The sequence below is a fragment of the Hydractinia symbiolongicarpus genome, chromosome 7 (assembly GCF_029227915.1).
Source record: "Hydractinia symbiolongicarpus strain clone_291-10 chromosome 7, HSymV2.1, whole genome shotgun sequence".
NCBI classification, from domain to species: domain Eukaryota; kingdom Metazoa; phylum Cnidaria; class Hydrozoa; order Anthoathecata; family Hydractiniidae; genus Hydractinia; species Hydractinia symbiolongicarpus.
In genome coordinates, this window is record NC_079881.1 from 15,673,707 (window position 1) to 15,817,885 (window position 144,179).

The following is a 144,179-nucleotide window of genomic DNA, read 5'->3' on the forward strand; positions in this document are numbered from 1 at the left end:
TCAAGCGCTACCCTGTCAAACAAATAACGAAAAACGAAAGCGAAAAGATCAAGGTTGTACAGAAGGATAACAACTATATGTTCGTGACAACATCAAAATTTCTTTGATATTATGAATTTCCTCGCTCCTGGCATGAGCTACGACAGATGGTGCAAATCTCTCGAATGTTAGCTCGAAAAGCTCGTATTCCCATACGAATGGGAATACGATTAACGAGTTACAACAAGGTGAACCATGTTGGACCTGTCGCTCACGATGCTTTTTATAGCCGATTAAGCGGTAAAAATATGCTATCACCCAAAATGATTACGAAGCATTCTGCGCTGAATTCTATAATCGAGGCTGCGCGACAATGATGGACTGGTTGCGCGAATGCAACATGGCAGACGTAGAACCCTTCATCTAAGCGATTGATAAGACAAGACAGCATAATTATGGAGATGATAAAAAATGCAGTCAGTATTCCGGGCGTGTCGATGCGTTATGTGCTGAAAACTTAGAAGGGCTCTAAAACTAAACTGTAAGGTAGAGCTCTATGCACCAGGTGAACCTTGTAAGCATAAATGTGAAGAAGACTGTTACAGCAAGATCTGCAAGAAATGTAAAAAGGTACAGAAAGCTTGTACGAAATGTACAAACAATGCGGCTTACGAGCTGCTACAAACGGGTATGATAGGAGGTCCTGCGATCGTGTTCTGTTGTATACAACAAAGCCAAAACGTGCATGACTATCTTGGGGCTAGAAGCAAATATGTTGTACCCAAGCACCTTGTTGCAAGACTTCCCTTGCGGTAAGGAAAAATTGATCAAGATTGCTGAGCCGAAATCGCAGGATATCATTGAGGAACTAACACGAGATGTGCAAGCAGGCTCGCTGTTTGGGTTTGCCCAAGTTAACATTGAAGTGCCCGCGGATGAGAAAATGTGTGAGAAATTCTCCGAGATGTCGCCTCTATTTGTAGTAAAAGAGATACCCGATGAAGCAATTCCGCAGCATATGCACCCGTACTTGACATCGACAGGTCGTAAACGTGTTCCTGGTACACGTAAGCTCCTTGGGATGATGAAAGCAGAAAAAATCCTGCTATATACGCCTGTTTTAAAAGGGTACCTGGATCATGGGTTGAAAGTGGCAGCCATCCACCAAATTCTCAAGTATAAGCGAGGTAAACCGTTCGCTTGGTTTCCTTAAGAGGTTGCGGCTGCTCGTAGGGAAGCAAATAAATATCAAAATAAAAAGATTTCGGGTGAGACATAAAAACTTAAAAGAAACTCCTTTTTTTATAAGATAATTGAAGATATCGCAAGGCGTGTAAATACAATGTTCACGAGTAACGAAAAGAAGGTTGATCGAGCGATGAGATCTCCATATTTCGAAGACTTAGAGCCGATAGGCAATGCCTATGAGATCAGAAACGGGAAGCACAAGTGTAGCATTGACAGAGCTTGCCAATGCGGGATCGCAGTATACCAGTTGGCTAGCTACGCGTGCTTGAATTTTACTACGATTTCCTGGATAACTATGTAGATCGTCAAGACTTCGAATACATCTATATGGATACAGACTCTGCTTATTTTGCCATCTCCGGAGAAGAATTGCAAGATGTGGTGCGTACTGAGCTGCTCGAGGAGTACGACGAAGATGTGGTAACTGGCTTGTTACAGACGATGAATCAAAGAGGACAGGATGTCTGTTTAAACCTGAGTTTATCGGCACAAGAATGGTTGCATTGACAGCAAAATGCTATTCCGTGGAAGGTAAAAAAGGTACAAAGTTTTCATGCAAAGGCAAGCTTAGACACTCGGAAAAACACAGGTTTCCGGGTACACAATCAGGGGATGATCACGTACGAACAAAACAAGCTAGGGTTCTCAGCGTTCTACGACAAGCGTCGCATCTTAGAGGATGGTGTGCATACGGTGCCTTTGAAGTTGTAAGCGCGTCCAATAGATTTTGTGTCTGCTGCTGAGGCATACACAAAATGTAATATTGCAATAATTTTATACTTAATGATTTTTTATTCATTTTATTTATTTTATAAATTTTCACCTATAATAAAAAAGATGACGGAGTTAAATGATTTTCTTATTGACATTGATACCACGCAAAAAACAGAACAAGATAAACGTAAGTATCTGCGTGACAACCTCTCAAAAGTACCTAGTAAAACACCATGGACTGTTGAAAGATTAAATAAGGTTTCCGATAAAGTAATTGAGGAACTATGGTGGTAAAATAATAGGGTAAATAAATATTTATTATCAAAATATTCAGGTGTTGATAATTTTCATAGCATGATGAGTGATGTAAATTCGAGTTATTTAATTAAAAACTCGGCATGTGAATATTTGGGAAATTTAGCGCCGAATTTTAATGGTCACACAGCTATGGAGATATTGATTCGCATCTATATGAAAAATGCGGATTTTATCTTGCCCCTGTATCGTTATTCTGTACAATTTTTAAACATCTCGATTGGGAAACTTTTGATCAAATTTCAAAAGGGAGACAAACTAGAAAAAATAGTTCTAATGAGACTGATATTTTGAATAGGACTGATATTTTGAATAAAATAAATGAGTGAGGATAAATTGGAACCAAAACAAGTTATTACGAAGAAAAATGAAGGTCGTGTTGCCGCTGGAAAAAGACTTGCCGAATGGAACCGCAAGAACAACGAGAATTTGCATAAGAACAAAAGCGAAAGTGGTCAACTACCTAAAGGTAGTACTTCAACAAGTACATCAGCAAGTACCTCACCAAGTACTTCAAGCGCTATGTTAGGAACGACAGGCCGTAACGGTAATTGTTGTAGGCGTTGGTGTTCGGCATAAATTTTTTAAACAACAAAAACAGCAGCAGCAGCAACCTGAAAAATCATCAGAGCAGCTGCCTTTCGAAAAAAAAGTTCAACCTAAAAAAATAGACATTTTTCACATGCGCTAACTATATAATAAATGACTTCTAAAAAGTATCAGAAAGAAGTCGTAGATTCTCTATGGGAATCTGCCCGTTTAGTATCGTACACTATACTGTTAGCGCTGAGTGCAAAAAAGATGTTAGAAGGTTCTAGGCCAAGAGCCAAAATGGACATGGAGGATGGACCGAAGCTCGGCGGATATATGACGGGCGCAATTTTGTTTGACGACTATGCAATAAAACAAGGATGGTATAAACGTTCCCTAACGCATTAGCATGTCCCGGGTCTAACTTTCTATTTAGCAAGCTTCGGGTAAATGACGAAGAAGAGAGAAAGAGGCACGACAGGGCCATAGAACAACTACAAGCTGCGCAAGCACAGTGGGTACGTGATAGGCAATCTAAAATTGATTGGTATAATTAGCAAAAACAACTTAAACAGCAGGCAGGTGAAGATTTGAAAGAATTTGACGAAGGGATGCGAGAATATTATATTGCTTCCCTCAATAATGGCCCTAAACCTTCCGACTTTTATGTACCCTCCCAAGAACACAAGACCGGCGAATTTACCTTCATTGCAGGGTCCCTAGCTCTTCTAGGGCTTGCTGTGTATAAATACTTGTAATAAGTCGCAGACTGCACTAGCATAAAAAAGAAAAGCACACCTTTTTGACATGTAATAAACATGTCAAAATATATTGTCACAGAAAAAGAGGCAGAAAAACTAAGCAGCATTTACTATAAACCGGAACATATTTGGATTGGACGAAAAGCTATTAAACTACTATCTGAGAAGAGTATATTATCACGTAAAAGAGTCGTACATTGGTTATCCCGCCACCTCCAATGGCTACGACACATTCGGGGCCAAAAAAGATTGATTATCCACATTTAACATTACAAAACCAAATGAAATGCACCAGTTTGATCTATTGTACATGCCACACAGCAAACTATATGGCAACACGTACAAGTATATCCTGACGGGCATCGATGTAGCTTCACATTACCAGGTTGCAAGACCATTGCGTACAAAAAAAGCTGTAGATGTCGCGGAGAAGATCAAAGATATATATAAAGCAGGTTCTCTGCATTATCCCGAAACCTTCCGTGCGATAACGGTTCAGAATTTAAATCAGATGTAACAAAAGGTAAAGGGGTGGAGATTAAACGAGCTACAACGAAATATTATCACACCTTTACAGCCTTTGTAGAATCCTATAACAAAGTGGTTGCGGAGAGACATTTCAAACTTCAAGATGCACAAAAGTTAGTCACTAAGGACCTAAGTAAAATATGGGTGCAAAACCTGTATCATACAGTGGAGAATTTCAACAATTCCGAGACTGCAATGATCGGCATGAAACCGTCAAAAGCTATCAAGTTGAAAGACGTACCACCTACGAAAAACCAAAAGTATATCCTGATGAAAAACCTTTGACTGAGGATGGTCTGTATTTATATTTGTTACAACCTGGAGAAGAACACGGAGATGCAAGGAGACGTGCGACCGATGATTTTTGGAGCAAAGTCCCGAATAGACTTGATCGTATTGTAGCAGGCCCTAATACTCGTGTCTTGTATTATTTGATAAACGGACCTGGCCGTAGTTTCGTCGCAGAGGAATTAATGCTAATACCAGAAGATGTCGAAATACCTCCAGACTATGTGAAAGAATGGTGAAATGGTATGTTCGCGTTACTGTAAAAAATATATCTTAAAAGAAAAGCAATAAAGGCCAGGCTCTGTCAGTAAAACTGTGTTTTGGTGGGTGTCCAAACCTTAGAGCTTAGTGATAACGTCACCTAACCGCATTTTTTACTTCTCGCAAATCACAAGAGTTACAAGAATAATAGTCTTCCAGTGCCGGAAAACCTAAATCATACAAGTCATCTCGAGTAAGGTCGATAAGTCTGAAATATCATTGATACCACTCCACATGCCCATCCTCTTCAAATCTATTAAAGGCGTGCATAACGTTGGGATTATCTATGACAACAATCTCTTCAGAGTTCGGAAAGTTGTCACTGAACCATCGTCGTTTTTTTAAGGGGGGGGGGGGGGGGGGGGGGGGATAGCACCTCTCTGAATACGTGCACAATAGTATAACAGATGATGATGATAATCGTCGTTCTGTGTGCTATACTTGCGATAAATCATAATCACGTTATCGTTCCTAGAATCTTGCGCACGTGGAACTTACTTTTGTCGAAGCACTGTAATTTCTGGGCTATGTACTGCAAGTTATCGGTCTTTATCTTCAAGGTCATCCTCCAGATCCAGAAGTGGTCTATCTCTATCTTCAAGATCATCTTCGAGGATTGCCAGAGCCGTATCTTTTTCTTCAATGGCTTGATCTCGCTTCTTAAGCTCATTTTGGAATTTTTTAACACCTTTTTGCGTAAGCCACCTGGTACGTTCTGCTATCTTCGGTTTTCTAAAACGGCGCACAATCTCTAAAGCACCGTCGAATGTGACGAAGACAACGTGCGGGTTTCTACATCTTCCAAGGAGGCCCAACCTATGGGCCACTACTATTTCGGACCTGGTAGCTAAAAACATTGAAGGTATCGCCATATTTTTAACTTTTTCAATCCCTAAGAATCTCCCGAGATAAACACGCTAGAAATGGGATTCTCATGGGAGTCTCAATGGCTCCGGCAGGTATGGCGTTTAACAGGACAAGTTGAGAAGACTTTTTTATCTTGTTAATTTTTTTTAGTTTCCCTCCATCCCAAAATTTTTTTGCCGATATCCAAGACAAAAAAAAAGAATGAGGAAATATTTTCCCCATTATGAACCGACGGTTTCACGCTTCTCAACCGGTCCTTGTATTTCTTTGGAACATGTGCCCGAACCGCCGTACTAGCGCAGTCTGCGACTTTTTTTGTGGACCAAATCGATCCATAAAATCACCATTCACTCGAGAATTTTATAGTTTCTAGGGTGCTCTAACCTAATATACAAGCACGCATGTTTTGATTCTTCCAGTTGTGCCTTGATATCTTCCCAATCACTGATCATATTAGTTTCTTCATCGATAAGCCTCATATCTGACCGCTCATATGGGTACCAGCTGTATTTTTTGTCTTCGAAGATTTTTTGGTAGGGCTGTGTAGGACTGGGTTAATAACCATAGGCTATGCTTTCGATGTCTACCTGAAACAGCTAGCTCAAGCAAGGACTGTCTTTTTTATTCAGATTTTCGTCTGCTATACAGTCGTCGATAACGAACAGAGTATATGCGCCAGCTAGCAGCTACGATAATTTTTCAATCCATACAAAAAGCTGGTCCTTGGGATTAATCAAGCACACGTAGTCATCTTGGCAAAGCGAGGATCTCTCGAGGTACGTGCTATTCCATCGTATAGTCGGGCAAAGGGTAATCATATTGTGGAAGTGCTTCCTGTATTCAGTCTCGAGTAGATCAAGGACACATTTAGAATTACCACATCCCGTTGGTCCTGTAAATATTGCAGTATGTAAATCTAAAACAATCATTTATTCAAAACGTAATACTCAACAGAATGATATCTACCATCAAAGATATTTAACTGAGCATCGCTCAGAAAATACACATAACATTTAATATTACCCGCGCAGTCGGCCTTCTTAGTCATATGCAGAGCGATGCCGTCACTCAAGCGTTTTAAGAGGTCTCCCACTACCATGCAGTACATGATTAGGAGATGATCGGATATCGACAAAAAGCGTATATCTCTCATAAACTGTCCTATCGTAACGTCAAAGTCACTAAAGAGGTTTACAATTTGCTCGTTGTGATCTTTCCCAAGCATCCCGTGCGAGTAGAGTTCATTAGGCTCACCCTCGACAGTAATTGATTTTTTTTCAATTTTGGGGTTGTAAAATACTTCGTTAATACCGCTATATGGTTTGACCTTCGAGGGGTCTACGAACAGCAGTAAAACCACTTTCAAACTCTTCGCAGGCGTATCAATTTGGAGATTATAGGTCGTCTCATCTTTTTTTATAGTGATCACCTTACTGCGCAATACTCTTTCGAAAGGTAGTGCTAAGCGACTGTACCGGGATACCATAGCACTTGCAAGTTCCTCATTATTAACCTCGTCGAGTTCTAGAGAGATTTTACTAATTTTGTAAGTAGCATTCGCAGGCTTTGCTGCCGTAGATCCTGAAGCTGCTGTACCTGCATCTGTGATGACTGAAGAATACGATGCAAAATGGAGAACAAATTGCAGCCTGCCGTGTAATCCAGATTGGTTAAACGCAGGTGTCTAGTTAATTCAAACATTTTTCCAAGGTGGACACAAAATATATTTCCGTAGGCTGCGGCAATTGCCTTTTCTTCGTCATCCCCCACATGATCTCCAGGGCGCGGATACCATCCTTTGGATTGATACCTTCTTGAATCAAGTTGTTTTCAAAGTCAAATTTCGGTAACTACGACAGCCAGCACATTATTATCATTGATGCTTTGAACCTCATTACTATTCAGTGTGATTTTTAGGTTCTGTACCAGACTCTTGCCGATATTTGAAACAATAGTACGCTTCGTATTGGTGCCGGTCAACTCCAGATCAAACAATAATCGAAGGCTTTCAGAAAAAATGACATCGTTATGTCCCATGCTTGGGATATCCACATAGAGGTCCTTATTCTGATTGATAGTACCCGGGAGGTGGCTCACCTTTACACGCAGCTTTTTCCCTTTCATGCCAAGCATCGTTTTAACCTCCGCGTAGGGATCGAGCTTATTTTAAATATATTACTCATAGCTAGTTTATTATTAGATGAATTTTGTTAAAATAAAATGGATAATCTAACATATGAAGGAGACGATTTTACACCTGAGGAAAATATTCCAGATGATAGTGATGATGTATCTTTCAGTAGACCCGAGGACCTTCCTGCCCAGCCTGGCAAATATTGGAAGAGCACAGGATGTGGGAGAGTACACAATTAAGCCCGGGAGGGAAACTAAAAAAATCAGAGATCAACGATCTTATCATCTATCTTAAGGAGACAATAGGGAAGCCAGAGGGGAATGTGAAACAATATCATAAGTTTGTAATGGAACTAGGTCGGCTTATCCTTAATGGTGAAGATATAACCGACAAAGTGTATAAACAAAAAAGCGATGGCGAGCTTAAGTTTCGTAGAGTTAGGGCGATAATAAACAAGTTAGGCGCAAACCGTCTGGGAGCCATGGGGCTCACGTAATATAGTAAGCGTAACAAAGGTAGCAAAACAATGGCTCAAAAACTCCAGAACGAGATTGTTCACATCGAGGATAACGCGGACGATATAGATATGGTTCCACTCCTCGAGAATGTTTTAGATGAAACGGGGAGCCTTCTATCGGAGACTTTCTTTGGCGGCGAAACCATTACGGAACGTGAAAGTAGAGGGCTCAACCTCGAAATTTAAACAGTGAGGGGGGAACTTGAAAAACTTGAAAAGTAAAATGATTTTTTATGATGGTGAAATAAAGAAACTTGAGGCAAAGAAAGCGCAGCCTGGAGTATCTGAACAACTGCAAGAGATTTGGAACAAAGACATTGAACAGCTACAAGTTTAAAAAAAAGCAGCACAGGAGGCTCATGACTTACTATCATCCAAGATTCAAGGTCAACTCACTGCTATTAAGGAAACGCTGATGAAAATGGTGGAAGATAATACATCTCTCACTGAAAAACTTAAAATCTTGTTCAATGAGCAGGGGATCACTATAACAAGCATCGTTTCAGCTGTTGATTTACTCATATCCACCATTGTGCTAGCAGTGGCAGACGGAATATCGAGTGCTGCAGCGGGAACTGGTGGAGGTAGTAAAAATTTTGTACAAAAACAGCTTGAAAAACTTTTTAAAATATTTAGCAGGAAAAGTAGGTGCTGCATTACCTGGAATCATAAGGACAGTAGTCTCCTTCTTTTTCAGAGTGGCGGCAAAAGTTGTTGAATTTGCAGCCAAGCATCTATACATTGCGATTACCGGTGCTGTTGCTATTGTTGTAGGCTACATGGGTAGTGGCAAGGGTAAAATATCGTAGAATCTCACACTTTGCGATAATCGCTCAATACCAATGCGGGTTAGGCCCTGGCTTTTTTCAATAATCTAGCGACTCCACAAGTCCTAATCAAGTTGGCTTGGACCTGATAGTCCAGGATAGTCCTTGGATAGTCCTTGGGTGAAGTTGCCAAGTACTGAAAATGCTTTCGTTTCTCCACTCCTGCTCAATACCAGGTACCCCAAGCTCGCGAGCTAGCTTTTGGTTAAATGGATTGTTTAAACGTCGAAATCTTGCTGAAACAGGTAGTGTTATTTCTAGTTTGGATAAAATTTTACGTATTTGAAAATAGGTGTAAAAGCGATACACTGCACGAACCATGGGCAACTCAGCGTTTAGAAGTTGCATGGATATACCGCAGGCAGACGTTGCACAGTAAGAAGCAAAATTGAGTTGTGTAGACTAGAGGCTAAAGGGGTAGCTGTTCCACTCCTTCACTAGTAAGATAGTACTAGAATGTAATTCATAGTCGACAAAGATGTCTGGAAATTTTACAGTGAAAGAGGACCTCTATCATCAATAACTATGTTCTGCACCGTAAGGACATTCCCCTTATATCCAACCTTATCACCAAGTGGGCCTGTGGACGATACTTTGCAGGATGAAAGTAGGTCTATAGATTAAAAAAAATCGAAGAAATTGAACAGTATTTACGCAAGGAAATCAAGAAACAGGAATTACTTGCAAAAAAGTTCTAGATGCATGGCACCTGGGTTCGTTATTGTGACCATGGATTGTTCATCGTAAATGTCATTACTACAGGTATTGGAATAGTTGTATTAGCAACAGGATTTGGAGCTCCTCTAGGTATTGCTATGGGAGGTATTTGCATTAGCTATGGGAATCAGGCAGGCTGGCCTGAGGAATGCTTCAAAAAGGCTAAATCTGGCGTTATCAGTGATTGTAAATTCAGTCTCATAATGCAGGAAAAACAGCGATATATGGTGTTAAAAGAGCAAATACGGCAACGAGTTAAACGTGTTGTTAATAACTAGTCGTTAGCCCGTGGAAAAATGCACGGGTTCGCCCATCCTTTTTATACCGCATTGGACGGACGGACGGACGTATACGGGTATTATAATATAGATATCAATGAATTGGAACGTGTTCAATTAGTTGCAAAAGGTAGACAAGAAGGTCAAGAGAAAATTTAAAAAAAATTCAATCTGTACAGCATGTCAGCAGTACTTAGATAAGCCCCCACCCTATTCGATATAGGTTTTTATAGGAAAATATTCCTACATTCTTAGCTAGTTGTTGGAAATATTTTTCAAGATTTTTTTCATATGCAATTTCAACACAGGGCTTGCAATAAGGACCGTCTGTTTGCGTTGAAGCATCCTTGTATTTAATGTTGCGGATTGCTACAACAAGGTCGTCTTTATTCGTCGTAGAGTAACGAGGAATTTTTATCAATTTGTCTTCTTTTCGAAGTGTATTCATTTATTTCATATAGCTGTTATCAACTATATAAAAATGCGATAAACTATTACTCAGTAAAACTCTGGTCGTCAAGATCATCATCAGATTCACTAAGATAACTGACTCCATAATTTTCAACCTCTTTATATTTATATACTTCTTGTGCATAATAGTTGCGACCCTGTCTATAGATGCTTCCCAGCCTGATGATGGCCGTATATTAACAAGATTCTTGGGATATTTTTTTTTATGAAAGTTAGTTCTAATTTTACTTTCCTACCCTTTAGTTTAGGGTCATTATACCGATCTTTCTTTACGCTTATGTTGGTGAAACCATGCCCCTCCAAATCCTCCACTTTTTTTAGAATCTTATAATATTTTGCCAACCACTCAGGGTAGTCACCAAGATCGAACGACATAGTGAACGCGGAAGTCTCACTGTATTGAGAGACTCCCTGCGAGTATATATTTTTAGGGTTTTTTATCAATAGCGGTGATAGGCTGTTTGGTTATTATATCCAATCACAAATCTTTCATCTTTGCCTTTATTTGCAGGGATTGAGTCGCTTAGGACCAGGTTTTCAATTTTCACATTCTCGATATTTAGTGGCGTTACATTACTGTAAAATTCTTCTGATTTAACAATTTTGTCTCCAAATTTCAACATGCTATTTTATTTATATGAAAAAATTTTATCAATAGTTTTTATTTTTGGTCAAAACACGGACAAATACCACCGTTATATAAAGTGTATTCCTGATAACAAGGCCAACATAACATTCTCGCTTCCACCACAAGATTCCTTCCGCATTTACACCTATCATTTCATTAAGTATACATTGTGCTTTCATCGTTTATCTTATATTTCTTTGAAATATAAGATAAACTAAACCCAATTCATGATGAACAGAACCGCCCTGGAATATATTGGATTATACAGGGATCACAAATAATGGCATTCATAAACATCTCTTTGGTTTTGATCCGAAATGATCCGAAACATACTCGAGCACCAAGGGCTTTTTTTCAACTGCCTTGTTACACATCTCTTGGGTAATGAAGCAATATTGAACATTCTTGAGGGACCAGCACCTTTTTTCAACTGCTTTGTTACACATTTCCTATGTCTTGAAGTGGTGTGGGACGTGCTTGAGCACATTGGGATCCCCTTCAAGTGCGTTATTGCACATTTCCTGGGACATTTCCTGGGACAACTATTTATATTCTTTGTGTATTTTTTTAATTCTTAGATCAAACATTATGCCCATATAAGTGAGAATAGTGTGCTTGCTAGAGCTAGCTATCTCAATTTTTGGTGCTGACTTGGATCTCTTTTCGATTGGTGCTGACATACCCATTTTAATAGTCTGAAATTACTTACTTACTAGCTAGCTATAATGCTTTAATTAGAGCGCCTTTTTTTCTTAAAATGTTAGCGAGCAACAAAAATCCTTTGTCCTGTTTTGTGTATTTTTCCATGGCTGGACACCCAAATTCTGTTCTTATGGTAAAAGAGGGTGCTAAAAATCACTTCCAAACGACGCTTTGTGGGGGATTCTATTAGATAAAAAGATATATATTCGCACAGGTTTTTTATATTTATTGCAGAAACGTGACAAAACTTTATTTCTCATTGCATCAAACAGTCAGGGTGAACTATTAGCCTGTCACAGAATATATTGACCTTCTTGAATGTTTACATTTTTCCGCGGTAAGCCCTTCTGGCTCTAACAACAGCGTGGTAGGCAGAAACGTCTTTTTCAGGCCATTTCTTTTTACAGAAACATTTTTGAGTCTTATCAAATATTATCAAGTGTAGAAGGATAACTTCTGATTGAAATATATTTATATAAAGTCGTAATAATACCTTCGTGCAAAGAAACAGACTTAAAAGAATTTACCTACTTCACCTAGTGTCTGCTTTTTTTTGCCTACCACACAATTGTTAAAGCCAATGCAGGATAATTAGACGCTACGCACTGTATAAGCCGTTAAAGGCTTCTTTGTTTTCTTTACAGCTAACTACTCTCTATTCCATGTCTTTTCTTGAAATCAGAATATTGTGTTGCTTAATAATACGACATACTGCTACAGTAAAATTGATAACTATTTTGCACAATCGTTTCTTGTTCCTTTTTTTGGTTTTAATTGAAGCACACCTTTATGTGGATCTATATAAATATAGATGGCTATGGGGAGATCAATAACAAAAAAAAGTGTGGAAATTTAAGTAAAAAATATCTATCGTATAATTAGCTGTATGGGCGGCTTATTATACTGTACGCACTATGTATATATATAATTATTCTGCACCGGCTTGGCTAATTATCAGTTCTCCCTGAGTGCCTAGTTTACTTGAAAAACTTTCTTGAACTCCTCCAAAGTATCATAAAATATTTTCTAAGAATTGATTTTAAAAAATCTCACGAAAAGGAGCATCGATTTATCAAATCCAACAAATTCATTAATTGTGTGTTTGCCCTTTTTTGTTTCAACCTGTTCAATTTGCTAATTTGAAATTTCGAAAGTTAGATATGTTCAACTTTTTTGATTTATCAAACAAAACAATGACCAATCAATTTCCTCAAAATCAAAAATTGCAACTAATCAGACTCTCCAAAATGAAGTTCAAATTTGAGAATTCGAATCAAAAAAGGATAATAAACAATCAAATCTGTTGAATTCAATAAATAGATTTCGACAAAATAAATCCTGTATTGTTCACAGGTTTTAAAATCATGTATCACCTGCTTAATACGTTACTTGTTTAACAAACATATCAAAAGCCAGCTTGATTAAATTTATATACATATTGCTGAATTAATTAACAATGAACTACTTCATTCATCAAGTTGAGCTTGTTCAGAAGTCATTATGTTCGAATCGTCAAGTTTATACATAACAAGATTTGTATTCTGGAATTTTCCTGATCAGATTTGAAAATATGCAGCTAAAGTTTTACCTGTTATTTTAGAATATATACTTCATATAAATATGTAAAATTTTATTTTTTATTTTTTATTTATTGAGTTTTATTTTAAAACTGCAGGGGAGTTACAATAATAATTAGGAGCTGGGATACTTAATGATTTGTTTACCCCATAATTCTCTGTTTTCAAGGCCTACGTCAAATTTCAGAATCTTTTAGGCTAATGATGGAAATCTTCAAGCCGCAGGGCTTCTTGTTTAACATTTAAACACCTTGACAATTCACCAGATTCACTAGCAGGAAAATCCAGTACTTGTTTAATTTTGTTTTTAGAAACATGCGTAGTATTGGTGGATAATTAAGAAGGTCTAATTTATGTCGATTACCTCCTCCTTAGGAGATTTTTAGCAAAGAGATATATTGCATTTTCAGGTATTACTTAGTTCTCTGCCATACGAGATTTAAGCAATTTAATGTTTTCATCACTAACATCACCAATTTAAACAGAGTTAGGTAAATTAAGAAATTGTGTATTTCCTTGCTATCTCATACACTCAGTTAATTCACAACAAGAGAAAAACTTCCATGGATGATACATATTAAGAAAATCGTTTTCACATGAGCTGAATACAGATGGTTGTCTGATGGGAGGCAATTGTAGAAGATCGCCAACCACAATTATGTAAAGGTTTGCAAATGGTATATCAGTAGGACATGCAAATATCTCACAAAGGCGTTGATGTGTTTGTAATAGGCGAATTGTCAACACCATAGATTTAGCTCAAACTCTAATCGATTCTGTTCAACAGTCTTAAGGTTACTGTAAAGGAAAAAACTCACTTGATGAGTAGTCTCAGAAAAACCCTTATAATTTATCAATACTTTTATATTTTTTAAATTTTTTTTTGTTTCCTATTGTTTGATGGAAGACTTTCTTGATGGTGTTATTTCCGTGCGATGTTAATGTTCCAAAAAGAAAATATAATGAATTAACGCATGGTCGCAGACGTTTCGTTTTTGCACTATTACATTCAGCATAAATTAAATTCAAAAAGGTTCCCGGGTTTTTTTTGTAACAACGTCGTTATGAAATTATTTGTAATTATATATAATCATTCAAAAAAATGCATATTTTTTTCTTTCTGTCTTCATAATTCGCTAATCAGTAATTTATACAAAAAAATCCGGGAACCTTTTGTGCATAATTTATTCAGCTTAGGAAGCTTTCGGAAAAAGAAACCACAAACGTAAAGGCATGTATGCAAAAATTTACTAACGAGATATTTGTTTTTAAAGATTTTCGTAGGTGTTATGAAAATGTGTGAACTGAGTATGCAGAAAGATGATAATTAACAGACAGAAGTCAGGGTTACAAGAAAAAGCTTATATGCATACTCCTTAACTTTGATTTTTTTAATGATTTTTTATACGACAACATTTATATATATATATATCGATGCTAAAAGTAAACTATCTAAAAAATATTATTATGCATATATTTATACGGAAGTTTCATATCATGCATAATGTTTACAAAAAATATGCTCAACTCATTTTGCACATATTTTCTCGAAGGTGTGAAGGATATAATACCTCTGAAAAGGCTTTTTCCAGAATATTTCTTCCAACTATTTTCATGGAATATAAAATATGTCATTCGAAAAATAATTTTTTTTTTCTATATGTCATGAATTTTTTGCAAAAAATCTAAAACAAAAATTTTTTTCCTTTACAGTAACCTTAAGAAGAGCTGGAACAGTTAATTTGTTGATGTAACTTTTGTTAATTAATAATTCATGCTCACTTTAAAAAGGTCTGAACTTAAGGTGGCAGTAACCTCTTTTATGGCTGTCCAAATAGCTGAAATATTTACTCAGTGTTTTACTTATACCATTTTTTTACCCTTTCCTAAGAACATAGGCCTTAATACATATAAAAATGATTTTAACTTAACACCAAAATTGTTGAGTGAGCAATAATTTGTGCAGTGCAGTGTAGCATAATGAAGATCGTGTTAAATTTCTAATAATGTGCCATTTTTGTTGTTATTAACGTTTCTCTTTAATAATTACGTCATTTCTTTCTGTACAAATTCACAAGCGTGTAGACTTAGGTTATATTCGGCTGAACTAATTAATTATTCATGAATTTTATTTTAAAGGGGAATTGTTAAGGCTAAATATTTTTGGTGAAAGATTTTAGCTATAAATCATGACAAGTGTGTTATAACAGAAAAAATATAGATATATAGTCTGAAAATAACCTTTTGTAACCAATTATGTAAAAAAAAAGTTTCCGATTGTTAAAAGGGTTACTGCCACCTTAACTCTTTAATTTCCTCTTCAGATTTACACTTTCTCATACGGTGCGATGGAACATCAAAATTGATAAATAACGCTTTACGGAAACATTTTCGAAGCCAAGGTTCAGGAAGATTAAGATAGACGGCTTCTTGTATAGGTGCTTGTCTTGAAGTAGAAAACGCAGAAGATATTTTGTTTTACATTAAGCTTCTGAGTTTGTATTTTCTCGCGGCTTGCTTCAGTGCATTAGATATCTCACATTTAAAATTCACATTTAAAAAAGTATGCGAACATGTATGAGACAGCCTTATAATAGTTATACACTGGCTGAAAATCCAAGTTTGCTTACCATGCTTTAGGAATTGTTGGGTTATACTATTCAAAAAACACGAATTTGGTGGTCTCTTTATACGAATTTCATATTCATCACTTGAATAATAGCCAAATGTTGTATAGTAATAAATATCTTATTTATCAAGTATGAAAGTAATTGTGACATCATCAACTTAGAGTTTAAATACTTGTCAATAAAAGTTTTAACTTTAACATTATTTGTCTTACTAACTATTTTTTACTCTTTTTAGTTATATCTAAGTCCTTTGAAACTGGTTTAGCAATTATAATTTTGGCGGAGAAATATTTTCCAAATAAATATCTACATGGAACATATTTATATTTGCGATTTAGAATGTTGATGAACATGATATTTTTTTACTACATTATATGTATTTGCTTGGAGGAAAGAATACGGAAGGAGAAACAACTTCATTTCTGTACGCTTTAAATGTATTGAATTTTCTATTGTTTTTAATTTCAAAAGAATCAGTGCGTGAGGTGCTCGACCGAGTCTTTTTCGCAAAAAATTGATCAAATTCCATATTCTCCTTTAATAGGGGCTAACTTTTTTCTACTGAAATCTGAATGTAACACGCTGCAGGCACGGATATTTGTATGGAAAGTGTGCCTAATATAAGACGGTAAACATTGCTATTAAAAACTTTAACAATACGTTTGAAAATAAGCGTTTAACCATGATATTAACCTATTTTTGCAGGCTTGAGTATACCACTTTGATCATGAAAAACAATATAGATAGATATGCGCCGGACGAGTGCCGACAAAATGTGTGCTGGATTAATGTTTATTCTAACTAAAGAAATAACTTCTTATAACAGAACGTCGTTTTAAAACGAGATATAAACTTTTTCTTTTTGTTTACAAAAGTGTCGAGCATGTGCTTCTTCGCTAATTATGTTAACATAAGAACAAAAGAAATTTTACTGATTTCAATATGGCTTCTTGTTTTGATAATATTATCAAATTCATCATCAAATTATCTAATTGTTTTTATAACCAATCATAGTTGCGAATTCTTATTCACGAATAATTTAGTCACATAACCGCCAAAATTTCAAATTAAGTTTCTATACAGACACCTGCTAGAACCTCACGCAGTGTTTCAATAGATTTAAAAGAGTTGTTTCTCCTTCCGTATTCTTTCCTCCAAGGTATTTGAGATAGCTCTGATCAGGTATGAAAGCCTCATCTTCAAACATCCTCATCTTCAAATATGAAAACCGCATCTTCAACATATTCAGAAATGTTATTATCATTCAACTCTGGTGCATTAGAAATCCAAGTAAAAGAATGGATGTGTGGTGAACCTCTAAATTGAAATTCGACTGTGATCGCATGGTATAAAACTTTGTCTAGTGATCCCGTTGGTAGCATTATAATTTCCCTGAGCAAGACTTTAATCCTGTATTGGAAATGCCTCGCAAAAAGAACTGGATTGGAATTGAGAATATTACTCCTCTCAAAATAATTCATATTAGAGATAAAATCTTTCGTAATATTCAGGTTGTTTAGGTGAGAAACTATTAAAATTAACTCTTGCCAACGCAGATCCGCACATGATAATGTTAAAAAAGTTGGAAAAGCTGGCGAATCATAACTAAAACCTCAAGTTGAAACCTTTTCCAATATACAGGTGTTCCCTTAATATAAATGTGTAACCTTGGTCATTTGAAAAAAATAATTGTATAGCTTTTGTATAAATCACTAAACATTCCAGCTGTGAGATTGTTGCCTGAAACCATTTTATAGCAATATTAATTTGACAAGTTAAACTTAATTATTGCAAAACAAACTGCACAAAAGATATATAGTCAGTAACAGATGAAAAAAATTGTTTGCAATTTGATAAATCTTTGATTGAAATATTTAGCCGGACTCAAGTTAATTTCTTTATCACTGTTATACCCATATTTACCATTGCTAAAAAGTTGAGAAAATGCAAGCTCTTCACAGAACTTATCGTTTAAAATACAACTAGGCACCTTCTCCTGGTGCAATTTTAATAAAGTTCTCATGGCAATTTATTGGAATGGTGAGGCTTTAATCAGTGCTTTGTCGAAGTTTTCTACTGTGAATCCTCTTTCTCCAGTTCAATGCAAATTTCATCCTCTTTATTAAAATTTAACAGCTCTTTCTGAATTTGATTTATATTTATTGTTATATCACTATATAGTGGATTGTTTAGTTTCATATAAGTTAGTGCTAAGTGTACTTTTTCAGGTGAAACAGTTTGAAAATAAACAAGTCCCTTGAACTAGAGTTCAAGGGACTTGTTTATTTTTTATTTAACCTCATAAGAATCAAGCCGTTTGCACTAGCAGGTCTTGGTAAAACCTTGCATGTATCATTTCCATCTATTGGTATATTACATATAGCTCCTTTCATTTTCGAAAATTGACCTTTCGGCATACACCATTTCAACATATAGCCCGCCATTATGAAATTGCGTTAGAGAATGGGCCTGGGCACCATGAAGGGGGGACGGTAATTGAGCTCACTTACGGATTCTGCCACTTAACTTGAGAAAACGAAGTATTAGCATCACATTTTTACAGTCTTTAAAAACAAAATATAATAAAAATAAATTTAATTCTGCCTAACGTAAATTGCGCTGTTGTAAGTTGCTTTAACAACACTAAGAAAATCAAGAAATGGAAGGACCAGTTATGTTAGGTACATGAAAATGTTAAACATGAACAATGTGGTTGTGACCGACCTTTTAAAATATACTGTTTCCCAAGTATTCGATACAAGGAGCAAATGGATAAATGGAATAATGCAATGAAACGGGAAAAAAATGACAAATCAAAATGGGAACCAAAATCAAGTGATCGTGTGTGCTCTATACACTTCGTTGATGGTGTGCCAACAGCTGCAAAGACAGATCCTACACTTAAATTGGGTTATGAAACTCCAATTAGAAAACCAAGAAGAGAATTATATCGAAAACCTTTACCTCCAAAAAAATTAAAACTGTGTTCATCAGATATGAAAAATCAGTGTAACTCTTCCACATCTGGTGGAAACCGAATAAAATTTTACAGGATTCTAAAAGGGACATTACCAATAACTATGTTGCGGCATGCTGATGATATTGTTTTATCGTGTGCTGCATTGTGTAATTTAAAGCCTGTCCTTATTAAAAAGAAAAAACAATCCTAGCTTTTTTTTTATTTGATCTTATTATGATATATATATAAAAGTTTTGGTAAAATATAAAGATTTTTTTTGTAAATATTTTCTAAAAATAAAACACATATTTCTACAATATATTTTGCCTATGTTTGTTCACCCGGTACTGTTTTAGCTAAGCAAAATGTTAATCCAGTGGTGCTACTTTTATCAGTTGGCCATGAGGATACATCAAAAGCTGTATATTAAACGCAAATGAAATGCCATAAAAATTCAAATTTAAGCAATCTGCTAGCTAAAAAATGTAAAATTATTTACCGCCCGAACCCGGCGTTAAACACAGAAGCAGAAGCAATAGCCAAATCTATTTGGAGAATATTGTCATTTTAACCAATCAAATTTCTAAAGAATGTAAACATTGTTGTTACATCTTTTGGTTCCGGCGCGTTATTTTTAGATATATAGCAGACGTAATTGAAGAAATGAACATAAAATTTTTATTTTTTCTTCTCTTTTAAATTTTTTTTTACAAGTTTAGGGTTCATTAAAAACACTTTTTAAATAAAAATTATTATAGTACTCTATCAGCTTTTCTCTCCAATCAATCCATAAATTCTCATCAAAAACAATTTTGTCAACAACTATTCCATGTGGTGTCCATACAACAAAGTAAGAAAATTTTAGTCCAATATGCCCCACAATTAAATTCATGACAGTCTGTCGTATCTTGGGTGTTTAATTAGGCTATTAGTCGTAAAATATGTTGCATCTTGGGTGAATGTAGCAAAAGTTACTTTTTTCCTACTTATAACAAGATGGATAATCACAACTCACGTAATAAAGTCGAATACACCTTTCCCGAATTTATATTTTGTAAAATATTTCGTGCATGAAAACGAGGCAAATCTTAGTAAACATTATTCGCATTCATATAAACATGGAGGAAGACAATACTATGAGAGATATATTGCTTAAAATAATTGAGGAAAATATAGATTTAGTCTTCGATGAAACTGAAAAAAAAGCGTGAGGGAAAACATGGAGGGAATGCCACCGTTCACGATAAAAGAAATTGAAATGCATCCACAAAATAGTGGTAGACAGCACGGTGTGGCAATTATTAAGACTTTGGAGCGTGGCAGAAACTGCAAGAAGATATGCTTATGGTTGACAAACGGGTTGGTTTTGCTCATTGTATTGACAGTACACGAAAGAGAAAAAACAACATTAAATATGGGAACTTTCTTGTCGGATCTACATTGTCACACCAACTACTACCGTTAGAACATAATATCAAGGTTGTTACTAATAATAATATATCAAATACTTCAAATAAATCAAAACATAACAAAACACAACCCTATGAGTTTATTGATGTAAATCCTGTATTAATCCCAAAAGATTGGGGTAAATTAAATCAACATCACACACGCCTAGCTGTTCAGTAAAGTCATTTATAGTATCATTAATTAGTTTTTCTTCTAACATTGAATTCTCAGTTTTGATAGGTTCTAATTCATCAGACGTGAGTCAGGAGTGGATTGTTCTTCAGTGATCTCAGCAGAATCAGATGAAGAACTTTCATATGTGCTTTCAGAATCTGTTTCGACTACTACAGGAAGTGCTCTTTTTTCGGACTTTTCGTTTTTTGTGCTGTTTTATTGTGTTTGAACGTAAATATATATGGCACAGAGCCATTGATTATTGTTTTCCGTTCACAACCAAAACCTAATTTTACACAGTGTACTTCAAAGTGGACTTCGCATACTTTTGTGTTCTTGTTTACTGTGAACACATCACACCTCCCCTTCTACGATATCTTGAAATGATGCTTACCCATTGTTTTCTCAAACTTGGATCCGATGGAAATGAAAACATTCCAATGCCTGTTTTACTCTGGGTTTATTAAGAGTAGAACTTTTGCATAACAGTACGCAACAAGAGTTACCAGGTCGAGAGGTCGATATACCTGGATAGATTAAATTATGATAAATTTCTTGCTGACCTTTCTGATTGCTACTCGCCATCACAAATACATATTCTTCTTTTACAAGACAAGTATGTTTTTAAATACATTAAAAGTAGTTTCGTTAAGAAAATCCTGTAATCCTTTAGAAAAATGCATAATGAAAGATCATTCACAACACATAAAGGTATCACACTCACCAGCTGTATTTTTAATGTTTACAAAGTTTACTAAGAAGTGCCTCGTTTTCATGCCGATGATGTAATCGATAATTTAAATTCGGGAAAGGTGTATTGAGCGATAATGAATAAAACAAGATTTTATATGAATAACTTTTTGGATATGTCGTATTAAATTACTTTGTAAAATGCTCTGGCCGACGAAAAGTGCACACTGCGGTTAACATATTGTGCTACATCCGCTGTTGGCTAAGCATATAAATATTTCTCCATCTCTTAGCAAACCAGTACATATCGTTGTAACTAAGGAAATACGGCTACAACCAGGACATAATTTAATGGATAGGAGGACGGAATTACGAAGATCGTAAGTACAAGCAATTTAGCTGTTCCTATGTAAGTAACACACATACTCACAACTTGTTGAGAACGGCTTAGTTAAATCCACAATTTTATAAGGTAACGTATCGTTTCCAGTCATTCGCGGAAAGGATTCTTCAGTAATAGAGGCATTGTGTTGGTTACTTAGCCTATACCCCTGCCAAAGTAGACCTTTCGCAGTACTGGGTGTAATGAGCAGGGTTTATCCCCTTTTTGGACAGTCGTGATAAATTATTCTTAAACTGCAAGATTCAGCTACACCTGGCGTGCAATGTTTTGGCTAAATAATTATCGGTTAATAGAACAACAGAAATACTGCACAATTTCTTTTATTTGCCACTTTTCCACTATTGTCAACAAAAAAATATTTTCTTCACCCATTGGTCTAAGATTTAGAGAAGCAATTTTCTTTTTAAACGTACATTATTTCAAGAGACAAACCAGCTTGCACAGTGAGTGTATGTGTTTATTTACATCAAAGGCTGCCAATATTATGACAATTCTCTACCCTTTAAAAAAGCCACTACAACAACATTTAGGCGCGTATGAATGTCCCCAATACAGAAGAATATTACACAAACAACTTCTTAACTTGAGGATAAATTCATGTTTTTTATTTTATAAGCAGCATGAGGCGCAAATCCTTCAATTGACGATGCGACTTGTATGTAACAGCCAGTCTTGAGGCGGGTAAAAAAACAATAAAAAAGCAAAAAGCTGAAATAATTAAAAGCACATTGACTATAATTTATCCTCGGAACTGCTTGTTTGCCTGTGAAAGAAAAATATCTCGGCTTTGTCAATCCTGTACAAAAAGTGTCGACATCTCCCTTTACTATATACACTAGTTAATAAGAATCAGAATAGAAAGGCTGTCTTTGTGTTCCTAAGCTGTATTGGCAAGGAGCAAGCAGGTAAATTTAACCACTTTGATCAAAAAACAGGAAATTAATCGTTCTTTACCTTACATTAAAACAAGTGCGGTTTTCACTAAAGTTCTCTTCGCCAGTTTTTAGGAAAATTTTTGAAATAATGCAAAAAAATTTTCCCGCGATATTTCTCCTGATAAAGTACCTAAACATTCTAAACCGAGGGAAAAAACAATATACTTTGAAAGGAACATAAAAAATATTGTATATAGGAAACCCCCGGAAAGATTTATGAAAAACATCACGTTAATTGCAATGTTATTGACGTCATTATCTTGTCAATTGGTTGTCATCATTTTATTGACACAGCGATCACCTTATATCCCGTTTCTTGTGAATCACGAGGCTGCGTGTATGATCCCCTTTTTACCTGATGTTTGATAATTTACCAATTAACAACTAAATTATGCTAATTTTCTTCCCGTTCCCACGTGGATAAATTTAAAAAATTTAGGAATGACTCAACAAAAAGGACAAAGTTAATTGCTCCGTTTGTGATTAAAGCACGTGTGATGGGACGTGTTGTACAACAAGTGGTGCGTCATGAAAAGTTTCTGTACGTAATTCCAGCGTATCTCATACTTTTCATTATGAGAAAAAGTGGTTTTTGTTGGCTATAGTTGCGAACATGCTTGTTTAATAAGTTTAAGTTACTTTTCAATAGACATTTTGAGTAAAAAAGTCTGTAAAATGTGACCGAGATTTGGATTTAGTGACTAGTATTTTGTATGGACCAAATCTTCTTTTCTACCTGGGTTTTTTTGTCGACTAATTTTTTTGTTTATTTTATCTCTTTTTCTTTTATTGCTGACTTTTTTTATCGATATGATATCTTGATCTAAAAAATTTCCGTTATCGTAAAAGTAGCAGCTATCTCTGCTTTTTTTACTGTAAAAACTCTGTGACGTGTTTATAAGACACGAAACACATATTCTGTACAACATGAAAATGTTCCTTCCTTGTTTCTGAAAAGCGGAACAAGAGAAGAACTGAAAGTTATAAGAATTTTACGCAGTAAAGGGTTCTGACAAAACAAAGAGACAGAGGACCGGATTAAGGGCTTTTTGTAATGTAGTAATATGTCAGCCCTGCCCCTTTTTTATAGATAATTAAGATAGCTTCAAAAACACTATATTCTCCATTCCAACACAGTAAAAACATAGTAGAGTTTAACCAATCTGGAGGTCTTAAATTTCAACAATTTTCTAACGCAAACTCATGCTTGACCTCTTTATTTTCTTTTTAGTCAATTCGTCGGTCATATAGTAAGGACATGTCTTTCGCATCAGTATTTTCAATGCAAATGACAAAACAATTACTCATTGCAGGTTTTTAATTTGCTCATATGGTACATCCTTTTTTTAAATAAATCGTTCTACCTGAATTAAAGTACTTTTTAATGCTGGTTAATGACAATAAATGGTGCTTATACCGACACTCGTAAAAAAATGATTGTAAGAAAAAAATTTTTTATATATCACCTGTGTCATTCTTTAAAGCTCATTACGAAATATAAAACTGTCTAGATTACCTAAATTAAATGTTATTCATTCCTGTTTTAAGATAAATATCTAAGTTAGTGTTAAACATCTCATCTTGCGACTATGACAAGTTAATAGCTAGGTTTTACCTACGAAATATAGTGAAGAACAAAAGAAAGAAAAAAAATGGAGAAATTGCGGATTGTAATTTATCAACAGTTAAACCGGCTATACAGAAACATATAGACCTAGATCATGACGTATGAAGTGAACGCAAATTGTGTGCAAACACCTAGCAATCGTGCTGCTTATCTTATTTCGGAAACTATCTTATGTTGTTGGTATCTGTTAACATCTCATAAGTAGTAGCCATCTTCCACTCTGATGGCGCCAAAATCAAAAGCAAAACAAATATTTTTACGTTAGTGAGAAAGATAAAGTGTAAACATAATTTAAAAACCTTTCCCGAGACCATGAGTCATACTTTTCTTAAAAATATGAATACCATGTTTGAATTCAGCATACTTTGTTTAATTTTTGTGTAAAAGTTTAACTTGATACGCCAACAGAAAGTGCTATTTTGAGGAGATATATATCAGAGTTAAAGTCTTCTTAATGCTCAAGTTACCATGTCCCGCCTCGTTTTCAAAAAGAGGTTGAACATGCCACAAATCCTCAAATTAGAATAGCAGGTTGTTTACTTGCTGTATTGTTTCGAAATTTTCTTTGTTTATGACATTTTTGATAAGGAATTCAAATCTGTTGTCCGTTTTTCATAAAACTCAACAGAAAAAGTTGCGGCACATCAGAAGAATAAGTCTCGGGAAAGGTGTATTAAAAATAGAATACGCTTTTCTTTAATTTCTTTAGCTCGAGTTTATGGCCCGTTGCAGTTTTAACTGTTACTTGTTGCTTGTTGGCAATTTAACTTAACCTCGTCTCCAAACCTTGTTAGGCTTTTTATATTTGGACGACCGTCTAAATATATAAACTCTAACAAGTCCTGGGGACGAGGTTGTATCTATCTGGAAAGACCAGATTGACGTATTTCAAAGTTTCGCTTTCTCAGTTAGACTTGTAGTTCTGTAGTAAAAAATATGTTTCGCAAAAGATCTTTGTATTCTTTAAATCTCTGGTTGCTTAAAATTTAAAGGATTTGAACCTCGTAATGTTTTTATATATATGCGTATGAACAGTAGAGTACGACACTGATAATCTAGATATACATTCCAAAACATATGATAAAATCCTATCATATATCTAAATTAGTATTATCACGTAGCCACGAACGAAAATCATCATCAACAGTTCCGATATTGCCTCGGATATCAATTCTTTGGCATGTCAGTACATGTTGTGGGGTTTGAATTTCACCACGGACGCAATTTTGGCTATCAACTAATCCAATTCTATGCATGAAGTTAGCATATCTTCCGTAGCCTGAGCGGATACGATTTAGCAACACCCAATGTCGGCGCTTGAGGTCGTGACCATTAGGATTATCCGACGGATCTGGTATGAATTGTTTGAGTCGAAAGTTCGATTCTCGCCACCGTGTTTTCCAAGTTGCTGCAGCCCATGATTTTGGAGAACTCGAATCGTTTTCAAGGGCTAGTGAGTGCATTCGGGTTGATAGCGGTATTCTACTCTTTAACCTGTTGTCCAACAATGGTTGTGTTCTTATGTTGGCAATCATATGACCGTCAGAAAAGGTACGTTTGTGGAGTTCAAGAATGTTTCTGTCTCTTCTTATGTCTGCAGGTTCGATTCCACACAGTATCGGTAGAGGTTCTGTCGGTGTGGCTTTTATGCAGCCACTTACAGGTCTGAGACACTCGTTCAGTGAGGTGTCGATCTTGTTGCAGTGATAACTTTGACTCCAGACAGGGGAGCAATATTCTGCAACAGAATAGCATAGGGCTAGGGCAGACACTCTCAGCGTTGAAAAATCTGCACCCCATTTGTTGCTGGCAAGTGTTTTCAGTAGGCTGTTCCTTTTGGAGACTTTAGAGGAAACTTCCATCAGATGCTGTTTGTAGGTCAGGGTTCGATCCAGTGTGACTCCAAGATATTTTGGAGTATTGTCGAATTTCAGTCTCTCGCCATGGCTTACAACATTCAATTCGTAATATGCCTTACGATTCGCTAGATGAAACGTGCTCGAAACAGTTTTTTAACATGTTGAGCTTCAGTCGGTAAAATAGTCTCTAAGGGTATCAGTGTCTTGTGACATTGATTAAAAATAGAATTCCAATTTATTTTCCTAATTTTTTAACTTAAAACCAAAACAAGCAAAACTGCGTATGCTTAAATGCATTTCAATGACCAGCTTGTCTGTTGGAAATGGTAAGTGCTCAAAATATTTTCTTCGTATTATTTACTCTTAAGACTAAATCTGTGGGTGGATGAAAGAACTTTTTAATACACAGGGGGCGTTCTCCATTTTATATGCCCGTTTTCATTCTGTTTTTATTTTTAATTTCTCCCCAGTCAGAAAAATTAACTTTTTCTATAATAGTGTTTGGCATGTGGGAGAATCCACGAGTTAGCCATTTCTTAGATTTTTGCCTGACATAAATATTTCTCGCATCAGTATTTTTTCGCCGTTTAGCATAAATTATGACATATACTCTGCGGATAGAGAGGGAGGTGGGTTCGAAATAAAGCTGCGACACAACCATTTTGAAAATGCTATTATCATAGAGACTAGTCGATAACCCGTCCTATATTTCGCATTTCTGTATGTAGCACAGTTATAAAATCCCGCAAAGTAAGTTACCACTATAGCAGTTATCACATATCATCAGTTATCACATATCGCAGCACAGACAGACCAAATAAGGTTACTACATGACAATGATAAACAACAAACACAGTCAAATCATTTTTCCTGCTCGCAGATGCGTTAATAACTGCAAGGTGCAACTTTATGAATGTTATTTTTGTTTATTAGGCTTTTAAAGTCACTGGCTCTGACGTATTGTTAGTTGTAACAAATTTGCGCTACAGGGAGAGTGACACTAAAACGAAAAGTGTTGTCGATAAATTTTCGAATTTATCTTTGACATCACCTGTTTAAAAGAATCCGTGTTCCCATGTTTGTTTATGTTTTATTTTTTGGGTTTTTTATTCGGAATTTTTTTCTCGAGTTTCGTGGAGAGACGTGTTACCCCAGGTCTGGTTTCTTTTCGTTTTTTAAACACGCTGAAGGATAAATAGGAAAACTAGTCGCTGACCCGTGGAAAAATCCACGGTTAGCCCGTCCTTTCAATGCCTTATTGCATGCGTCTCGCGGTACTATTTTTTAAAATATAGACTAGTCGTCAACCCGTGGGAAAATTCACGGGGCAGCCTGTTCTTTGTATATCGCATTTTGTGTTTCCTGGCGCACAAACAGACAGATCAAATATGGCCATTGTTAAAGAGATATGGAAAATATCTATCACATTAGTTATTTTATGCGCGGTTTTATGAAACCTTACTTGAATAAATAAAATTTTCCTTAAAAATATTGCATCTTTTGCTGGTTCTGTTCCCACATGCGTTGAATCTCTTTAATAATAGCCGTATTCCGTCTGTCTGTCTCTGCGCGAACCCCCGCTGTGTTAAAAAATGATGTTACGGAAACACAAATATTAAATGCGATATATTTTTATCCACTTTATTGCGACGGATAAATATAAAAGACGGGCGAACCTGTGGATTTTTCCACGGCCAACGACTAGTCTATGTTATAATACCCGTATGCGTCTGTCTGTCAAGCAAAATGATAACCGCACGCGAGACATACGAATTGCAGTTATAAAGGACGGGTGAACAAGTGGATTTTTACACGGGTCACCGACTAGTAAATTATATAGCTTTACTGACATGTCTGGTTTTTCGAGGCAAGTTTGTGTATTTTGTTCTGGCGTTACCTCATTTACTCAGTAGTCTCGCTATTAAACTGTTAATTTTTTTAATTAAGAATTAATGTTGGCTTTTTAAAAGACATATTTTTGTGTTTATTTTTTTCACACATTAAAACATGTTTTATTTCTCGATATCAGAGTATGTTTTGATTGCATTTTTTTACGTTGCGTTCATCAATTGTGGCTTCTTATGACGTCAATACTTAATCGAAATGAATTGTTGTATTGACAGTAATGACGTAAAATCTAATAGTCCGCCTGTCAGTGTTGAGACAAGCCTTATGCAAATTCTTTCACTATTCAATAGACCATCATACGATAACGAGATGCGACGTCGTTTCTATTTTTAAATCAATAAGCAAACTGAGAGGCTGGTTAATTCAGCAATTTCATTACCATCGAGAGGAAACTAAAAATAGGCTTGGAACGAGTCTCAGTATTCTATGAGATAATGAAACTATGGAATGTCTAATAAACAAAGGATATCTAAAAGAGGCGGATTTCCTCAAGGTGAAATGAGAATGGCGAATTCAACGGCGAAGTAGCTGCAAAATATATTTTCGATATATAAGAAGGCAATAGAAACACAAGAAAGAATAGATTTCCGTTTTGATGAGGTTGCGTAAAAATAGAGAGATAACGTCCATTACAGTTAGAGAGAGAATATAGTGGTTAGCCCGTGGAACCCACTGAAATTTGCCCTTTGCTACTTAAAGCAATTATTTTAATTCTCGTACAGACATATGACGTGCTTTGCGGGGATTTTTGTGCCATATTTATGCACACTAGCATAACATAGCTACAGTTGCTAGTTATTCAATCTCTATAATAATATCATAGCAGAAGTTTATTGAGATTCACATAAAAATATAACAACCGTTTTGTTAATTGGCTTTTCTAAATAGATAAAAAATATATGTATATACAAACAAGATATATTATAGTCTAATCTTAGCCTGGACATAACGTTTTCTTTTTAGCATGACACATATAATAATGTATGAAAACCAGGCTGCCTAGCAACAACTATCTTATCACCCCATGACGTCACCGATGAGAGAAGTAAACAGTCTCATCAGAGGATGAATGTTTTTCCTCAACATATATCCAACATAAAGAAAATTTAATCCAATATTTTGTATCATCGAAGTTTAGATGAGTATGTTAAACATGTATTCTTACGATATAGTACCCTAACACAGTATCTTTTCGGTGGCATATACATATATAGGCATGTATGTGTGTATATATGTATGTCTGTGGGAATATATAGGTATTATATTTTATATTTTATAAATAGTGATTTATGTTTCATTTTAATTTGAAGAAGTATACAATGTTTAAATTTTAAAAGCAAAGTATTGTGGGCAGTAATTGAGAATATAACTTGATTTCGCAACTTCTAACAATTTTTTTCATCATCATCATCATCATCATCATCATCATCATCATCATCATCATCATCATCATCATCATCATCATCATCATCATCATCATCATCATCATCATCATCATCATCATCATCATCATCATCATCATCATCATCATCATCATCATCATCATCATCATCATCATCATCATCATCATCATCATCATCATCATCATCATCATCATCATCATCATCATCATCATCATCACCTCAATTTTCTAGTTGACAAATTCAACAGCGTAAATTGTTCAAAAATGTATGTATGCTTTTAAGAAAAACTAACATAATTTTAAGTAGTCAGGCAGTTATTTATTTATTTATTTGTTTGTTTGTTTGTTTGTTTGTTTGTTTGTTTGTTTGTTTGTTTGTTTGTTTGTTTGTTTGTTTGTTTGTTTATTTATTTACCGCGACAGTAAGCACTCTTAAATTTTGTAGTATCTATTTTCTTCTTTCGAGAAAACAATAAAGTAAAGAAGAAAGCGATACTCATAGCAACATCAATACTATTCGCTTTATACTCTCTCATCTCATACTTAGCTGGTGAAAAGTTATTTGTTTGAAAATGCGTTAAAATTTCGTGCAAGCGACTAAGATTTGTACGCTTTTTAATCTCACCCTATATATTAGTTTTTTTAGGCGAATTATTTTTTTACAGATAAAGTAGCTCTGTCATGCTGTCAAAAGATGACATCACGATTTATTTATGTCATATTCGCAATCCTTTTCACTACTTGTGGTTGGAAATTGTGTTGCTTAATAACTTGGACAGGAAATTGGTATTTGAAGTTATATGTGCAAAATTTGTGTTCAATTAGCTTGAGTTTTATTATTTTTATTTTTGAATTAAGTACAGTGATATTATTAACTTGTCCACGTATGTTGATAATAAAAGGTAAGAATTTATTGTCATTGTTTTCTTATATCCCGATGACAATGATTGTTTTCTGTTGCATGTGTTCTGTTGGCTGATAATGTTTTATAATTGGCTGTATATTTGTTACTTTCTAATAACAAAAAAAGGTTTTAAAACTGAGCAATATATAATTCACATTGTAAATTTGTAAATTAAGAATTGATAAGCTGTCGATATCATAAAGATATCATTAGAGATAAAAATAACATTTTAAATTTCTGTTTTTATTTAAATAATTCGAAGAACAAAACATTTACTACATCTTGTCCTGCAGACCACCATATCATACTTCGACTTCACATGCGCTCTTTTCTACTATCACTAACATTCAATGATATATTCTTTCGTAAAGATATACATATTTGTTTGTTTGTTTGTTTACGCGAATTGCACAGGTAAATTATGTCGCGTTATATTGTTGAACTGTTGCTATTATTTGGACAGAAAATAATTAAAATAAAAACTTTCACTACTGTTTCCTACGTCACACTATGCGGATTAGGTTGTACTATCAAGTGGCTTAATGACGATCTTTTCAAAATGTAATGGATGTTTGAACAAAGGTGATTTTATTGCTGAAATAATTGATGAGAAGGCAAGGCAATAGTTATGCAATCCGAACTCCCCAACCTCGATTCCAGAGCTCTTAACCCCCTTTTTCCACAAGTACGGCGAGACGACGACCCGGTAAAAAAACGAGCGCTGGGGTTGAGATTTCATCCTTTGCTACCTCGCAGAAATAAATTAATCAATCAATGAATCAATGACCAAAAAACCAACCAGAACGGTAGATAACAAAGTGTGGTATGTCTAGACATGTACCAATCTGGTTATCAGACTTTCCTTGAAACATGATGACCAAAGCGAATGTTTTTATAATAATCTCTCACGACGAACAACACCTACCAACTCTCAGCAAATCGTAAGAAGCTTACAAAGAAGGAGAAGGATCATCAAACGTTTGTACAGATATAAGTATGTACAGATTTCACAAAAATTTGTTATGAACAATTATTTGATAAATTTAGCTGTTACATTGATCGGTGTCTGTGATAACATTTTAAGTATTGCAAAATACATCATTGATATTTTAAGGATATTTGAAAATTGATTTTGATACAAGAGCACTTGGTAGCGGTTTTCATAACGGAATAATGAAGAGTCAATCGGGGAAACTGAAATAGCTGTTACTAATTGGCTAAAAAGTGTTAAATGAAATATGCTTTGTCATTGGGTATTTCAGCATGGATATTCATAACCTCTAAAATGGCTAGTCTAAAGGCGTCATTGTAGTCATTTCTGTTTTATTTTCATGTATATATCTAATAAAAACTTGCTTTTTGCTACAAAGAAATATTGTGGAGATTTGCTCGTTTTTATCAGTCTTACAATTCTACCAGTCAACTTTAACTTTACCCATATTCGAGTTGGTTTTAATGAATAAAAATTTAATACTGCAACATATTTTGAATCTTTCAGGGTGTGAATAGCTATTGTCAGGTGTTCAACAGAAAATCTATTTCAATATTGCAAAATTTTATCTGTTCAATCATAGAGGTAGGTTCAATATATATTTCTAGTCACATAGAGCGCAGTAAAAAATCCACTTAAACGCACTGAAATTAAAAAGAATAGTTAAAGATGAAACAAAATTTACAAAATAAAACTTTTAGAAATTTTGTAAACATTGGCTAATCTGATTTGGAATATATATAAATAAATCACTTACGTTTTAAATGAAGCTTTTTAAGCATAAAAACGACGGAATAAGAATAATTGTTAGGCTAGTGACATATTACTACAGCTAATTCTTAAGGAAAAACAACACATCGACTTTGCCTCACACAGAAACACACGCGAAAGAAGCGTATAGGTTTTAGTCAAGTGCGCACGCGCTAACTAAAAGGCTCGCTAGCTTTTTGCGCGAAAAATGTCGGGCTGAAAAAGCATAGAATATTTTTCCAGGAAAGTTTTTTACTCATTACAACGTGTGAGATGATAGATCACGACTCTCTATTTTACGCAAAAATCGTGACTTTTCTCGTGTGTTTAAAAATTAATTTTGCTAATTTCATGATAGTTACATACAAAATATATACATACGTGCATGCATACATCTGTATGAACGAAAGAAAAAACAGCTTCAGTAATATAATAAGAGTCTTTACAGCAAGGTGAGTGTGTTCCTAACATGTTTAGGTCTTTTCATGGCAGAACTTAAATACACACTTAGAAACAGATCGTACCTACTTTATAAATTCTAATTATGACCTGTCTCAATGAATATTTTTTAAAAATAATTTAATCCACCTCGCTTCTGTTAATCTATATTATAATACCCGTATACGTCTGTCTGTCTGTCACGCAAAATGGTAGCGCAAGTAGCGAGACGCACGCATTATGGTATAAAAAAACAGACCAACCCGTGGATTTTTTTTCTTTATTTTTTCTTCATATAATTTGTTTTGTCTGAGATTTTTCAATCATTCAAAACATGGTGCGCCGGTAACAGTGGTTTGTTATAGAAAAAAATCTTCATTTTAGTAATCATGAGTACAAGTTAAATAAAAAACATTTTTTATCAACGATTTTTACTGAAAAGATTCACATTTTTATATTTTTATTACATGCAGATTGTGCCACTTTACCATCACTCGGTTTTTGTTCAACAACGGGTTTTTTTTTCGATTGGTAATGTACCATATGTTTGGCAGTGCCCAGGTAGGATTAATTTAGTAAATCGATAAATAAGGGAGTGTAATAAACTTACAGTTCCTCATAACATTCCAACTTCGTAGCATAACGTGGAAGATTTTGTTGTTATACTTATTTTGAAGCTTTATTAGGACATTTAATGTGACCCTTATATGGACATAGACATATTATACCAAGGGTGTTTACAAAGACAATTCTTTCGTGTGTGTGCGTGTTTTTTTACAAGCAAAGTGGATGTGTTGTTTCTGACCTGCTAACTTTCTCTTTCAAAAAATGCTTTCGTCATGTCGTGTTCTTTTTGTTAATGGTCGTTTAATTGCTTCACTTTTTAACGCACGTCAAAGGTCTGGCGTGAAACACTATGTTGAAAATCGTGACTGGAAGAAATCCTGTTTTCCCTTAACAATCTGTTTTACGTAAACGCATTTTTCCATGAATGTTAACTGTATCGATTGCGTCTCTTAAAAAAGAAACTTAATGACAGAAGAAATCTATCAATGTTTAAAAAGCCATTTGATCAACACAATGCACATTATGTCCATTCTGAATTAACCACCAAAATTTAAATTGGCTAATCTAAACGATTCCCATCAAACTGGACACGCTTTCACACGTTTTGTTAGTCAGCCACCGACACATGGATGTAAGGGATTAATTTGTTTGTGTGTGGATGTGTGACTGCGTGTGTGTGTGTGCATGTCTTCTTCGGGAAAGTAAACACACCTGGAAATGACTATCACCAGTAATATAGAACATCGATTTGACACTTTTTAAGCAACATACTTATTAACCGTAGACCATACTGGTAATCAAATAAAAGTAAGTACAACAAATATATTAAATCATAATATACAATACGCTAAGGTGTAAAATATTACAACTTTTAAATGTTTTTCCATAACTAGCCGTGAGTTTATGGAAATGTAGGGGATTTCTCTGCTCCCAGCTACAAACTTTCGCTCAAAAGACGAGCATTGTAATGTGGATTATTGTTGTAAATGCTGTTAAAAGTTGTTACAGATTTTAAAAAGTATTATCCCGCCTCTACTAACAGCTACTTTAGTGACAGAATGTTTCGCGGGGAAAAACGTTCGCGATTTTTGACTATTTTTGGGAAAGTTAACAATCCAAGCGAAAATTTCTGGTCTCCGAATGCAGTATTTCGTAATAGAAAACCATGAAAAGATGCCACAGAATAGTTATAACTGGTACAGAAATTTGCTGTTGCTTCAGGTATATGTTATTTGTACTGTTAGTGGTCAAAACCGCGTAAATGTTATGGATATTTTTTTTTTACACATTGAATACAAGTTTTTCTGCGAGGGACATTACGTATCATATGACTTAACGATTTATCTATTTAAAAAGGTGTTTTCCGATGTGGTTATTGATAATGATATTTTTCTTTTTTAAACATGTATGCCTTATATATATATATATATATATATATATATATATATATATATATATATATATATATATATATATATATATATATATATATATATATATATATATATATATATATATATATATATATGCCTCACGTGAAACAAAATGCTTTTTATGTGTTGTTTTAGCCAAGCTATGAGGTTATAAACACAATTTACGTCATTCGTTGCCCTTCTCACCTCATTGGACTGCTTCACGCTCCCTCTGAGTGTTCCGTAAACCGAAAAATACTTTAAATGCGTTCTGAATATTTGACAGTTCAAACATTTGCCAGATGTTATAGAATGTGTTGTGAAGTTTAAAGTGACAGTTTAGTTTTTAAAATAGAAGGAAAAGAAAGGACGAAAATTGATAAGGTTTATTTTGAAAAACAATCAAAGGTGTTTAAAGATTATAAAGGTTGGGATACAACAACGGACAGCTTATCTAATAGCACAAAAAAAATGTCTTTCAAAACGTCGGATGTGCTTATATTTTCGAGTTTTTCTATTTAAAGCGGTTTTTTATGGCTTCAAATGATGTCAATAAAAAATACAAAATGGTAACAGCAGTAAAGCTTTTTTCTGTTAGCTAAACGTTGTTCGTGTGCATGCTAAATTAATGCAAATTAACTGCTGAGCAAAACTGTAAGTTCACAGATTGCGTATTTCTACGACGAGAGAATTCAAAGAACGTATATGTTTTGATACAACAGTAACCGTTAATTATGAAAAAAACTAAACTCAAGCCTGTTTTCCAAATTCCAGATCATATAAGCTGAATTTCCACTCAAACAAAAACCCCGAGTTGGATCCGAACGGGGCAAAACAAGTAAAATAAGCGAATGTTATTAACTAACCAAATTCCATCCGTTTCATTTCATTCTTAATGCTAATGTTATTCTTCTCGTGATAAGTAACATTAGCTAGCTGGAAACTACTTAAATCTTAATTTTAACCCTAAAAATTATTTGCACATGTTGACATCATCGCACGTATTCAGTATTTTCATAACACGTAAAAAAATCACTTTCTGTTTTTAGTTTTTGTGGAAAATTTGGCGTCTTTCAGTTTTCAGTATTGCTACCTTCTTTTACCTTCAAAATTATCAATGCAGGAGAGTTCCAGTATTGATCGTAATAAAATTTATTTATGTTTTCTTTTATCACTTCCATATAACTCAGAGCTGCAAAGAAGATTTAAAATTTATAATAGCAACAACAATATATAATTACTGACTGGTAGACTTGTGGTAGAGAATTTGCTTCCAGTGCGGAAGGTCTTGGATTTAAACGCCGGTGAAGGTATTCCAGAGACTATAAAAAGTGTGAATCTATCCTTTCTGCTTAGTGTTCAGCATGAGAATAGGATTGATATTTTAGGCGGTTGTCTGGTTGAGCGATTTCTGTGCTTGCACAACTTTCGTAGCTTAAATGGAAGCTTTAAATGCACTATGATCCCTTTTGCAGGACCCTCGTTGGATAGCAAAACCAAGGAGAACTGAGGAGCCTATCTTGGATAAACAATTTTAATAATAATAATAATAATAATAATAACTATAATATAATGATCTATCACCACATTACAAAACAAAGCTAATTTTGCTAATTACCTTAATTAAAAACAGTAATTGTGTATTCACAAGACAACTTTGTTATTTTTTGTTTTCGTAGATACAAAACAAAAAAACAACGCTGCAGTACCTTGCTCGATGCAATGTGTGGTTCTCTCAACTGGCGCATATGTTGAGATTATACAGGAAGGTGATGGAAAAAATCCATGTACTGATGGCTGGGCATCTGTTTGGGATTTTGCGCTATGCTGGTGATACAATATTGTTGACATCACATGTTTTCTTTATAGAAAAATTTATATATTACGGTTAGTATTGTGTGTGTGCAATGTATGTGTTGTCATTATCTGTTTCTGTCTTTTGCCAATCGAGATTAAATTTACGTCAGGCTGGATCATGTTCTCCTTATTAGGAATTACCGAACTGTCATAAGTCCTAGCACGGCCTTGTTTTGGAACTTTCATTTTTCGTGAGAAAACAAAAGTTTTCTGAAGTTGACTGCTAACTAAAACAGCACGTGCGCGCAAAATGATAGATAATTGCTAGCTATCTCACACGATGCTGTAAAAGCATATGCTTATTTTCAAATATAAGAAAAGTAATTTGCTGAGTAAGAATTTTTAAATGCTGAACTATGTAATCATAACTCAACCTTGAGTTCAATTTTATATGTAACATATTGCTTCTATTTTTTTTATTTGATTCCTAACTTGAATTACACCTTGAATAACATTCCAATATTCATTATTGTAAAGATTTAAAGAGCTTGTTGTTGGTCTTTTTTGTTGTTAAAGTTACAACGCCAAGCAACTTTTGAAATGTCACCTTAGTTGCTTACTTCTTCGTTACTGTTTCTCATTATCCACGTCCCTAAAATTTCGGATTACTCCAGTCTGAATGTTCAGAGAAAAGATATTTCACGCCTTTTTGGCGTTATGATAGTGCCACACCTACCAACAAAGCAACAAAGTAATTTTAAAATGTAAGCCAAATCTAAAGCTAAATCGTTCAGTCGCGCCATTCAGAGATTAAAAATTAGTATTTTGTCTTGGAGAGAGGCCCAGAACAGGTTTGGGAGGAAAACGAAACCATATCATTTATAGCTCAGACTTTTTTATTTATGCAACAATGCATTTTAAGTTCATTTTACTGTAAAATTACTCGTTCATGCGGATTTTGAAAAATTCATGGCATTTAGATTACCAAAATTAAGAAAAGAACAAAAAAATTGGCATCCGCATATATCAATTAGAAAGTGGTGACTCATTTGACGTCCACTTGTAAATAGATAAATTGTTTTAAAAGTGTTATTGTTGTAACATTCTGCGCTAGATAGTGTCATCATGTACAAGACCCTATATGATTTTAAACAACGTAATCAAATAATCATTATAGACTTTTAAAGGCATTAATAATATCTTGGGAAATATAATTCTTAGTTCTATAAATTTTTTCTTTCCGGTTTACAACCTAATTTCGATAGAATGACATCGCACGTCTAAAAATTAACTGGTCAACAAATAAACAGACAGAGACAAAAATGATTGCATAAGATAAAGTTGTTTCAAGTAGACATTGTGGGCGGTGATATAGGAGAATTTGGTTATTGTTTTTATTTGTATCTCGTTTTTCGCATCAGCACGAACGCATAGTACTATTGCCTTTTACAAAACCAGTTTCAGTGACGCAATTATCTTTATCTGATCTTAAGTTTAAATAAGGTTGTGCTACATTTCCATCCCGAGAAATGCACACGAATCTTGTTATTTGCGAAAATAATTTACGCCCAATTAGTCATGTTTTTTAAAAGGACAAAGAAACATAAGTATTTGTGACATACTGTTATGACCCATAACAAAAGGATCGAAAAAAAACAAATCATATCAAACAAAAACAAATTTAACGTCAAATAAAAGAAGCATGAAGTTAGTAAAGTGACGCAACGCATGTTATCCCCCCCCCCCAAAAAAAAAAAAAAAAAGATATGAATAAGTAAGTCTTTTGAAGCACAGGAAATGAAACAAATAAATATATAGATTATATATCCTACAAAATAGAAAAGGACACATCTAAACGACAATACAATGAAAACATCCCATGACAAAAATTGTGGGAATTACCCATGTGTTAAGGAATGAACTATTGACGTCAGTCATTGACGTGTTGTTTTGTTAAACGTGCCAGTTTTTTTTTTCATTAAATAAGCTGGACAATAAGATTGAAACTATAATTAACAAAACAACGCAAGGTGTAGACACGTTTTGTATTATTAAACCGAACAAGTGTTCTCACAGCGTCTGCTTCTTAAATTGTTCGAAGTTAACTTATAGTTCCATAATAAGATTTTTTATAGAAAAACGAGAGGATGTTCTTTTTTTAGAAGTACTTCCAGATAAATCAGGGCATAATTCGCTGAAATGTTGGACTGGCTATCACAAACTTTTTTTATAATCATAAATGATAATTAGTGTTATTTGAAAAGTTAACTTCCTGTGTTTAAAAACACATTTCAGGTCATACGAAGAAAACAAAAAAGAGTAAAGATACAGGTTTGATTTTGTGTTATGTTGCACCATGTGTGAATTTTATTTTTATTTCAGCGGCTGGATTTTTGTTGACCTGATTAGTAATTAGTATATACTTTTATGTTCTTCGGAACCACATAACTAGGTGGTGGTGTGTTTTTTTTTTAATAAGTTTAACAGTTTCGTCACGTTACTGATATGGACAACTTACAGATTTTGTGATTTTTTTTACATCAGAGGCCACCATTTGCGTTGCCGACGTGGTCTTCAATGACGTGTGTGGTTGTGTGGGTAGGTTGGTGGGTACAAAAAGCTTTTTAATATATTTCATCATGAAAAGACAATCATAGGGATCTTCATTATCCCACTGCTAAGCACCTGATATAAGCCGTAGTTCTTAGTGTTTCCTACGACCTACGTTACAAAAAATAGATTTTGATGAACTATAAAAAGACGTGATGCTCTAGTAGGCAGTGCTGATTATTTGATAAAGATTTATTTTATAGCGAAAAGGAGGAGGGGTTATTGTGTTTTAATTATTATTAGCATGTTATTGCTCCTCATTTTCGTGCTGCAACGAAATGTGACTACTGGTTAAAAAATGTCAGTCCCTTTGTAAATTGTGACAAATTGTGGCAAATTGTGGCAATTTTTATCTATTTACATTTTAGACTGAACAATAAATACATGAATAAATAAATCAAGTCTATACAAACACAATGAAAGAGACAATGAGTATCAACACAGTCAATCGAAATTTACGACGAAACATTGCACTCGCTAATCGCATTATCCGCCAGCAAAACGAGAAAACGCAACCGAGAAAGATTGTTATCGTTGGACCGTCGAGATGTGGAAAGACATCTCTAGTCAAGCGTTTTCTTGATAATTCATTTACATTTCAGTATAAACCCACTGTAGAAGATTGTTATAATCGAGAATACCGTTACAGGGGTTATAATTTAAGTCTTGATATTATCGATATATCAGGCTCTTTTTTAAGTCCGCCAATCAGAGACGCGCATATTAAAACTGCCGATGTTATTATGCTGGTGTATGAAGTGGAGAATTTAGAATCGGCTAAAGAAGCGAGGTCCTTATACAAAGTTATCAGACAAACGCGAGAAGACAAAATGCCTTTAATACTTGTTGGTAATAAAACTGATTTAAAACGTGGCTCATTACCCCCTGAAACCTTTCAAGAGTCTGAGGAAATCGTTGATATTGTTAATGAGATTCAGGGCGCAAAACACATTCTTACTTCTGCTAAATGCAACATGCATATTACAGATGCTTTTGAATACGGGCTGAAAGACGTCATCAAACGTATGCACACATTGTCCATGTCGGCTCAGCAAGGCAAGACAAACGAGTATGAGGCAGACAAAAAATGGCAGAAGGAACAGTGCTGTACAATACTATAAAGTCATTCAATCTTAGAAAAAACAATCTTTCAAGTTACCTCATAGACAACGACAAAATATGTTTTCGTAATTGTTCATTCTTGTACATGTGTTCATATATATGCATATATATTTAAGTTCGTGGATTATAAAATTTATAATAGAGTTATGTATGTATAGTAGAAGTATTATATGATAAGCAGAAACCTGACTTTTATCCCTTCACCAGGTTACAATAAGGGCAAGCCAGGAAATTTGGGCGGGAAAACGAAGGAATAAGATTAAGATATCACTAGCAAAAGTCAAGATATTTTGACCTTTAATGGAGTTGCATCCTGCTTCAGTTTTGCCGTACGTCAATTACTTATTGCCGCTTTCGTCGTATTCCCGAACGATGTTGTTTACGTCGCAGATCGTCATAAATCTTGAATACTACCTCTTTGAACTTCCCAAGTATTTATTTGCAACTGATCTCTACAGCTGCTCAAAAAAGGCTTGGAATATGCGCGAGAAATAGGGAACTTGTGTGAATTGTGTTTAAGACTTTGAGGTAGCCTAAAGAATTTAATGTTAATTTTTGTTTTTATGAAAGGACATATACATGATATTTCTGTCTTGGCTACCAACTTGAACTATAGACTTTCGAGTTCGTTTCCGCCTGTCATGTTATTTTAGTTATTTTAACTTTATTTGGAATGAAAGCAGTAGATTTCAGCTTTAGTACCAAAAGCGTGACAAATTGGAGCATTGAATTAAGAGAAAAGAAACTTTTTTTTTGGCTTCCGTCACACTAACTTTAAAAAATATGCGTTGGAATATTCGTAACAAGGCAGCAACACATATCTTTTTACACCTTCCTAAGAATAAATTAGAACAGAAACAGTATTGAAGTAATTTGGCATACTAGTCAGTGACCCGTTCATAAATCCACGGGTTCGCCCGTCCCATATTTACTGCAATTCGTGTGTCTCACTACAGCAGTTATTATTTTGCGTGACAGACGGGTGAAGCCACAAGTAACTGTGCTACTCAGCATTCAAAACAGTTCACAACCCATTGTTATTAGTTGGCCAGCCTTTTCGATTTTTTTCTATTTTTTGGTTCAAGAATGAATGTTACTCCGAGCTGAGTGCTTAGTATAGATAAACAATGTCGCACATCCATGGTTTAATATCTTTTTCCAAAAAAACTATAGAAACACCAAAAACAGCCAACCCATTGAGGCTGCAGATGCCTATTTCAAGAAATAGTCAAGAAAGTGCGAATTGTTTATATATTTTTTTCAAGCTGATTGTCCAACGTCTGGTCATGCTAATTTCGATAAATTACATGTTCAAAGAAAATTTTTGACAAAATTGTTATAGACAAAACGAAAAATTGGCCCATTGTATACTTGTCAAAGTTCGTTTGTCAATGTTCACCTTGGTGATGTTAGTCAGCTATACATGCACAGATTTCACTATTCACTAAAAATACCTATTTAGTTGTCTTACCGACTAGGTTATATTTAAAGTATGGTTTGATATTTAACAAGCAATGTAAAAACGTGAAAATTAAAATTCCGGGAGAAGTTTTTAATCACGAAGCCGTTTTTTGCCTGCTTTAATTATAGGTTTGGTGTTGCACAAAAATATATAGCGGCATAAATTCTCGAAACTTTAGCTAAGAAACAAGTTACTTGAAAAAGCAATTTCAGAAAACATGCCTGGTTTGTTACTTATTTTGTTTTCTAATTCTTTCTTCAAAATCAAGCCCTATATTACTAAAAGTTGTTGCCAGTCATTCCATATTTAGAATATACCTTATGACACCTTACCGATTCAATTCGCACTGTCAGTGAGTTTATGTGGAGGTTGTCTAAACTACATAGAATTTGGTATAATAACAGCAAGGAAAGATGCATTACTCTCGTTTTAAAAGACACCATTGATCTTTTCTCATTTAATCTTCTACACATACCTATATTTGCATTGATGACATCAAGCGAAGTTTACAACGTAGTTGGTTCTTATCAACCTTGTCACAAGTTAAAATGTAAACCATTCTTTATCTGAATCAAAAAAGTCAAAAGACCTAATTGAGTAACATTTTTATCGTTTACAATTCGTAATTTTTTTTCTTTCCTATATTCAGATTAATTTCTGCTAACCGCAACCGCTTCTTTCTCTTATCCGGTGAGACATAGACATGTGGGGAAAAAAATGTTTTAATTACTGGAAGGAGGACGACCACTACTTGTAATATTTGAGTAAATCCTCATAACCGGGAAGATGCAGATATGAAAAGTATTGCTACATCGTTATTCTCTAGGTCATTTAAAATACTTATTGTTCCATTTTATGATAGCTATGTTTTGTTCTTGACGGAACTGTTAAAATTGCAGGAAATTGCATTTATCATATATATTTCGCAATTCTTTATGTTTTAGCTTGTTAGGGAGTTTCTAAAGGTTATATAGCGAGACGATCAGATTAATTGTGAAATCCGAGTTAATTTTTTTTATCTTTAAGAACATTTTTGCGTGAAAACTGAGATCTAAAACCCCGCATAACACATTTTAAAGGCGGACGTCCTCCTCTTCAAGCGTCCTCCTCTTTATGTCATAGTGATAAAAAAATACCTTGAATTCGATTAAAAGTGACAAATTTTAAGGTCAGTGATTGATATCTTGACCGACCAAAAATTTTTACCCACTTTTTTTGGCAACCAACCATGTTTATATTTTTTGTCCAGTAATTTTTTTACCAATTATTTTTCGATAAGGGCATTTCGATAAGGGCATTCTCCCACTTTTTTTCTAAATTTCCTATAAAAGAAAAAATCTTCAGTGGCTTTTCTACTGACTTTTATTACCACCTTTTTGTGGACTTATTTTACCGGCTATGTATAGTATCACTTTTTCCCTGAATTCTTTGAGCCATTGCTGTTTGGATCTTGCGTTTTTGGAAATCTATTAATTTCTCTCATAGCCATTTTACCCCAATGGTTCTGCTTTCTTACCTTTACCCTTTTTATAACGCATGCGCAGAAATGTGCAAATTTTTGTAAATTTTTGTAAATAAATAAAATAATGTTGCCAAAAACTCAGTAGGAATTTCATAAAGGGTTAGTTTAACCTCTTATTTAGGTTTTTATTACATATCAAGAATCACTTTAAAGAAAAATTGAAATCGTAAAATATATCGCCTTTCAAAGTATGTATGTATGTTAGTATAATGTCTTGCTACTTCTTGCAGAAAGATATCTAATCTTTGTTTTTACCCTCTCTTCACTGTGTTGTTGCATTTTCGCGCTAAAACTTGACAGTGTATTATCACTTGGCTTGAAGTAAATAATGTATGTTTTATAACCATGCAGAATGAACATAAGGATGGCGTTGCTCAACAAAATCGATATTGCTTGCACAGTTGAATGAAGAACGTCATCTGTTGCGCTAAAATATAACGAATACATACACAGTAAGATCAAAATTGACGTCAAATTCGCGAACACTATGTACTTTGTTTCATTTAAATACGACGGCAGCTTCTATGCCCTTAAGCCTTAAATAAATACGGAGAAAAGTAATACACCACATAATATTAGCTGGAGATTCAAATGGCCTAAAGTGTTGCAGGAAATAGTAACTATCAAAAGTTTTATGTCACGTGTAGATGCCACCGTTGCAGGACGTTTCAACCATGTGCATACTGACAATATAATATCGGCCAGCATAAACAAAATCACAAAGAATAAATATTTAAAATTCGCCATCAGTTTCACTTTTTGGAAAAGTTGAACTTTTTGCTTGAATAAAAATAAAAGTTTTTGCACTTTCAAGAATGTTACTGAAACAATACTGGTAAACAAAATACGAACAAGCACATGTCTAAGCTGACAGTGTATCAGATATGGTTCACCAATAAAAAAGAATGGATTAATTAGAATCAAAAATAAATGAGCTAGTAATTGACACAATGTTAAGTAATAATTTGAAGATCGAACAACAGGTGTGTTTTTGTGCCTCGCGTGCGTGATGAAGAACAAGACACTACCGACTCCAATCGCAGAGCGTACTGTTATGTCGATACCTGTTTTGCTAAGCAAGAATATGCACATCTTCTTGTGAGGATCATAACAATGAGTTTTTGCGATGTTAGGCACAGTAAAGTCTTGACATATGAGACAAAATGATGTTCCATTCCTTGGTTTGACTTTGTTTTCATCGCAAAACCTACATGACCATTCTCTGGATCCACCATAGTTGTCATCATAGACTGTTGTAAACGTTGGTTCAAATCCAGGTGGACAGTCTTTCATTTCTCAAATGGACAGAGGGGATTCTGTATTGTTATTTCCGCACTGTATAACTGATGGGATATCTTGGCTAGGAAAAGTCTTCCAAGTTCTCCACAATCTGTCATTGACTTTGGTCTCGAACGAACCTTAACATTGTCTTGTTCTTCTTGAGTAAAAGAAAAAGAGTAAAAACAATTCACTGGCTTGGTTTCTTTTAGCAATCTTAAAAATAATTTTTTTTGAAACTTTGTGGAAAATAGAAAGTAATTATACACTGCAGCAAAAAAACTGAGTTGCTTGAAACTGGCTCTTGACAGAAGGACAGCTGACGTAATGTCACCAAGTTCTAAAATACTGTCAGATGAAAGAACTATACTACCATCAACGGCGTCAATCTTCCCATTATGGATGGAAGTAAATGTCGCAGGAGAGTGATTGTTCTAAATCCAGGTTTTACCAGTTAAATTGTAATGAAAACTTATATTTATTAACCTCTGAAAGGCATTTTCAAAGAGAACATGATGAAGACCTTTCGAAACAAATGCACTGCGTCTAATTACTGGACTGTAGCATACTATAACCTTCTTATCACTATCTCTAGCAAGGTCTTTGATCACATTCTGCATTCGGTTTGTATCAGTGACCTTAATGTTTTATCTTTTTACGCACAAATGGAAATTCGTTTGTCGCGATAGAAAAAATCATTCTCATTTTTTTGAAAGACGATCAACACAAGATTATGCAACCTAAATTGTTTCACAATCTGCATGATTTTTGAACTGAACGTATCCATTACTGTGGATACAAATTGCGGGTATATCTTAGGGTTGATGTCCATTTCTTCATATGCATTTATTTGCACTTGAAAGGGTGAAAACAAATTTGCAATCATTTCTGTCGCTGCTGTTGAAAGATGAGAATCGATTGCTAGTACACTCGTCGTACCATATTTTGGAATAAACGTTTGGTTAAGAAGCAAATACAAGCAAGCTCTGATCGTCGTTTCAAGATGATCATAAACGTAGAATTCTGCATAACTAATTAATCCAGGCTTGTGGAAAAAAAGTTCAGTCCAGTGTGTTGCAGCAAAGTTATTTGCTTCATCTGGATAAAACGCCACGTGTCAGTGGCATTGCTACTGATGCAATTTCCCTGAAGAATTACAAATGTAACCACTCCAGTAACACATACAGCTGCGTGGAAACTTATTGTGAAAATAAAACTAAACAAGTATGATACGTGATACAAACTATTTTTGTTTTATAATTGAATTTATTCGATAAGAATATTAAATGCAGCGGGAAAGAATTAGTATCCTTAGAAGTTAGATGAGATTTGGATTGTTTTTCATGTTATTTGTTTTTGACTCGCGCTGATTCGCCATGTTCAATTGAATTGAATAGTACCATTATGAAAAAAACTGTTTTTGATTTTTACCTAATTCCGCAGATGTTTCACTGATATTTATAATTAAATTAATTTTAAAAATTTAAATACTTTTTGTACTCAGAGAAAAATGGAACTATACCATGATGAATAAATGCGAAAGATGAGTTACCCTTTCACTCAAGAAGTTTAAGTATTCTTTTTCCAACTACCTGTGCGTCGGCCCGTGCGCTCATCCGTTATTACTCTCTTTACGTTATTTCACGTGTGCTTTGTTCTGCGAAAATGTTGGAACTGCAATGGTGTAATAACTCTATGCTAGAAACCAAGATAAAGGAAATGCTTTTTTGGGGCACAAAAAAGGGAAGATAACATGCTATTGATTTGGTACATATGCTTCATCGTATATATGTTTAATTTATCGGATTTTATCATTATTTTACTATTATTTACCCGGGGATAGTCTCATAAGTTTCTAAATCGTACTGTTATCAAAGAAAGTCCTGAAAAGGTGATCCTAGCGCAATTTAAAACTTCCATTTCAGTGGCGAAAGGCGTGCAAGCACAACAGATGTCAACAGGATCCTGACTCTGAGCATTAAGTAGAAAGGATCGATTCACCTAAATTAAAATTAAACCAAAGACTTTCCGCGTTGGAGCTGAATGCTTCACTACAAAGCCACCGTTAGTGTGTTTAGATCTTACAGGGGCGGCGCCACAATTTCCAAAGTGCTAGGCATAGTGGGAGATTTTGAGATTTTAGTGACAATCAACTAGCGAAGCGAGTTGCCGAAACAGCTGAGGTCCAGGGGGTGCTGTAAGCCACCTGGTGAGATTCAGGGGAAGCCAACGCATTTTCCTAAAACGTATGAAAGGGTTATACCTTGGACTTAAGACTAAATAATCGCATTATTTAGTGAGATAGCCTGTAGGTTTTCTGGTTGGATAACATCAATTTTGATGCAGTTATAGAGACACTTATTGGCAGAAAATAAAAAACTATTACTTAGCAAAAAAGTGAGGGGGGGCTAAAGCCCCTCCAGCCCCCCCTAGTGCTTACGATTCTTTTTTAACTTGAATTTAAATGCCATATCATATATGATTAATCAAGTTCTTCCTTTAAATCTACTCCCTTTGAGCTTCCTTTTTTTTGTAACATTGATAAAAATATTGATTACACTAGCAGTGCCGTAACCACGAATTTCGTTTTTGGGGCCAGCCTAGTTTCAGTGTCTAAGGAGGTCCCACTATGGTTGGGCCCGACGGGCGAAGAAAATTTTTGAATTTTGAGTGCGCTAGATTGGCTAAAACAGCCTTTTTGAGAGTACTTTTTAAAGAAATTTAATCACTAGAAATCACGAAAATAAAGGAAAATACAGACAATTGCTCCGGTTTTCTGAGTTTTTTTTTTAAATCAGGGAATAAACGTTTACATAAATTTCATGAACAAAAGACTAAAAATGTTATCTATTGTAATAGCCAAAAGTGTCTATTCTGCTTTGGTGTTTATCGATAAATTCATCTCCTATTTGAGTTAAATCCATTTTGTCAACGGAATCAGTATGAATATGGAGGACCATCAAATTGTTTAAACGTAAATTCGTGGTTGTTGATCTAAGGTACGTTTTGACTCGTTTCAAAGCAGAAAACGATCTTTCGCTGATGGCGTTTGTGGACGGCATTACCAACAACAATTTCGCTATTTTGACAACTTCACTTAGAAGAGTTCTTTGCGTTTGATCAAAACTTTCTAACAGCTTGATTAGATCGGTTACTTTGAATTTCTCTTTGTCGTAACCAAGGTTGGATGCCATGACTGGGAGTAGCGGTATTTGGACTTTAGCAAGTGACTCGTTGATATCTCCTTCGTAGAAACGACAAACTGCTTTTAGATGACTTTCCCATTCCTGACCAGTGATCGATTTTAAAAGAACTTCCTGTAAATTGACGTATGTCTTGTAATCAGGTTGATCGAATCTTTGTTGGATGTAGTTAATAACTAGATCGAAAGTTTCAAAGTAAACGTGGCGATAGTGATCTTTGGCAGTGTCATGAAAATGATATGTGTCAGGAGGGCCATCTGATACTTTGTTAAAATAATCTGGCATCTTTCTTTTTCGTGGGAGTTTAGGATCAGATACTCCGAGTTGTGATTTCCAGACAAGAACTCGCTCCCAAAATAGCTCAAACAATTCGTTGCTTCTGATCTTCTCTAACACAGCTAAGACTTCCGACACCCGTTGCTGTCCCTCTGCTGCCGAAATATCTCCTTGGAGAGACCTGCTAAGATTATCTGTATGTTTCAATAGGGTTTCACCAAGACAACAGCAGAAGACAAAATTAAAACTAGACATAACAGTTATTACTCCGTTGATTCTCGCTCTTATATCTGGAAGCTTAACATTCGATAATGACCATGTCCAAAGCTCCATTAATTCCTTATGGTTTTCAAGAAAGGATTCAAGAACCTCACCTCGCACAGTCCATCGTGTAGGAGAAAACTCATGGACCGACTTGGACTCATTTCCTGTTGCTTCTCTGATATTCTTTAATTGTGTGTCTCTCTTTGGCGATTTTTTGACAAGTTTATATTTCATAGGCAGTTCCAAACGCTTCTTTAAGTTCAGGGATTTCTTTTATCACATCGCCAACAGCTAAATTCAAAGCATGTCCGTAACAGTGTGTGTACAAACATTTTTCATTCAACGATTTGATTTGGGTAGCAACTCCAGATCTGTGACCAGCCATGGATGCAGCTCCATCATAACATTGGCCGCGAGCATTTTCTAATTTCAAGTTCATTCGTAAAAGAATATCTTTGATTAAAAAAACGATTTGGTCAGCACTAGTATCAGGTAGTGGATGGAGGCCAATGAACTCCTCGTGAGCCTGTAATTCATCATCAACCCACCGAATGCAAATGACAAGTTGTTCCGTATTTGAGACATCCCCTGTTTCATCTGCAAGGATTGTGAAAATCTCAGCTGACTGAATATTTTTTGCAATGTCACGTAAAATACTAAGTGCTTCGATTCGCAGCATTTCGTTTTGAATAGCCGGTGACGTGTAGTTTTGCTTTTTTGCAAGCCATGCACTCAGTTCCTTATCATCTTCACATCGGAGTAAAAGTAACTGGTGGAAGTTCGAATTCAACTCGATGTGTGTTTCCTCATCCCAATTGCCTCTAAACGGAAGTGATTGTCGCCCTAGATATCGAACGCTTTGCAACAGTTTTAACAGCATTCGTCTATTCCTTTCCTTTGTGGCTGCAAGATTATCTACCATGATTTCACCAATGTCCTTTGATGTACCTGGCGCAGTAATCAGTCTTTCAGTGGCTTCTTTATGGGAGTCGCTACATTCGTGTTTAGAAAATCCTCTTCCAGTGTCAAGCGCCTTTTTCCAATTTCGGTAGCCGGTTTCAGTAAAAACTGTCTCTGCTTTTGTTGCAGAAATCATGCTTTTTCTAAGAGCACTGAGACAAGTAAAGCAGAAAGCAGCGTCTTTATTTTGGTCGTAATGTAACCAGAGGAACTTGTCAAACCATGTTGGGTTAAACGATCTTTGTTTCGGATCTTTACCAAACGTTGTTTTTGGAAAACTCAAAGAACGAGGTTGGTTCGGTTTAGATGGATCACTCGTTGTTTCCTTAAAATTATTCTCCGGGTTTGTTGGTGCTGTCGTTGTAGGTGTCGTCGTTGTAGGTGTTGTTGTTGCTTCTTTGTTTGTTCGTCTGAAAAGCAAAACAAGTGTAAAGGTTGCTTGGATAACAGTTATGGGATGAATTAAAAAGCAGTGGTGGGGTTAACAAAGTAATTAAATATTTATTTATTAATAAGTCACTTACTTTTCAGGTCTAATGAGCCATTTTGATAAATCACTTGTTTTCTTCGGCATTTTCACTCTTTTTCAAATTAGTCTGTTACTTTGTTAATTCTATATTCTTACACCTTTTTTTTTTTTTTTGGAAGTCAGTCCAACTCGTTCTCGTCTTCTCACAAACACTATTTTCAGAATGTAGTTTCCATCCAATTTCATCATCATTTCCATGCAGCAAACACTATCAGAATGTAGTTTCCATCCAATTTCATCATCATTTCCATGCAGCAAGTATAAGAGTCACGCGTTTTAAATAAATAAAAGAGTGGAAATCGGTTATAAATCATTCTCAACAAGTGTTTAGTTTGTTTATATATAACAAATGGTCTTTAGACATAAGACAAAACGTTTTTCTTAACTTGTCATAACCATCTTTGAAAAAATTATTGGGGGGGGCGGGCCCCCCTGGCCCCCCCGGTGGTTACGGCACTGACTAGATTACTAAATAATTCTTCCTCTCTACTTCCCTCCCTCCTCCTGGGGATGTCCAATAGTTAGTTTAGGAATAATTTTCGGGTATTTAACTCATTCCACACAAAAGAACATTGCATTGAATAGGAATTTAATTTATCTGAATACAGTAATCAGAGCTTTTCCTCAAAACATTCCTTTTTCTCTATTTCTCCAATTGCTGCTTAACCCCTCCCGCCCCACCTTACTCCACCCTCAAACTACCCAATCTAATAACTTTTACTTTAGAGTGTACTCACTGTTTGTCGAACAACCTCGTCCCCATAGCTCTTCTACGCGTATGATATGACGAAGACGGTTTATGTTGCTGCTTACGATGTGTTAGAGAACAGTATTGATTCTAGAATCCACGTGCAGTGTTTGGAGAGAAAAACCCGGCTATATAGAGATTAAATTTGCGGTTGTTGTTGTGAGAAGACGTGTTTTTGCATGTTCGTTAAAAAAAGTGGGACGCTGGGCAAAAGGTTGGTCGAGAAAAGTACTCCTTTTTGTCTAATTTGCTGAACCTTCCACATAAATGTATTCCGTATTTTATATCGAAATTCCAAAACAAACCAAGCTGAAACACTTGCGCATATTTTCAGAAAATTCATGATTTACTACATTTAATGGTTTTAGGATCGCGAGAAAACATAACTGTTATGCTTAAAGAGGAAAAATATGGGGACTGAAGCATTGCTTCCCAATAATTTCGGAAAGGATGGGATAGAGAATGGCTTCAGCAACAACGATCTTCTTCTTCATTTGAAGCCTGTCTTTGATACTTGTGATTATAATGGTGATGGATATGTCAAAATACAAGATTTGATAGACTTGGGACAACAACATACTGTTGAAAATGGGGAGGTTAGTTAACTTATTCGTCCTTATTCATAAAATCAGGCTAGTAAGGTAGCTGCTGGTTCAGATCAAGTTACAAAAACTGTTTCTTCACTAAAAAACTTTTTCTCAATTGGGAATTACTTGCCATGCCAGCTAAATGGGGAAATATTTTAATGATCCCAAAAATACTTTTAGTTTTTTATCCTTCCACAGTGCTGGCATAAAGTTTTTAATTTCTAATGACAGCCAATGAAATCAGAGAAAAATTTCTTTCACAAGCTGTTTGTATTTGGCAATCTGCAGATTTGTTCAGCTCTATTTTCCGTTAGTGACAGGGTGAGAAAATTTGTCGTTAGAATTAGTAGAAACCTTTTTGTCATTTATCTTTACTTAAACAGTCAGGTAAAATTTGTGGGGTCATTAAAGTAGGTGAGAAAAAAAGTACCTATTTAGTATGGTACAAAGCTAAGCTCTGAAGTCTTTTACAAAATTAAAAATAAACATTTTCACTAAGGGAAAAAAAATTACCAGGCACTTCTTCACACAATCAAGAAAGATCCTGGATCCAGGACATTATTGACACGTGTTAGTACTTACTGCTGTCAATAAAGTCTGGTGGTGTGTTTGCTCCTTTTTTTACCACAAATATTATTCCAAGGTCCACTAAAGTATAAAAAAATATTCATCAGAACAACAACTTTTCCATCTTCAATTCAGAAACCCTCTTGGTCAGAATATGTGTTTCAAAATTTTAGGCTCCTAAACATGAAATAAGTTTAAAGTTTATTCTGAAATTATTGATTAACCAGTGTTATAAATTGTTGATTAAATAGATAATTTTACAAAATTGCCCTAACTTATTTCACAAAGTTCAGATTTGAGCTCGAACATGTGTGCAATCCCTGGTTGTTACAGATTAGTAATTTCTGTTTATCGATTATTAATATTTTTCTAAGGTAGGGTGACCTATCAACAAAACAAATGTTGAAAGTAACATTGTGGCAACATTGCTATTTTTTTACTCCCCCAGATCCAGAAAAATTTTCATTTCATACCAGCTCTTACCTTACTGTTAAAATCTTATTTTTTTTTTTGAAAGTTACATAAATTATGTTGTGTTATGTTATGACGTTTTAGTATATTATGTACCATTGTATAGATTCACCAGGCGGATAAGTTTGCCACTTTTTCTTGTTATAGATTACCAAAACTGCTATAGAGTGCAACACATATATAGGTCAAACTATTTTATACATAAGAAGACAAATATTTTTAGAGTAAAAAAAACTGGTAGAACCACATGTTGAAAGTTGTTGTCACAAGTTATGCCACACAATAATGAATCCTAGATTGAAAATATGCTGACAGGAACTTTATCAGTGGTTCATTCTCTAGTTTTTATTTTAATTCTTACAAACAAATAGTCTAAGGTAGTGGGAAATTTTTCGGACAAGAGACCAGTATGAACTCCTTGACAGAGTTGGTTCATAGCCGTCATGGTGAACGGTCATGCTCTGAACTGAAGCATGAGAAAATAAAAAGGGTGTTTTCGTGTTCTATGTTTATTGAATAAAATAAAAAATAATGTCAACAAGATCAAGAAAAATCAGAAAAAGGAGTAAGAAGTACAGCAACAACTCCTTGTTCGAAGAAAGCGAAGCTAACCAATTCACCATCTTGGAAACTTCTAACAAAATGATCAACCAAGATAGTCGATCATCGTCAAAATCAAATGACGATGGAGATGTGTATCAAATGATATCTGTTTGGTTAGATGTCCCGGAGGGGCATCTAACCAAACAAATTATTTGTCCATGAAGGACATTTTAGAGAACAATCTTGAAAAATTCCAGCACTCTATAGTTAGTGACTTGACAAAACTAAGGAAGGATGTTATTAAACTTGTTATCCAGAAAAAACAAATTATTGATCTACAAATTAACCAAAATAAAATAGACCAATATGGTCGTTGTAATAATTTGGAGATCTCGGGGATTGCTGATGAAATTTCTCAGGATAATCTTCAAGAATCTGTTGTGGGTATTCTCACCGATATTGGCATCAAGGTCACCAGTGACGAGATTGAAGAATGTCACCGGCTTCAGAAAGGTAAAAAATTGAAAGGCTCTAAAAAAACTATTATTCGTTTTACTAATCAAAGGAAATTTGAAGATTGTTTAATTAATAGATCCAGTCTTGCCAAGATTGACAAAAAGAAACATAATCTTGGAAATGAACATATTTACATTAACGAAAACTTATGTCCAGCATACAAATCGATATGGTGGGACTGCCGTAAAATGTACAAAAATAATTTTTTTCAAATTTTGGACTTTTAATGGTAGATAGATAGATGGATGTGCATTTTTTACATGGCTAGCCTCACTATCGAGGGATATACCCTGTCTATTATTTCCAGGAGGGGCCATGGCTTAAGATGGAGAGTCCTAGAGTATATAATGCTCATTTTGAGCTATGCAGCCTCAATTAGGGCCCCCGCTCTACTAGACAACTCTTGGCAACATCCAACGGTCCACACATTGAATTGCCGTCAAGAGGAATCGAACCCTGGTCTCCCGCACAGAGTACGAGAGCTATAACCACTAATCTACAGCGCCACAATGGTATGGTAAAAATCTGTGTTAACGAAAATGAAAATCCAATTACTTTATTTCATAAAAACAAACTAAGATCTTTATTCGAAACCTTTGATTTCGATAAAGATTTTTATGATGAAAATAATTAGTATTATGAGCCGATTTGGTTCATTTTTTGTTATGAGTTTTAAATATGGCTGGTGAGTGTTCCACGCTTGGTGTTTTGTTGACAGCAACAGAGGTATATATTCTCTCTTTTTTAAGGAAAAGAATTATAATGGCTAACCCTTATAATTTTCGGTAAACTTTTGCGTTCTTTACTAGTTGCTCTGAACACCGATCCGTGACATTTTAGAGATCCATCACTCTTACTAGCTAACTAGCTAAAAATAATAGCTAGCTAGCTAGCTATCACCTTTTAACTAGGTAGCTCTTTTTATTTCTTGTATTGTGTGTTGTTTGTTTTTTATGGCTGTGTTATCAAAATCTGTGTGTAGTTTTATGTGAAATATGTTGTAAATCTGTGGCTAACCACCATCATGCCCTGTGTTGTGACATATGTGACCAGTGAGTACATATTAAATGCAATCAAGTTTCCCCTACTGTATATGAGTCTCTTAAACATTCTTCTGATCCATGGTTTTGTTATAAATGTACTGGTTCTATATTTCTTCATGACGTACACCTCAGAACATCCAATTTCAAACTCTAGTAGTAAAGATATTGACCTCCCAGGTAATGCCCAATTCTTAAATTCTCTTTTTGCGAACTCTAGTTCTCATGATTCTAACTCTCTCAACTGCAAGTATTATGATATAACTGACTTTAATTCAACCTCTTTTAATTTTACAAAATCTTATTTTTCGTTCTTTCACTTAAATACAGCTTCATTACCATGTCATTTTGATAAGTTTAATGTTCTCCTTAATGACCTTGGGCATAATTTTGACATTATTGCACTGACTAAAAAAAAATTCCCTCTAGTACCATTGCTGGTGATTTTTGTCTTAAATCCTATAATTACTGCCACACTCCATCAGAATCTAGCTGTGGGGGGGGGGGGGGGTCTCTTCTTTTTATTGCAGATAACATCCCTTTCGTTGAAAGGCTTGATGGGAATAAAATACTTAAATCATGTTTTATCGAAATTCCAACAGTCAAAGGCAAAGCTCTTATAATTGGTTGTATCTATAGGCATTCGTCTATGGAAATCTCTGACTTCAGTGATAACTAATTAAGTCCTCTCTTATATAAGCTTTCTATGGATAATAAAGATGTAGTCTTAGGAGATTTTAATATTATTTTGTTAAATGTTGAATTTGATCATAATATTTAATTTTGTAGATATTATCATGTCATTCTTTCCTTCCTAATATAAACCTGCCCAGTAGGATAACTATTACCAGTAAAACATTAATTGATAATGTTTTTTGTAACTTCTCTAATTCTTCTTGTGTTTCTGGTAGTAGCAGGCATATCTGATCACTTACCTCAATTTCTCTTTGTTGATAAATCTCCTAGACATGCTATAAAATCATGTCATCAATATCGTGACTAGACAAACTTTAACAAAGAAAATTTTATTCTTGACTTTTTTGAAATTGATTGGGACAATGTAATAAATCTTAATAAACTAGATGTAAATTTTTCTTTTAATTGTTATATTCAAACTTTAACTAACTTAATTTACAACCATGCTCCTTTAAAATTAGCATCTAGTTCTAAATCCCGCTCTTCTAAAATTTCAAGTTTATCACAGAGAAAAAAACCAAACTAAAAATAACAATCTTTTAAACCACTATAAGCAATATCGTAACCTAATTACACTTCTCTGCAGACAAAGTAAAAACAGTTATTATAAATCTTATTTTTCCACTAATTTGAATAACTCTAAGCTAATTTGGAAAGGTATCAATAATATTCTGGGTGTTAATCAGTCATCAAAAAATTCAATTAAATCCCTTAACATTTATAATTTAATCTGTAATGACCCACAAAACATTGCGAACACTCTTAATAATCATTTCTGTACTGTTGCTGACAAAGTCGGTCAAAGATCCCAAATTCATTTAAACATTTTTCTGATTTTCTTGACAATCCAAATCAAAATACCTTTTTTTTTTTCGCCTACTGATCCTGGTGAAGTACTAAGTTATATTAATTCTCTTAACCTTAAAAGGTCTTCTGGTCCCAATAGTATTTCCAATAAAATCCTAATCCTTCTAAAATTTGATATTGCTGTCCACTTATCAAAGTTAATCAATCTCTCTTTTTCTAGTGGTGTTTTTCCCGATCTTCTCAAAATTGCCAAAGTGATAGCCCTGTTTAAAAAGGGCTCTCCACTCGATTGTTCTAACTATCGTCCAATTTCTCTTTTATCTAATGTGGAGAAGATATTTGAAAAAATTATATTTAAACGTCTTTATAACTTCATTAAGCACAATAATATTTTATTTTTTCGTCAGTTCGGGTTACGTAAATCTTTTTCCACATCTCATGCACTTATGTCTATCACTCAGCTTATTTCTAATGCCCTTGACCAAGGAAACTTTGCATGTGCCCTATTTATTGACCTTGAAAAAGCATTCGATACGGTTGACCACATTATCCTTCTTCGTAAAATCTCACATTATGGCATTCGTGGACATTCATTATAGAACTCTTTTCATCTTACCTCTCAAATCGAAAAAAAATGGTCTCCCTTTCTGGTATTTCATTTTGCTCCAACATTATTAAACATGGTGTTCCTCAGGGTTCAGGTTCTTGGGCCTCTCCTCTTCTTAATTTATATAAATGACTTATTTCATGCTATTAAATTTAGGGAGGTCCATCATTTTGATGATGATACTAACTTGTTACACGTCATTAAAAATCTTAAACATCTACAAAAGGCATGTCAGTTCGATATTAAAAGATTGTGTTATCAGCTTAATGGCAATAAAATTTCGATGAACACATCAAAAACCGAATACATTATATTTAAACCTAGACGTAAATCTACTCACAATTTTGATTTTAAATTAAAGATTAATGGTAAACGTATTAATTCTAGTGTCATGATTAAATATTTAGGTATTTTACTTGATTCCGACCTTTCCTGGCGATCTCATATTAATTTAATCAATTCCAAACTTAAAAGAGCTAATGCCATTTTATCTAAACTGCCCCATGTCACCAGAAATACTCTTCGTCAAGTTCATTTTGCACTTTTTCATTCCCATCTTTCATATTGTTGCCAGATTTGGGTTCAGGTCACTTCTTCCTTAGTTAATACAATTTCAACTCTTCAAAAACAGGCCTTACGTATTATTATTTTTCCACATCCCCATTCTCATGCTAATCCACTTTTCTCCCAACTTAAAATCTTAAAATTTCCTGATTATGTCCACCTTCATAATGTCCTATTTCTTAAAGAAATTACTTTAAACACACTTCCATTCTATGTCAATAAAACTTTTGGTATTGATTTTTCTGTTAACTTACGGTACTCGTGGATATAGTAATGGTCTTATAAGTGTTCCTTCTGTTCAGGCAGTATCCTATGGTTTAAATTCAATTCGCTTTCAATCCATTCGATTATGGAACAAGTTTATCCAACATTTCAACTTATCCTTCCTCGATTTGTCATCTAATGCTTTAAGGATTAAACTAACTGTTTTTTTTTTTACAATCTTATACCAAACAATAGTTTCTTATTTCTTAAACTGCTTATTTCAAGCCAATTGTTTAAAACTTTTGTCATTACACTAGGGTCATGTGTGCGTGTGTTGTGTGTCAATGTGCTAGTTCTGTGTGTGTAAATGTGTGTCCAATTGTTTTCAGTTTTTGTTTTGTTTATTATTTGTTTTATTTATTTATTTATTTTTCCTGGTTATTTAATTGATATATACCCCATTTCATATATCCCTAAATTGTCACTGATCATAGTTCTTTAATCAAAGGTGGTCTCACATTTTTCTAGCCATGCTATAGTGTGGTCTCCTGGATAATTTTATAGCTGTGTGGATATCATTATTTTTATATCTATATTGTATTTTATTTTTGCTGTTATCCTTACAAATGAATAAGTCTTGTAAATTTCTTATTCCGAATAAATGACTACTTACTACTTACTTAGTACTGCCATAAAAATAGGTATATCTCCTGGGCCATTCACTGTTGCCTTTTTTGGTTCTTAAAGATTCAAGCATAAGGAAAGTACAAGAATTTTACTATCAAGAACTTTTTGGATTAAATATATATTTATTCATTCATTCATTTATTCATTCATTCATTCATTCATTCATTCATTCTGGTGTCACCATACTTGACTAAATCTTTTACTGATGATATTCTTTCACTTTGTTTACACACTGGTGTAGAGATAAACGCAGTTGAGTAACTGACACTATACTTTTTACTTCATCTGAAGGTATAGATACTATCAGAGCTTATTAATGAATGTATGCAGTGTTTGCTACTTACCAAGCAACTTGCAGCTTTAAATGGTGCAATAGTCATTTTTGTAACTTGTTCTATTTTAAAGCCAAAAAAAACTAAAAAATCCAAACAGCTATAATTGAGCTAAGTAAAAACGCAGTAAATTTTAATCTATCTTTCTAAAAGCGGTTTTTAAGGAAAATTATTTGAACCTTGTGTGGTCCATTTTTAATGGGTTTTAAACGAAATATGAAGATCATATGAGTTCTTATAAAGACATTGTTTTTTTGTTGCATATACAGTTGCTTCTTTCTTCCTTTACATAGGAAATTGTGAAGTGCCTATAAAATATTATATCAAGATATTGTTGCACCATTAACACAATTTGTCTGTCTTTAGCCTATATATTAACACAATGAACTATAATTAATATAACAAAGAACTGAATTAATTATGTTTATTGCCATGACATGTCTTTACAACAGCATTGTTAGTGTTATTTTTTACTGTTGTCGTTAAATTTATTATATTTATTAAAACAAATTTTATCTTTCACTTTATCATTTTTTCCTTTATTTTCCTATTAATTTATATATGAGTGTATATGAGCTACAAATTTTTAATTTGTCTTGTCTTCTTCTTTCAGGAGTTGAAATTAATTTTACAACAACTTGACACAAATGGTAAAGGAAGAATTTGTTTTGATGAATTTTGCAACAAAATTCGTTCAATACTTGAAGGTAAATTACCCATTTAAAACATGGTTTACCTTTTTTATCTTAAAGGAGAACTAATGAAAAAACTTACAAGTTTTTTTTATATATAATAAAACCTTTTTTACATATCATGATATCAACATGGCATAAAAATATGTAAATTTTTTTATGTTCTATGTCAAAATTTTGTCCCCCCAAAAGGATAATTACATTACCGGTCGCCACCAGTATCGGACAAAAGCAAACTTGGTTCATATATATTTTGTTAATTTCTTATATGTCACATGGCGTAAATAATGGCGTACGTAATACTTATTTATTAAGTGATAATGCCTAAAACTAAATTTATAACTAAAAAAAAACATTATTTCATTTTGCGAAAGGTATTTATTTCAAAACATAATATAATAAATTTATTAAGTTTATCCATTTAGCATTCCCTTGCTTGATACATTCAGAATGCATTCATCCCCACAGAGTTACACAATTTGGTAATTTATTGAATAGACACAGCATCGCTGCTGTCATGATGGCAACTGTATTACCACTTTGAACTTAAATAACCAAAGTTCACAAATGTAAAAATTTAGCACAATTCATATTCCCACTATAATGAACACATATTATTTTTCCTTTAATGAGAGTAATTTTGATGAAATAGTAGTAAAATTATCTCAGTCAGGTAAAACCATAAAATAACCAAAATATTAGCAGAGCTTTCTTTACATTTATTATACCTATGCTACTCCATAAATCTTAACGTTTTGTGTATCTTTTTAGGCTTTTTACAGCTTTTAAGCATAATTGTAAATGGGGGAATTTAAAAAATGTGTACTCTTGAAGGGAGGATAGTCCAAAAGCGTACAAAGGGGAGGATCAATTGTATACATGATTTTATTTATTTTTTCTAAAAATAATTGTGTCGTTCTTTTTTCATGCACCTTGTTGTAAAAATTTGTTATATTTTTATGAGGTTAAGGTAAAAAGTCTATACCCTCTGAAAAGGGGGAAGTAAAAAGCGTGCAAAAGGTATGTCAAGAGCATGCTAGAGTTCAAGTAGTATGCCGAAAGTGTACAAGGGAAGGGGGATAAAATTAATGATTTTAGAAGTACAGACATTGAAATTGCACCAATGTGTGATTGTTCATATATTTCTTTTAGTTGTGACACCCAAGGATAACAACAACAAAGAAATAAAATATGATGACTTAAGCCCTGTCGAGGAAGAGAACATTCCATCAATATTTCACGAAAAAAGCACACAAGACGAACAAAGAGCAAGATCTTTTACTGACAGTGAAGGTTTCTATGAAGAGGTATGCGAACTTGGCTAACACAGCTCAAGATTATTTTTAAAATTTGCATGATTTGATCAAGAATCTTTCGTTTATATTGTTACACCAGTACCAATCTACCCATAGACCACGTAATGTTGATCCTTAGCCTTTCCAATTCAACAGTAGAAAAAATGTTGACATGATATTTTATTTGTCTGCTGGCCATGTTTCACATATACTCTGCCTGTCAACGACGTAATTTTTCATAATGTGTACTTTAGATTATATCATGATTGTTTAGATACCCTTTGTTTTTTTTTTACGTAGATGGATAGCATATCAGCAAGCACCACTTCAACAAATGATTGCTATGGGGATATGGAGGAACATCACAGTACTCCTCTAAATAATAACTTATTGAGAACACCAACCAATTTTTTTACTCGCATGAAACAAGACACTAGTATATACTCAACATATCCACCTAATGGAAAGCGACCACGCAAATCACGTAAATCATTATTCGAGATGCGACAACGTCAGTTAAGTCGCACAAGCGAATACCAATCACAGGAGGAAGGGTTTGAAGCATTTGGAGAAGGTCACGACTACGACTCGTTGTCATCTGAACCTGTTGCTGCTCTTCCATTGCATTTGTCACCTAGTGATAGTTTGTATGTATTATGTTTTACTTGATAACTAAGGCCTAACTCCCACTGATGAGATCAGCATCAGCATAAATAACATAATGAAGTACATAAATACGGAAAGGACATAAGTGTAACCCATTCCTGCATATAACATAAACATAAACATTTAGCAGGAGATAGAAAGGAGAAAGATTTTGACATTGCTCAAAAAAGATGAAAAAATAGTAATAAAACACATAGATCAGGACATATTCAAAAATGTGACAAATATTCCCTTCATTCTATAGTCAGAACATATTCAAAAATCTGACAAATATTCCCTTAATTCTATAGTCACAGAATATTTAAAAGTCTGACAAATATTCCCTTAATTCTATAGTCACAGAATATTTAAAAATCTGACAAATATTCCCTTAATTCTATAGTCAAGGAATGTTTAAAAAACCTGACAAATATTCCCTCAATTGTTTGGCCAGGACATATCATTTATGATTAGATTGACACGATGTCAAGTATTTTCACACGGGGATTTCCTTATGCATGTGCTTATGTATAAGCTTTTGCTTATTTTACCAGTGGGAACCAAGTCTTATAGGCGTTTTTATAAGGTTGCATTTGCGCTAAACACAATCATCTCCTAGAATTCCATCTCTACTGTGTACTAAAGAGAAGGGTGTATATTTTCTCATAAAAATTTCTTTGTTTAGTCTTACAAATCGTAGATTGTCCGGTACACAAGCAGCTTGTCAACTTCGACAAGTGCAGTCAGCTCGTACAAGTCTTCATGGGAGCATGGAAGAAATTAAACAACTTGTTGCCAATCAACCAATGTCTTTATCGGATGGTGAAGGTGATTTCATGTTTCTGTCTGCGGAGGTGATTTTTGCATTTACTTTATTGTTTTGTTTTAACTTTCAATATTTGATTGATTTTATAAGAAAAACTTGAATGGATGTTTTAAATGTTCCCCTTAAAATTAGTCATTTTAACTCTGTGAGTTCTGTACTCGTGAGAGAAGGCCTGGCAAAGGTGTTTTTTCCCATCATTGTTTCCTAAAATTCATTTTTTTGCAAGAATAAGAAGTAGAATCATTCATTAGAACCAAAAATCAATATTGTAGTTTGAGAATTTCATGACTTGTTCTATTGTCCTCTTAGAAGTGGATTAGCAAATCATTTCCAAAGCAACTACTGCGAATAATAAAATTAATTTTTCAGGACTTTATGTCAGTTTTTTCTTTCTATATTCTATAGAAAATGTGATCAAGTCAACACTATTTTTTAGATTAAGAAACTTAGCTCACAACTAACGATAATGAAAATGGACCAAGAAAATCATGACGACAAACAAAAACGAATCCGAGAAGAAAATAAAATGCTAGTCAATAGGTATGTCAAGCTTTTTTTTAAGCAGCACTGTATCACACTGCAGCACATATGTTTTCAAAAATTCAAAAAAAGAAAATAATGCCCTTCAATGTTTTCTCACATTAATAAATTGTTTTTTCCATCATGGGAAAGTTGTGAATTAATGCGAAACTCGCACCATGCAAAGTCACAAAAGTTGCTCTAGGGTTAGTATGTCAATAAAATTTCTCTGCATACTTATTTAAATCTAAAAACAAAATAAAAGAAAGCTGTGAACAAAATCTAGTCATCGTAACCTTTTTAAAAATTAAATCGTGACTCTGAATTTTGGCTCAAGTTATGATATTAGATGAGAAATGGTAATAACAGCTCTTCTCAAGCAGCTTTTTTTCAGAAGCATGTACAATGAGACATTATGGTGGCAAATTAGGAAGTTGGTTCTTACAAGTATTTATATAGGTCATCCCTGTACTAGGTTCATGCAATTTGAACTTGACAAAGTTTACTTATCTATAAATGTTCACAGCAGACTTAGGGTCTTAGGTTATTTGGTTAGATTCAAACTATCATAATGTCCTAATCGTGGCCTTTGTGTGCCCTGATGTAATTTTCCTAAAACAAACGCTGCGTTCCTAACCTTTGAATCTGAAATGTAGAATAGAAAAAGTAGTATCGCGAGGTGACACTTTTTGCCGACTTTACACAATGTCCAAAAAAGTTTCATTATCTCTAAATTCTGATGGGTGGTGCATGCAGGGGCAGATCAGTTTAATTTATATAACAGTATATAAATTTAAGGGACGTCTGATTTAGGCGTCCTCAATAGAGAGACATGCCAACTGCTTTCTTAGGATATTTTCAGTTTTGTTATGAGAAAACACGTACACAGAAGGATAAATAAATACATATTTTGATCCATGCATTCTTGTAGGTTTATGTGGGTTCAGGCCGTATTTCTTCGAGAAATTTTTTATAGGATTTCTTAAGCAACTTCTGTTGAAATTTTTCGTTCAAACTATCACAAAAAAGACTAGTGAGGGAGGGGGGGGGGGGAATCATAATATATATTGAAGCAAATTAAGTTTATATATGTTAGATCATAACTTGTTATTTTTAAGTCACAATTATACCATTATAATGTGGTGGTGAAAGAAGGTGGAGTCGTTTAGATCTTGATGGATCATAGTAGTAGATAATTAACCCAATGTAGTTGTGAATAGTAATTTTCTTTCCATGAATATTGTATTCTTTAAAATATTAAACACAAAAAAAATTTGCTTTCATTTGAAAAAAAATATGAACTAAATAATTAATATATGTAAAAATTAGTTGAATAAAAAAGGGTTTTCAAATTCTTCAATGAAACTTTTTCTCCATACATGATTTTTTCCTACAAATTTTTGCATGTTTAAAACTCAAGGTAGGAGGCTTGTGTGTACATTTGTTTCTTATTTTATTCTTTTCTGTTTCCTTTCTTTTTTTTTATCTTTTTTTATGACTTGTGGAGATTGTTTTGTGTTTTGTTAAAAACATTTTTGTTACAAAAACCATCTATGTAGTGTGTGAATGACGACATATTTAATAACTTTAAATTTTCTTGTTGCTGAGGTTAAGACAAAATTGATTGAATTAGCTATGTTGGCTAGCTAAGCTATGTTGGTTATATCATTGGTATATAAGTTTTTTTTTCAGTGAATATGTGCCAAGTTTTTTTATATGTCACTTAGCTAATATTTTTACAAGTATTAAGCAAATTGCGATGTTACACATTGGGCGCCATTTTGAATTTAGAACTTTTATTACATGTGTCTAATTAGACTAGCATTTTTTTTTTACTCTCTAATAATTTAAGTACTCAAAAAAAAGACTTTAAAATCCAGACCCTTTACTATAGTTTTTCTATAGCACATTACATGTAAAATACTTCTTTGGTGTTTTTACTTGAAACAAGTGTAAACATGTATTCCCAGCTGCACGTGTGTTTGTTTTTAACAGTGAAGTGTGTGCTATTGTTGGTTGGAATTGGTTAGGCGAGACAATTAGATAAAGTCTCGTTTATTCGAAACATTTAAACTTGATGGTTTTAATTTGGTACAGAAAGTTTTTGATTCAATGTCGTTTTGGATGTTTTCGAAAAGGTTTTAAATCCATGAAAACTGTTTCCTTACATAAAAAAGTGTATACAAAATATGTGAAACTATTCAAAAATTTCAATATTTTATATTTAATGAATATTTTTTTAAACAAAATATAATGCTTTGCAAGAAACAACCCATCACGATAGCCACAGCGAGTTTTCTGTGGCGAGTTTTTTACGGCGAGTTTTCTGAGCTTTTTTTGAAATAGTCGCATGTGTAAATATTGTATAATTAGCTAGTTTTTTCATCTGGTTTAAATCAATTTTGATTGTGCTCCGCCATAGCTATTTAATCAAGCAAGCGTTAAGAGAAATCCATAGAAAGACTTTTTAATTATTAACAATTTCTATTTAAGAATCAATGCACTCGAGGAACAGTTGATTGATCAAAAAGCGACTTCATTACAAGTTGTTGAAGGGGAAAGTCAAAAATATCGAAAAGAATTGGTAAGTCGCTGTGGTTGCAGTGTTGTAATATTTGTGACAAGAAACACCAAGAATGTTTTTAAAGCAAAAGAAGAAAGTTTTACAGTGAAATTTGTTACTTCTTTACATAGTCATTTTAATCAATTGGTTCAATCGAAATTATGTCTTAAAATAATCTTTGTTGTCTTTTTGTTTAGTTAAAAATGCTTATCAAGGAACAGTTGACAATGTCTCTAGTCTGACATTATGTTTCTCATAGGTCTGTTTCTTGTGAAAAATACTTATGTATAGGGGTACACTTTTTTGTATGAGCGACTGAGTTGCTAAGAATTGAGGCTAAGAATTGAGGCTAAGAATTGAGGCTGAGATTTGAGGCTAAAACTAAGCAACTGGCTTCGCGGAAATTTTGAAAGGTCAAACAACTGAGGTCTCTAGATATTTTAACAAGCAATCTTTAAAGCAGAAAGCTGAAATTTTTTGATATTGAGACTTTAAGAAGAAATGGATTGCTTATAAAAAATTGATTGAGCATTTTCAATGATGGCTCTTCCCCAAGGGTGTTTTCATTAAAACAACCAGTCAACGTGTCAGTTGTATTATGTGATCTTAATAATAACAATTATTATTAATATAAAATACAACTAAAGTGAGTCTATGAGTTTTTTTTGTTTTTTGTGTAGCAAAAACTTCAACGTGAAAACGAAAACCACATCGACAAACTACAAATGAAGTATGTTTATATTTTGTTCTGTGTCCTTAATCACTCTTTAATTACCCGGTAATTAAAATGTCTTTTATAAGTATTGGTGACGTCATCCCGTTAATGAGGACACAATGCAGTCGTTCGGCTCACTTTTGATTAAGTAAATTTAAATTGATTGTTGTTTTGTTTCGTAAGAAAATAATGCTTTATAAACAGGCTGCATGAAGCAGAATTGGAAATACAAAACTTGAAGACGGTCGAGCCGATGCTGAGAAAAGAGATTGAAAGCTCTCTGGAGGTAAACATTCAACTTGTTAGTGAGCTTTGGTCATAACAAAAAATATAACATTAGGTTATTTGTTTTGTTGTGTTTGTTTGTTTGTTTGTTTTCGTGGATGATATTCTTTCTGATTTTGACGGCTTCGGCCTCTTTTCAAAAATGTTTTTTCAGAGCGCTCTGTCAATACCAAAGTTTTCATAAATTCATGACGTCAACATATCCTGCAAAATACTAAATACCAGTCACTCTTTTAGCAGTACAAGTTAAATTAACAGAGTTTTTGTTTTACCTCTTAGCGCACAGAGGCTGATTATATTTTTTATTTTTTTCTTCATTTCTTTATTTAATGTTGGTTTTACATAGTAAGTAATATATACTAATTTACACCAACTAAAGCAAAAAAAAACACAAGATGTGTAACAAACATTAAAAATACGAGGCAAAAATTGCTGAGACATAAAACTTACATGCTTCTAAAAGGTTAAGTGAGGTGAGTTTCTTTTTGAAACTCTAGACGGACTGAGAAACCTTAACTTTGTCAGGCAAAGAGTTCCATAACAAACAACATATGCATTGGATGTTCATAATTTCAAATCTATATTAAACTAGGTTCTTATTAATAAAATCTTTTCTGTAGAATTGTGTCTGTAGAATTTCTACCGTAATAACTTAATTCAGGCGCACATTAAATGGTTTTTATATACTTAAAAGCTTAATTAAAAGAGGCAGTTTAAGAAGCAGTCTTCAAAATGTTACAAACATTCAGATGAACTAAAGAAGGGAAAAGGATGTTGTCTGCAGAACTTTTTCAATACATACTTGTGTACCCGTGCTATAACTAACGCCCCCTCAAAGATACGCCTTGATAATATTTGAAAAATATGATAAAAGTCTTTCTTGATTTTTAACTAACTTCATATATTTTTAGGAAAGAAGAGAAGCTCAACGAAAAGTTGAAGAATTACAAACTGAAATAATTGAGAAAGAAAAAGAAATTGAACAGTTGAAATATAAACTTAAAGCAAGAAATGATGATTTGGAGCGCGAGCGGAATGACAGGGCGGACGAAGTGAGTTTGCTAACGCAAGAAATAGAGAACATGAAGTACATGAAGAACGCCGCCCTCAATCAATTCGACGAACGCAACGATTTGATGAAACAGCTGGAATTACTGAAGCGAGTATGTTTTTAATGAATGATTGGATAATTTGATTGAAGTTTAAGCTTTAGACTATATATCCATCTTTGATACTATTCATTCATTCTTTCGTTCACTTTTCCCTCTTCTGTGTTAGACCTAAATTTATTTATTTATTCATTCATTTTTCCCTTTTTTATACTAACTTGTTTAATGGCTTTGTTTTCAGTCGTTAAAAAAAACGTTTTTCTTATTTCAGGAAAATGACGTGCTAAAGGCATCAAAAGATGATCTTAAAAATGAGTTAGTCCAACAAGCGTCCATGATGGATTTACAAGTATGTTTACTTATATGTATTTAAGTCCAATGAAGCCTCGACTTTCGAGCAGCTCATTAAAAACACAGCTAATTTAAAGATCCTATTTTATGAACAAAAAAGGCGAAGTAGGTTCTTTTTCTCCACCTCTAACTTCCCAAATAACTATAATTATAACTAACAATAACAGCAACTGTTACGTAACCTGATCCACTCGAGATTTAAATTTCATTTAAAGTTACTAATGCACTATCAACCGACGTGTGGGCGGGAGTTACAGTAATTCTATGGATATCTCTTGTGGGGAGTGCGACCATACATTACATATATGAAAGCTTTGTAAATCCAACCACGTTGTTAAGTTGTTCTAAAAAAACCTTGTTCTTTCTTTCAAAAAAACCTTGTGGTCTTTCTTTCATAAAAATGCTTGTTGACTTGCTTTTTGTAGAAGGAGCATACTTTAGCTGACGAGTTAGCGCATGCGGACAAAAGCGACGTATTAGATGCATTGCGCGCCGAAGAGACAGAAAACCATCGTCTTAGACAATATGTCGACCAGTTGTTGATATTAATTATGCAGAGTAACCCACTACTGTTGGAAAAATGATACTTGGCATGATGACGTTACGACGACGATGTCGGATAAAAATGCATGACACAAACATCGTGAAGAAAAACTAGCTAGTAAATAAAGTTAAATACAATAAGTTAACGTAACTGATATAGTTGGTAATGAGAGCAACTCGCGGAAAGGTGGCGAAGAACGTGTGAAAAAGTACATACACTGCAGCTATGATCATCATGTAGGGTCCGTTGTCGTGGCAGCCATTGATTGGTGAATGCGTTAAGTTTGTTCGCTCGCGCCCGCGCGCGTTTGGTACCGTTGTTTGTTGGCTTACTGCAGCAAATATTTTTATACTGTAACAAAAATGACGATAATGATCAAATTAATAATTCGAAGATAATGAAATAAATTGTTTTTTTAATTATTTATGCACATGATTTTTATTTTGACATTTAATTCCTTTTTTTAAAAAAATAGATTTGTAAAGGTTTTTAATTTTATTCTAGTTTTTCAAATCTGTTTCGACGATAATTGTTTATTGTAATTAATTTATTGTAAATATTCAAAAATGATTTTTAAAGGCCAGTTTCCATTAAATGTTTTTTTCGTGCGCGAGAAAATGGAAGAATAATGTGACCTCGTTTCAGCTCGAGCAAAAGGTGCCTGGGCGTGTTGTGCTGCATGAAAATTAGCCAAATGGAAATAGGCCTTAAAGAACACATAAAATGCTTTTTGTAGCACAATTTAGCTCGACTTGTTAAGGTCCTGGACATTTCTTGCTGTGTCGAACCGGAATTCCATCAAATGGAAGCCTTCTTAAGTAGTAGCCATTAATCTTTTTGACAGCACTTGAAGTAATGATCCGCTTTGTCAATTTTTGTGATTTGTATTCAGCTTTTTTATGCATCAGCCAAACATTTGTTACCACCCCCCCTCCCTCTTTTTTTTCTTAGATTTTTTAAAACATTGTGGCACGTATCACATGATTCTTTACTTTGTATATTTGTTTGTCTCTGTTTTAAAAGACAAACAAATTAACAACCTCACCTTGATATCTTAGCATGAAACAATTTTTGCACCTTGATTCTTTAATTTTTGATCTTCTAGCGAGGCTAACGAAAAACAGAAAGGTTTTTTTATAATCTTAACTCTCTTTATAACTACGAAGCAAACCTCTTACATTACTGTGAGTTGACAACTGGTTGAATTATACAGTTTGTGTTTAGTTTGAGCACTTAATGTGAATTATTTTTTAACACGATGGAGATTATATATATAGGTGTGAACGTCACATAGTAATTTAATACATCTAGTTGGGTAACATTTTTATCGTGTTCTTTCTCTCCTCTTACTTATTAGTAACAATTACACCTGCATATAGGTAGTACTAACACAGTCCTGTATATAGGGGAAATTATTAGTAATATTAACGGTGTAAAGTTATGGTTTCAAGTTGAAAATAACTCTTTGTATCTGATATCCATTACTAGGTTCTTCTTATGTTTGAACTGTAACACGGCTTTATGATTCCATACCATGGCATTAAAAGGTGCTGGTTATGTAACATAATGCTTGTAGGAGCCGCTTAAAAATGTGTTTTTATAATCCGATCTGGAATAACACAAACGCCCTCTTGTAGCTATGTACAGGTAGTTTTCTTTTGTTGTATGTTATGTGGCAAAAAAAATAATTTTCGTGTTAACATTACATGGCATTCATACCTGCCATGTTTGTTAGCATATAGTGTCATGTACTAACTGCATGAAATATAGGTATATCAGAAAAGTGAGTATTGCAAAATATTTTGTGATTTAAAAAGCATTATTAGAAGTAAAATAATTGTAAGTACCTTGATATATCTTTACAAACAGATGTTTATTTGCTTTCCTAAGAACTAGTTTACGGATAGAACGAAATCTTCGAGAATTCAGGACAATGTCAAGATTACTTTTTGACAAAAAAAATTTGATTGTTAATTTTTAAAACGAAAGACGTCTTTGTGAACGCCTCAGTTTACTTTATCCGTTTTCTCATCGTTTAGACTGCTAGAAAACATGACCGCTACTATTCAAAGATACTTACTTCAATATTATGCCGAAATTAAGAGGGAGAAAAATGTGATAGATTTAAATTGTCGAGAAATACAGTTGGCTATTACAAGATTAGAAAACAAGTTTGTTTATTTTTCTTTCTTCGTTATTTTTGTTTGTTTTGCTCTTTGTTTCTTCGCTTGCATTTACAAATTTTTCTACAAAGCCAGAAAATTTACTCATCCTCGCAATAGTTGTTCAAAAAGTCAGTAATCTAATGTTATGAGTTGTAAGCATAAGAATGGATACATTTCTCGGTGCATCGAAAAATCAATTTACACTTGCACTCTTGTTGGCAATTACATTGCTAGATATTTATCACCTATGACTGAGAAACGTCAAATTATCTTAACAGTCTGAAAATTTGAGAGTAATCTCTCTGTCTAGTTCTTTTCACGTTGACTCGTTATGGTGTTTTACCACGAACATAAAAACACCTCTATTTTTGCGGGTCACATGAAATGCTTCAAAAAATTGTAAAACGTATTTTTGACGAAACTTTTGATTTTAGACTTCTGAAAGATGATCTGTTAAGGATGGAGAAAGAGGAGTTGGAAAAGCAAGGTACGAGAATTTGAATTCAAATAATCTAGTGAAAGAAGATCTGTACGCTACATCTTGGTGCTGGTAAAAAAATGTGGTTTCTGATTTGTCCAATGCATGATGGAACTTGTTGATGCATTGCAGTGCTCACCAGGAAGTGTTCGCTTTCTGATATTTTTATACTCGACTTAATAATAACATCCAAAAAGAAGTATTTCCTTCTTTTACTACATCCATTTTACTACATAACCCTTTTTTAAACATTTAGTCTTTCACATTCCACCAACATTTGATCCTTGATGGTTTTCTGTATAGGCGGTTTTTCGCAGTATTCATCAGGATCATTAGTTGGCACTTCACTTCTGTTTCAAAAATAATATTGCGGTGTTTTAATTTGTCTTTAATTAATTGGTTTGAAACAAACCTGAGCAAAACTTTCGAAAAATTTGACGATTTTCGTAACTGTGTGTTATTCACAAATTGGATGTACTCCCTGATTCTTCTATGGTCAACTATAAGGACTAGTTAATAATACACACAAACCCATATTACGACCCTAGTAACCAAGCTTTATTGTTAATGACATGTATATGCACTATTTTTAAATGTGAATAAAACCAGCCGTTTCGGCAGAGAGTTCTGGAATATGAAGCGATACCCGCACCCTATGTAATACCCGATACCCTGACACCGAGACCCAATACCCTGATACCGATACCCGAGACCCCATACCCTGATTTTTTTTATTTCTTGATTTTTTTCGGCGATGATTTATTTTAATGAAAATCCTAATTTTTTCTCATTATTTGCTTGTTTTTTTTAACGTAACATATCAGAGATGATATGGTGGTTTATTCGAAAAAAGGCGCACGTTCGATAAATGAATAATTAATGAGAACGTCCAGATTAACCCTATTCCAACTGGGCTTTTAAGGGCTCTGAATCCCTGGGGGGGGGACCATTTGGTTCCCCCTATGTATCTTTTAATTAGGAAAAGGTATTTACTTCATATTTGGTAGGGAGTTAGTATTTAATGAGTAAAGTTTATTTCAGAAAAAAAATTCATGATGACGTTATTTTTTAGGTGACGTCATCAAAACTCCCCAATTTAGTCTCTTAGACGTAAAGAGAGTACGAAATCAGTTTTATTAGTTGCAACATCAATTTTTATTTTTTTGTTATTTTTTGTTCAAATAATTCAAAAATAACTTTTTAGGTAAAGTCAATATATTATGACGTCATTGTCATCGACGTTTCCCTTTAGAGCACATCACTATAATTAAAAAAGTATCAAAGGTTTTGATTTAATTTTTTTTTTCACTAAGAGTAAAGACTAAGTAGATATTTGTAATCCCTGTAAAATTTGCAAAAAAATGATATATAACACTACATAGTTTAATTTTATATCAATTTTCAATTTTTAACGGATGACAATAGATTAAAATGATTAATTGACATATTTTTGTATTTTCTATATTTTATAACAATAGTAAATATTTTGAAATAAAGTTATTTTGGCCAAATTGAAAATATCTCATTTTTTTTGGATTTTGACAACGTCAATAGAATGAACGAATGAGTGAGCATATATATTTCCAAAAAAATTTGATTGGGGGGACCATGTTTCAACTACTTCACAGTAGTTGAAACAGTAGTAACATCTTCAATACTACTATCATCAACGCAACCTATTTCACCTTCAACAACAGTGGATAAAACCAGCACCACCTGTGCCAACAGATAACGGTTATGTCTTGTTCCTTCTCAACTACACCCACAAAAATGTATCAACTTGCTTTGGTAGTGGAGGAAAATTTTAGTCATACAAAATTTAACCGTGGTTTCGAAAACCAAAAGGAGTTATTTCGACCATACATCGAAAAAATAAACATTTTCTAATGAATTTAAAAATGTTTAAGCAGACAATAATTTTTTTGATGTTAGTTTCATTGTAGTTCCTGGCAATATAAAACCATTGTTGCGCCAGCAGCATATTTGCATATTACGTGCAACAAATATTCCCGTATAACGAAGAAAAATACATATCAAAATGTGTTCGTATTGTTCGTATCGCTCATATTCAAATAAAGAATAAAAAAAAATGATAAAAAAAAAAATATCAGGGTATTGGGTATCGGATCTTGGGTATCGAGCATCGGTCTCAGGGTATCGGGTATCGGGTCTCACTTTTCCCATATGCCGGAAGTTCTACGGCGTATTACTGATTTATATCAAATCATCCATGGGAGAGTACTTTTTTACTTCTCCAATTGTGCAGAAAAATGCTTACGTTATTATGTTATTTTTAACTAAAAAAATGAGTTCAAGTTTGTAAACACCGCATTTTTGAAAACTAGATGAAACGTAAAAATCAATAAAAACAACTATTTTTGATTTATTGCGTTTTTTGAAAAGAATTTTAGCCTGTTCAAACTCCAAATACAAATCTAGCTTCATAAAATGTCAGATCACAAAAGAAATAACATACGACCGTTGCAGCTTGGTAAAAGTAGCGAAACCAACTGAACATGAAATAATAATTCAAAATGATTTATTTGAAAAATAATAGGTTTTTGTACCTTTTGTACCGTTCAACAGGGTAGTTCTGTTATCAACACCCCAAAACTAATATTTTACGTACCGCTACATTAGACTGTCACCCTCCCTTGCTTCACTAGTCTCGATAGTAAAAACGGCGACAGAAAAAGTAACCCATTTTAAAGTTCTACCGGCTAACGCCGTAGACCAATTAAATAAGGATGGTAGTTTGTTGTACGAATGAACGATTTTTTATCAGATCCGCACTCAAGGGTGATGAGTTGATGCGTATGTTCACTTCTCATTGATCTCTGTAAAAGCAATTACATTTTTTGTACAGCTAAACCACGGGTGGATCTTACTGAAGTGGATGAGTTAATAAAGAAAGCGAAAAAAGTGTTTTTGTATGATGAACAGAAAGACAAAGGTTTATTTGTTTATTTTTTTGTTTGTATATTTTCTGTATGTTTGATTGTTTGTGTGTTGCTTTTGTTTGTTGATGTTTAACGAGTTTGTTTGTTGTTTTGCTGCTTATTACATATAATCGTTTGCTGACTTCAAAATATCAGAAAAGAAGACAGACTCGACAAATCCGGCTCGGTCTGCCTCAAAAGTTCAGCCGGTTACCAATGACAAATCTTTGAGAACAACTAGACCCGTTTCAGGTAAAATTATAAATGAAACGAAGAAAACGAAAAAGAAGAACTCAGTGTATAATGCAGAACGAAACGAGCAAAGGTTAAATAGTGGACAGAAAAAACCTAATGCGCAGAGTCAAGATGGCGGAAAAGTAGTGACTTGTAGCGAAGTAGATTTAAAAGCAAGCACGGTTGAAGAAAAGAGCACCCCCTTTTTTGAAACCACTTTTAAAGAAACTTATTGCCTTAACCGAAAGCTGTGTGAAAAACTAGACAAAACACTGCAAGATCTTTCACCTTCACAGGAAAGAGACGACGCGATGGCGGAGTTTATAAGTTTGCTTAATGTGAACACTAATCGCAACAAGGTCATGCAGAGACGTTTTAATGATATCTCTTTGAATGACTTAACTCGTACAAATACTCACGATATGTTACTTCACGTTAGCGATACACGGAATATAGCGGAAAGTGTTCTTAGAGTGTATTCGAAAGGTTAGCTAAAATTGTTTTACTGGATTTTATTTCTACGATACACTTGCAGGTCGATGTTTTTCTGATGTTTTCTCGTTTACGGTGTTAAAAGTTGTTTGAATTTGTAATGTACGCTGACACGAAAATTGATTTAAACAATACGATTTTTTTTATAGACGACACACCCTTTGTTATTTCATCACTTGGACCAACTTGTGTTACAAAAGGCGTAAGTATTATACCTTGTTCAACAACTATACTGAAAATTTGATAAAAGTTGATCAATTTGTCTTCTGTGGCTAACTGAAGACAACGTCAATGCGTGTTGCTTTTCATGACTTCGCACACTTTCATAGATATATTTTATCTCAAATAAAACCTAAAGATTATTGAAAACGAGATTGTTGGTTTTGTCGATGATTGTCTTGCTCCGTGATTTCCATAAGTAATTTTATTGACTTTTATTTATTCATTTTATTGAATAGTTTTATACAGAGTTTTGGTACATCAAAAAGATTCTCATTTAAGTACCTACTTTGACTACCGTGTATCCTTTAATAATAATTTTTGAGATTTATAGATGTTTTTCTTGTATTCTCTGTAAATCTCTTGAATAAGGAAAAGTCTAATAAACACCCGTGTCTAATTAAAAAAATATTGGAGACAGGCGCTAGAAACCAGGCGTTTATTACATTTTTGAATATGTTAGATGGCGTTTATTGGAGACGGACGTTTAGTACAGGGACTATACGTTAGATCATGCACGGTATAATTTCTTTGCAGGTGGCAGACGTGCTTACGAATCATTTCAACCAAAGACAGCGCCAACTTGAAAATGATATTTTACATCAATCACAGAATAACAAAAACGAGCTACTACCCGACCTCACTCAATCCGAAAGGTAGATATTTTTACATAGCCTGTATCTATGAAATAAAATGCACAACCTTTCGTCTGTCAGCCAGAATGGTAGCTACAATTAGCGGCGGTTAAATTCCCGTAGATTTTTCACAGGCTAACGACTAGGTATAAATATCATCACATTGACACAGTTTCTTATATAACAACCACTTTTACGAAAACCTCTTGGCTAAAACCCGAAAGAAAATTTTATGGTATCATGAGGCCTAAACACTGAAAATATATTAACACTTTATGCGTTAGCTGTTAAAAACAATGCAGGATTAGAAAGGTTTCTTTTCTAGCTACAGTCTAACATTTCGAAGATTAAAGAATTAATCATTTTAATATCCATTTTAATAAGGCACATTAGCCCGCAGAAATCGCAGCAATGTTGTTAAAAATATATCGCATTTGTTATTCACAGTTTCGTGCATGGTTAGCACAAACCGATTTTGGTCGACAGACCAAATACAGCTATTATAGAAACGAGATTACGAAATTCATTTCGGTAGAAACCTACCTAATTGATCCCATAAAGTTGCGGAATAGTGCCTGTTGGTGAATGACTGTATGTTTCTTTCAGCAACCCGTTTGTTAAAAAAAATATTTTTTCAACAAAAAATATTGTTAATTTTTTCTATTTTCAGGCAACAAGCTGCAACATGGCGGCAGATTTATTTTATGTTATGCGGTGGTAGAAGCTTACCTACGCTGGTGAGAGAACCCGATGAATGAGGACTTTGTGAATTTATATTTTGAGTCTGAACTGAAAAAGAAGCCAGATGATTAATGTGTTGGGGAACTTTTTTTCAGTGTCTGAACTAAACAAGACAAAGATCTTGCCGACAAACTCCAGGAAAGACTCACCTGAGTTACTTTTGAGATATAATCTAGAAATGTCATCTTCTATAGATGAGCGCTTATTCGTTTTACAGCAACATAACTCAGTTCGAATTGCTTGTAACTTCGAATGATTCGGTTGTTGCTAACAAAGTCGACAACAAGTTACATATTAAAAAAACGCTCGAAATCACTCGGTTGTCGCTAAAAAACTGTATGATGACTCGCATATTACGAACATGATCGAAATGACTAGGTTGTAGCTAGCAAACTCGACAATCGTTATCTTCAGCCAAATTTATATTGCTACTAGTGCGCACATCAAATGAAGGTTTTCTGATCACTTTAGGAGTTCTTATTTTCAATAGCGACCTTTCTGACTGACAATGGTTGCAACGAGAACACTCCGAATGATTCGCTTGTAGCAATCATTTCGTAAAATAATTCGATTAGATAGGATGTAGCATCCTCGTCCCCGGGGCTCTTTGTCAAGGTTGATGACGTAGGCGGTAATTCTTTATTTATAAACTTAACTTACTTTTTATTTCATTGTATTTCTAATTTGATTTTATAGTTACCAATTGGCTCATATCATTACCGTAAATGTTTGATTTTGCGTCTCTTAAAGTAACATCCTCCTTTATGAAGAAAAATATTGTTCGTAAAACGGCCTTCTTGCTTGAAAAAGCGCCGGAATGAGTATTTAGTAAAACTAGTCGTTAGCCCGTGGAAAAATCCACGGGTTCGCCCGTCCTTTTTATACCGCACTGCGTGCGTCTCGCTACTTGCGCAGCTAAGCTACCATTTTGCGTGACAGACAGACAGACGTATACGGGTAACTCGACATTTGTGTTATCAAGTGTGTAAAAATATTATCCGATGTAAGATTAAGCGTCTTTCTTACCAACCGCAAAGAACTTCCTAACACAGATGGCGAAAATGATTTTAAATTAATTAAAATATTGATTGCAGCCTGCGATACACGTTTAGTGGTGTTTTGTATTGCAACCTGGTTTATTCATACAAACGGTGAAGCGTCTCTTAACATCAAATTAATCTAAAGATTGACTGTTACCTAGGATACATTGAGATGAATATTATGTTTTATGTTTTGGTTTGTTGTTAATCCTTGATGTCTCGCATCTCATTCATTTGTTTAACTATACTCTTATGGGGAAGATGTTTAATGATAAATAAACATATTTCGGGATCCTTTATGTCTTAGCCTCGTCCCAGAAGAATTCGTTGTAGATTGTATCTGAAACTTGACTAAAAAGTAACAAGAAGAACTTTTTAGCGCTGTTGATCAACAAAGCGAATTAAACTCTGAATTGTTGCGCCAATATTTTTATTAGAATTTTCTTATGTAATTAGTTACAGATGTTTTTCTGTTCGTGGAAGGATCAATTTGCGAACAAGGTAAACAGATCAAAGCTCCTTTCACAGTTGTCTTCACGTCTCGAAATTTTTCAGCTGTTGATAACTGTTTGCGACACTCAGTGCAGAAAAAACATCTATGGTGGATGAACTTATATGTGATGTATTTGATGTCGACACCTTCGATCAAGTCGTGGCATTGGTCGCACTCCATTGCGTTGAGTTTTCTGAAACATTGCGTGTCGTAAAATACACCGTCTTCCAAGTGGAATTGTTTACCTAGATAATAGAGCACAGTGGGTGAGGGTGATTTCAGGATAAATGAACGCAGGCGGAGTGCACAATTTCGCTGTTTTAAAAGAACTGTTTTAAGTTGTTGTATTTTCCTCTTAGCATTTTTACTTTAAAATTCAGCGAAATAATCTTTTAACTCCAGAAAAACAGATGAAGTGTTGAAATAGCGAAATTAGCAAATTTACCTGATAATGATTGGTTACATTTTGAACAAACAAAACAATCATCGTGATATGATTTTCCATTATGTTCCAGACCTCCATCTGTTATCAGTTTTCCGCACTTAGAACACATCTAAAATATGGAAATTCATCAAATCTTTTTCCCAGTATGAAAAGTTGAACAGTTGCCCTTTAAATATGAGAGAAAAACAAAAATGTCTAAATGTTTTCGTTTTTAAAAAATTATTCATGCACATTGCTCTAAAATTGTGTTCTCAGAAACTAAGCACAAAACAGTGTCCCTATTTATTTAGACAAAATCGTATTTCGTATTCACGGAGAGTGTTAGACTGCACAATCAAATTGTTTCCAGCTCTTTTCTGTCTCTAAACGGCGATGCTGTTATCGACATGCGCAATAACAACTAGATTACTTTTAAATTTCTTTAAATTATTACAAACAACAACTAACATCTTCTTCAAGTTGCTTATAACACTCAGTGTGATAAAAACAACTCTGCAACTTGTGGATACCATCCTCAGGAACTCCCTTCAACGAACGCTTGCAGCCGTCGCAACTGAAGCAGCCATTATGGTAAAACACGCCCTTATGGGAAACTTTGGACAAACGAATCGGTTGTGAACATTTTCCGCAATCCTAAAATAAAATTTAGATTATAAAGTGAATGGTCCAACTAAAACCAATACAGCGTGGCGTACAGTGGCGAGGGGAGAGGGGGAGGAGTTTGAGCGGATGTAATGAAACATCGCTGATTTTCATTTAATCCGAAAGAAACTAAGTTCTCTTGCTTATTCAACAACATATATATTTATATATTTGCTAAGAAAATAATACACACATTAAAAGAAGGAAATTGTCCTTACCATATTTTCTCCTAAAGTAATGGTAATCCTAGCTCACTCGAACTGGGTAAAATCCAATGAAGATCAATCTTGATGTGCGACACAAACTAATTGTGGTGGTCTGCATGCGTTGTTTAAAATGGTTCACAGATGTTTTAATTCCGTGATATGGAGACGGATTATAACTTAATGTTTTACTTTATAAGGAAATGTGATAACCAAATAAGGTAACGTCGAATAAAGTTAAGCTTATATGGTGAGTGATTAAATGATGGAGGAAAAGATGGGGATTAATTAAAAGATTCAAAGATAAATAAAACACAACTTCGTCCCAGTTTTTTTTTTGACTTCAGTGTGGAAATACCACGAATACTCTAGAACTGAAGTTGAAATTTTATCAAGTCGCTTGGAGAAGAGATTAGGGAGTTATTACATAACATGTTAATTATTCGTATGTACAAAAAATCGATAATGGGATGAATGAATGAACAATGGGATGAATGAATGAATAAATGAATGGTTACATGGTGAATCGATAAACCTGCTGAATGTATTTAAACAAGTACATGCGATGGCGTCAAGATTTTTTTCAGGTAAGCTTTGTACTTGTTGGGAAGCAACGACTATAACGACGGGGTCTACAAATCAGCACAAAATATCTTAAGCAGTTTAGCCCTTTAGAGGGCGAGGTTGGGTTTTGTAGACACATATTTACACGTAGCCAGAAGAAATGAGCGCCTCTCTCTTTAACTAAAATAAGATATCAAAAGATATATTTAAAATACTATTTTTCGCGCATCCGCATAATTAAATACGCCACCACCATGCTGCTAGAACAAGCCGCGGATCAGGCATTTTACTTGGGTTGGAAACCCAAAGGTTTTCGTGCTTATGTAAAAAAATTAAAACTAACCCTTCTTAACAGGTCCCGCAAAGATGCGGACAAAATTGTGCAAGAGCAGCCATTGCAGTTGAACTGCCTTAATACTTGAGTCGTGAAAAGCTGTGCATATGAATTGACCAAACAATTCGTCCTCTAACAAACATAAACTGTCTACGTATCCTAAGATGCCCGAAAGTGCAGCGTTACGATAGCTAGCATCACACACACACGCAAAGACGCTGGAGAACTCTCTTAATGGTATAGCATGTCATTATCGACTTGTCGGGAGCAAATTGTCACCATGGAAATACTTAACTAAATTCGGCGTCCGATCTTTAATTGCTTAATTCTGTTGTAATTTGAAGATGGGTATTGACACCGAAACCGATCAGAAAACGTCAGTTTGTTTTGTATTTTTGTTGCTGTAACCATCAAGTAGTATTAATGTATCCTGCACAAAGATGGATAGAAGGAATAAATCTGAACATTTCATATCGGGTTGCCACCCTAAGATAGATTGTTCTTTACTTCCATTTAATTAGTGATATGAAGAACGTAATTGCCACCCAACTACACCCCCTTTGGAAATCTTTAGAAATGCATTCATATTAAAAAACAGTTACAAACATCATTTTTGAGCGCCTCTCTTGGGAAACGTTTTTGCCTTTTTTTTTTTAATTCAATTCTTCCCATTCTCGTCCTCAGTGTTGTCCCCCAATTCGTAATAATTACCCCAATTTGTAATGACACCTTGCCTCAATTTGTAATACTTTCCTCAATTTGTAATAACACCTTGCCCCAATTTGTAATAACACAAAGCTGCCCCAATTTGTAATGACACCTTGCCCCAATTTTGTAATAATTTCCTTTCTCGAAAATATTTATTTAGAAAATCCATTGTAAAACTTCGGGAGGGAAAAAAACTTGCCTTTTATTTATTGTTAAGAAACCCTGGTACAGGACCAGTCGCAAAAAAAACATCCAATTTTTTCCGTGTAACTTTAATTTATTCTTTTCATCTTTGCACCGACTGATATTAATAGAAAGAAAAATTGGCGTAAACAACAACATTAACGATGAAGTTACTTTTATTCCTTCCTATCTTGATATCTTTAACATTATCGTAAAAAGATTATATACACCCGCTTGGTGACGAAGAATACGCGGCGATTGTCAAACTTGCAAGTGGTAGATTTAACACGCCTGTAAAAAATAGATCAAGGATTAAAAAAGCTATGTTGTGAAATTTTGAAGATCGAAGGGAAGATTCACGGCAGATGAAATTGGACATGTTTTGTTATACGACAATAGGAAGGTATGAAATCATTATTTATAATGAATAAATTTTTATAAAACACGAATAGCATTAAAAATAAAATGAAACAGGTTGAAAGACCTTCAGCTCAAAACCAAAGTTGTTCTTATTATAATATGAACAATTTTTGTTTTCAAAGATATTCACTTAGTTTACGAGCATCAATTTGTATAAAAAAGTTGTTTGGACGTGTTTTTGGTTGATTGCACACTTTTTTCGTTTTTCATTCGTTTTTATAAAACAGTGTTTTTTAAAAAAATGAATGAATGATGTCTAGTCTAATCTTTTTTCCTGAGAGCTGTTCCGGAGAGGTGTTTGATGAAAATGGATTAGTTAATGTGGGAGATGGTAGCGAAGAGGTGTTAGATGAAAATGGATTGGTTGATGAGGAAGATGATTGCGAAAGGTTCCAAAAACTTATTTGGAGATGGTTAAAAATCAAATATCACCTTCAGTGACAGTCAGAGTGAAACATTTGATTGGTGTCAGTGGTAGAAGATGCAGTGTATTTCACTGCATTTAAAACAAATTCTATCGAACGACCCTAACCGGCCACAAAAATAAAATAGGTAGATTGATAAGATGGAATCAAGCCGCGTTGGCGTTGCAAGCCTCAACGTATGGATGGTACGCTATCTTGCGTATCATATGGTCAAAAGAAAATTGATCAAACATTTTTACTTTAGTATATATATATATATATATTTTTTTTTTTTTGAACCATTTCTTTCAACCATTTTTTCCGTTATTATACCCTTGATAGCACGTGCGCTACGTTAATAAAAAATTCTTGACAGATAGTTTGTCCTGGCAATTCGGATAGCTAAAACTGCGGTAAAGTAATTATAGTATTTTTCATGTTATTACAAGTTGGGGCAGCTTTGAGTCATTACAAATTGAGGCAAAGTTTATTACAAATTGGGGCAGGTATTACAAATTGGGGCAATTTTTACAATTTGGGGCACAACACTCAGAGCAATTCGAGATAAATATAATGAGCTTTGCGGGCAAGAATAAATTCTTCCTATAGTAAGGATACATTATTTACTCTGTGGAGCACCTTCTCAATTTAATTGCACGCGAAAGAAAATTGGAAAAATGGAAACTAATTCCTGCGCGAGATTAGAAAACTCTCAAACTTTTAGCGGCTAGCAAAACCCTATAAAACGTCATGACAACAGTCGCTGTCTTGTGAGTATTATTTTTGGTGACCATGGTGAAGAATATAAAAAAAAGATATTCTTACATAATTATATTCATTTTATACAAATGTTCCACCCGCAAAAAATCATTTTAACAACATATTTGAAGACATTTAAATCATGACATAAATTATAAAAATGAACTATACGTTATCTTCTGTTACAATATGCGTATCAGTTATAAATATCTGCTGTTAAAATAACATGGCAAATAGAAAACAGTTTGGATGACACCATAAATTATTAAGCAGTAAACCATATCAGGAAGGAAAACAAAGTTTTCTGGAAAGATGGTGTTACTGTCATAAAAATCAAACGCTATTTTTCAAAAAAATGAACAATCTATTAAATCCGCCTCTCTATCCGCCCGTCTTACACCCATCCTTAATGGCGTTATTTCTTTATTCCAGGGAAACTCACAACACCACTTATTTGTACACTGCGTTCCAGAAAATTACCTAAGTTGGAAAAAACAAATAAATAAACGAAACAACGCAAAAATTGTGCCGTACAAAGATGTCAGAAATAAACCGATGCAAACGAAATTAAAAGCGCATAACTAATACTGATTGGCCAGCTATCCCCCACAGCTTAAGTGTAAACCGAGAATTGCTAAATAAGAAAATGAATATAAATGTACATAAAAATACACGATCGCTTAGTCACATTAAAAGGTGTTGTTTACAAGACAGCTAAAAAATTGTCGGTAGATTTATTTCTTGTATACGATTGGTCTGCAATAATTGAAAAATAAATTACACCAAGATAAACAGTTAAGAAAGAAGCCTGGTCAAACATCCTCCAATTATAAACAGAGTAATTCTAAAACATTTTTCTATTAAAAAATTGATTGTTGTTAATCTGAGTGGCTAACCAATCAAGTCCTTGGTACAGTCCGTCTCCCTTCGTCGCTACGGTTGGTTGAATAAACCAATTGTGAGACGTTATATCAACTAGTCCTAAAGCATGCTTTACATCGTTCACATTTAAGGCCCCGATTACATCTTGCTTATTTGCAAACACTAAGACGTGAGCGTTAGTGAGATCTTCTTCTTCGAGGAGTTTGTGTAACTCGATTTTGGCTTCGTTCATACGTTGTTTATCTGAGCTGTCAACGACAAATATTAAGCCTGTCGAACCTTTTAAATACACGCGCCACAAGTTACGAATCTTGTCCTATGGGGAAAATATTCATTAGTAGCTATTTATACCTTATTACAGGAAATTAAGGAATCGTCAAATTAACGCGGTTTTCCCCGAACGGCGTTAATTAAGTGAAACATTAAAGTTAAAAAGTGTAGAAAAAATTAAAGTCACACGATAACGAAGAGGCTCAAAAATTGACTCTAAAAAAGTCGACCTAAAATTTTCCATACTCAAGCCCCCCACACCCACACCAAGGAGATGGCAAAGATCTATTATCATTTTAAAAATGAAGGGCGTGAACAATTCTAAATGGCTTGAAGGCAGCTGGGGTACTTGGGACCGTTAAAGAAGGCGGGATTGGTGAAGTGATTGATTTTAATCCTTTTATATAAAGAGAAATAGAAGAAACTGAACAAAATACTTGATTTTTTCTGAAACTTCACCATGACAATGTGTTAATTTCATGCAAAGAAAACGTATTTTTGGGGAAAACCGCGTATTTTCGAAAAACCGCGTTAATTTTATGCTCCAGAAATGCATATTTTCGACAAACCGCGTTAATTTTCTGCGCGTTAATTTTCTAAGTTGTTAATAAAGTGATTCGTTGATATCCTATAAGGTAATATTCGTAGAAATTAATTGTCGCGGTTTCTTCATTCTAAAAAAAATATTTTTGCGATCTGATGAAAACCGCGAAAGTAGTTGCAAACATTTTATCCACTCACAAAAATTACTTTTCCAAGGAATTGGGCGGAAGTTTATTTTCGCGAGTTAAGTACCCTCAAATGTTTGGCGAAATGTGTTAGTGTTAATTGTGCAATTACCCTGCAAATCAAACATACCTGACCTCCAATATCCCACACAGTGAAGGAAATGTTTTTATATTTGACCGTCTCCACATTGAAACCTATTGTAGGAACAGTGGAGACAGTTTCGTTGAGGCGGAATTTATAAAGAATCGTAGTTTTGCCAGCATTGTCTAAGCCAACCATTAATATACGAACTTCTGGACCACCAAATAGTCTTTGGAATCCTTTCAGAAGGAAGTTTCCCATTTTGTTTACAACTGAAACAAAAACAGCATATTAAAATATCCAGAGTATATAAGAACAAAACAGACTTTCATCCGCAAGGAGATCTTCCTTAAAGAAACAATAGGCAATTTTAACAGCCAATGTAGTATGTTAATTTGAGATTGTTAGCCATCTATGACATGTCAGGGCTCCAACGCTACATTTAAAGGAGAGGCGAACTGCGCTGCGGCACGGCCGCTGAATAAAAGTTTATGATAAGTGTTGATTTTAAAGACCAGACTGATTGGCTTGCTCGCCTGCTCCATAAACTATAACTATAAACCATACATTATTTTGTTTACACTTTTGTGAGTGCTGAATTATTTATAATTGAGTATTTTTAAAAATTAAAAAACAATGGGATATACAGTAGCCGTCCGTTAATTCGAACACGCAAGGGGCAAAATTATTTGTTCGAATTAACGAATGTTCGGATTATCGGAAGTTCAGAAAAAACAAGAATTTTAATATAGTAGGTTTTAGTAGGTTTTATGCTAATATAACATTATTACAACTTTTTATAAAAATCTTTAAACATTGTTTGCTTTTTTGTTTGCGCAAAAGTAAAAGAGTGAACCTAGGTGATGGGCAAGGCCTCCAAATTCCTTGTAAACTTCATTTTATTGGAAATTCAAATTTAATTGATAAATTGAAAGAATTTTTGCCACCATTGATGCAATAAAAATGAAAACGTTTTTTTTATTTTCCCATAAGATTTTATTTATTGATACACAAAAGTTCGAATTAAGGAGCATAATGTAGCCCTGGGACTAAAAAATTGTTCGAATTAGCGAAATGTTTGAATTAGCCGAGTTCGAATTAAGCAGCTCAAAACAAAAGACTTTATTAAACCAAACTCAAGGGACTTGGTAATTTGTTCGAAATAAAGGAAAGTTCGAATTAAGTGGCATTCGAATTAACGGACGTCTACTGTATTTCTCTCTTTATTGTTATGGTCACGGGGTCAATGTACACAAAGTGATTTAATAAGAAAAAGTTGAAGATTAATATGGCAAAAATGTAGAACAACACGTAAAGAACATATTTTTATTATTTTGTACTACTTATCTTGCGAATAAAATAGCGAGTAAAGATAAAAAAAGTAAAAAACCAAGGAAGAAAGATGAAGCCACCATATTGCACGTTCGATTTGTTATCGAAGGTTTCCGGTCTGTATATTTATTCAAATTTGGCGCCATCTCATGATAACAAACTTTATCGTTCGAAGTTGGTAGTATAAAAAATATTGTTGTTGGTTATGACAGATATTTCTTTAGTTCAGAGAAGTTTAAACGAAGGTTATAAAAGCTGTTACTACTATAGTACGTAAAATATTCTAGGTTATCTTAAGTAAAAGATGTTGTTTGATCTATATAACAATACGGAGCTTCTGTCTGTGACTTTTGCAAAGTGGATAAAATATAAAATACATATACATGCATAAAACGGTTCTGTAATTTATCAAACTTTAACGGTAAACAATATTAACGTCAAAGGAAAGTATATTAACATAAGTGAAGCCATTACAGTGCACTTAAAACTTTGAGGCCAAATAACTTGGAAACGAAGTGGTGACGTCAATAATTTTTCACCGCGTGGGTAACTAGGGACCACCTGGGACCAATTTGGGTAAGTTTTTCAAACCTGGGTCCCAAAATCTGTTTCGGGATGGACAAGTTGATGACGTCATCAAAAATCTTCAAACCCTAATATCCCTGCAACCGTTTCTCAAAAGTACATGATCCTTTATATTTCCTTGATCATTGTTTCAAGATCTATACGATGAAGCAACAGGTATACAAATTTCTTAAAAAATTTTTTGGGGTTTTGACAGGCCATTGCTGCCGTCAGGAAACATTTTAAACCTTTATATCTCATTAATTGCTTATTAAAACCACATGATCATATACGTTGTCTTGATCAGCAGTTTACGCTCTACACAATAGAGGCAACGTGAAAACAAATTTCCATGAAAAAATATTTTGTTGTTGACAGATCATTGCTGACGTCATCAAAATTTAAATAATGGTTCTTTTTTACTGTTATTCTGTCTAAGTGGATTTTTCCACGGGTTTTATCGACTAGTCTATATAATAATACGCCAGTTCTGTCTGTCTGTCACTTTTGCAAAGTGGATAAAATTTATTTGATAAAGTCTATAAAACATCGCCTATAAATTTGTTCTGTAGATTATCAAACTTTGACGTTAGAGCAATATTGACGTCAAATAAAGTATATTAAGATTAGTGAAGCCATTGCATTGAACTTTTAAATTTAAGGCTAAATAACTTGGAAACGGGTGGAAATAACTGACGTCATCTCCTGCGTGGGTAACAAGGGACTACCTGGGACCAATTTGGGTAAGTTTCCCAAACCTGGGTCCCCGAATCCGTTTCGGAATGGACGGGTTGATGACGTCATGAAAAAACCTTTAAACCCTATTATCTCTGCAACTATTTATCTAAAGTACATGATCCTATACATTTTCTTGATCAGCGTTTCAAGATCTATGCGATGAAGGCAACATGTATCCAAATTTCTAAAAAAAAAATTTGATTTTGACGGGTCATTGCTGACGTCAGCAAAATTTTTAAACCCTTATATTTCATTAACAGCTCATCAAAACCACACGATCATATACATTTTCTTGATCAGCAGTGTAAGGTCTACACAATGGAGGAAACATGAAAACAAGTTTCTCAATTTATTTATTTTGTATTTGCACTGCTGACGTCAGCAAAAATTGTAAAACAACCTATTTGTCCATGTTCCTTTGGCCTGAGTGGATTTTTCCACGGGCCTTATCAACTAGTGTTTAATAAAAAGTACATTTAAAACCTACTTATTTTCACCCCATACAGCCATGGAATTCTGTAAAAATGTTGTTAGAAAGATATATAGGTAGTTAGTCGTGAAATATAGTTTTATTTGGCATTATAGTAGTTATCTTAGCAGATTTTAGGATTTAGAAATCTATATATATTTTTCTCTCGCTTAAAATCTATTTTCTGGCTGCCACAAAATAGTTTCTTGTTCGCCTCTCCTTTAATAATAAGTAGCTAGCTATGTGGATCCTTGAGTATATACAATCTTCACAGAACAGTGAACAGTAAAGAGTATACAGCTAGATACGCAGGGTATTGCATGTTGGCCAAACATGTCTCTGTCTGTATATATTTTTATCCTCATCAAACAGAAACCTAACCTAAGAACCTAATCTAAAAATAAATTCCTGCACATTTTCAGGTTTCTTCTTTCATAACATGGAAATTCAGTGAGAAGTGACATTCACTAAAGAGTTCTAGCAATGGGGTATTGTTGGGTTTGATAGCCCATTTTTATAACTAGCTGGGAGACTTGACGTCACACACTAAGCTGAGCACTTGAGGGTGTGTATCACAAATCCAATGGGGCACTTTTTAGAAAACTAACCTTCCTAAAGACTTATGATAAAACCTATTGCTACTCTGTCAAAACAACAGCAAGAGTTCAGCTTTTTTTATTTTGTGGAATAAGTTTCTTTGGATGTCTAAAAATTAATCATGAGTAGCACAAAGTGGAGCGCATAGTACAGATAATCTGTGTAGCAGATTCAGGCCAAACACAAAACTAAATAACTTTTACAGCAAAAAAATTTAGGTGCAATATTTGGTATAGTGCTTTAAAGTACACTTTCAAATTCTTTGGACTTGATAAAGCATTTGGTCACAAGCCTATAGCACATGTTTTATCAAACTGACTTATTTCCATCATGAGAATTGCTTTTAGTGTCACATCTGACCCTTTAACTATTGCTACTTCCTTCAATAATTATTTTAGTTCCATTGCAGACAACATCAGGAAAACTATTCCACCAACATCTAAATCCGATTTTTCTTATCTGAAACACCCAGTCTCTAATACAATTTTCATGAGCCCAACCGACAATAGTGAAATTCTAAATTGCTATCTTCTCTTGACTTCAAAAGATCTACTGGTCCTTTTAGCATCACTTCACAGATCTTGCCAATCTCAAATAAATATCTTGCCAAACCTCTTTAACAACTGATCAATCTTTCCTTCTCTACTGGCATATATCCATCAGATCTTAAAACTGCAAAAGTCATTCCCATATTTAAAAAAGGGTCCAATCTATACCTAACTAATTACTGTCCAATCTCCCTCCTATCCAACATTAACAAAATATTTGAAAAAATAATTCATACTCGCTTATCTAATTTTCTGTCCATCAACAAAGTCATCTATGAGGAACAATTTGGATTTAGAAAAACATTCTCAACCACTCATGCTCTTCTTAACATTCCACAAAAAATTATGGATGCTTTAGGCAGGTGAATACGCTTGTGGATTCTTTATAGAGCTACAAAAGTCATTCGATACGGTGGACCATGACATTCTCTTAAAAAAATTATATCACTATGGCATACGTGGCATTCCTCTTCTACGATCATATCTTACTGACAGGGCCCAATTTGTTTTAATCAATAATATAAAATCAACTTCTAGATCCATCAGGCATGGGGTTCCACAAGGTTCTGTTCTTTGTCTCTTTTTATTATATATTAATGATCTTCACTATGCTATTACATACTCCTTGGTTTATCACTTTGCTGATGATACCAACATCTTGCACATTAACAAATCTCCCAAATAACTTGCCAAACACATTAACATCGATCTGAAGCTCCTGTGCCACTGGCTTAGTGCAAACAAAACATCCCTATAAATAAAGCCAAGACTGAATATATCATCTTTAAAAGTAGCAAAACGACCTCTTTCATATGACATCAAGATCACCCTCAATGGTACTAGGATTTTTCCCAGTAATTCTTGGTATATTAATTGACTCTGATTTAAGCTAAAAATCCCAGGTTAACAACACTGCGATTATCCTGAAGAGAGCCAATGGAGCTTTAGCCAAACTCCGTCATTTTCTGCTCCTCAGTGTACCTCTCCAAGCTTACTATGCTATTTTTTATTCCCGTCTACAATATTGTTGCCAAATACGGGGACAAAAAAGCACTCTTATGCAACGTGTCATTATTTCCAAAGCCACACAGTAAGGCTTATATCGTTTGTTGTCCTTAGAGATGGAACTAGGATTAGCCCCTTATCGCAACTTAGGACTTAAATCTTCTGATCTAGTCATCCTTCAAAATTTTTGTCCATAATCTCGCCCATAATAGATTACCTATTTCTCTTGTGTGCACCAAATTCGCGCTGGTATTTTTTTATTTTTTTGTGATGTCCCTGTGTCTGCCTCTTTAGTTTGTATTTGTCCATCTTTCTTTTTAGGGTTATCGGCACCTCTGCTTAAGCTTATGCTTTGTGCTGATCTCCAGTCACTAGTAGATACAACATTTAATGTAACAAAACATTTTTACATGTCAAGTAAATATGGCATAAAAATTTTAAATTTTCGCATTTTATTATGTCCAGATTTTCTCCCAAAAAACAATAATTACATTAAAGGTCGCCGACATTATCGAACAAAAGACAACTTGGCACATATTTTGTTGATTTGTGACGTCACATGGCAGACAAGGCTGTGCAGGACTTAAAGAGATGCACTTACTGCTTAGTGTTCGAACCTCGCAATAATTTATTGCGAGTCTCGAGCGATGAAGAAGACAAGTTAAATTCCAATTAATATTAGCAAAAACGATGCAGAATACTGTTTTATCAAACAAAATAATATTTTTTGCTACATTTTCAAATTATTGGAGTACAATTTTAACACCCTTGAGCTTCTTCTACGGGCTACTTCCTCGCCAGCCGTTTGAACATGATACAAATTGCTTACTTAGCACTTTCTACGTCATCACGAAATAAGCCCCTGAGCGCAATGTAAAGACACAGGTCAATAATTTGTTTTGTGAAAAAAGACATGTATATAATACTAAAAAAAGACTTTTTATCTCATAACACTCCCTCTGTGGGATTTCATCTAACCTTATATACAAACAAAATCTGGGGAGGAGATTCTCGCATGAGGAGGAAACTTTTGCAGTACCAAAATCACTGCAAAATTTAAGAAATTAACTTTCCCGGTCAATCTTTTATGAAATTTTTAAGGGAAAAACTGGCCACAAGGTATTACTCTCCAGTGCCAAATAAACAGGGGGGGAGAGGGGGGACGTTTATTTGGCACTTGAGAGTAGAAGATTTTAGCATGGGATTATTATTTTTATACATGCAACGTTTGTAATGCATTATTTTCTAAAGAATAATACACAGGCCGCACTCAAGAATACCTCCCAGAATAAAACTTTTGCAGTAATTTAATTTTACGCTAAAGTGTTGGTCGACTGCAAAAGTTTACCACCCGATATGGTTGGTGGAATACGTAGAATACACAACATCAAGCATCCTATGCGAACTCTGAAGTGCCGTAATTACACTAACTATGTTCCTGAAAATCTTTTTAATGACGTCTCCGAAATTAACAGGCGCCCTGTATTTGACGCCAGTGATGTAAATTCTGCAGTTACGTATTTTTACTCGAAGCTAAGAGATTCTTTTGATAAACACGCCCTGTTAATTAAAAAAAGAGTTAAATCACGACCTTGTAAATGGCTAACTTCAAAAATAAAATCTCAAATGAACAACCGTGACAAACTTCACCGCAAGGCTTGCAAATCAGGTAAAAGAGAAGGTGCAGAGAAATATAAAAAGATTAGAAATAGTTGCAATAATAACATAGTGAAAGCAAAGGCTAACCACCAGCGTGATCTTATTAACGAAAATCTGTCAAATCCAAGAAAGTTTTGGAATGCAATAAAATCAGTATTCCCAAGAAAACCGAAAAAAGTGTGTCAAATGTCAAAAGATAGTGAAAGCATAAGTAAAGTAAGTAACTTCAGCAAGTTTTTTAGTACAGCTGTTCACTCCCTTAAATCCAAGTCAATTCAACTTATGAATTTTACATGGAGATACGTACCACCTTTTTCTTTACGAACAAATAAAATTTTCATGACAGGTTATATTTCTAAGACTTTTGTAGAGAAAGAACTCCGATCACTCAAACGAAATAAAGCAACCAGTATAGACGAGTTACCACCCGGAATGTTAAAAGACTGTGCTATTTTAATTTCAAAACCTCTTAGTCACATAATAAACCTTTTGATAAACACCTCAACTGTACCATCAGCCTGGAAAGTTGCGAAGGTTGCACCTATATTTAAATCTGGGGATTCTTCTCTTCCCGAAAACAATCGCCCGATTTCAATTTTACCGGTGCTATCTAAAATTCTTAAGAAGGCTATTCATAACGAACTCATGAACTATCTCGAAAAAGAGAAATTACTGAACGACTGTCAATATGGTAACGCTCCACGAAACTTGCTTCTACTTTATTTTGCGACAGTATTCGTCGCGAAATAGATGGCGCTAAGTTAGTTGGAGCAGTTTATATAGATTTATCGAAAGCTTTTGATACGATCGGACACTCATTATTATTGAACAAGCTACGCACGTACGGAATTAAAGGCAAGGAGCTAGCATGGTTTACCGACTACTTATTTAATCGAAGTCAGTTAGTAGACATTAACAATATTCGATCTAGCTACGAGCCAATTTACTGCGGTGTTCCACAAGGTTCCATTTTAAGACCACTGCTTTTTATAATTTTTTATGATGATTTTGTAGACCATATCTCAAATTCTAAAGTTATAATGTACGCAGATGACACAGTCATATACGTTGCTCATAAAGATGTTACTAGAATTGAATAACTTCTCAATCAAGACCTTGAGAAACTATCAGTATATTTCCGTGAAAATGAGTTAATTATAAATCTTAAAAAAGGGAAAACAGAAGTCATGTTGTTTGGAACGGCTAAACGCTTGAAAGCACATGACAAGGCTCTACAAGTTGTATATCAAGAAAATCCAATAAATTTCGTTTCTCAGTATAAGTATCTGGGAACAGTAATCGACAGCAAGTTAATGCTTAATGACAACTTCGACCGATCATATAAAAGCGCCAGCAGCCGTTTACGCCTACTACAAAGATTACGACCGTGCCTTACCGCTGAAGCCGCACACAATGTTTTCTCGATGATGATTGTACCTTTAATTACTTATAGTAGTGCATTGAGAATACCTATCACAAATACACAGCTCAACAAATTAAAATCGCTTGAGAATCGTGCTAGATCGATTGTCCGGAGTGATAATATTCCATCCATCACAGGAATCGTCAACCGTAATATTTGTGTACTCGTTAAAAAGTGTCTACTAAATGATCTAACATCTGAACATTTTGACAATTATTTTGTCAGTCAACAACATGACAATAACACACGAAATAACGGCTGCATTGTCAGCTTACCTCGGGTCAAACTAGAAATCGCCCGGCAGAGTTTCTATTTTGCAGGGGGTAAACTGTATAATTCACTGCCACTTGAAATTCGAAAAATCGATAAAATGTCTCTTTTTATGAAGGCGCTCAGAGGGTACTTCTCTTAATAAAAGATACCAGATGTTGGGCGATGTGCACTCTCAGCGGCTATCTTAGTCACTGTGCCGTCCAGTCTGCTTTAAGTTTAGCTAAGTGGGATTAACGTTTTTCACACCTTGTATGCATACTGTTGCATTTCTAGTTGATCAATTTTTTGTTTGTTTTTATCGTTTTTACTGTTTTTACTGCTTTTTTCCAATTTTATTCTCACACAGGACGGACATTGATAGCAGTTTTTTTGTATTTATGTATATATTTGCAAATTACTGAAGTCCTCATCCTGTATAAATATTTTTAAATAGATAAATAAATAAATCTTCCACTAATACTACTGCACTTTTTATGTACCCAAAGCTTGCAAGTCTGACAAAAAATTGAGTTACTACCAACCCCTTTCCTGCAAACTCCACAAGGCCACTTTCCAACTACAAGGTCACACTTGGCTGCAATGCTACTAATCATGACTTTAGACTTTGCTGTGTTTACCTTTATAGCCCTTTCTCTTCTAGTCCTTTCTTCCACTTCTCAATCTTTTCAACTAATTCTTCCATCGACTCTGCTATGAGAACCAAATCATCTGCATACAATAACTCCCATGGACAACCAGTTCTGAACTCCATCAACAGCGCTTCTAAGACTAGAACAAACAACAAAGGACTAAGTAAAGAACCCTGATGTACACCAACATTTACACTAAATTCATCACTAAGTGAATCATTAATCCTGACACGACTTCTAGCATTGCTGTACATAGACTGTACCATCGTAACTAGCCACTCATCCACACCTAATTTTCTCATAGCCCACCAAATAACTTTAAGTAACACTCTATCAAAAGCTTTCTCTAAATCTACAAAGGCAAAATAGAGATTCTTTCTCTTTCCTAAATACTTTTCCTGGAGCTGTCTGAGTAGAAATATTGCATCTGTAGTGGCTGTAATTCAATTTAAATAAAAACAAAAGGACCTAAGTTCATTTATTCTTAGAACAGCCCAGCATTATGGTTGGTTGTAAGTAGATGAAAAAATTGAATATAGTGTATTAATGATCCCATGATGATAATGAAAAGCAACAAAACCTGCATAGTGTGTTTTCATATGTGGTTAAGTCCTTATAATTTAAATTAGTAAGCATTAAAGAGGCCTAAGTCCTTTTTGTTGTCTTTACTTGGTAGCACATGATTTATTTACTTTGCCAATAACAGCTTTTGATCCAAGAAACAAAATCATAATCATGGCTTTCAGAAAAGTTTTACTTCCATACCTAAATATCGCAGTTTTCTCAAAAAAAAAAAAAAAAAAAAAAAAAAAAAAAAAAAAAAAAAGGACTTAGGCCCCTTTAGAATTGAGGCTCTCAGGACTTAGGCTCTTTTAGAATTAGGGCACTTAGGACTTAGGCCCCTCTAAAACTAAGGTAGCGAATAAGCTGATGAAGAGTATTAGTAAATTTCACACCTGTTTCTTTGAATAAATTCTTTTTAATTTGAGATGAAAAATCATGCACACCTGTTGTATATTAAATTTATATATTAATATATTAATATTATTAATATATTATATATTAAATTGTTCGTTTTCTTGCCCAGCTGTGAGTACAATGTAAAATAATTTTTTAAAACAGAATTCATCCAGAGATCAATGTTTATAATTGTTATGAAAATCAATAATTCTAGTTGATAAAAATCATTAATTTGAGCAGTACCATAAATGTTATGTAATGGAGTCACTTGCCACAAAAACAGAGTGAAGCTAATTTTAATTTTTACCAAAAAAGAAGGTTGAAGCAGCAATCAAGGTGGTCAGAAAAACCAAAATTTAAAAAGCAATACCTGAAGTTACTTTTAGGTAAACCATATTAACTATGATTTGGTCACCTTTAATAATGTTATGCATTGCTGTTTTCAGTGTGATTGATAATTAAATAGGCTCTGTCATTGATTTTATTCTTGTTACTTGTATACAGCATGTTGTTATTTTTAAATTTCTAACGTTTGCCTCAGAACATGTGACTTTGTGAATATTTACAAGGTTCCATATATGTTTCCTAACAGACAAGAAAAGAAGGACCACGATTTAAGCTATTTTTTAGATTTTAGGAATATAAGATAGCATTGGAATTGTTTTTACTATTATTTATATATATTTATTGTCCAAGAACAGACTTTACCAGTTTTATTGTCAGTGGATTCGTTTTTTCACTTAAAGGGATCCGAGGTACTTTTACAAGTTAGACTATACCTGAAAGATTTTCATGAGAAATTCCCAATGACATAGCTACTTTTTGTTGAAAGTTCAAGTAACCCTAAATATCGTTTTTTAAATATTTGTTTTTCTTGCTACCTTGACAACTGCTTAGACTTTCTTGTGCGTTAGAAATTTCAAATTAGTTCCTGCCTTTTTTTGTGGCACATGACCATGTTACGTAATATTTATGTACCAATCAAATTAATGAAGTATCAGTTGCTATGATTAATGACTTTCATAGCCCAAAAATATTAATTTGCCTTCGCAACAAAGTTAAAAATTCTATGAATCTTCCAAATCGATCTCTGTAAGAATGATTTTTGTTTTTTTTAAAAAATAATTTAACATGTATATACTAGCTGTCTACTGTAAGCAAGAAAACCTGTCGACCCAGGACCCAGGCATTATATATACTCAAATGAGTATTTATAACCTTACCAAGGGCTGATGCATAAAAAAATTGAAACAATCTTTGGGGACGGGGTCTTCTAAGTTACTCAGTAGATGATATACGCAAAAAAAAAAACAATAGAAAAGAATACTGCTTCAATGCATCCTACGACAAAGTAATCCAAGCTAAAAATGGATGGGTTTTTATAATACCTTTCCCAATACACTGTGTGATCTGTGGTAATAATGTTTACGTAAAAAATGTAGGGAACAAGTTTTAAATTTAGAGTATATGCCACCTCGTCTTCACGTTTTCAGGCCTAACTAAACGACTGGCCTAATTAGGCTATGTCGCCTGATTAGTTGTTTACCTTGACTGTATTCAGCGATTCGGTTCAGCTTTGTTGCAGTAGTGATGATTGACATATGGATTAATTGACGAATCGCATTTGTGCTACATCCGCTATATTTAAATTTTCGCTGGGTGAAAACAAACCTAGTTCGTAGGGGGAAGAATGGTAAAAATGTGGAAATGGAAGAATAATTAGCTAACAAATGGTAATCACAATAAAAATCTGTCTGGAAATGATGCTTAGCTATCTGGATTTTGCTCCAAAAAGTTATCTTTGCTCAAACTTTCTAACATTGTTCTTAAAACTCCAAAATCTGCCTAGCTCTGCACTCTCTTCACCTAAAATACGGAAACTTTTCACCTCCAAAGAAATTGTTATGTCAAACCGAATCACCGAATAAAGTGCATAAAAAGTTATGGAAAAACCTTGAACAGGGAGACTTGAATTTTTTTGAAACTCCAACATGTTGCAGTTAAAATTATGGAGCTAAATCGGTACCTTTGGCTAGTTGATCTAAACCCAACCCTCTATGTACCCTATTGGAGCTTTTTCATGACGGTTTAGGATAAGGTAAAAAGAGGTTTGGCCAGCCAGCAGAGATTGAAATAGCATAACTTTCAGGTTCAAGGTATTTTGTAGGCAGCAGTTTGGGAGATCTTTCTTTTATCATCAGCAAACAGGACAACAAAAAGGAATTAGACACAAACAATTTACACACAAACAAATCCAATCAAATATCACATCACATGAATCACATCACATCCCCAGCCACACACACACGTCAATCAGCCATTTTGCTGGGGTCAGCTCTAAATAAAAAACGGGGGAAACATGGTTTCTACTGATTAACGATTCCATCTATTTATTGGTTTTTAATAAGCCATTTAAAAATACAAAAAAAATAAAAACATACCACAACCGAAAAAAGACTTATAACCTTGGTATTTTTAAAATCAATTCCAAGATTTAAAAGTGTTTCTTAAGAGAAAAATATGAGAAGAAACTTTACTTCATAATCCACATTATATTATTGCGATAAGTCCGATAATCTTTAAGGAAATCGGAAACAAACACGGAATGATAAATAAATAAAGGCCTGACATGGCTGCAATTTTTTGGTTATCTAGAATTTGACCTGGTTTGATATTCACATTATTCACATTTTGCTTATAGGTTAGACAGAAATAAAAGGCAGTATATGATCCTAGATAGAATTTCGTTATAAACGATTTTTTATACAAGAAAGAGTTGACATCTTCCATCATGACATGCAGGGTTCGAATTAGAAAAATAAAGTCGGTTTGCAAAAATTTGGGCAATCTGTAAACGAAGTAAATCACCATCTAGATGTGGCCTGGGAAAACCTTAGATCAATTACCATTTTTCTATCGCTGTTCTTCGTTCTGAAGTTTCTAAAATGCATTCTAAAACAGCATTTCTATCGCCGTTGTTCGTTCTAAGTTTTTAAAACGTGATCTAAAAAAGCATTTTTATCACTGCTTTTTGTTTTTAAATTTTAAAAACACAATCTAAAAAAGCATTTCTATCGCCGTTTTTCGTTCTTAAGCTTTTAAAAACGCAATCTAAAAAAGCATTTCTATCTCTTCTCAAAAATATTCAATTCGCAATTTTATCATTTTCTTCGCAAAGTGATTCGCAAAAATGGCATTTCGATTCGCGAATTGCGAACTGCCAATTCGAACCCTGACATGTCTTGGAAGTGTAGAGAGTTAGATAGATGTGCATATTTTACATGGCTATCCTTACAAATATTGAGGGATATACCCTGTCTATTATTTCCAGGAGGGGCCATGGCTTAGATGGAGAGTCCTAGAGTATTTAATGCTCATTTTGAGCTACGCAGACCCAGGCCATTTATAAGAGGCGTGCGATCGCACGGGCACGGCCCCACACACGTGCAGATTTGTTTAGGCGTGCAATTCATCGCACACACAAAACGTTGCTGTAATTAAAAATTATTGTATTTATAACAAGAACATTTATTAAATAAACCTTAAAAATAAACGATCATTCTTTTACTGAACCCTAAAAATAAACAATCATTCTTTTACTGAACTCACAATAGATCGCACAATTTAATTGCTACCATTTACCAGCTACCAGGCTATATTAAGGCTTTGCGAGTTTTATTTTAATGATTTTATAAAAAAATGCAACAGTATTTTAATCTTTGTAAGGTCGCCTTTTGAAGAATTTAAAAGAAATTCAGCATTATTTAAGTTAAAATAACTAAAAGATAATATCATTAATAAGAAAAAAAAACTTCTTTAATAACGAAATATTCTTTTAGATAATAATTTTTATGATTCATCGAAGGTTTATTAAATATTATTATTAGCGGCCGTTCGACTTTCCGTAATTTAATTTAATTTAAATATCTGTTTGCCCCACAAGTAATAACAAAGTTTAATTAACGAGTCTGCTTACGACTTCTTCGTATTCGGGTTGAAATTCCTTGCCGTACATTGTTGGAACTTGCACTTTGTATGTTCTTTACACCAAAACAGCAGCCCCTGTGCGGTGTACAGGGGTAAAGGAAATGTTTTTGTAAAAAAAATTTTTTTGATCGCACGCGCAGAATTTTTGAGGCGTGTGATCTACCGCACGCCTGCCTAAATTCTTACGAAATGGCCTACAGACCCAATTGGGGCCTGCGCTCTACTAGACAACTCTTGGCAACATCCAACGGCCCACACAGTGTGCCTTCTTCCCAATTTCCCTCACCATGAGAGTACAATGATGGCCCCAATTTAGGATCAGGGTCAACATTACTCATTTTTTGAAAAAGAAAACAAGGAACTTTTAAACAAATGCCATATTTGGATTTATCAGCAAAAAATATATAACAGGAAATTTAGAATACCACAAGATTATTGAAACAGGATTTATTGTAATTTAAAGTTTTTCAATTTTATAAGAGTTTGACCATGTAATATCTAACTGCAGTGAAAAATTTTCACTGCAGTTAATTTGTGTGGTCATTTCTTCATAAAACATTAAAAGTTTGGCTACTAATAGAGGCAGTTGTACTTAGTTTATAAACTTGAAAATTTGCTTGTTTCCATAAGTTTTGTGCTGAATTTAAATATGTTGGTCATTTTTGGGGAGAGTTTCCTGATAAACGACTTTGAAAAGCTTATTTGCTGTCTGCCGTAGAGCCTATTATTTCTATATTTTTACACAGAATGTGTGCAATTGTGTTGGGGATACTATAACACTATCATACTCTTATATTTATTTTAAAGGTTACAGGGTTTCAGCAAAACTAGCAGAATAAAATTCCTTATTTGTTTTTGGGAATCCACAGAGTTATGATGCAGCACTAAAATATCAGCTTGGAATATATACGTTGGAAGAATTCTGGGATGTTATCCGGGAGAATCTATAGGGCAAGGTGTTGACAAAACCGAGATTGAAAATAAATTTCTTCAATAGAGTTTTTAGCACGAGATCTCGTTAGAAGGGGCCCAAGAACGATAATAATTATAGGTTAAGAGAGAAAGAGAGATGTGCATATTTTATATGGCTACATAGCCTCACAAATATCAAGGAATATACCCTGTCCGTCCAGGAGTTATAGACTTTGCTCACACCCCCATGTCTATATGACTACTTGTACACCCTTCAGCTTCGCTCTATGATGTCATATGTAAAACTGTCCTCGTACCATCATATGGTGTTTTCAGATATTACAATACATGTATGGCCATTTATGTGTAAAGTGCTATTTTTTGCTGTTTGGGAGGGTCTGTAAGGGTATGTATATGGTGTTATAGAGGGTCGGCAAGAGTATATTTTTCAGCCTGTAATAATACGTATACCATTGGATGTCTATTATAGTATACCTTAAGTGGATAAAATTTCACGAGGACTAATTTTCGCGAGGTCAAAAAAGGACATTTCGTGAGGATTAATTTTTGCGAATGGATCGTTTCTAAATATTTCGCGTAGACAAATTTTTGTGAACTGACCACTCTCCAATTTTTCGTGAGGATTTTTTTTCGCGAATCACAAATTTTTAGTGTGAGGTTAACGTCAGAAATAATAAATGGCTTTTGTAAAGAAACTAGTATTTGCTGTATTAGTAAAGTTACAAAGATTTATATGTCATCACAGATCTGCTTCATCATCAAGAAAAAGACCAATCAAACATATTTTGATAAACTTTTCATCTATCCACTCTTTATCGTCACTATCTATTACAAGTTCACTTGGTATATATTTAGCAGCCTGAAGAATCTCAAAAGAATCAATGGTTGATGCATCACTACCCTCTTGAGTTCCACAAAATGAAACAAACAGCAGGTGAGTCGTTTGACCTTTTCCTTAACAAAAATGAGGCGAACATGTGTTCATTTCAATGTGATAGCGACACATGTAATGTGAAAGATACCATGGTTAGAGACCAAATTGTAATTGGGACGACAAATGATGACGTTAGGAAAAATGCTCTCAACAACCAATGGAATTTAGAGGAGCTTGTTAAAAATGGGAGGAAGCTGAGAGCAGCCACCGTAGGAGCTCAAAAGATAACAGAACAACCAATAGCCAATGTAAGCCGTGTAAACACATCTGGAAAATACTCTAAGAGAAACCGTGCAAGAGCGGACCTCTTCAAAAAAGAAGGAAAGAGGAATGGATCTCCACCAAGAATGCCCAAATGTTAAAACTGTTCATCGAAACGTTGTAAAGGAGGGAAGAAGTGCATTCAACGAGAAATGCTTTAAATGTGGACAGTATGGACATTTCAAGGGTTCAAGAACATGCACAAAAGGAAACAGAAAGCATAAGCAGAATAGGCGGGTAAACAACTCATCAGCAGAGAGCAACTCCGAAGAGAAAAAAATAGTATATTCTGCATTTTTTTCACATTAATCAATCAACCGTTTCCACATCTAACAATAGAGGAACGTAATCGAGTATAACATCTATTTACTGTCATAAGTCGCTTATACAATAAGTACAAACCAAGTAAGAAAAAGAGCTTTTTAAACTATTACTTTACACAAAAAAGATATTCCAAGCACTGGGTATGAATGATTATGCAAAAATAATTCTACATTTAAAAACACAATCTAGGCAAAAGGAAATAGAAAGAATATGGGGTTTAATAGTTAAGGATTCCAAATGGGCTAAAGCTCTTCAGAAACAAATGATCTCTTAGGACCAAATAATATAACGTTGGTTGATTACTTTTAATGTATCTATCTTTTAATTTTGTATACATCCACTGACCATATTGGATCAGTAGATCGTTTTCGTCTTTCACCTTTATAAATTTGTCCTTTCAATTCACTGGGCTCATATAGATATCTAACATTGGTACCAACATCAAGTAATGTATTATTATCACCATTGATGGCCTGTGAAAATCCCTGTTTTATTAAAGTATGTTTTATGGCATCTAATGGTTTTATATCAATCAGTCTGTTTTTTTCGTTTGCAATCTACCAACCCATTCTCTGTTACTTTTTGATGGATCCACAAACTCTTTATGGTATTGATAACTAAATAGTTTATCTGCCAATGTTTTATTAAATCATTCAACAGTACCTTGACTTATATGTTGGCTCGGATTACCACGTTGTATTATGACATTACGCTTGTTCATAAGTTTGGTAACATCACCATAAAACTCTTTGCCAGCATCGCAAATCAATATTTTGGGGAATTTTAGTTTGGTATTAACATATATCCAATTAAAGGCTTCAGCAGTTTCTTTTGCGCTTTTACTAGTTAGCTGATATGCTGATTTATATCTAAACACAGAGAGCATACTTATGTTTTTCTTTTGTACCTATTATTTTGCACTTATCATTTGGAAGATACAAGACATCTACCTGGTGAATATCATTGGGTGTAGCATAAATAGAATATGAGGAATTGGGTCTCGGGACATACTTTGGTGCTGGTAGATATACTTGATACAGTGGTTGTTTTAGTAGCCATTTTTCTGCTTCTTGTTGTACCAGCTTTTTTAGCCAACTTGCTTATTGCACTTTTACCTCTCCAGTAGCCAGTATCAGAGTAATAAATCTTATCCATTCTTATAATATATGGAGTATAATATCTATGGACCATAAATCTTCTCATACTTGTTACTCATCCCATTGATTGGTGGACATAGGTCAGTAATGATACCATCTAATATCACCATATCTGATAGAAATGTAGTATCCTCATATTTTATTCCATTTACAAATGATTGTATTTAGGTAAGAACCTTATTGTATGATGTGTATGCAAATTTATACATCTTAACCTTGTTAGTAATATAATTGTTTTCGTCATATATTCCTGTATGATGACACCAACACCGCTTATAGTTCCCAATATGATGGCATTTGCGGTAATTGTTCCAGCAATCCCACCAACAACAATGTTATACTAACCATATTTCGAAATAATTTTAGTTTTTTAGTCTGTTTATATTTCCATTTGTGGCATATGTACAACTTACGATAATATTTATACCTATTCAATAGTTTCTGAACAATCTTCACCACTATATTCAAAGCCTATGATTTGTTTCATTATATTATATGTAAAATAAGTTATTCTAGTTATATATTATACAATGGCAGAAGGTTTTGAAGATGATGTATTTGATAAAAGTTTTAAAGATGCTGATGATAAAATAGATGATAATATTGAACTAAAAGGTATCAATAAAGATGTAGCTCAACAGCTTGAATTACAAATAAAGTTGAACAATATAGATACAATACAGGTACAATGTCAAAAGAACAAATGGCTGAAAGAAGTAAGTTGATAAATAAGATCAATAAACTACAATTAGGATTGGAGAAAGAAAAAGTTGGGTTGTCTTAAACATTCGTAAATATACTAAAAGATGAATTTATTAGATTTGAAGAATAAGAGTTAAAATAAGAGTTACATTAAGAGATGCTATCAAAATGTTGTATGATAAAATTGATTTTCATGATAAAAAGGTTCTGTTCACTAATGAAAATAGTGAAAAGTCATTATTATTAAAAAGGAACGGTGGATGAAAAGTGGCTAATTCATATCTTAAATTATTAGGTAATGATTTCTTAAAGGACATGGACTTTGATCCAAATTCAGCTATTATACCTGTTCCAAAAGCAGTAATAAGAGTAACTGCTAAACTGAATGAAAAAGTAGATTCAGCAACTGATAAAATACAATCAACCAGTAGTCAAGGAACTTCAGAGTTGATGGCAGAAATTTCAGATATACTTGCTGAATCCATTGAGAGTATTGATCAGGAAATATCTCATATGGATGGTAATGAAAAGGAGGGATACTTACAACTAAAAATGAAATAAAAGTAATAGATAAATTTATAAATACCATGGAGGGATCTCTTAAAGTGGCTGTGTTACATAATGTCAAATATCAAAAGCACATTGAATTAGAGAATAATAAACTCCAGGAAATGGAAGATAATCCTGATAACTATGCTAAGGAACAGAAGCATATATACAGGGTACACAGGAAATGCAGGATCGAGTGGATAGAATAGATAGGCGTGTGGAAAATGAGAATATAAAAAGTTAGCAAGACGATTGTGATGTTATTGAAGAGAGAATATAGGCAAAACGGGTTAGATCCATTTGGCAATGCAATTAAGGAAGCCACCAAAAAACTGTATAGGAAAATTAGGATTACATCAAATGATATTCTGTTTGACAAAGAAGAGATGGTGCACAAAGGTCAGTATCGGAAAATGATAAATGGTATTCACCTAAAGATTGTGGAAAAGTATTGGGTAAGGAATTTATCGACAAAATCATTATCAGAGGTTGCTTAACACTGAGTTTGATTGGGACGAGGATAATTTGTCTGATGATGATGTTGTAGAAGGGCCAGCTATGCAGATCAAGACAGAATGGGTAGTGGAGGCTATTAGGAAATTCAAGATTGGCAAGGCTGCAGGAGTATCAGGTATTGTTGCAGAGATCGTAAAAGCATCTGGATATATTGGAGTTGAGCTTATTACAAGTCTTGCTAACCAGATTATAAAGGATAGTGCTATTCCAAGTGAGTGGCAGTCGAGTGTAATAGTGAATTGTTTCAAGGGCAAGGGTGATGCATTAGAAAGGGGTAACTATAGAGGTTTGAAGTTGGTTGATCAAGTAATGAAAGTTATTGAAAGAGCGATTGATAAGTTACTTAGAGAAAGAATTGATATAGATAAGATGCAATTTGGTTTTGTTCCAGGGCGTGGCAATACAGATGCAATATTTCTACTCAGACAGCTCCAGGAAAAGTATTTAGGAAAGAGAAAGAATCTCTATTTTGCCTTTGTAGATTTAGAGAAAGCTTTTGATAGAGTGTTACTTAAAGTTATTTGGTGGGCTATGAGAAAATTAGGTGTGGATGAGTGGCTAGTTACGATGGTACAGTCTATGTACAGCAATGCTAGAAGTCGTGTCAGGATTAATGATTCACTTAGTGATGAATTTAGTGTAAATGTTGGTGTACATCAGGGTTCTTTACTTAGTCCTTTGTTGTTTGTTCTAGTCTTAGAAGCGCTGTTGATGGAGTTCAGAACTGGTTGTCCATGGGAGTTATTGTATGCAGATGATTTGGTTCTCATAGCAGAGTCGATGGAAGAATTAGTTGAAAAGATTGAGAAGTGGAAGAAAGGACTAGAAGAGAAAGGGCTATAAAGGTAAACACAGCAAAGTCTAAAGTCATGATTAGTAGCATTGCAGCCAAGTGTGACCTTGTAGTTGGAAAGTGGCCTTGTGGAGTTTGCAGGAAAGGGGTTGGTAGTAACTCAATTTTTTGTCAGACTTGCAAGCATTGGGTACATAAGAAGTGCAGTAGTATTAGTGGAAGGTTAAGGGCTGACATACTGTTTGTATGCAAGCGTTGCAAAGGTGAGATTATAGAGAATGAAGTATTTCCAGCTTTAATGATGTACAACAGTGGCTCGTTAGAGATAGTTGAGAACCTCTGTTACTTAGGTGATATGTTGGGCAGTGAAGGGGGTGTTGGAAGAAGTGTTACTTGCAGGATAGGTTCTGCTTGGAAAAAGTTCAGAGAGTTACTTCCTTTGTTGACTAGCAGAGTCCTGTCAATTGAGGTAAAAGGTAGGTTGTATGAGGCCTGTGTAAGAAGTGTTATGTACGGTAGTGAGACATGGGCAGTGAAGCAGGAAGATCTTGACCGTTTAGAAAGGAATGATATGAGAATGGTTAGGTGGATGTGTAACGCCAGTCTGAGAGACAGAAAGAGTTCAGATGAGCTAAGAAGCAGGCTAAGTCTCCGTAGAATTAAAGATGTTATCCAGATAAGAAGATTGAACTGGCTGGGGTACTTGGAAAGAATGGAGGAGGATAATTGGGTAAAAAAGTGTAGAGACTTGATAGTTCCTGGGGCAAGGCCCAGAGGCAGACCAAAAAGGACTTGGCAGGAGGTTATAAGGATAAACTTGATGCAGAGGAAGTTGAGTTTAGATCTAACACAGTCTAGATCAGATTGGAAGAGGGCCATTAATATACCCCGTCCAACCCATGCTAGCATGGAAAACGGACGTTAAGCCGAGAATGATGATGATGAATGATGATAAAAATGAACTTTGACAAATCTTTCATTCATTAAATGAAACAAAGAGGACATTATCCAAATTGGAAGGAGATTTAAATCAATTAAAGTTCTTGAGATCTATATATGATAGGATGAAACCCAAGGAAACAATAGAAATGATATAATGTAACTAAAAAGAATGTAGCAATTCAAACATTAGAACAACAGTCATTCAAACGTGATGATGGAGTTTTAGTACCAATGCGTGAACTTAGAGGTTTGGACCAAGCAACGACAAAAATCAAGGGAAATATTAAATTGGCTGTAGCAAATGGTTTAGATTATAAGACAGATTTAGAAAAAGAGAATGGGAAACTTAAGGAAATTAAAGATAGTAAAGATTATACTGATTTGCAGAAACTGGATTTAAGAGAAAAAAAAGAAGAAAGAAGAAAGAAATTGAAACAGAAAAATCAGCTTAATGATGAGATTATTGACGATTTAAAAGGAAATTTTAGGGACCAGATATCATACATCAAAGATTCACTCTCACATTTTATGGATAAGGATAAAGGTACATTAGCAAAAAATTAAAAACCTCTTCCAGGAGCAGGGTATTACGATAGTATCATTTCTAGTAGCCTTTGGTATGGCCATTGGTGTGTTGGTAGAAGCATTATTACCTGGAGCCAAAAAAAGGACTGCAGGAAAAGATAAAAAGAAAACCAATGGATGGATAAGTAATAAGTTGAAGGCACTTGCAAACCTGTTGGGTAGATTGGCTGATAAATCAAAAGCACTACCTGGAATTATTGGATCCATAATATCATTTATACTAAGTAGAATAAAAGATGTTTTCAGATAGTTATCTGAGAATGTTTGGGCATTGGTTGTAGGCATTGGTATGCTAATCTATGTAAAAGTACCACAAAAGTGAAAATACAGTGGGCATGGTTAATATTACAGCTATTTTTTTCTCTTCATGGGTTATTTAATCTGTAGGTACTTCTGTAGTCTTCTTTGTGGGCGTAGTTGGTGGTTCTTTCTTTTTGGGTTGTACTACTGTTTTCTTCTTTTTAGTAGGTGTGACTGGTGGTTCTACTATTGGTTTTTTCTTTTTAGCCAAATTAACTTTAACATTAGTACCTAGACCAAAACCTGATTTAGATACTAGGATTCCATTGTTATAATTATTTACTTTCCCAATTCTAACGTTCATATTAGTTGGTTACATATAAACATTCTCATAATCCACTTTACTTCTAGCATATTGTAGTGTATCCTGGAATCTTTTAATGTCTTCTGCTATATCCACATGTCTATTAATAATCTTTTCAAAGTTATTCAAAAACACCTGCTAGCAATCTAATGCTGGACCTGTATTACCTAAAATGTTTGATCTTGTAGACATTTGGGATGTTAGTAGTAGATAAGAGTATGCTCTAACCGATTCACTTAATTTCTGTACGCCAATAGTTGTTAATCCCTTCGAGTGCTCTATAATCCATCTTGCAAAACTTTTGGAGTCATAATATGCATCACCAGGTGTGTTTTTATATTCAGGTTGTTTACTTTGATATGAACTAAAATAGTTTTCATTTCTCCAGGTATTATAATTGCTGTCAACACCATATTCCCCACATATTTGTAGATATTTGTCCCTGGTAAATGTATTATTACTAGCGGAAAACCCTTGTTGGTAGATAGACTTCCAGTATTTTGAAAATCTGTCTAATGTGATAATAAACATGGAATCTGTATATGCTTTTAGCCAAGGGATGATCTGTTTCGTTCAAATGCTCGGGTGATATTCCACATACGCTTGTTGATAAAAAATACTGCAAAACTTAATTGAGTCTGCTATAATCTGAATGGGCTGGATTTCCAATTGTTATACATCGGATCATTACCTTTAACCATACCTACTTCATAGTGGTAAATAGGTATAGCTGGTAGCTGTTGAAGGAAAATCTAATCAATTATACGCACAGGGGATGAAAAGCTATCACCAATGGGATGAAATCAAAAAACACTTTGGTGCTGATAGATTGAAACAACATGGCTCAGCACAACATGAGTTAAATTTATTTGATGTGAGAATGGGAGATTATTACACAAAACAATTTGAATTGTAGTTGGATTTCAGATCATCCGATGATAACACACTACATGGAAACGGCAGACGTATTGAAAATGCTTCAGAAGGTATTACTCTTGCTATTACAAAGACGGCTTGAGCTGGTGGTAATCTGCAGTGTTGTATCTATCTATTTATGGATGCCCAAATTAACATTTTAAATGGTGCGTTTGTTAATATTATGTACTTAATATATAATGAGTTTTCAAAATTTCTTCATAGTGCAATGTTTGTTGGTGCAACCGCATGCAGTAAAACTGAATACTAATTAAAACTACTTGAAACTGACTATAAACACTATTTTGAATACATTATGTCCAACAGTTTTAGATAATAAGACGTACCTACAAGAAAATGGTTAGTGATGATGACAGTGTATTTATTGTTTCTGATGTAGAATGTAAATTGAATGGTTAGATTATTATTTACCAATACTTTTAAGGGCCATGAAAACCCCATTTATAATTGGTGATTGTTCTGCTGAAGGTGAAATAAATAAAAACGTGATGCATTATCAGAACTTGCATTCTCTGGTATGTAGATATAGAAATCACTCCCTATGGGTATTAACACAAAAGTATAATTCGGTTTCAAAAGATGTTAGAGAACAAGTTAAATGGCTTTGCTTGTTCTTCACCAAAGATAGAGATTTTTTAAGAGAGAATGATGTTGTGCCAGATAAGAATGAACGAGATACTGAAGTGTTGCCAGCCAACTAGTTATTATTTGTTAAAATCTTGCTAAAATTTGTTGATACACTAGTTATACGCTAGGTATAATTTTGTTAATTAATAATATAATGATTGAAAACGCTAACTTCATTTTGTTATTAGCAATTATTTTTGCAATTATATATCCATGTTATAAGTTGCGTAAGATTTTCTATTATATCTCTTATAATAATACAGAGACTGTGTCTGTTAGTAACAGGCAAAGTGGATATGCTTATTTTCCTTTGATGTAGCCGAAAAAGTTATGTCTCAAATGTTAAAATTTCTGATGTTACAGCGCGACGTCAATAGCACTACTTTAACGTCAATATCTTATCCTATGTAACTTAATGAAACCAATATAGTGCACCAAAAACTTTGAGGCCAAATAACTTGGAAACGAGGTGGTAACGTCAATGATTTTTCACCGCGTGGGTAACTAGGGACCACTTTGGACTAATTTGGGTAAGTTTCCCAAACCCTTATATTTCATTAATCGCTCATCAAAACCACACAATTATATACATTTTCTTGATCAGCAGTGTAAGCTCTACACTATGAAGGAAGCATGAAAACAAGTTTCTCAATTTATTTAATGTGTATTTGCACTGCTGACATCAGCAAAAAGTCTAAAACAACCTATTTTTCCATTGTCCTTCTGCCTAAGTGGATTACTCCACGGGCCTTATCAACTAGTAAATATAGTAATGGATTCCAAAGTACTTGATCAACTAACTAATTTAGAACAGAATGTTAGCCAAGAATCAAAACCTAAAAGAAATGGTAGAAGAAAGAAAAATATAATTGAGGAACCAATGGAAGAAGAAGTAGATACTGAAAAAAGGAATAGACTGATTAATTGTGTTCTATCAGGCAATTCTAAACAACATTTGGGTAAAGAATACACTGAACAACAAATAATGGAGATGAACGCCAATGAGATCAATAATATGTCAACAAGATATGAGAGCAAATTAAGCGGCCAGATGACTAAATCATTAGGAAATACATTAATCGGTTTATATTCTAATATAGCATGTGGAGCTTTAGGTATAGAAAATAAAAAGGAACTAAATGATGATTTAAGAATGATCCATTTCTTAATACTGCTTTACAGAGATTTACATGTGATATGTATTACCAGTTTGACGCAATGTTGGCGCCAGTTAAGGGAGATTTTCACAAAGCGAATTGAAAGGCGAATTCGACGGCGAATTGCATCTGAGCATGCGCAGTTTTGTCTAAATATTCGCTTCGCTGAAAAGTAGAAACAGTTCCTACTTTTTCGCCGCTAAAGGTTTTGCTGCTAGTTTTAGACCAATCAGAACGACCGCGTTTATTTATTTATTTTATTTATTTATAACAAATATTTATACAGGATTTTTCCATTCAAAAATTAGTAAAATATACAAAATATATATAATTACAAAATTTCTGTTCTTCCATGGGTCCTGTTTCCCAGCCACCAGAAAATAGTAATAAAATTTAAAATAATAACTAAGAATGTGTTAGTAAAATAGTATTTACAAATTAAAAAACTCTTCATATAATTTTATAAAATCTTCTATTGATGCCGAAGCACAAAAAGCAAAGACGTTTCCTTAACAGATCTTTAATTGATGCTGGTTTAGATTTTCTTGGCACGTTCTTCTTGAATATAATACGATTTGCTCGCTTTTCTAAATTTTCCAACTTTAGCTGAAACGTATTGGTAGAATAACATGTAATGATTGAACAATACGTGAAAACTGGCGTTCTGATTGGTCTAACCAAAGTCAACAATGAATTTGGCGTCTAATTTATTTTGTAGTGAAAATCAAAAAGCATATTTGCCATCGAATTCGTCGTAGAATTTGCCGTTCAATTCGCTTTATGAATATCCCCCTTTAGTGTAGACATGATTACAGGTAGACAATAAATTCTAGTGCTAATAGTAGTAATAATGGAAGTGCAGCAAATAGTGGAACCAACAACAGCTGTAGCAACAGTAACAAAACAGAAGAATCCCCTAAGAGTTGAACAGGGTAAAAAGCTTGTTGAACATAATCGTCGTGAAAAAGAAGAAATTAAAAGACTCAATGATAGTATAACTAAACAAGATAACACCATACTGTAAAGCAAACTACAACAAATAATTACCAGTATGTGGGTGTTGGTGTAGGGTTATTGCTAATAGGTGCATCATATGTTGCATATAGTCAACTAAGAAATTATTAATATTAATAAAACCGTTTATTTCAAAGCAAAAGTAATTGCCAATATATTGGAATATACAAATACTCGTAAGGCTATAAGGGATCATGTTAAACCGAAAGATAAAACAACACTAAATGACCTCAAATCTAGAGGGTCCGTGGCGGTACCCTTAAAAATGGACATATGATTTAAATAATTGAATCAGGATTGTATAGCCTTATTATTAGATCAAAGATGGAGAAAGCAAAAGAATTTAAAAAATGGGTTACAAGGGAAGTTTTACCATCACTAAGAAAAACCGGAAAGTATAAGAAAAAGATATTTAAAAAATAAAAAAATAAAAATAAAACCTACACAATAGAATCAAAATATGATCTACATTCAAAAGTTGTCAATTATATTGAAAACCATTATTACCCTGAGGCAATTATGTCTGTATCATTGGGTGAAAACGAAATAAGTAGTGACATGAGAATAAGATCATACAATATGGGTTATCAGAAGGTTGCACCAGATATGGTAAAACAAAATTTCCACATGGTATATTGAGGAATTGTAATTGAGTTTAAAACACCAAAGGGTAATGGTCAATTATCTGATAATCAGAGAGTGTTGTTACAGAAATATAAGTTGAATGGATACAAGATACTGGTAAGCAATGATTATGATGAAATTATAACAGAGATCGTCAAATATTTCTATGAGGTGAGAATTAAAAATGTGAATATTGTTATAGGACATTTAAATCACAGTAAACATTGAGCAACCATCTAAAGCACATACATAAAATACTTAAATTAATAAAGCTATTGTACATTGTAATGAGAGATTGGTATTGTCCAATATTTAAAATGGTATAAACTATAAATCAAATGGGAGGCTTCAACATGTACAAACAAATAAGCGCCAGGTAAATAAAAACAGAATCGTGAAAATAATAAAATAAAATTATAAGAGATTACTATAGGAAAGGAGTTTGAATAAGGATAAGCACGTAATTATAAAGTATCATATTTCAGTTATTGAAATGACGTAAAACACTTTTTTATTATTATTATAATTGAGTGTTTGGAAAATATGTGAAAAATATTATAAAATGGTAATATGGATATACTATACTATCATTTATGAATGGGGGATTTAAGAGATATCACTTAAGAAAATACCAATATATAATCACATAATGAATCAAATAATTTCCAGGCCTAATAATATAATGATGAGTGAGAGAGATCTCAAAAAACTAAGCAAGGCTGAGCTAATTAATTTAATACGTGGTAATAAAACCACTGATAAGAAACATCGATATATTAGAAATCCAGAGACCAAGAAATGGATCAAGATAGATGATCCAACGTATAAAAAACTTTTGAACCAGGGTAAGATGGAACCCTATAAGCCAATGTCAGCACCCAGACCCATAAAACCTGTACCAGCACCCAGATCCATAAAACCAACACCAGCACCAAGACCCACTAAACCTGTACCAGCACCCAGACCCACTAAACCTGTACCAGCACCCAGACCCATAAAACCAACACCAACACTAAGAAAAACGGTTCCACAATAATACAACTTGATAGTGCATTTCAGATGGCAACTAAATCATTCGTTGATAGAATTAAAAATAATATGGACCATTAAAACAATTAGAATCCACAAGAAATAATATATCTGGTATTTTAAATAGGGAATTGGTGAAATTAAAAGGTTATAAACATGTGGAGACACTAAAAATCAGATTTTCAAGACTATTCGAATAATATGTTGTTTAAAATTGCATACTTTAATAATAGAGTTCAAACAATCATAAATGGGAACGATTATGCTATAAACCTATCATCCCAGCAAATAATAAATCTTATCAACCAATGGATTTCTGAAGGATCTGGATGGGCTATTGATTCAGTAGATTCACATTGTTTTAATTTGACATTATATGATCCATTGAAGGGATCAAATTATATAGAACTACCAGAAAAATTAAGAAATAGTTCAAAGGGACTAATCAATATACAAAATACAGATGATGCATCCACAGAGAATTAAAAAATTCGATAGAAAATATCTAGATGAATTGAACTATGATGGTACCACTAAACAGTATAATATAATTGAAAAACCGAATAATATCAGAATAAATGTATTGGGTTATGAGGATAAACAACCATATCCAATATATATATCAAAAGAGAAATATGATGATAGTATGTCACTACTATTAATAACAGAGGATGAAAACAAGCATCATGTATTGATTGATGATTTCAACAGCTTTATGTACAATAAAACAAAACATAGGAAACGAAAACATTTGTGCATGTACTGTCTGAAATGTTTCTTAACTGAAAAAATATTAACACAACATAGTGAAATCTGTATGGTAATAAATGGTAAACAAGCCATAAATATGCCAGCACCAGGTGAGAACATATTAAAATTCCAAAATTATCATAAACAGAGACACCATTTGTAATATATGCAGATTTTGAAGCCATCACTGAGAGAGTACATGGATGTGCACCAAAAAATAATAAATCATATACAGAAGCATACCAGATGCATGTGGATTGTGGATGCGGTTATAAGGTGGTATGTAGATATGATGACAATTATAGCAAACCATTTAAAATATGTAAGGGTCCAGATGCCGTATACAAATTTATGAAAGAAATGCTAAAGGAAGCCAAATATTGTAAATACATTAAAAACAAACATTTTAAACAGGATATGATAATGTAAAAAACTGATATCGAAAACTTTAAAACAGCAGTTAGTTGCCACATATGTAATCAAAAATATATTGAGACAGATATCAAAGTTAAAGATCATTGCCATGTAACAGGTAGATATAGAGGATCAGTACATAATGATTGTAATTTAAGTTATAGATTAACAGACAAAGTGCCAGTAAATTTTCATAATTTGAGAGGATATGATAGCCATTTTATTATGCAACAGTAAAATCGTTAAAAAACACTCCTATAAATATAAATGGGGAGAACTCAAAGAAATGGACATCAACGCAATTCCAAACAATATGGAAAAATATATAGCAATCATGTTGGGCAATCAGTTAAAATTTATTGATAGTTTCCAATTTATGAGTTCCAGTCTGGAGAAATTAGCAGATAACCTTCCAAAAAAATCATTTAATTATACGAAAGAGGAATTTGGTGATAAAGGAAATTTGAACCAAAGACTAAAAAAGGTGTGTATAACTACGATTATATGGATTCATTTGAGAAATTTAATGAGACACAATTACCATATCAAAAAGATTTTTACAGTTTACTAATTGATGAATATATCATTGATGAGCAATATAAGCATGCTAAAAGAGTTTGGAAGAAGTTTGAATTAAAAACAACAGGAGAATACCATGACCTATATCTAAAATCCGATGTATTACTATTGGAAGATATATTTGAAAACTTTAGGGGCACCTGTTTAGAATATTTTAAATTGGATCCATGCCATTATTATACATCTCTAGGATTATCTTGGGATTCTATGCTGAAAATGACAAAAGTAGAGCTTGAATTGATGACATGACAGATGTTGACATGTTTATATTTATTGAAAAGGGATTAAGAGGTGGTGTATCATATATTGCCAACAGATATGGGATATGCCATCGAAGTATCTAATGTATTTGGATGCTAACAATCTGTACGATTATGGAATGTCACAATATCTACCAACTGGTGGATGAAGATGGTTAAAAGAAAAGGAAATAAAAAAATGTAATCTAGTTGATTATAAACCAGAAAGTGGTAAAGGACTAATATTAGAAATTGATTTAGAATATCCAAAGGAATTACATGATTTACATAATGATTATCCATTAGCTCCAGAGATATTATGTTATCAGACTATTGTAAAAAAATCCAAGAACAATATAATATATCATCAGTAGGTGATGTAAATAAATTAATACCAACATTAGGCAAAATAGAGAAATATGTATTACACTATCGAAATTTACAATTATATATATCAGTGGGATTAAAAATCAAAAAAAGTACATCGTGTATTAGAATTTGATCAGAGCCCATGGTTGAAAAAAATATATTGATTTCAATACTAATTAAAGAACCTATTGTAAAAATGAATTTGAATTTTTTTCTTCAAACTTTTGAATAACAGTGTATTTGGAAAAACTATGGAAAACATAAGAAAACGTGTAAATGTAGAACTTGTAACCAATAAGGACAAACTAATGAAATTAACATCCATTGAATCATCAAAAATATTCAACGAGGACATTGTGGCTGTACATAGAATTAAGGAGGCACTAACTCTCAACAGACCTGCATATGTAGGAATGTGTATTCTTGATTTATCCAAAACATTAATGTACGATTTCCACTACAATTATATAAAAAAGAAATACAAAAATAATGCAAAACTACTATTCACAGATACCGATTCCCTAACATATGAAATTACAACAGATGATGCATATATGGATTTCTGGAATGATAAAGATAAATTTGAAAATAGTGACTACCAAGAATCATTACAATTTTATAATACATCAAATAAGAAGATTATTGGTAAAATGAAAGATGAGGCAGCAGGTGTTCCAATAGTTGAATTTGTAGGATTGAAGTCTAAGATGTATAGCTATATTAAAGATGACGACGTGTGGTAAAACTGCCAAAGGTGTTAAAAAGAACATAATCAAAAACATAATCAAACGTAAGACTATAGAAATGTATTATTTGAAAACAAACAATTATGCCATAAAATGAAAACCATCAGAAGTCAAAATCATATGTTGGGGAGTTATGAGATAAACAAGATATCACTCAGTTGTTTTGATGACAAGAGATATATCCTAGATGGTAAAAATAGTTATGCGTATGGACTTTACAACATTTGAACTTTTTCTATACCATATATTAGAAACATCAGACAGTTAAACTTTTTCTATTCCATATATTGGAGAGACATCCGATGGTATACTATATTATAGACATCCAATGGTATACGTATTATTACACAGGCTGAAAATATATACTCTTGCCGACCCTTGGCAACACCATAAACATACACTTGCAGACCCTCCCAAACAGCAAAAAATGGCACTTTACACGTAAATAGCCATACATGTATTGTATTATCTGAAAACACCATATGAGGGTATGAGCACAGTTTTACTTATGACGTCATAGAGCGAAGCTGAAGGGTGTACAAGTAGTCACAGACATGGGAGTGTGAGCAAAGTTTTAGTTTACCCCCATGTCTATAACTACTAGGAGTCCTAGAGTATTTAATGCTCATTTTGAGTTTGCAATCCAATTAGAGTCCGTGCTCTACCAGACAACTTCCTGCAATATCAAACAGCCCGCACTGTGTGCCATCTCCCTAATTTTCCTCACATGGCTTGGGTTCATCTGGCCCTATGGTAACAGTCAAGGGGAATCAAACCCCAGTCTCCTGCACCGAGTGCATGAGTAAGCTACTGCGCCTCATGATGCCAGGAGACTTGGCGCCTTTCTGAAATCTTATATTTCTGTTTCTTAGAAAAATAAAGTTTTAGGATATGCTCTGATTGGTCAAAAGTGTCGATAATTGTTTAAAAAGACAAGGATTGACAAGAAAAGACAAAATGCGCCAATAATTATATTAGATTTTTGTGTAACTGCGACCATACAACATACAACAATATTTGGGCATAAATAAAATTTTGCTTGAACACTGCATGTACAGGATACTAAACAGAATTAAAAATTACAAAGAAACACAAAAATATCGAGATGTAAAATTCTTCCTACTGTAACTACTTTCTGCTCTGCCATATTATTTATGCTTTTTTAATTTATTCAAAAATTAGAAAACATAGACACAAAAATTAGAAAGTGATTTGCTTTTTCAACTGTTTTTGATCGCTTTTGACCGCTATAGAAGGTTTACTAAAAACTCTCCTCTTTTTTCAAGTGTTTATAAATATCAATATAAAAATGCGAGTCTGTAAAAGGAAAAGCTGGGCTTGCCAAACTATAGCAGAATTAGCGTACAGATTTTCAAGAACCCAAAGCTAGATAAACAAAAATAAAACCACTTTTACTTTGTTGCACTATAACTGACTGAAAAAGATAAACAACAATCTTGCCATCAGATAAAAGTATAAAGTTGAAAATGTAAACAGAAAAAAAATATATGCAGAAAGTAAAATTTAAAAGAGCTTATATTTGTTAAATATGTGCAGGTCTACAGATAGAGAGCAGGAGTTCCAATCAGTAGCAGTAACTCGCTAACTCACGGACTACCAACTCTCCAACTACCTAACTTCCTGACTATAAAAGTTCTCTTTTTAACATGAACATTATAACTAAACGTGAATTTGTAATTCTTGAATTTTAACATACAGCTATGGCAGAAACTAGAATACCAAAACCAGCCCCAAAGTCAAGGTATGGTCCAAGCTTTGATGAAATAGAAAGAAGAGATCCGGTGCAATGGCATACTGCTCATCAAGCTTGGGTTCGTTTTTTGTTTGTCAGTTTTTTTTCCATTTTTTTCAGCAGGTATTTATAACAAATTTTGTACCCAACACCTGTCTTCACACAAACTCAAATTAATCTATTTTACAAATCCATTACGGCATGCTGATTTTTTTAGCAAAGTTTCACCTGTATATTAGTCATGAATAAACAGTTTCCTCCCCAATCACACTTTCTTTGTAGGGTATCTGGAACTATTCCTAGGGAACTGCTGGAGTGGTAAATCTAGTTGTGTTGTGATGTTCATCATTTTCTATTTGTTCGTTCCTACTCGTAGATTCTTCTTAAAAAATAGAAGAAATTGATTTTTGACACAAAAACTTTTTGGTTGTTTAGCTTCAAAATATTCGCATCAGATTTTGCTGCAAAATATCTTCAAAAAGTGACAAAAGTCTTCAAGCCCTAGTTTCAGAAAAACAACTATAATACAATCACGATATAAATTGATAATTTGGGATCAGTGCAATTGGTTACTTTACACAGGATCTTTATTCAGTTTTCTATGATATATATTTTGTTAACTCGTGATTATGCATTAAACAGCTGCTTGAGTGAACATCTGGTACCTTTTTTGACCTGTGAATAAAATTATAAATTTTTTTGTTTTGTAAAACTATTTTTTATGGAATCTTTGCTTTCACTGCTAATATATTCATTGGAACCTGTGATTGATGCCCGTTTTTATGGTACAGTCTATTGCTATTTGTACCCTGTCATTTTGTCCAGGTAAAGGAAAGAGTTGTTGAACAAGAGATGGTGAAAATTTACAAAGAACGCATGTCTGAGTGCTACCAAAGAGAACAAGAGAACTTCCCACAATTGTGCAGAAAACAGATCTTAGATTATTGGAATGCTTTTCAAGCGTGGAAAAAGAAAGGTATTTTTTAGCTTTAGCTAATATTTTGAGGCTAAATAGAATAAAAGTTAATGTTTTCATTGAAAAAACTGAAATCAGGTCAAGTAAAAAATTTGTACAGAACGAACAATAGGCAGTTTGCAGAAAACAATTCTGATAGACAGGATATCCTGCCATGTAAGAACGAGATGTTAATTTTTGTCATTTTGTGCTGTTGTGCGTCAAATCACAACTTAATCTTCAAACGTGAAGATAGTGTCCTGTTGTGCGTCAAATAACAACTTAATCTTCAAACGTGAAGATAGTGTCCTGTTGTGCGTCAAATAACAACTTAATCTTCAAACGTGAAGATAGTGTCCTGTTGTGCGTCAAATAACAACTTAATCTTCAAACGTGAAGATAGTGTGCGTGAGTGTCTTATTCTGATTTTTGCTCCTGCAAATCTTAATGTATGCATTATCCACTATGCTTCGAAATCCATCTTCACACATTGAGCTGTGAAGTCACTTGAACACCGCTCTTTCAGATGATATGTTATATTTTACTGAAGACAATGTTTTCAAAAACAGAAATATTTAAATATCTTTGCCAAGAAAAAGCAACTTTAGAACATTTTAAGGGAAGTTTTAAAAGGGGCCATTTGTTTTTCCTTTGACTTTTTTTTTTGACTCGCGAAAGTTATTACCTTTAAGGTAGCTTTCCAATTTTTTTTTCACTGTAAATACTGCGTATCTATTCATCCTTTGTGTGGACAACGATCGTCGAAAGTTTTCGTCAATAGTGCGCTGCGGTAAGAAATCTTATTTTCTTTCTTTTAGACTGGGGCGTGACAGAGGAAGGTTCGGTGTATAGATTTAAAGTTCCTATCGAAGAATATTACAGAGAAGTGGAGGCTTTATATGATGAGAAATGAAATGTTTGTATATGTTCTTTAATAACAATAATATGTACAGTGAATGTGGTACTGTTTTTTCTAAACGCGCGCAAACTATATTCCGTTCTGATTCATGAGCGAGATAATGTGGCAAACCGGTGATCGTGTTTATCAGGATATCTAGAAAGTGATTTATTTTTATAACAGATCAACTGAACTGTTTTTTATAAACAACACAAAATGAAGTTTTTAAGTTTTTACTTTTATACTTTTTGATATTGGAAATGCATAAGTAACGCGAGCCCTAAAGACTAGGTTGATCCCTGCCATTTAAGATGGATCACATTCAAAAACATAGGAAAAATTTTGGTTCTGGAATCTTCTTGGTTGATAAAATTTGGCGTTTAGATTTGATCCATTCCAAACTGAAAGTTGAAATCATTTATGGACAGGAACGAAAAATGTTTATAAAAACAAAAAAATAATTAGCAGATAGTTAAACAATTTAAAATATATTTATTCTCCTGTTCTTGTTTGTTTTGTTCTTTAGTAGAAAGTCAGCTTTATTTATGAAAAATCTAAAGCCAGTTTAGTGAAGCAAACGGCCCGCAAACTTTAGGAAACCCAAAAACCAAAAAAAGCAAGTCTAAATATTTTTAAAATATTTTTAAATCAGTTGATTTGTCCTAGTGAAATTTAATGGAGCTTTTTTATCTTGTGATTGACAACTAGGAGGAGAGCAATATAATGGAGCGCCGCATGTGCCATGAAAATAAGATCAGCATTTTTAAGTAAGGTTTAAAATTAGAGCAAACTCGTTCTCAGGGGACTTTGATATAAACGAGTAACGAGGCTGGTGCTTTTATTTTACATGTCTACAACTTCACCTCCACCCCATCTTGTATATTTTTGACATCTATACTTTGATACAACATGGCATGGCAACGAGGTTCATATGTTCTTTTAAAAAGTTGAATGTTGTGTTGATAGTTTCCAAATTTTCTTGCTTGATTTTCTTTCCTAAACACGTCGATAAATCTTAGTGCCAGATCTCGTAATGCTCGTTTCACGTTTTTTATGCGATAGGATCGCTTTTATCTACCTATGTAAATACCTTGCCTTTTCTATGGAAGTACTGAGAACAGCTCCGTCCCCAAGGCTATTTTACTCCTCTGATACTCTCGATCAACGGCGCTGCGCCTATTGACAAGTCTCGCCGTCCGATTACAACAGGAGACAACTGGCCCTTAGATCGAGACTGGAATTGGGGTGTGGCAGGCTTACAATAATGCGAAGCTTTGTCACCAGCATTGTCATAGTTGTAGAATATTCCTAGCTACATTCCAAGAAATGTTAAGTTTTAAATCTAAACACTTACAACAAACGCCACTTTACTTATGCTTCTTATGACAAGTCTGACAAGAGAACAGAAAATCTGTTACGCAAATCAAAGCGTTCACTATGTTTTATTGTTATCCCTACTTATTTTTTACTGCACTCTCTCGCGAATAGACTTGTCGATGTTTTAGTTGTCCACACCTCTGCTTTGAAATTTTGGCCATATCCATAAGTAGAAAGAACTAAAGATACTGCGTTGGAAGTAGGAAGGAACCAGACACATTTTCCGTAAAGACAGAGTAGCAAGCTTATTCCTTAACTAAAGCGAGTTTCTGTTTACAGACTTCTGGACCTATGCTCAGAAATAGGTATATATGTTCAAAACCAAAAACATGTTTGCGTGGCAAATAGAGAAATTCCTATTACGTGCGTATGTTTTTTCTTGCTATTTTTGCCAGTATAGTTTTAAAATCACAAGTCGGATTCGTACAACTATTTTGCCAACACACAATCTGAACCATGGGAGGGGGCCTGGAGACAAGAGAGTTTGGAAAATAAATAAAAATTTAAAGAAACTTTTAACTAAGATACAATACATCTATACATTAAAAAATCTCCCTGCACGCGTGTCGTGTTCAAAAGAGATAGCTGGAAGCAATGGAGATAGAGATCCAAAGGCTTCATTGTTTTTAATTTAATCCACTCTCCTAAAACGTGAACAAAATTTTCTCATCTTACTACAAGCCACGAAAAATATAATAAAAAAAAAAGTAAGAAAAAAAAAACATAATCTAGAAATAGCTTACCGTGCAGTCGGGCCATGGAATTGGTTTGCCTTTCGGTAAGGTTGACCACTTTCTAATATCTTTATTGCATTTATACACAAAAGCGGTGTCGGTGCCGTGTTGAAAACCCGGATTACACTGCACCAAACACAATGAACCCCCACATCTTACAACTCCATTTCTCGGCGATGGTATTCTTGGACATTTAGAATTTTCGGGGATTCCTTGAGGTGCAGCAAGAAGCCCTTCTAAAATATTTAATTTTTATTTTTCAAGCGGTCACTTTGGAACCAGAAAGTTGAAATTACTTAGGCTGGAATTACACTATGTCTACAAACTTAGTTTGCATCTTGGAGGTTACATCAAGTATTTTTATTTATTCATTTTTTAATAAAATTATCTTTTAGTACAGAAATAGGAAAGCTGAACAAAAAATACATTGCTTTGATTGGCTATCTGGTAATTATTCTTTTATTTTTAAATCTTTTTCGTTCCGTTCCTGTTTAAAAGAAAAATTGAAATGATTTCAACTTTTAGTATGGATCGGTCAGAACATAAATTTGTATCAACAATTAGATTTTAGAATATTTCCTTTTGTTCCGTTCATACTTGAGTGGAGTTTCACATTAAAGCTGATGCTATTTGAATACGATGAAAGGTTTTAGATATAGCTATACAATGACGTATAAGGTGTATATAGAGGAATAAACGAGTATACAATGCTTTACCGCTTAAGCCATTGTCCGTCCTCTTTGATTTGGACAGTTCTGTTGATGACATCTGAAAGTAGTAAACGCAAAACAATTATGTTAGCATGGAGCAGCTACATATGCCACTAACAATGACACTAAGGATTCTTATGATTGTTTTTTTTGTTGTTTTTATTTTCTTAACTTCGAGTGGACGAGATGACAAAAGCATGCAGGGTAGGGTTCAATTTTTGAAAGATGGCGTGTACCTACCAACCTCGTCCCCAGGGTCTTGTGGCCCCTGAGCCGTTGCCGCTATCAACTTCATGGACAGGACAAAATGCCTTGGGAACGAGGTTGGGTACCTACTTTAGATCTGAAGTGCCTAACAAAAATACATATAACAGTATACCTAAAAATTACAAATATACCTTGCAATTAGGCCATGGAATAGGTTTTCCTTTTGGTATGGTTGACCATTCTCCGATTTCACCGCTGCAGTTATACACAAAGGCATGATCGATATCATGTTTAAAACCTGGGTTACACTGCACTAAGCATAACGAGCCTCCACATTTTACGACGCCATTTCTCGGTGACGGTATTCTTGGACATTTAAAAGATTTTGGAATTCCAGAAGGTAAATTTGGTAGATCTCCTATAAAATTTTTATTAAGTACATTAGCTTCCCAAGTACTGTAAAATGATAGGTCGAGTGGGACTTGCATCAATTGTTCTATCGAATGCGCTATCGCCGGTTAAGCAATTACCTGACGAGCGAGATTAGACTTAATTTCAATAGGAAGTAGTATACACAGTAAAGAGAGAAGCCTTTATTCTCCTACAAGCTAGGTTCTTAGAAAAATAAGAATGTGTAACAAAAACATACCGCCCAAGTTATAGTTCATTCTCTTTATTTCGTGGAAATTTTTGACGTCTCGATTTAAAATTCTCGTCGCAGCTTCAATCTCATTCGCAAGTTCTTTCAAAGTATATCCTACAGCACAATATTGCAGCAGAAAAAATAAACACACACCTACGAACACGTCAACAGGTTTACTATACATCTTTGTTAAGTTTGTTATTGTCTTACTTCAGTTGTTGAAAATATGTGCTTCTTTACAATTTCTTTTCTCTTTTATGCAGCGTTCAACTGTTCCAACTGGTTAAAATGGTAAACATTGCAAATTGCTTGGAAAATCCCCAACAGGAAATTCTTTCCACACGAAACAAGCAAAAATATAGCTTATCTTTTCTTTCAAAGAAGATGTATTATTTTTTCTTTATATGCTCTTGTCTACCATTTTTAAAAGCGACGCATGAGCGACGTGAAAGAGATCGTAATCACAACCGATAGTTACTAACGGCAAATTGCGTATTTTAAGATGTACGTCGTTAACAGATAAAAATAATGAAACTGATCTCCTGCTAGGAAGCATTTAATAAGATAAGTAAAAAAAATGTAAATAATAAACTAAGAATAGAACGAATAATAAAGAAATAGAATATATATTTATAAATGTAAAAAGATAAAATATTCGTTTTTCGAAGCGGGTGGCCAAAAAGCCTACCTAGGATCCCCCAATAGGGCGTCCTTCCTTGTCCCATAATAGGACGCCATTATTCATCCTGCAACAAAGCCTTCTTATTTATCCCGCGATAAGTCGCCATTGTTTACCCCTTACTGTAGAGCATATTGGTTTTGGTAATATTCTCTTTTCCCACAAAACCTACAAATTTGAAAGCGAGAAATTGAAATTTATTTCAACACGGTAGGACTATATTAGCCCGTCTATAATACGACCTACTTCACGTAGAGTCTTGATGGTCAATTAAAGAATCACAGCAAATGCGGGAAATCCGACAAATGGTAAATTCCCGAAAAAATATTCTCTAGATTTTCTAGCTTTATTTTGAACTCTCCGCCCTATCCGTAAACTAAATTTGTTACTTCATGCTAACGGGAAACATTTTAAGGCAAAATGCGGCTAACTTCAACAGCGTCTACCTTCTTTTTTTTACTTGCTGTTTACCGCCTATGGTGTATATCTTACACGAAAGTGAAGCTATAAGGAAAAGTTTATGTTCAATGAGAACATGAACAACATCATCCTAAATCATCTTGGACTTCTGTTTATATCCAAATATAACTGAAAACGCACAGAAAATACCTTGCAAGTATTAAATATATATAATTTACTCCATATAAGAACTTTTTATTGAGACAAAAGCAGTTTTTTCCTCATTTTACGAATATGGACAAAAGTGTCAAACAGTCATTGCACACACGTAGGTCAGGCAGACAGTGTTGAAAAGTTGCTAGTCACATTCTCTAGCACGCCCGCACACCGAAAATCAACGCCGGGAAGGCCAACGAAGGCCTATGCTGACGTTAGCAACAATGAACAACAATTAGTACATTTTAATCGTTTTGACTTTTTAGCTTAAGATCCTAAGTCCGCTCTGAGCATTGCAAAGTGAATTTTGACAAGTTCAAAATGTGCTAGTCTAATATAAAAGCAGCTCACGCAATTACTTGTGATGATGAACATCGATTAGTTGTCTTGTCTCGACATATTTTGACCAAAATTAAAGCTGTTTCCCTTAATTTTACACAGAACATACCAAATCAAAAATTTTCTCTATTGCTCCATGATTGTTGCAAAAAAGTGGTTGTAATTTTTTGCACCTGGACCTTCTAAGTGATCTGGTTATTACACAATGTTATTGAGAATGTGCGAGGATAGAGATTAAAATACATGACGGAGATCTTTCTTAAGCCGTTTCGTAGCCTCTTGAAACATTGGGAGATAAAGTTTTTCGTGGTATTCCATAATCTATCTACAAGTTTATTATCTTGAATTCAGTTTTCATAGCTGCCGCTATTATTATTGGTTTTCTAAGAGAAGTCATACAATGAAGTCCAAAGGAGAACAGTAAAACATTAGAAAGTGTGTTACATAACAAGATATTTTCTTTGGATTTAACTAATTAATCATTTCTTTCCCACATCGTATATAGACTCATACTTTCTTTAGATCCAACTAATTTAATCATTAGACAACAACACAGTAAAAAAACCCAATATACTCCAGAGAGGTTGTTGTGTGACTTCATATTGATATTTTGCAATTTATGCGAATTTGAAACACCCACACATGGCCAGTTTTTGTGCATATAACTACACAAATTAAAACACCAATAATAAACTTAATGTTGTCTTAAATAAGAACTATCAGATAAACTCATAAAAAGCATTATATTTTTCACATAACATATCAAAAGCTCGTCTTTATACTAAAACTTCTACGATCAAGAATGCAAAAAAAATATGTTGACAAATTAGAAGTCGTCAACTGTTCATTTACAACCCATATCCCATTGTTACTACGTTTATTTAAAGTTCCAATAGATGAATAAAGTGCTGTAACTTAGATAGCTAGGCTGTAAATTATTCTTGGTTGAGAGAAAGTTACATTACATCAGATGTTAGGCAAAAATTACTGGACCAAGCAGCAATACCCGCATACGTTACTATTAAATTTAAAAACAAGAAAAAATTGAATGGGGCTTTATATTTTTGTTTGTTCTCCTTCCTTATCCTCCCAGGGCTCAACAAAATCTTAAATTTCTAAGTACCGAGTACTTCTTTCTTATATATTTATTCGTATAAAGAATGTGTTTAAATTCTCCCAACTTGCTATGTTATATAAAGTTACAATTTTCAATTTGTCAATGTGGTTCGCTCTCTTAATAAAATATTTTGTCTACCGATGGCACAAAATTTTACCTCTCCTGATTACATCGATTGTAATGAGACATCCTTCTCAAGTCACGAATGTTTCACAACCCCGCTACAGGGCCTTGTTTCTCAGATCAAGAAGTACAAGGTTAAACCTCCTATGTTAATCATATTCTACCCCATAAGTTGGCTAGATCAAAGTTATTTAACATTTTTCTTTTTCCGACCTAGTTCCCTTTTTTTTGTTTTTTGATAATTTGGGTCGGTATAAAATGCAAGAGAGCCAACCTGGTTAACCTTGTTCCCAGAGCTTTTTGTTTATCTGACAACGGCACGGCTAGGTAAGGATCTGGGGCGCGAGACCGATATTTGCTCAAACAGACATAACTGTTTTTCCCTACTTAAACACTAATTAACAAAACTCTGAAACTTGATGTTTAGAGCTAGGTTACCTTGAAATTCCTGTTTTAAAATTTTAGGTTGCCTCGTCAACCATTTTTAGTTGCTGTAGTGACTAAATAAATGAACCACGTGAAGTATAAAAAGATTCTAGATTCTAGTTAGCCACTAGATAACTTTGGTTATAAGGGAGGGGACAAGAATATAAAATACGCAAGTTTAAAGAAATATTTATCACGATAAAATAATTATATTAAAAAAATTTAGCTTCTTTGAATTTCTACCATAAACACACTTTCTCGCTTCTCGGGTCGTGCCAACATTAGGAAACGAAGATGAATGAAAAGCAGCAGATATGGAGATCCGAACACTTCAGTATATTTCACTCTCCTAAAAATACAAATAAAATTCGCTCGTTACATAAGGAGTATAGCCGCAAATGCATTACAAAATATATGCTGAGATTGCGGAAACTAAAAATAACATACCCTGCACTCAGGCCATGGAATTGGCTTTCCCTTCGGTATGGTTGACCATTCTCCAGTTTCTCGGCTGCACTTATACACAAACGCAGTATTAGAATCTTGTTGAAAGCCTGGGTTACACTCCACCAAACATAACGAGCCTCCGCATCTTACGACGCCATTTCTCGGTGACGGTATTCTTGGACATTTAAAAGTTTTTGGAATTCCAGGAGGTAAAGTTGGTAGAATTCCTAAAGTATCAAAAATTGGAAAATTTAGTAAGGGACAATGAATTATAGAAAAAGGAAAGTGAATACATGTTTCTTTAATAAAAACGTCTAAATTTCAGTTTAGGCTGGATGTGCTAATTTTCATACACTTTTTCAGCCCAAAGCTGTTATTTGTTTTTTTTCCAAAAATAGGGAAATATACTGTCAGAATTATGGATGATGAAGAATACTTTCAGGATTAAAAGACATTGACGATGTTACATTATTGAAAAAACCTAAGTCATCCACAGTAGTACCAAGGAAAAAAACTGCTCTAACATAACGTTTTGTAGTTCTATAGTCACATCATCTATGAAGGAATTTAGGTTAAGCACGTCCGTAATAACTTCTTAATGTTTGACAAGATCTCGGCCTTAATGCTCCTAAAAGCTAAGTTCTTCGAAAAAAAAGAATGTGTAACAAAATAAGAATGTTTTACAAAAACATACCACTATATTCACTGTTTGTTCTCTTCACTTCGTGAAAATTTTCAACGTCTCGATTTAAAAATTTCGTCGCTACTTCAATTTCATTCGCAAGTTCTTTCAAAGTATATCCTACAGCACAACATTGCAGCACAAAAAATACACACACACCTACGAACATGTCAACAGGTTTACGATACATCTTTGTTAAGTTTGTTATTGTCGTACAGTTGTTGAAAATATTTATGTGCTTTCTTCAAAATTTCTTCTCTCTTTTATGCAGTGTCTGCTCCAACTGGTTAAGATGGTAAACATTGCAAATGTTTTACGTACATCCCCACAGGAAACTTTTCCCACTACAGGTCCTTCAAAACAAAGCAAAAAAGAGCTTATCATTTCTTTCAATGATAATAAAAGATTTTTTATTTTTTTTTACTTGCGCTAATGATTTTTATTTAGTTATTCAAGTCTGCCATTTTTAAAAGAGACGCGTGCGCGATGTAAAAGAGATTGTTATCACGACCGATAGTTGCTAACGGCTAATTGCGTCATTTGAGAAATACGTCGTCAGTAAGATAGATAAAAACAGCAAAATTGATCTCCAACCAGGTGAAACTAATTAAAGAGAGACAGATATAAACTAAGAATAGAATGAATAGAGAATAGATTAATTAAAATAAAATAAATAGAAACGTATTTAATATAACCAAGCGGGTGGCAAAGAAATCTACACCTCCCATTTCATTTTCGTGCAAGGTGTATTTTTGTGATACGTGTCTTGATAATTTAGTCTAGGATGGATGCTGAATTAGATGCATCATTCACTTAAAATGATGATTTTTTTTCGATGACATCATGGCTCCAGTTTCTTAATTAACTTAGTTCTTAAGTTTTTTTTAATTTAGGAATTTTCGGGGACGCCGATGAGACATTTACAGCATATCTGTTTTAACACAGATACAAGTACAAAAACCATTAAAAGCAATTTTTCTGATTGCAATAAGTCAGATATGAACTGATAAAACTAGTTTAAGCCCAAATTTTTTAACCAGTCTAAAGAAATTGTAAAATACCGGAATGTTCAACTTAAATTATGTTGGTACAAAAGCTTAATCATGATTACGACTACGGTTTAAGTGATAAATTTTTTTTTGTCCTTTATTTATTATGTTATCAATTGAATAATATTTGAGCAAACGCATTTTGCAGAATAAGCAGTGACCAACCAAAAGGGTGCATATATGTTTTATTCTGTAGTGCTACATCCAACATGTTGTATAATACAGAAGTTAGTTTCGACAATTTACTTATTTCCTGGGATAATTATTTTTAGCTCTTAAAGTCACTGGAGATTTGTTTGTACAGCTACATGTCCTAGCTACATGTTGGTGACAATACGCTAGTTGATGTGCTGCAACATTCCATCATTAGGGTTTTTCCTTTACCCTGAGGTATATATATAGTAAGAATTCTGTTTTACTTTCTTGCTAAGAAGAACATCAAGGTAAGTCATTTATGTATTCCATCTTACATATGATGATGACGCTTTGTACAATTAAACTGGTGTAACACAATAGAGTTTGTGGGGAATAAAGCTGTTTTTACTTGTACTATCAGGCTTGGTTTAGTTTGTTTTGGTAGACTAGTTGCGATAGCATGGTTAGTACTCTGAACACAGAAAATTTTTGCCACCTTTTGCCAAATACTTTAATTTCCCAGTGGAAAGAAAAATTATGCTGTGTCCAGACTCTACAGATGCATCAAAAACCAAACACCAAATTTTCTATTTTCCTAACTGTGGTGCAAAGTGCAAAGTTGAACCTGTATTTACATCATTAAATGCTAAAAATACTTATGCTCAAGCTTATATTCTGTTTTGTCTGCAGGGTGTTAATGAAGGATGTGATGATAATTTTAAGGCCAACCATTTTTGTAATTCTAGTTAAAACAATTCAGCTTCCTCTAGTTAAGCCTACTTTAGCATATAGCATACTGTCCATGTCTGGAATAGCTAACATTACGTTATTAGCCATTTCCTAGACATGCTGACGAGCCCTGATATTGGGCGAAACAGTCTTAAAATATTTGAATTTAAACTGTTGTTTTTAATTTTCATACACTTTTTTGAAAGCCTTTAAAAGATGATTTGTTATTTTCGTGTCCATTTAAAACTTTAAAGCAAGAAACGTTTCTAACAAAGCTAATAATTTGGACATTATTTAGGCCGTTTTTAATGCGTAGAGGCTGAAAATAGCGAAAGTTTCCGGGCTGCGCCCCGGCCCCGCCATGCCTTACAGCGCCCCCATGACCCACAGCTGTTTTGGGCGCAGCAAATTGCTGCGCTTTTTTTTCCTTCGCAAAAAATGTGACTGACATGTTAAAAATGTTGGATCCGCCCCTGAACAACAGAAAATCAGTCCAACCAGTTTTAAATAATGTGATAAAACATTTTGATTTTGACTCCTCACTAATAACAGACAAATATGGCTTTCTTGTGTATCCAACAAGCATGACAAGCCACATGTGAGATTTCATTTAAGTATTTGATTTGCAATGTGAGCATACTTTTATGTATTAGCTTCCGTCCAAGTTTACATCCACGTTTTAATTTTTATTGCAAACGCTACGCGTGTAGTTTATGCACTAGATTCGCTTACAACGATTTGTTCTACACACGGGTTAAATATAGTACAAAGACACATTTGTTGTCTATTATTTTCGCCAATATCTTTGCGTGTGTTAGTCGAGTATTCCTAGCGTATATAATTTCGCGATTAGGCTAAAAATTCCTAAACTCGCGTAAAATAGTACCTGCAAAAATGTTATGTAGTAAGGTGTCCTTAAGTGGTTAGAAATTATCCTTTTCATTTCTTTGCTGGTTTCTGCGATGATTTTGCCAGAATTCAAGCAAACAGGCAACACGAAAATAGCAAAAAAAAGCAAGAGACTGTAAAAAGGTTTTTGAAAAGCTTTACTCTTTACTTTGCCCCTATTATGCCCGTACCCAATTTTTCTCTATTAGAAATGTTAATATCCTTTTTTTGTGTGAGGGACGATGCATATTTAAGATTTTATAGGCTATTTCAGGACTTTAAAGGTTTTTCAAGGTTCCATTTTTTTAAAGGCGATGAACTTTCACGTTACGATACGACTTCTTCCGTTCATTTAATGTTGCTAGGTAAAAGCCATAGGTGGGTATGGTGGTCGATGAAAATAAGCGATGACTTTTTTGAATTTTTTGCAATGGTGACGCTACGAACTACACGGGAGGTCTCTTTATTCTACTGGATAAATGAATTAATGTGGTACGAGACATCACGTGACATAACCAGAATGCAACGTAGATTACTAAACAAAAATGCTAAACAGATAAGATTTAAACAGATAAATATTTTCATTTGCAGTCCTTTCAAATTTATATTTCCCAAATGTTATTTTTTTTGTGAGTTAATCTATTTTTAGCATACGGACCAACGACGTGCTATTTTGTTAAATCGCTGAACGGTGCCACTAGTTGAACGAGAATTCTATGGTTGTGAAACATTAAAGTGAAACTCCTTATTTAATGCACATCCATTTGTTCTTTTTCGCGGTTCATATCCTTCTGTACAACTTGTGACTTTTCAGCTAAAATAGATAAGGACGGAGGAACATCTACATGATTTGTACTCTCCTCCGTCTCCTTCTTTTCTTGTTCCATTTTGTAAAACTCCATCTCTCTGTCGTATCGTATTCTATCTTCGTCGAACATATTGTAATACACCTAAATAATTTTAAAAAAGGTCATGCGGGAAAGAAACACTTTCGCGTTATCTGAAATTAGAAATTTTTCTGACTTCTGCGACTTTGCGCTGTGACAGATAAGTGGCCAATGTTGTTAATGATAGAAAAGGGAATAAAGTCATTTCCACACTTTTGCTTTTTAAATACATGCAAATTTTTTTTGTGACTTTTAAGAGAAATTTGGCAAAATTAGCATATGACTGAAAAAAATTTTCTTGGCGTTTTCCCCAAGCTAAACAATGTTTGGGGCGCAGTAAGGAGAATTAGACAGAAGAATTAGAAATATACCAGTAGTTTATTCTTCTGAAAAACTACTTCCTACCCTCATTCCAACAATGGCATACATTTTTTGTAAAGTTGTAAAAAGGTGAGAATATAGTTGAAAAAGTCAGACATGGTGCATGGTTTCCACTAATTTTTAAAATATTTTTGACAACAAAATTCAAGAGAATTGAGGTTTTTTTACATGTCTGTAGAGTTTGATGATAAAATCCAGGATGAGCTTTTAAATTTTTCTACCAAAAAGTAGGAGAAATAAAGGACACGACGTTTTTAAGAAGGATTTACAATTTTGTAACACCCTTTCACGTACCAGCTGGAGTTTAGACGAGTAATATTGAAAAAAAATGCGCCGATAAGGCATATTTTACAGCATATCTGTTTTAAGATACAAGTACAAAAACCATTAAAAGCAATTTTTCTGATTGAAATAAGTCAGATATGAATTGATAAAACTAGTTTAAGCCCAAATATTTTAACCAGTCCAAAGAAATTGTAAAATACCGGAATGTTCAACTTAAATTATGTTGGTACAAAAACTTAATCATGATTACGACTACGGTTTAAGTGATAAAAATTTTGTTTGTCCTTTATTTATTATTTTATCAATTGAATAATATTTGAGCAAACGCATTTTGCAGAATAGGCAGTGACCAATCAAAAGGTTGCATATCTATATGTGTTTTTTTGCTGTAGTGCTAAATCCGATATGTTGTATAATACAGAAGTTAGTTTCGACATTTTACTTATTTCCTGGGATAATTATTTTTAGCTTTAAATTCACTGGAAATTTGTTTGTACAGCTGTACATGTCCTAGCAACATGTTGGTGACAATACGCTGATTAAAGTGCTGCTACATTCCATCATTAGGGTTTTTCCTTTACCCTCAGGTATATATATAGTACGAATTCTGTTTTACTTTCTTGCTAAGAAAAACATCAGAGTAAGTCATTTATTTATTCCATCTTACATATGATGATGACGCTTTGTACAATTAAACTGGTGTAACACAATAGAGTTTGTGGGGAATGAAGCTGTTGTGTTGTTGTTCTACTAGACTTGGTTTAGTTTGTTTTGGTAATCAAACGCAAAACACCTTTTTCCATTTAATTTTCTTTAATCCCCCGCTTTCTCTAGTACAGCTTGCTTGAGCATTTAGCAGACTGTCCATGTCTGAAATAGCTAATATTACGTTATTATGCATTTCCTAGGCATGCTGACAAGCCCTGATATAAAATTGCAGTACAAATTTCAATTTTTTTAACATACCTCTTTGTCAGATTCTTTCATTATATTCCAATTCTTGGAGAGCGTTTTAGTAAGGTCTTGGTTAGACATGTCAGGATGTTCTTGCATCACAATATCTCGCTGCGCTTGACAAAACCTGTAGCAAAATTAAAGACTACACTGAATAAATAAAAAAACACACAATGAAATATTTACAAACGTTTCTTCTAAGAATTTAAGAAAGTTATAAAATCAAATAAACACTTCATTGTAATCTCAAATAAACGCTTCATTGTAAACTCAAACTCAAATAAACGCTTCATTGTAAACTCAAACTCAAATAAACGCTTCGTTGTTAACTCAAAGTGAAATAAACGCTTCATTGTAAACTCAAACTCAAATAAACGCTTCGTTGTAAACTCAAACTCAAATAAATGCTTCGTTGTAAACTCAAAGTGAATAAACGCTTCGTTGTAAACTCAAACTCAAATAAACGCTTGGTTGTAAGCTCCAAGTGAAATAAAACGCTTCGTTCCAAACTCAAGCGCCCTATTTCAAATCAAATGAGCGCCCTGTTTCAGCATTTCGAATGACAACCATACTTCTCTGAAAAGTCTTTGCATAGCACACCCTGCATATTAACGAGAATGAATTCTGTGCAGCATTAAAAGTAGTATGGCAAATGGGTTGTACATACAAAACAGTATGACAACTAAAAACAACCCGTATACGCTGCTTTGTACGTTAGCTTACATTTGTTATGTTAAAAATAGAATGATATTAGCATTTCTAGTACTGACAAAATGCAAACTATAACATGATTACTACGCATTAGAAAGTAACAGAGTTTATGGAACAATGTGACGCTGATTTCATTCACAAGAACGCTTTGTACAAGACTCTTTTTTTAATATTTAAAAAAAAAATGAAAAAAAGATCTTGTTTCTTAGCCAGGACATTTGGCGACAAGAAGTAATCCAATGTTGAAACGCAATCTTGTTGCTTTTTTATTTTGTGTGCACAAAGTCGCATATAAGGACGAAATGCAACAGACGCTATGAATGTGGCATACCAATACCAATTAACCCTTTATACCAATAAATACTAACCATGATGAAGGCAGATTACAAAATAAAAAATTGGAAATATTGATAAACAAATGTCAAAAGCTTCCTGTTCTTATGAAGGTATGCGAAAAAAAAAGTGAGATATCATAAAAATGATGGGAAAAATATTTGTCTTGAAGTCTTGAAGAAAAATATTGTCTTTATGTTTTTTGGCGGAGATGGTGCATTCGACTTGTAAACATATTGTTTCAGGTTCACGTCGCCACTTTGGCGCACTTTAAATCTACTTGTCAGCCAAGATGGTGCCATCTGCTAATTGGCTTGTGTGGCAGACAAGCAAGTTAGAGCAATGCTATACGTATCTCTAGCGGTAATGTAACATAGTTACAGTCGGAGAGAAGAAAAAGTCAGTCATTAAAATGGAATCCCCAAGGACGTTAAAACTTTCTGTTACTTACTACTTACTTACTCATGTTTAGACTTCCTGAATGCAGAAAAACCACAGAAACTGACTTCCACTTTTAATAAGATAAATTTTGTAAGCCTATCTCACTGTCAAACTTTTAAAAATTTGAACGTCACATCATTGTTGATTAAAGCAGGTCACTGCGAATTCAACAAAAATATAAATACACCCCCAAAACGTTTTTGTTTACCTTAAAAACGCATTTAGTGGTTTCTTCGGGGCTCCATCTTTTTGTGTTTTTCCTGGAGAACAAGATTTCTCTATTTTCTTTGGTTTGATTGCTGCCTGTGTTGGTTTCCTTGAATTTAATTCTGGCTTGTTGTACTGACTGGTTCCTTCAACTAACGTCTCAGTCTAAACATGGTACATGCAACAAAAGTTAACAACTTTGCGGCAACAAGGCACATAAAAAGGCGCAAAAACAGGCACTGTAAAAAATATATATTCAACGGCCTTTTACTGAACTTGTGTTGGATGTGTTGTCTAGCAGTGTGGTATTTTTAGGAGAACAGTTTTTGCGCAGCTATACCATTTAACACATCATAGTTCACATCTAATACAGTAACTCGATACCCACACTTTATACAGTCAACTCTATGCCCACACCAAACCGAATGGTAGATTTGTGGTAGAGCGTTAGCCTACAGTGCGGGAGGTCTTGGGTCTAAACCCCGGCAGAGTCATGCCAGAGACTATAAAAGTGTGAATCTGTCCTTTCTGCTTAGCGCTCAGCACGAGAATAGGATTGATATCTTCGGTTGTTTAGTTGAGTGATTGCTATGCTTGTTTTACTTTAGTAGCTTTAATGGAAGATTTATATGCACTAGGACCTCCTTCGCAGGGACCTCGTTTAAAGCGGTACCAGAGTAATAATAATACATTGAAGTGTATATCGACACCAAATAAGTGAAGTGATGCCCACACCAAATAAGTGAATTGTATGCCACACCAAATAAGTGAAGTGTATGTCCACACCAAATAAGTGAAGTGTATGCCCACACCAAATAAGTGAAGTGTATGCCCACACCAAATAAGTGAAGTGTATGCCCACACCAAATAAGTGAAGTCATGCCCACACCAAGTAAGTGAAGTCTATGCTCACACCAAATAAGTAAAGTGTATGCCCACACAAATACAGTAAAGTCTATGCCCAAAACGAATAAGTGAAGTGTATGCCCACACCAAATAAGTGAAGTGTATGCCCACACCAAATAAGTGAAGTGTATGCCCACACCAAATAAGTGAAGTGTATGCCCACACCAAATAAGTGAAGTGTATGCCCACAACAAATAAGTGAAGTGTATGCCCAAACCAAATAAGTTAAGTCATGCCCACACAAAGTAAGTAAAGTCTATGCTTACACCAAATAAGTGAAGTGTATGCCCACACAAATACAGTGAAGTCTATGCCCAAAACGAATAAGTGAAGTGTATGCCCACACCAAATAAGTGAAGTGTATGCCCACACCAAATAAGTGAGGTGTATGCCCACACCAAATAAGTGAAGTGTATGCCCACACCAAATAAGTGAAGTGTATGCCCACAACAAATAAGTGAAGTGTATGCCCAAACCAAATAAGTTAAGTCATGCCCACACAAAGTAAGTAAAGTCTATGCTTACACCAAATAAGTGAAGTGTATGCCCACACAAATACAGTGAAGTCTATGCCCAAAACGAATAAGTGAAGTGTATGCCCACACCAAATAAGTGAAGTGTATGCCCACACCAAATAAGTGAAGTGTATGCCCACACCAAATAAGTGAAGTCATGCCCACACCAAGTAAGTGAAGTCTATGCTCACACCAAATAAGTAAAGTGTATGCCCACACAAATACAGTGAAGTCTATGCCCAAAACGAATAAGTGAAGTGTATGCCCACACCAAATAAGTGAAGTGTATGCCTACACCAAATAAGTGAAGTGTATGCCCACACCAAATAAGTGAAGTGTATGCCCACACCAAATAAGTGAAGTGTATGCCCACAACAAATAAGTGAAGTGTATGCCCAAACCAAATAAGTTAAGTCATGCCCACACAAAGTAAGTAAAGTCTATGCTTACACCAAATAAGTGAGGTGTATGCCCACACAAATACAGTGAAGTCTATGCCCAAAACGAATAAGTGAAGTGTATGCCCACACCAAATAAGTGAAGTGTATGCCCACACCAAATAAGTGAAGTGTATGCCCACACCAAATAAGTGAAGTGTATGCCCACACCAAATAAGTGAAGTGTATGCCCACAACAAATAAGTGAAGTGTATGCCCAAACCAAATAAGTTAAGTCATGCCCACACAAAGTAAGTAAAGTCTATGCTTACACCAAATAAGTGAAGTGTATGCCCACACAAATACAGTGAAGTCTATGCCCAAAACGAATAAGTGAAGTGTATGCCCACACCAAATAAGTGAAGTGTATGCCCACACCAAATAAGTGAAGTGTATGCCCACACCAAATAAGTGAAGTGTATGCCCACACCAAATAAGTGAAGTGTATGCCCACAACAAATAAGTGAAGTGTATGCCCAAACCAAATAAGTGAAGTCATGCCCACACAAAGTAAGTAAAGTCTATGCTTACACCAAATAAGTGAAGTGTATGCCCACACAAATACAGTGAAGTCTATGCCCACAACGAATAAGTGAAGTGTATGCCCACACCAAATAAGTGAAGTGTATGCCCACACCAAATAAGTGAAGTGTATGCCCACAACAAATAAGTGAAGTGTATGCCCAAACCAAATAAGTTAAGTCATGCCCACACAAAGTAAGTAAAGTCTATGCTTACACCAAATAAGTGAGGTGTATGCCCACACAAATACAGTGAAGTCTATGCCCAAAACGAATAAGTGAAGTGTATGCCCACACCAAATAAGTGAAGTGTATGCCCACACCAAATAAGTGAAGTGTATGCCCACACCAAATAAGTGAAGTGTATGCCCACACCAAATAAGTGAAGTGTATGCCCACAACAAATAAGTGAAGTGTATGCCCAAACCAAATAAGTTAAGTCATGCCCACACAAAGTAAGTAAAGTCTATGCTTACACCAAATAAGTGAAGTGTATGCCCACACAAATACAGTGAAGTCTATGCCCAAAACGAATAAGTGAAGTGTATGCCCACACCAAATAAGTGAAGTGTATGCCCACACCAAATAAGTGAAGTGTATGCCCACACCAAATAAGTGAAGTGTATGCCCACACCAAATAAGTGAAGTGTATGCCCACAACAAATAAGTGAAGTGTATGCCCAAACCAAATAAGTGAAGTCATGCCCACACAAAGTAAGTAAAGTCTATGCTTACACCAAATAAGTGAAGTGTATGCCCACACAAATACAGTGAAGTCTATGCCCACAACGAATAAGTGAAGTGTATGCCCACACCAAATAAGTGAAGTGTATGCCCACACCAAATAAGTGAAGTGTATGCCCACACCAAATAAGTGAAGTCATGCCCACACCAAGTAAGTGAAGTCTATGCTCACACCAAATAGAGTGAGTCCATGCCAAACACATTTCATTCTGTGTTTCTGCTTTTGTTTAATGGGTCAATATCAACTTGATAAAAAAAGATACAAACACATAAACCCAACTCAATCTTTCAAACTCAATGGCAACGACAGGATGTGTCCTCAAAAAAGCAAAACTTAATACATAACGTAATCTCTCCATTTAGATTGTTGATAATGTATCCTTAAAACCAACGAGACAAAGTTTTGTTAAGGTTGTTTACAAAATCAACTTACGTTAGTGAAAAATTTTACTGAACGATAGTCGTCACCATGTTTATCCAACCGTTTCATCAAAAACCTGGCATGATAAACAGTAAAAGGTGACAACTACTTTTCCGCAAAATAACAATAAAAAAACCTTTAGGTAAAAGCAAATTGCATCAAATTTTAAAAGTTCACAAATCCTTTGAATGATTACAAAAAGCCTACTTCTGTAATGGCTTTTTATAACGGTTACATTTGTTATCTTACAGTTAGCAGACAGCGAAATCACAACACTACATTGAAATGCATTAAAATAAGTATCGGAACATTCAACTTTCACAACTACCAATACATAGACCCAGAACTAAATTAATGATAAATTGTATACGCTTATCATGTACATAAAATGACATTCACCAATTTACAAGTACAGATTTTTAGTTCTTAAGAAGTTAAAAGTCACCTTCTTCCCTTGGACAAATGCTTGTACGTTTTTTTCACTTGATAAAGTCTGTTAATAATACGCAGGTTTTGCTAAACAATAAAAAAACTGGTCAAATAGTACACAGTCCATATCTCAGTGCTTTTCTGCAGTGAACAAAACAACAGGTTGATTAGAAATCAGCAAATTTAGAACATATTTATAGTTATGGAAAATAATTTACAATATTGCAATTTTTTTTACAAATAGCAACAAATGTGTTATTCCCTCTCGCATTCCCGATTCTGTGTTGAAAATTCAATAAAATTATGATTTAATATTAATTTTTAATTTCTTCTTGCATTTTCAAGTGTTGAAATGAAAGATTGTTATTTAATTCGGTGTACTATACTTTCTTCACAAACCGTCGACAAAATTTACGAAAGTTCTAATTTACTTTAAATGTTTAATTGAATAGTCCATAGGGTGACTATTGAACATTTGACTTAGTTGTCATTTGTGCGGGTTTTTAAAAAGTCGAAAGTCAGATATTCAGTGTGTAAGTTTTTTAGTTTACATTTAGTAAAATTGGAATTGCATAATAATAATGCTACCTAAGTTTCGAGATCGTCAGTTGATTACTACTACAGTTTTCGGCCCCGTCTAAGTCTGGACTAATCAATATGTCTTTGTGGTAGTGAGTCATACCATAGTAGTATTCTCTTTTAGTTAGTAAAAACATATAAATGCATTACAAAAAGCGTTTTCAACTTACTGTTTCTTTCTTCGTATACTTCTTTCAAATTCAGCAGTTTATTGTTGTATATGTTTAATGATACAAAGGTTAAAATGTATAGAGGTTTTTGAAGTTTGCTGACTACCAAGACTTGATGTTGCTATCACGAGTTTCTTTTTGTGAGTATTTTATATAGCTTAAAGGCCAAAATTACAGGTCGTGCTTCAGTGTTTGGTTAGAAATTTATAACATAAATTTATTGTTGATCCTTATTATAGTAACGAAATTTAGCTATGAAAACTATTTTTATAGAACCGACGGTGCGGATGCAAGCAATATTCGTATAAATTGATTTATTTGTCCTTTAAATGAAAGGGAACAAGTTAGCTTCCAGTACTCTGGAGTCAGACGATGTGTTTTAAGGTAGCCGATAACCTCTTCACAAGTTAAAGGGGCTACGAACCGGTCAAAATGCTCACATTCCGTATATCCCACGCACATATTAAAAATCCGGCAAATGCGTTTTTCACCGCCATCAGTTCGACTTTCGAAAGTCACTAAAGTCGAAAACCAACAGCCATTCCGTAGCCCCTTTAAGTTGGAGACCAATTTAATTTTGTAATAGGTTACTGAGAACCTAGTTACTAGGCTCTAAGTAGCCTTACAACAAACAGAATGAAATTAAAAGGTGCTGATAAATTTATAATATTTACTTCGTGTAAATATAATATCGAACTTTTATGCTAATTAATAGTATCCATCAGTTAGAAAACTCGTCACCAGCCCTCATTTTTGTTCGGGCAATGTTATCTTGAACATTCTTTTGTTTTATAAACTATACAAACGGTTTTGCAGGAAAAATACTGTTTAATAGCTTGTCCTTTGCAATAATATACTAATGTTTATTTATAAGATATTTTAAAGGTACTCCTCCCCTGTGGTGTAGGGACCAATAAATGGTAAGACATTCTAACGTTTACTTGTGTCTTATATTTATAGTTTAGTTGCTTTCGCATCTTTTTCTTTTGTTGCTTTTAATTTTGTTGTGTATTCCTTGTTTCTGTATTTTATTATGTAACACATCTTCCTGTTTTATTCTTATGACATAATTAAAAATTTATACCGGATTAACACCCTCTTAAGGGCAAGTTTCTTTTTAAGGAAGATGTCTGTGGGCAGGTTCAAACATAATACAAAGCCAACATTAATTACGGATTATTTATTTTTTACACAAAATATAAGCAAATTTAGTGAATTTTACATTGCTCGAATCACAATTATCTGTTAACATTTAAAAACAAACATTAGAATTAAAATAATAAGTAACTATGACAATAATTACCTTTTCTACATTTTCAGCCCTTTTTAACAGCAAAGTGTACTTCTTTTTCCAGAATGAACTCGTTGAATCTAACTTTTTATTCAGCAGTGAGTAATCCTCGGTTGACATTTTTTTATTCAATCTAAGCAAAAAGAAAGCAGATGGATTTTTGATGACTTGATAAAATTGAAGACAAAGCTAAAAGTACCAGACATAAAAATAATATTAGACTGTTAATAAAGGTGTCAAAAATGCATTGAACAAAAAGGACTAATGTTTTAATTTTTTTCAACTTTGTCATAAATTCAACAAGTTCCAGCAAAGAATTAGAGAAAATGATGCTTTTCAGTACTAAACATTAGCTAGTAGAGTAAAAAAGGATGTTATAAGGTTCTGTCTTCTCGTAGAGTAAAAAAGGATGTTATTAGGTTCTGTTTTCTCACAATAGAAGCAGCAGAGAAGCAACTTTAGTTTCTAAAAGAATCCAGTGCTGTAGCGATTCTGAGAGTGAACTATGCTTTAATGAAGGCCTTATGAGTAAAAATAAAATTAAACACCTTTAGAATGTCGTACTTTTGGGGACTTTCAGGTTACGGTCTAGTATATATGCAAAAGCAAGTATGAATACGTCAAAAATTAATTGTACGACCAACAGAAAGGAATAACAAAAGAAAGTAAATCAATCTCTGCACGAATTGATAAACATGCGAAACAATAAAAATGATAAATTTAGATGTTAGCCAGTGAAATAATCTACAAGAAGTCGCCTGTCAAAAAACCTACGAAAATTCTTTGATTTTTATCTGACTTACAAACAGACAACCGGTACATAATTGTCTTACTGATACAAATGACTACAGTCAGCTTTGTAATAAAAGACCACTCGCAGAAAAACCCAACTTATTGCAACACAACTTGCGTACTAAAAATCACAGAGATTAATTATATTAGTTATATAATTATAAACATTATTTTTGACATATATGCTCATATATAAGCTCACATTTGCAAAAACCAGTATATATTTTCTTGTCATCAGTAAAGATCTTAACCCTATTAAGGCGATTTTCCACTAGGCGGTCTAAAATGCGCTGAGCGTAGGCGGCTATTGTTTAAAACAATAGCCGCTCATAAATCTGCTTCAAATGTTATTTATTGATTTCCACTTGTCAAAAGCAGCAAAAAGAGCACGTAAACTTTTAAACGACAAAAATATGTAAACATGAACGTAGAAAATTATTGCTGTTTAAGAAAAAAAGTCTTTTCAAACTATTGTTGTTGCTGAATGAAGAAAAAGAAAACCAAACAAAGAAGTATGCAAAAAGGTTTTGGATAAGACGGCTGTATAGAGAACGAAAACTAAAAGGAAAATTGTTTATATCATGTGGCCTTGAAGCATTTTAATTGGATAGCGCTTTGAAAACCCGAGTAAAAGTCGAAGTAGAGTCAACTTTTGAAACCGCGCTGAGCGGACCGCTTTTAGCAGGTTTGGGACTGAAAGAACAATAGCCGCTATGCTCAGCCCGTTCTGGAATGCTTAGTGGAAATTCGGCTTTATACCTGGGAGAGGTGGCACGAAAATTACTTCTTTTATTAAGGTAATTTCTCTCTATTTTCCTCTACCACCACCTATAATGAGCAAAGGCACGATGCAGTTCAGCTTTTTTATGAAAGTCAGTTTTTTTCTGAACGACTATCCCTTCGTTTTTGTAGGCATCAAGAATTTCTTTGCTAAGTTTTTCACTCATCGGGGTACTATTACCAGGCCGGTTACGAGCAGTGGTGAGAAACCATTTGATTGCAAGGAATCTGCGTCTATTTTCAGGCAACGGATATGGAACTTGAAAGTTTTTGCCTTTCTTTTTCATTGTCTGTGTCCCCAACACTGGCTTTGCATTCTCCATTGCAACATGAAAAATTTTCAGGGGATCGAGCTCTAGTTCTGCATTTTTTGTTTTGTGATATCTCTCCAGTTGTAATTTTTTAATTTTCTCAAAAGTGTCATTCATAAGTTTTTGTGACACTGATTTTTTTCCATCATACATCATACAGTTAACAAACTTGTTCACCAATTTGTCGTAAGAAATCGAAGAGCTGAAATAACTTTCTGGAGCTTTTCTTACTACCACCTCTTCTGCTTCGCTAACCACGTTTTTAACTTTTTCTTCAGGTAATTTCGATTTATTGATAATGTCAAGCTCCTCAGTATCAGGTTGTCTAGATTTTTCATTGTATTGTTTTAATGGCAAGGAAATGTAATATCCACGTTGAGATAATAAGGTAATATTATACTGATGTCTACCTAGAAGCGTGAATATAAGTTTTGTTGACATCTTATTCTAAAGATACATAAAATACATAAATTTTAAGTTCAAAGGTATATAGATGTTTAGGAAAAAATGGTACCTGCTAAAAATTATATGTTCTTCACAACAACTGGAGTAACACAAGAATGTACTTATAGGATTCTTCTGACATTGTTAAACAAAACATTATCAAACAAATTCTACCATTACTTGTCTTGGTTCCTCAGTAAAAACACACATATTAATAGAAAATGTATTATGAAATAACTTATGTATGTAGATACAACATGATTCGCATAAAACGCAATTTGGGAAATGGATCAGGATGCTGGGTAAAAAAAGTAATTATTGCTTACTGCTTACTGGCTGCACACATTATTTGTCCTGCCAGTAAGCATAACATGATAATAACACCAAAATGTTTGCCTAAGTAAAGATGTTAATTACAATAGAGTATACATGTTTTGGTTGACATACACAATAGCATCTTGTGGATCATATGTGAGTGGGTTCCAAGGCATGACACAAATCTCTTCATGCATGAATTCCATTACTTTCTCCATATATTCACGAGGTTTATTTTAATTTCTAATTTATTTATTTAACTTATTTATTATTTATTTACTATCTATTTACTTATTTATCTCATGCATGAGGGATGTTTTACTTCTATTTCCCCTTCATTCACGAAGGCAAACTTTCACTTTACAATAAACAGATAATCTCATGGAGCATATTTGCAAATAATAAACATGTGTTAACAAAAAATCATGAAAAACGGTTGCAGAGATATTAGGCTTTAAAGTTTTTTGATGACGTCATCAACCTGTCCTTTTCGAAACGGATTTGGGGACCAAGATTTGGGAAACTTACCCAAATTGGTCCCAGCTGGTCCCTAGTTACCTATGCGGTGAAAAATCATTGACGTCAACACCTCCTTTCCAAGTTATTTGGCCTCAAAGTATTAAGTGCACTGTAATGGCTTCATTAATTTAATATACTTGCCTTTGACGTTTATTATTTTAATGTTAAAAGTTTGGTAAATTACAGAACAATTTTATAGGCGATGTTTTATAGACTTTATCAAAGAAAATTTATCCACTTTGCAAAAGTGACAGACAGACGGAACTGGTGTATTATTATAGAGACTAGTCGATAAGGCCCGTGGAGAAATCCACTTAGGCAGATGGACAATGGAAAAATAGGTTGTTTTAGATGTTTTGCTGACGTCAGCAGTGCAGATCCCTAAAAAATTGGCGAAATTTATTTTATTCTTTGATTGTAATGTGTAGAGATTGAAACGCTAATCAAAATAATGTATAGAATAATATGTTTTGGAGGAACACCTAAGGAGATATAACGGTTTAAGAATTGTGCTGATGTCAGCAAAGGCCCGTGAAATGGTATATAAATTTCTTACTTTTGACAAATGGTGGCAGAGATATTGGGGTTTTAAGGTTTTTTGGTGACGTCATGAACCCGTCCATTCCGAAACGGATTTGGGGACCCAGGTTTGGGAAAATTAACCAAATTTGTCTTAGGTGGTCCCTAGTTACCCACGCGGTGAAAAATGGCTGATGTCACCACCTCGTTTCCAAGTAATTTGGCCTCAAAGTTTTAGGTGCACTGTAATGGCTTCATTAATTTAATATAGGATATTGAAAAGCTGCTGTCTTTGTTTGACTGAAAAGCTGCTGTCTTTGTTTCGTTGACTACCTCCACAATCATGAATACGATGGAAATCATGGCAATTTCATAAACAGCCATAGCAATAAAATCACCCTGTGTTGTCCCTCCCTCAGACTTTAGCTTTATTCCTCCTAACACAAATAATCTAGATGCTATAAATAACAAATTATCTTTATATTATGTAAGAAAACGTTTCTGTTCAGAGTTAAAAGCATTTGCAGCAATCACTAATAAAACAGCTTCTGTATTCTCATCCTGAAATAAGGTGTTCATGCTATGAACAGCCTGTATCATGTCCAGCACATATCTTCAACGATCCAACCAATAAAATGATATCATCATTTACAGCAGATATAACAACTTTGCATACGATTCTTTTGAGTACCTCTTCAACACCAATAGGAGGAAGCCCTGGGTTCTTATCAAGAGGAATCAGACAACATGCTAAGAATGCTTCCAATAATGCGGAATTTCCTTTGCCAGTGCATAACTTTTGTATGACTTTGGAAAATGTTTCACATAAACTGACAGTACTTTCTCCAAGTTGTTGTTGGAAGTATCCTTCTCCCTTCATCAGCATCAATGCCAGATGGTCCGGATCCTACATTTATCCTTATCAATGACATACGATATATTAAAACTCAAAGAATTGGACTGACACTAGTATCTATTACCTTGTTTCAATATATGAGTGAGCTAATGCAGAGGCCAGAGATCTGATGTTGACAATCAAGTGAGGCAATACTTAAAGCAGGTTTTAGTCAATATGGCCACCATAAGGGTTCACTGAATCAAAGGTGACTCATTCCCTGATGTTATCCAAAATGCTGTATTAGGCCAGAGCCAGTAGTGCATATCTTTCCACATGACAGAGGTTTACTAAAGCCACCACAATTAACACAAGCTAAATAAATATTTAACTCCATTATATATTTCCATTAGTAAAAACCCATTTACATTAAAAAGTTAGTTTAAAACAAAATGTATATAATAATTTTGAGCATTACATATAAGGATTTACACAATGTCATGAAATCTTATAAGGGGCAATGTTAACTTATCTTTCTTTT

The 144,179-nt window shown here is 34.1% G+C and overlaps 13 protein-coding genes across 18 annotated transcripts in view; 4 read left to right on the plus strand and 9 right to left on the minus strand.

The window, feature by feature from the left end:
* The first annotated feature begins 1,706 nt into the window (after window positions 1–1,706).
* On the plus strand, window positions 1,707–76,013 carry LOC130649270 (uncharacterized). Of its 2 annotated transcripts, none has more exons than XR_008983029.1 (8): window positions 1,707–1,710; window positions 69,415–69,548; window positions 69,977–70,029; window positions 72,887–72,973; window positions 73,212–73,679; window positions 73,835–73,887; window positions 74,015–74,103; window positions 74,442–74,560. XR_008983029.1 is itself a non-coding variant. In XM_057455521.1 (8 exons), exons 2-8 carry the CDS (start codon window positions 69,430–69,432, stop codon window positions 75,295–75,297), a joined length of 987 nt encoding a protein of 328 aa, XP_057311504.1. In that variant the 5' UTR covers window positions 1,707–1,710; window positions 69,415–69,429; the 3' UTR covers window positions 75,298–76,013. The 2 variants fall into 2 exon arrangements, 1 of the variants encoding a protein (XP_057311504.1); XM_057455521.1 differs by lacking the exon at window positions 74,015–74,103 and adding an exon at window positions 75,210–76,013.
* On the minus strand, window positions 25,302–26,602 carry LOC130648532 (uncharacterized). The gene is made up of 2 exons (XM_057454585.1): window positions 26,554–26,602; window positions 25,302–26,194 (listed from the first exon to the last, which is right to left on the minus strand). The coding sequence occupies exons 1-2, from the start codon at window positions 26,600–26,602 to the stop codon at window positions 25,302–25,304; spliced, it is 942 nt and encodes a 313-aa protein (XP_057310568.1).
* LOC130649271 (ras-like protein rasS) lies at window positions 38,122–40,154 on the plus strand. Its single transcript, XM_057455522.1, has one exon. The coding sequence runs from the start codon at window positions 39,265–39,267 to the stop codon at window positions 39,967–39,969; it is 705 nt and encodes a 234-aa protein (XP_057311505.1). The 5' UTR covers window positions 38,122–39,264; the 3' UTR covers window positions 39,970–40,154.
* Window positions 48,199–49,509, minus strand: LOC130648534 (zinc finger MYM-type protein 1-like). Its single transcript, XM_057454586.1, has 2 exons — window positions 49,460–49,509; window positions 48,199–49,345 (listed from the first exon to the last, which is right to left on the minus strand). The coding sequence occupies exons 1-2, from the start codon at window positions 49,507–49,509 to the stop codon at window positions 48,199–48,201; spliced, it is 1,197 nt and encodes a 398-aa protein (XP_057310569.1).
* Window positions 50,492–68,698, plus strand: LOC130649268 (rab11 family-interacting protein 4-like). Its single transcript, XM_057455518.1, has 12 exons — window positions 50,492–50,808; window positions 58,447–58,540; window positions 59,678–59,832; window positions 60,121–60,467; window positions 61,151–61,319; window positions 61,728–61,831; window positions 64,304–64,394; window positions 65,054–65,103; window positions 65,293–65,374; window positions 66,285–66,536; window positions 66,754–66,831; window positions 67,259–68,698. The coding sequence occupies exons 1-12, from the start codon at window positions 50,623–50,625 to the stop codon at window positions 67,415–67,417; spliced, it is 1,767 nt and encodes a 588-aa protein (XP_057311501.1). The 5' UTR covers window positions 50,492–50,622; the 3' UTR covers window positions 67,418–68,698.
* A 708-nt stretch (window positions 76,014–76,721) lies between the features above and the next one.
* Window positions 76,722–78,545, minus strand: LOC130649274 (four and a half LIM domains protein 3-like). Its single transcript, XM_057455527.1, has 4 exons — window positions 78,119–78,545; window positions 77,706–77,891; window positions 77,259–77,367; window positions 76,722–77,058 (listed from the first exon to the last, which is right to left on the minus strand). The coding sequence occupies exons 1-4, from the start codon at window positions 78,119–78,121 to the stop codon at window positions 76,754–76,756; spliced, it is 603 nt and encodes a 200-aa protein (XP_057311510.1). The 5' UTR covers window positions 78,122–78,545; the 3' UTR covers window positions 76,722–76,753.
* A 2,987-nt stretch (window positions 78,546–81,532) lies between these two features.
* LOC130649275 (ADP-ribosylation factor 2-like) lies at window positions 81,533–84,017 on the minus strand. The gene is made up of 2 exons (XM_057455528.1): window positions 83,486–84,017; window positions 81,533–82,673 (listed from the first exon to the last, which is right to left on the minus strand). The coding sequence occupies exons 1-2, from the start codon at window positions 83,696–83,698 to the stop codon at window positions 82,320–82,322; spliced, it is 567 nt and encodes a 188-aa protein (XP_057311511.1). The 5' UTR covers window positions 83,699–84,017; the 3' UTR covers window positions 81,533–82,319.
* A 15,283-nt stretch (window positions 84,018–99,300) lies between these two features.
* On the plus strand, window positions 99,301–118,070 carry LOC130649276 (uncharacterized). 3 transcript variants are annotated; one of them, XM_057455530.1, is made up of 4 exons: window positions 99,301–99,488; window positions 116,125–116,237; window positions 116,984–117,134; window positions 117,932–118,070. In XM_057455530.1, exons 1-4 carry the CDS (start codon window positions 99,443–99,445, stop codon window positions 118,024–118,026), a joined length of 405 nt encoding a protein of 134 aa, XP_057311513.1. In that variant the 5' UTR covers window positions 99,301–99,442; the 3' UTR covers window positions 118,027–118,070. The 3 variants fall into 3 exon arrangements, with proteins under 3 accessions (XP_057311513.1, XP_057311512.1, XP_057311514.1); XM_057455529.1 differs by lacking the exon at window positions 99,301–99,488 and adding an exon at window positions 101,746–101,845; XM_057455531.1 differs by lacking the exon at window positions 99,301–99,488 and adding an exon at window positions 106,872–107,003.
* Window positions 118,071–119,880: 1,810 nt separating this feature from the next.
* LOC130649272 (uncharacterized) lies at window positions 119,881–122,039 on the minus strand. 3 transcript variants are annotated; one of them, XM_057455525.1, is made up of 6 exons: window positions 121,893–122,039; window positions 121,689–121,796; window positions 121,231–121,457; window positions 120,839–120,890; window positions 120,132–120,358; window positions 119,881–120,032 (listed from the first exon to the last, which is right to left on the minus strand). In XM_057455525.1, exons 2-6 carry the CDS (start codon window positions 121,705–121,707, stop codon window positions 120,015–120,017), a joined length of 543 nt encoding a protein of 180 aa, XP_057311508.1. In that variant the 5' UTR covers window positions 121,708–121,796; window positions 121,893–122,039; the 3' UTR covers window positions 119,881–120,014. The 3 variants fall into 3 exon arrangements, with proteins under 3 accessions (XP_057311508.1, XP_057311507.1, XP_057311506.1); XM_057455524.1 differs by having other exon boundaries at window positions 120,132–120,355; window positions 121,689–122,039; XM_057455523.1 differs by having other exon boundaries at window positions 121,689–122,039.
* Window positions 122,040–125,154: 3,115 nt separating this feature from the next.
* On the minus strand, window positions 125,155–126,995 carry LOC130648694 (uncharacterized). Its single transcript, XM_057454754.1, has 3 exons — window positions 126,123–126,995; window positions 125,429–125,655; window positions 125,155–125,330 (listed from the first exon to the last, which is right to left on the minus strand). Exons 1-3 carry the CDS (start codon window positions 126,298–126,300, stop codon window positions 125,313–125,315), a joined length of 423 nt encoding a protein of 140 aa, XP_057310737.1. The 5' UTR covers window positions 126,301–126,995; the 3' UTR covers window positions 125,155–125,312.
* A 2,428-nt stretch (window positions 126,996–129,423) lies between these two features.
* On the minus strand, window positions 129,424–139,277 carry LOC130648691 (uncharacterized). The gene is made up of 6 exons (XM_057454750.1): window positions 139,136–139,277; window positions 137,100–137,170; window positions 136,667–136,730; window positions 133,112–133,275; window positions 131,431–131,545; window positions 129,424–129,861 (listed from the first exon to the last, which is right to left on the minus strand). Exons 1-6 carry the CDS (start codon window positions 139,241–139,243, stop codon window positions 129,661–129,663), a joined length of 723 nt encoding a protein of 240 aa, XP_057310733.1. The 5' UTR covers window positions 139,244–139,277; the 3' UTR covers window positions 129,424–129,660.
* A 462-nt stretch (window positions 139,278–139,739) lies between these two features.
* Window positions 139,740–141,601, minus strand: LOC130648692 (ribosomal protein S7, mitochondrial-like). The gene has a single exon (XM_057454751.1). It carries the CDS (start codon window positions 141,445–141,447, stop codon window positions 140,734–140,736), a length of 714 nt encoding a protein of 237 aa, XP_057310734.1. The 5' UTR covers window positions 141,448–141,601; the 3' UTR covers window positions 139,740–140,733.
* Window positions 141,602–141,661: 60 nt separating this feature from the next.
* LOC130648693 (mitochondrial inner membrane protease subunit 2-like) overlaps window positions 141,662–144,179 on the minus strand; it is a 5,649-nt gene continuing 3,131 nt past the window's right edge. The window contains exon 1 of the mRNA XM_057454752.1: window positions 141,662–144,179. This exon is cut by the window's right edge and continues 3,131 nt beyond it. The gene's annotated coding sequence lies outside the window, so the exon portion shown is untranslated.

Excerpts from the sequence above, each read along its gene's own strand:
- LOC130649270 (XM_057455521.1), top strand. The coding sequence starts at position 69,430 with ATGACCGCTACTATTCAAAGATACTTACTTCAATATTATGCCGAAATT. Across the intron at positions 72,974-73,211 it reads TGATGAACAGAAAGACAAAG|GTAAAATTATAAATGAAACG; the intron begins GTTTATTTGTTT and ends GACCCGTTTCAG. Across the intron at positions 73,680-73,834 it reads TCTTAGAGTGTATTCGAAAG|ACGACACACCCTTTGTTATT; the intron begins GTTAGCTAAAAT and ends TTTTTTTTATAG.
- LOC130649276 (XM_057455529.1), top strand. The coding sequence starts at position 101,761 with ATGGCAGAAGGTTTTGAAGATGATGTATTTGATAAAAGTTTTAAAGAT. Across the intron at positions 101,846-116,124 it reads TGATAATATTGAACTAAAAG|CTATGGCAGAAACTAGAATA; the intron begins GTATCAATAAAG and ends TTTAACATACAG. Across the intron at positions 116,238-116,983 it reads ATACTGCTCATCAAGCTTGG|GTAAAGGAAAGAGTTGTTGA; the intron begins GTTCGTTTTTTG and ends CATTTTGTCCAG.
- LOC130648692 (XM_057454751.1), bottom strand. The coding sequence starts at position 141,447 with ATGTCAACAAAACTTATATTCACGCTTCTAGGTAGACATCAGTATAAT.
- LOC130649272 (XM_057455523.1), bottom strand. The coding sequence starts at position 121,866 with ATGTATAGTAAACCTGTTGACGTGTTCGTAGGTGTGTGTTTATTTTTT. Across the intron at positions 121,458-121,688 it reads AATGAACTATAACTTGGGCG|GAGATCTACCAAATTTACCT; the intron begins GTATGTTTTTGT and ends AAAATTTTATAG. Across the intron at positions 120,891-121,230 it reads TTCCATGGCCTAATTGCAAG|ATGTCATCAACAGAACTGTC; the intron begins GTATATTTGTAA and ends TACTACTTTCAG.
- LOC130649268 (XM_057455518.1), top strand. The coding sequence starts at position 50,623 with ATGGGGACTGAAGCATTGCTTCCCAATAATTTCGGAAAGGATGGGATA. Across the intron at positions 50,809-58,446 it reads ATACTGTTGAAAATGGGGAG|GAGTTGAAATTAATTTTACA; the intron begins GTTAGTTAACTT and ends TTCTTCTTTCAG. Across the intron at positions 66,537-66,753 it reads AGCTGGAATTACTGAAGCGA|GAAAATGACGTGCTAAAGGC; the intron begins GTATGTTTTTAA and ends TTCTTATTTCAG.
- LOC130649275 (XM_057455528.1), bottom strand. The coding sequence starts at position 83,698 with ATGGGAAACTTCCTTCTGAAAGGATTCCAAAGACTATTTGGTGGTCCA. Across the intron at positions 82,674-83,485 it reads TGTGGGATATTGGAGGTCAG|GACAAGATTCGTAACTTGTG; the intron begins GTATGTTTGATT and ends TTTTCCCCATAG.
- LOC130648691 (XM_057454750.1), bottom strand. The coding sequence starts at position 139,243 with ATGTCAACCGAGGATTACTCACTGCTGAATAAAAAGTTAGATTCAACG. Across the intron at positions 137,171-139,135 it reads GGGCTGAAAATGTAGAAAAG|CAAAACCTGCGTATTATTAA; the intron begins GTAATTATTGTC and ends TTTATTGTTTAG. Across the intron at positions 131,546-133,111 it reads CCACTAAATGCGTTTTTAAG|GTTTTGTCAAGCGCAGCGAG; the intron begins GTAAACAAAAAC and ends ATTTTGCTACAG.
- LOC130648694 (XM_057454754.1), bottom strand. The coding sequence starts at position 126,300 with ATGTATCGTAAACCTGTTGACATGTTCGTAGGTGTGTGTGTATTTTTT. Across the intron at positions 125,656-126,122 it reads AACAAACAGTGAATATAGTG|GAATTCTACCAACTTTACCT; the intron begins GTATGTTTTTGT and ends TTGATACTTTAG.
- LOC130649274 (XM_057455527.1), bottom strand. Across the intron at positions 77,368-77,705 it reads ATAAGCAACTTGAAGAAGAT|ATGTGTTCTAAGTGCGGAAA; the intron begins GTTAGTTGTTGT and ends TCCATATTTTAG. Across the intron at positions 77,059-77,258 it reads ATGTAACCAATCATTATCAG|GTAAACAATTCCACTTGGAA; the intron begins GTAAATTTGCTA and ends TCTATTATCTAG.
- LOC130648532 (XM_057454585.1), bottom strand. The coding sequence starts at position 26,602 with ATGGCTAACTCGTGGATTCTCCCACATGCCAAACACTATTATAGAAAA. Across the intron at positions 26,195-26,553 it reads CAAACACTATTATAGAAAAA|CGAATCGTAAGGCATATTAC; the intron begins GTTAATTTTTCT and ends CGTTTCATCTAG.
- LOC130648534 (XM_057454586.1), bottom strand. The coding sequence starts at position 49,509 with ATGCCGAAGAAAACAAGTGATTTATCAAAATGGCTCATTAGACCTGAA. Across the intron at positions 49,346-49,459 it reads TGGCTCATTAGACCTGAAAA|ACGAACAAACAAAGAAGCAA; the intron begins GTAAGTGACTTA and ends TTTGCTTTTCAG.
- LOC130649271 (XM_057455522.1), top strand. The coding sequence starts at position 39,265 with ATGAAAGAGACAATGAGTATCAACACAGTCAATCGAAATTTACGACGA.